Source organism: Oncorhynchus masou, chromosome 13, assembly GCF_036934945.1.
Source record: "Oncorhynchus masou masou isolate Uvic2021 chromosome 13, UVic_Omas_1.1, whole genome shotgun sequence".
Taxonomy (NCBI): Eukaryota; Metazoa; Chordata; class Actinopteri; order Salmoniformes; family Salmonidae; genus Oncorhynchus; species Oncorhynchus masou.
Window position 1 is genome coordinate 19,063,631 of NC_088224.1, and position 134,628 is coordinate 19,198,258.

Consider the following 134,628-nt stretch of genomic DNA (forward strand, 5'->3'; position numbering starts at 1 on the left):
CAAATATGCTAATAGTTCTAGTGGTGACTGTGGCAACCATGAAAACAGGAAGTAGTGATGACGACACAGGGCTGCATACTGAAGCTGCTATTCCTCATATGGAACTTTGTGGGCCGGTCAAGAAGACACTCTGTGTGTGTTTGTGTGTGTGTGTGTGTGTGTGGGGGGGATGACTCAGAGTGATATAGACCAAGACAAAGAATGAGAGCTGGAGAGAGAAAGAAAGGGAAAGACAGAAACAGAGTCGAGACACCAAGAGGAAGTAAAAAGTTATCTTGCTGTAAAAACAATTCAGGCAGACAGTGAGACTCCTGCGGATCAGACAATGGTTACATCACAAATGACACCCTATTCCCTTTACAGTGCACTACTTTTGACCGGGATCCATAAGGCTCTGGTCAAAAGTAGTGCAATGTATCGTGAAAAGGGTTCCATTTGGGACCCTGCCACTTCCATTAGAACCACTGCTATAACTCAGACATTACTATCAGCCGTTACTATCTGCCATCTTCAGCCAGCCTGGGCTTTTAACAGACACAAGGGCGTCTTTTTATTGCCCCTAGACGCCTGCTGTGGGTCCTGCATCACCCTGCCTGTAGATGTGTGAGAGAGACGGGACAAACAGAGACAGGTCACTGAACCCAGTTCACCTGGGTCAGAGCTCAGGCCTCACGTACAGAACAGATGAACTGAGTGTGTGTCTTAGTGTTCGTGTCTTCCCACACAAAAAATACTATAGTATACCATGATATAAATAAAGCATTTACATTAGTGTTTTGCAGACTATACTGTAGTATTTATTTCACCTTTATTTAACTAGGCAAGTCAGTTAAGAACAAATTCTTATTTACAATGATGGCCTACCAAAAGGCAAATGGCCTCCTGTGGGGATGGGGGCCTGGGATTTAAAATAAAAAATAAATACAATATAAAAATAGGACAAAACACACATCACAACAAGAGAGACAACATAGAGAGACCCTAGACAACAACATGGCAAGGCAGCAACGCATGACAGCACAGCATGGTAGCAACACAACATAACAGCAACATGGTAGCAACACAAGATGGTATCAGCACAAAACATGGTACAAACACTATTGGACAGAGACAACAGCACAAAGGGCAAGAAGGTAGAGACAACAATACATCACACAAAGCAGCCACAACTGTCAGTAAGAGTATCCATGATTGAGTCTTTGAATGAAGAGATTGAGATAAAACTGTCCAGTTTGAGTGTTTGATGCAGCTCGTCCAGTCTCTAGCTGCAGCAAACTGAGAAGAGGAGTGACCCAGGAATGTGTGTGCTTTGGGGACCTTTAACAGAACGTGACTGGCAGAATGGGTGTTGTATGTGGAGGATGAGGGCTGCAGTAGATGTCTCAGATAGGGGGGTGAGGCCTAAGAGGGTTTTATAAATAAGCATCAACAAGTGGGTCTTCTGACGGGTATACAGAGATGACCAGTTTACAGAGGAGTATAGAGTGCAGTGATGAGTCCAAATCTGATGACCGAATGGTAAAGAACATCTAGCTGCTTGAGAGCACCCTTACCTGCCTATCTATAAATGATGTCTCCGTAATTTAGCATGGGTAGGATGGTCATCTGAATCAGGGTTAGTTTGGCAGCTTAGGTGAAAGAGGAACGATTACGATAGAGGAAACCAAGTCTAGATTTAGCTTTAGCCTGCAGCTTTTATATGTGCTGAGAAAAGGACAGTGCACCGTCTAGCCATACTCCCAAGTACAGTGGGGCAAAAAAGTATTTAGTCAGCCACCAATTGTGCAAGTTCTCCCCCTTTAAAAGACGAGAGAGGCCTGTAATTTCTATCATAGGTACACTTCAACTATGACAGAGAAAAAATCCAGAAAATCACATTGTAGGATTTTTAATACATTTATTTGCAAATTATGGTGGAAAATAAGTATTTGGTGAATAACAAAAGTTTATCTCAATACTTTGCTATATACCCTTTGTTGGCAATGACAGAGGCCAAACGTTTTCTGTAAGTCTTCACAAGGTTTTCACACACTGTTGCTGGTATTTTGTCCCATTCCTCCATGCAAATATCCTCTAGAGCAGTGATGTTTTGGGGATGTTGCTTGGCAACACAGACTTTCAACTCCCTCCAAAGATTTTCTATGGGGTTGAGATCTGGAGACTGGCTAGGACACTCCAGGACCTTGAAATGCTTCTTACGTAGCCACTCCTTCGTTGCCCGGCGGTGTGTTTGGGATCATTGTCATGCTGAAAGACCCAGCCATGTTTAATCTTCAATGTCCTTGCTGATGGAAGGAGGTTTTCACTCAAAATCTCACTATACATGGCCCCATTCATTCTTTCCTTTACACGGATCAGTCATCCTGGTCCCTTTGCAGAAAAACAGCCCCAAAGCATGATGTTTCCACTCCCATGCTTCACAGTAGGTATGGTGTTCTTTGGATGCAACTCAGCATTCTTTGTCCTCCAAACACAACGAGTTGAGTTTTTACCAAAAAGTTATATTTTGGTTTCATCTGACCATATGACATTCTCCCAATCTTCTTCTGGATCATCCAAATGCTCTCTAGCAAACTTCAGACGGGCCTGGACATGTACTGCCTTAAGCAGGGGGACACGTCTGGCACTGCAGGATTTGAGTCCCTGGCGGCGTAGTGCGTTACTGATGGTAGGCTTTGTTACTTTGGTCCCAGCTCTCTGCAGGTCATTCACTAGGTCCCCCCGTGTGCTCACCGTTCTTGTGATCATTTTGACCCAACGTTGTGAGATCTTGCGTGGAGCCCCAGATCGAGGGAGATTATCAGTGGTCTTGTATGTCTTCCATTTCCTAATAATTGCTCCCACAGTTGATTTCCTCAAACCAAGCTGTTTACCTATTGCAGATTCAGTCTTCCCAGCCTGGTGCAGGTCTACAATTTTGTTTCTGGTGTCCTTTGACAGCTCTTTGGTCTTGGCCATAGTGGAGTTTGGAGTGTGACTGTTTGAGGTTGTGGACAGGTGTCCACAATACTGAAAACAAGTTCAAACAGGTGCCATTAATACAGGTAACGAGTGGAGGACAGAGGAGCCTCTTAAAGAAGAAGTTACAGGTCTGTGAGAGCCAGAATTCTTTCTTGTTTGTAGGCGACCAAATACTTATTTTCCACCAGAATTTGCAAATAAATTCATAAAAAAATGCTACAATTTTCTCTCATTTAGTCTGTCATAGTTGAAGTGTACCTCTCATCTTTTTCAGTGGGAGAACTTGCACAATTGGCGGCTGACAAAATACTTTTTTGCCCCACTGTATATATATATATGGTTTAGTAATGGTTTCTATATATATATATATATATAAACACACACACACTGTCACGTTCTGACCTTTATTTCCTTTGTTTTGTCTTTATTTAGTATGGTCAGGGCGTGAGTTGGGTGGGCAGTCTATGTTTGTTTGTTCTATATTTTGGGTATTTCTATGTTCGGCCTAGTATGGTTCTCAATCAGAGGCAGGTGTCATTAGTTGTCTCTGATTGAGAATCATACTTAGGTAGCCTGGGTTTCACTGTGTGTTTGTGGGTGATTGTTCCTGTCTCTGTGTTTGCACCAGATAGGACTGTTAGGGTTTTCACATTTCTTGTTTTATGTAGTCAGTTGTTCGTGTACATTACGTATTAAAAAGAACCATGGACACTTACCACGCCGCATATTGGTCCTCTGATCTTTTTCACCTCCCACACACACACACACACACACACACACACACACACACACACACACACACACACACACACACACACACACACACACACACACACACACACACACGCACATACAGTACCAGTCAAATGTTTAGACACACCTACTTACTCATTCCAGGGTTTTTCTTTATTTTTACTCTTTTGAAATTAAATAACACATATGGACTCATGCAGTAACCAAAAAAGTGTTAAAAAAATCAAAATATATTTTAGATTTGAGATTATTCAAAGTAGCCACCCTTTGCCTTGATGACAGCTTTGCACACTCTTGGCATTCTCTCCACTAGTTTCACCTGGAATGTTTTTCCAACAGTCTTGAGGGAGTTCCCACATATGCTGAGGTTGGCTGCTTTTCCTTCACTCTGCGGTCCAACTCATCCCAAACCATCTCATTTGGGTTGAGGTCGGGTGATTGTGGAGGCCAGGTCATCTGATGCAGCACTCCATCATTCTTCTTCTTGGTCAAATAGCACTTACACATCCTGGAGGTGTGCTGGGTCATTGTCTGGTTGAAAAACAAATGATAGTCCCACTAAGCGCAAACTTGATGGAATTGCATATCGCTGCAGAATGCTGTTGTAGCCATGCTGGTTAAGTGTGCCTGGAATTCTAAATAGATCACAGACAGTGACACCAGCAAAACACCCCCACACCTCCTCCTCCATGCTTCATGGTGGGAACCACACATGCAGAGATCATCCGTTCGCTTACTCTGTGTCTCACAAAGACACGGCAGTTGGAACCAAAAGTCTCACATTCGGACTCATCAGAACAAAGGACAGCTTTCCACCGGTCTAATGCCCATTGCTCATGTTTCTTGGCCCAGTCAAGTCTCTTCTTATTATTGGTGTCCTTTAGTAATGGTTTCTGTGCAGCAATTCAACCATGAAGGCCTGATTCACGCAGTCTCCTTAATAATTTACAATCTGTAGACATTATGAGAATAGAAAGGTTCAGAACTTTTGTGAAGCATCACAGCACAGTTGAAAAATATATGGCAAATAGAAATCCAATATGGATGGTGTTAAGCGATAGATGGGAGGGGTTGAATGGAGCTGAAGGGTGGGACTAATTACAACAAGATAACTAATGTAAAACATACTGTGTCCGTAAAACGTATATAGGCTCAGAACTTTTGTGAAAGAAATAGAGGGTAGAGGTTGAGGTTAGAGGAAGGACAGGAGTAAAAACAAACAAAATATAACTATCGTAAAATAGACTGGGCCCGTAAAATGTATATAGTATGTATAAGCTGGAAGTAGAAGCCTAAGTGTTGTTGTTCACTAGTTTACTCCAATTAGGGGAGGGGTGATAGGGTTAGAAAGTAATAAAGAAACATTTATTTTACAAAGATAGGTAAATGTATATGTATGTATGTATGTATGTATGTATGTATGTATGTATGTATGTATGTATGTATGTATGTATGTATGTATGTATGTATGTATGTATGTGTATGTGTATGTGTATGTGTATATGTATGTATTTATGTGTGTGCGTATATATATATATTTGCAAAAATGTATTTATATATTTATACTCCAGACCATAATTCTTAATTCCATTCTTTTACTTTTAGATTTGTATGTATTTGTCACACCAGCCTTTGCTTTGGCTCCCCCTCCTGTCTCAGGCGTTTGGTGTCCCTGGCCTTCTCGCTGTTGCCGAACCTGCTGCTGGAAAATGTCCTTCACTCATTAACCCCGGACGTCATCATTACACATACCTGGAACCAATCCCCAATCTATCACCGTATATATACTCCCTCTGTCATGTGTCTTTGTTGGTCATTAAACATGTTGTTTGTTTTCCTGAGAGGAACATCTCCTACTATTTCCTGAGAACTTTATTATTTTGCACTTTGGGTTTCGTCCCACTTTTATATATGATGCTTTATTAAATTCAGTAGTTCTAAACCTGTGACTGCCTCCTCCACCCCACACTTGTGACAGTATTGTTAGATATTACTGCACTGTGTTTGTGCGTGTTTGTGTTCTTGTGTGTTTTTGAGTGTGTGTGTGTGTCCAACTGGGTCATCAGGTGGGATTAGCCAATTGTGATGAAGAAAATTAACTACTTCAAAATGGAGATAGATTCAATGGTGCTTCCCATGCTGTCACAGACGCCATAATAGTACGAATACAGTGATGAGACCTCTGTCAATCTCTATGGCGCCATGAAAAAGAGAAGAATCCAGGAGCCAATTGAAAGAGGAGGCAGGTTTTGGGGCAGCTTCTCCCTGGGCGGTTCTTGCCTGGTCAGGTAAGAACCGCCCAGGACGCAGGTCGTAGTCAGACCATATTGCAATGGAGAGTGCCATCCTATGACCAAGGGGACTATATATTTATTGCTATAGCCCTGGGCCTGGGTCTGGGTCAATGGAATTGCCCGTGCTTTGCAGAGTACTTTTACAGTGCCTTCGTTAAGTATTCAGACCCCTTGACTCTTTCCACATTTTGTTACGTTACAGCCTTATTCTAAAATGTATTCAATTGTTTTTTCCCCTCATCAATCTACAGTGGCAAGAAAAAGTATGTGAACCCTTTGGAATTACCTGGACTTCTACATAAATTGGTCATCAAATTTGATCTGATCTTCGTCTAAGTCACAACAATAGACAAACATAGTGTGCTTAAACTAATAACACACAAATTATTGTATTTTTCTTGTCTATATTGAATATATAATTTCAACATTCACTGTGTAGGTTGGGAAAAGTATGTGAACCCCTAGGCTAATGACTTCTCCAAAAGCTAATTGGAGTCAGGAGTCAGCTAAGTCCAATTAATGACACGAGATGTTGGTTAGAGCTGCCTTGCCCTATTAAAAACACTCACAAAATTTGAGTGTGCTATTCACAAGAAGCATTGCCTGATGTGAACCATGCCTCGAACAAAATAAATCTCAGAAGACAATAATTGTTGACTTGCATAAAGCTGGAAAGGGTAACAAAAGTATATCCAAAAGCTTTGATGCTCATCAGTCCACGGTAAGACAAATTGTCTATAAATGGAGAAAGTTCAGCACTTAATCTCCCTAGGAGTGGCCGTCCTGCAAAGATGACTGCAAGAGCACATCACAGAATGCTCAATGAGGTTAAGAAGATTCCTAGAGTGTCAGCTAAAGACTTACAGAAACCACTGGAACATGCTAACATCTCTGATGACAAGTCTACGATACGTAAAACACTAAACGAGAATGGTGTTCATGCGAGGACACCACGGAAGAAGCCACTGCTCTCCAAAACACATTGCTGCACGTCTAAAGTTTGCAAAAGTGCACCTAGATGTTCCACAGCGCTAAAGGCAAAATATTCTATGGATAGATTAAACTAAAGTTGAGTCGTTTGGAAGGAACACACAGCACTATGTGTGGAGAAAAAAATTGCCCAGAAAAATGAATTCCCAAGTTTATCAAGACATTTTGCAGCAGAATGTTAGGCTATCTGTCCGCCAATTGAAGCTCAACAGAAGTTGGGTGATGCAACAGGACAACGACCCAAAACACAGAAGTAAATCAACAACAGAATGGCTTCAAAAGAGGAAAATATACCTTCTGGAGTGACCTCAACCGGATTTGAGATGTTGTGGCATGATCTCAAGAGAGCAGTTCACACCAGACATCCCAAGAATATTGCTTAACTGAAACAGTTTTGTAAAGAGGATTGGTCCAAAATTCCTCCTGACCGTTGTGCAGGTCTGATCCGCAACTACAGAAAACGTTTGGTTGAGGTTATTGCTGCCAAAGGAGGGTCAACCAGTTATTAAATCCAAGGGTTCACATACTTTTCCCACCCTGCACTGTGAATGTTTACACGGTGTGTTCAATAAAGACATGAAAACGTATAATTGTTTGTGTGTTATTAGTTTAAGCAGACTGTGTTTGTCTATTGTTGTGACCTAGATGAAGTTCAGATTTATGCAGAAATCCAGGTATTTCCAAAGGGTTCACATACGTTTTCTTGCCACTGTACATACCCCATAATGACAAATCAAAAACATGTTTACATTTTTTTTGCTAACTTATAAAAAAGAACACATTTACATAAGTATTCCGACCCTTTACTCAGTATTTGTTGAAGCACCTTTGGCAGCAATTACAGGATCGAGTCTTCTTGGGTATGACGCTACAAGCTAGGCACACCTGTATTTGGGGAGTTTCTCCCATTCTTCTCTGCAGATCCTCTCAAGTTCTATCAGGTTGGATTGGCAGTGTTGATGCACAGATATTTTCAGGTCTCTCCAGAGATGTTCGATTGGGTTCAATTCTGGGCTCTAGCTGGGCCACTCAAGGACATTCAGAGACTTGTCCCGAAGCAACTCCTGTGTTGTCTTGGTTGTGTGCTTAGGGTCGTTGTCCTGTTGGAAGGTGAACCTTCATCCCAGTCTGAGGTCCTGAGCACTCCAGAGCAAGTTTTCATCAAGGATATCTCTGTACTTTGCTCTGTTAATCTTTTCCTCGATCCTGGCTAGTCTCCCACTTCCTGCCGCTGAAAAACATCCCCACAGCATGAAACTGCCACCACCCTGCTTCACCGTATGGGATGGTGCCAGGTCTCCTCCAGACTTGAGGCTTGGTATTCAAGCCAAAGAGTTCAATCGTGGTTTCATCAGTCCAGAGAATCTTGTTCTCATGGTCTGAGAGTCTTTCGGTGCCTTTTGGCCAACTCCAAGCGGGCTGTCATGTGCCTTTAACTGAGCAGTGGCTTCCGTCTGGCCACACTACCATAAATGCCTGATTGGTGGAGTGCTGCAGAAATGGTTGTCTTTCTGGAAGGTTCTCCCATCTCCCCAGGGGAGCTCTGCAGCTCTGTCAGAGTGACCATCAGGTTCTTGGTCACTTCCCTGACTAAGGCCCTTCTCCCCCGATTGTTCAGTTTGGCCGGGCGTCCAGCTCTAGGAAGAGTCTTAGTGGTTCCAAACTTCCATTTAAGAGTGATGGAAGCCACTGTGTTCTTGGGAACCTTAATGCTGCAGAAATGTTTTGGTACCCTTCCCCAGATCTGTGCCTCGACAAAGTCCTGTCTTGGAGCTCTATGGACAATTCCTTCGACCTCAAGGCTTCGTTTTTGCTCTGGACCTTATAGAGTACAGGTGTGTGCCTTTCCAAATCATGTCCAATGAATTGAATTTACCACAGGTGGACTCCAATGAAGCTGTAGAAAAATGTCAAGGATGATCAATGGAAATAGGTTGCACCTGAGCTCAAATTCAGGTCTCATAACAAAGTGTCTGAATACTTACAGTTGATATGGTCCCAAAATGTTTTGCATTTCAGCAGTCAAGTTTTCAAGATTTTGTAGCCTGCATTTTGCATCATCATGAAGATGTGGCTAGTGTTGCTTTGCTTCTTGAAAGTCCAATATCTTGACAGCTGACATGCAACACATTTTGTGACTTTATCAACATTACAAAAAAATACACAAATATATTTTTTTGTGGATTTTCCCTTTAATATCTTATAGGCCTATGTGTGTGTCATTACAGTTATACATTTATGAATCAAGTAGGCCTAGTCTAGCCTGGCTGACGGGATCATAGAGATTCAGAATTCTATGGACAGGACTTTGAGTTAGGTGTCTGGCGGACTAGTCTCCTAGGCCTACAACATATTAATAACTTTCATTGTAGCCTAATAAGCCTGGATCCAACAACTAGGCTATTCATTCCTACCATGCATTGTTGCATGACATTGACCAGGGATCATCAACTGGATTCAGCCACGGGCCGATTATTTCTTGAGCGGATGGTTTGGGGACTGGAACATAATCACAGATAATTAGTAGACTGCAAATTGAAGCCCAAACAGATATAATATTTGACTAAAACATAATAATTTCAAACCTTTCTTACATTTGTACATGATCACGTCTCTCTATTATGCTTGGAAATATTTGGGAACAGATTTCCCAAGTTAAAATCAATTGGATGTCATACCCTGACCTTAGTATTCTTTGTTTTCGTTATTGTTTTGGTTAGGTCAGAGTGTGACATGGGTGATGTATGTGTTTTTGTACTGTCTAGGGGTTTTGTAGGTTTATGGGGTTGGCTCTCTTTTATTTTTATTATGGGGTTGGTTACCATCTAGGTGTTTATGTATGTCTATGTCTAGTTGCCTGTGTCTGCACATTTGTAGTATAGCTTCACCTTCGTTTTGTTGTTTTTGTAGTTTGTTTAGTGTCCGTCTTCATTAAATATATAACATGTATTCAAATCACGCTGCACCTTGGTCTCCTCCATTCAACGAACGTGACATTGGAGCTGATTTCCTGGTGTTTTTACAGTTTTTTATGGCCAACAATGAAAATTCCCCCAATAAGTTTAATTAAATGAAAAAAAAAAAAAAAAAAATATATATATATATATATATTTTGCTCAGAAAACGTATATAACTACCGGCAGTTGGGGAACCCTGACATCGGCTACTGCACGTAATTTGTTAGTGGGTCAGCTCAACCTTGTAAATGCATTTTTAGTGAGAAATGCAAACGTCTAGCCTGGGGGCATATACATTCAAAGAAGCAACAGGTAAACGTGATATTAGGCTGTCATCCCCTCCCTCTTCTACCCCTATCTACACAGTTCCACATGCTCCCCCAGCTGAGGCTGTCACTAGTTACCACAGGCCAAAGTTAAAAAAGGCTATGAAAACAAAAATGAGCTTTTTGGTTGTAATTTAAGGTTATGTTTAGGCATAAGGTTAGCATTGTGTTTAAGGTTAGGTTTCAAATGTAACCCATCTTGTCTCAGCTGGGGGAGGGGATTATATTAAGCTATATGGAACTGTTTTAAGAAGTTCATACCAAGGATCATTTAGCTATTTTATTTTTTTAAATGTAAGACCCGTTGAAGTTTTAAAAAATGAAAAATTATTTTTGCCCATACAGCGCATTGAATAAAATATTCACGACATGGAACAACAGATAGTTCCCCCAAAATATCAAAAGGAAGTTTGTTCTGAAGTGTCTCCCCTATATCTGAGAGATATAAGAAAGATCAGAAAGTATCTTTTTTTTTTACATGTATTTAACCCCATATTGTTGGCATTGAACAGTACCCACATATATTTCCATTCATTCTTTCAACTGGTACTGGGTCCCTTCAAATGAGTCTTGTGAGGCTGTGGGCTGTGGGCTGTGGGCTGTCCTAGGGCAAAACAACTGACATGTACATGTTCGTGAGAGTCTCACCTTTGTACAGAGGGATGTAGCCCAAACCGTTTGGATGCTACAGACAGACGTTGGGAGATCGGCTGTACTGACTTCTCCTGACACTTGTGGAGGTAGAACACCATCGTGTTTGTGAGTCTCATTTTTCCACTAAGGGGTCATAATAGTTTGTAGGCCAAACTGTTTAGATGCTACAGACGATTTTTTGAGAAGACAGCTTTTTGGGATATCTCATGGTCTGACAAACACCGCTCTGGCTCTGTCACAACATAGGAAGATGCGGTGGATTGAGACGCATCCAATGCAAAAAAGAAGATATTTCTAGCTTATATGTACATATTTTTTTATTTAAAAAGAATGTTTACCTCTTTTTCTCCCCAATTGGTAGTTACAGTCTTGTCCCATCGCTGCAACTCCGCCCCTACGTATATGGGAGAGACAAAGGTTGAGAGCAGCCAACTGCTGGTTTGCTTCTGAAGCTAAGCAGGGTTGTTCCTGGTCAGTTTCTGGATGGGAGACCAGATTCTGCAGGAAGTGGTTTTGGAGGGCCAGTAGGAGGCACCCTTTCCTCTGGTCTAAAGAAATACATAAAAAAATGTCCTGTGTAGGGTGCTGTCTTTCAGATGGGATGTTAAACATGTGTTGTGACTCTCTGTGGTCACTAAAATATCCAATGGCACTTATTGTAGGGGTGTTAAGCATGGTGTCCTGGCAGAATTCCCAATCTGGCTCTCATACCAGCATGGTCACCTACTCATCCCCAGTTTACAATTGGCTCATTCATTCCTTGACCCTGTGACTATTCCCCAGGTTGTTGCTGTAAATGAGAATATGTTCTCAGACATCTTACCTGGTAAAATAAGGGTTCAATAAAAATGTGTCCTCTGAAACATGACCCTGCAAGCTGCACTGCTCACTTAACCTAGAAGCTAGCTGCACCAATGTGTCAGGGGAAACACAGTCCAGCTGGTGACTGAAGTCAGCTTGCAGGTGCCTAGCTTGCCACGGGGAGTTGCTAGAGTGCAATGGGACAAGGAAATCTCTGGCAGCCAAACTCTCCCCTAACCTGGATGATGCTAGTCCAATTGTGTCCTGGGTCACGGCTGGCTATGACAGCCTGGGTCTGTAGTGATGCAGTGCCTTAGATTGCTGCACCACTCTAGAGGCCCTAAATTGACAGTTTTTTATGGGGATTTCCGCGCGGGCGAGGACATCGACCTTTTGAAGAAAACACATTGTAGGCGGGGTTTATTACTTTGTGGCTGTGGTAACTACTGACAACCTCCAGCTGCGTTTGCCGCTGCTGTGACTGTCCTGCCTGGCCGCCCGGTGTCTGATACGCTGCTCCTTCCCTGGATCCAAAGCCCGCCTCGGCTACCGAACTCCCAGTGAATGCACTAGTCAGCAACCATGACAGGCATCGCCGCCGCGTCTTTCTTCTCCAACTCCTGCAGGTTCGGGGGCTGTGGGCTCCAGTTCGAGTCTCTGGCCGAGCTCATCGTCCATATCGAGGACAATCACATCGGTGAGTTGGGGAGGGAGAGAGGTAGCATAGTTAGCTAGCTAGCCCAATGCTAGGCTAGAAGAACACGGTTCCATTGCATTCCGCTATGCCTGCCTGCTTGCTACCCTTTCGCTGCAAATGCAGAATAAAAAATGAGAAAACAAACTTCCGCTCGGATGTAGTGGTTGGATTTATTTTTGCATTATTGTTATTATGCAGCAAGGGCGTAAGTTTAACTATGTTTTTATTTATTAAACTACTAACGTTGTCATAGGTGGCTAGGCTAGTGTAGTCTAGCCAGACAGAGGTTTTGCATTGGTCGCTGTGTTTACGTTTAGGCCCGTGTTACAATGCAGCGGAGCACCTTTCGCTGATTGAGATTTATCTCTCGCCATTGTCATCACAAGTACTCAGCTGTTCTCACCCTGAACATGCGTTAAGATAATACTTAATTGTAAATTATAATTGATTTGACTCCGTTACAACTAGAATAATAAATGCCGCTAGTTTAGTAGTAGACTTGTACCTATCAGGTAGGCTATGTTTTGTTTGTAAGTCAGAGTTTATCATATTATTTGGTTGTTGTCAGCTGAAATGTTTAGAATTTTGTGCCAGCAAAGTTGTTTCCCCTTTTTCTCGATAGATTGTTTCCAGTCTGCAGTCTCGCAGGTGCTTGATTTGCAAAAATGTAACGATATAATGTTTCAACTTGTTGCAGATTACCACAAAACAGGCGCTCATATCATTTGCTTTGCTTTAGGCGATATGCTACAGTTTAAATTTGCAGCAATCATCAATCATTTAGACTGCACTCATTTTATATAAAAATATAAATGGTTATTAAACATATGCCTATATCAGTATCGTACAACGCAATATTTTCACCATAAACTATTGCGCATAGTTATCGTAACTACGAGGCCTTAGAGGTTTAATATGCTACAAAAAAACATTTGTCTAAGTCACTCATCACAAAACAGCTGCGGCAATGAGCCAAATAGTAGGTTATCTCGTAAGAATAGGCCTAATCGGATGATCAATGCTATCTATGCATGAAAGATCGGGATTTGCCCAGCCAGGTCAGACAATAACATGGCAATTTACTCCAAAACACCACAGGGTTCTCAGAAGAGGAAGTCCACAAATGTGTCCTTTGGTCTGGTTGTCACAGGAGCACGGAGCCTCCTAAATCAGACCTCTTATCTAATCTTGCCCATTAAATTAAAAAAATGAGTCCTTTTATCATGTGAGGTAATAACATTTAGGGCTATGTATTTTGCAACATTAATACCAATGGTATGCCCATCGCTTTTTTCCATGTATTTCATACCAGCATGGACACATGGAGGGGGCGGGGCGGGCAAGGGATGCTCCACTGAGCTGGTCTCCATGGAGACAGGCTGTCACAGAGGGGGATGGGAGCATGCTATTGGCCCGAGTGGCAGCACACCTGCTGCCTCTCATACAAAGAAGGCTCCGCCCCAGCCAGCTGTGACCGTGATGTTGTTTAATTACAGGACAGGGGTGCAGTGGGGTTTTGGTGGAGGTGTGGCAGGTGTATCATCACCATACATCATATACCCACTCACATCAGCTGATGAGAGAAAGGGTCAGCTATCTATCTCAGAGAGTAGGTTAGCTCAGAGCTTAGCAATATTATTATTTCTGGTAGGCTTAGAGCAGTGAGCACGCATCCACATACTGTATACAGACACACACACACATGCTTGACTATTATTGTGGGGACCTGACCTAAAATAGATTTCCATGCAAAATCCTATATTCACTAACCCTTAACTGAACCTCAAACTCCTAAACCTAATTCTAAACCTTATTGTAACCCTAAACCCTAAGCCTTTAGGCTTGTTTTACAAGCCTTGTGGGGACATATGGGGACTTCCGGTACCCACGAGGATAGTAAATCAAAACACACACGTTTGGTATTACTATACGTGTGGGAACCTAAAATGTATTTCTATTAAAAATCAAATTTTACCTAAACCTAATCCTAATTCTAACCTTAAATCTAACCCCTGAGCCTAAATTAGCATTTGTCCTTGTGGGGACCTGGGAAATGTCCCCACAAGGGAGAATTTTCCTTGTTTTACTCTCCTTATGGGGATTCCTAGCACCCACAAGGATAGAAATATAACCCCCTCCCTACACACACTCACCATCTGGCTCCTGAGGCAGCTGAGCAGAACAGGGGTCACCAGTCTGATCAGTGGGGACAATGAATCAACCCTACAGCTGCATCGCTACAATGACTGACTCCATTAATAACACATAATGATATCAATACTCTCATTAGATCTGTCCACTCAGCAAGGAGTGTGTGTTTGTGTTTTGTTGTTTGTCTTTGGTTCTTCTTGTGCTCAACCAGTGCAGTATATTCACCATTCAATTGTTACCAAATCAATAATTACAATACAGAAGATGAGTATTCTCTGTGCAGGTGAATAGACTCATTTCATTACTGATATGCTGGGTTGTCCACCAGGACTCAGACATGTTCAGCTGCAGAAAGTCTGAAGTCCATGTTTAGAGATACAGCGCTGCCCTCTAGTGTCAGAGAATCTAATAGTATGCTGTTCATCATCCGCTGGAACTCCAGTACCATTGATAGGGTTTATTCGGTGGCATCATGCTAGGTTTTGTTGCCGATATTTTGAAAGGGAACTCTGTCATCAATATTAACGGGACCTCCTCTAAAGTAGCCTTGATATCAAAGAGCCTTCCCACAGACAAGAAATATACTGAACAAAAATATAAATGCAGCATGCAACAATTTCAACGATTTTACGGAGTTACAGTTTATATAAGGAAATTAGTCTATTTAAATTAATTAATTTGGCCAGAATCTATGGATTTTACATGACTGGGCACCGCGCGCAGCCGTAGGCCCACCCACTAGGGAGCCAGTTCCAGCCAATCAGAATAAGTTTTCCCCTGCAAAAGGGCTTTTATTACAGACAGAAATACTCTTTAGTTTCATCAGCTGTCCAGGTGGCTGGTCTCAGACGATCCTGCATGTGAAGAAGCCGGATGTGGAGGTCCTGGGGTGGCGTGGTTACACATGGTCTGTGGTTGTGAGGCCAGTTGGGCGTACTGCCAAATTCTATAAAACGACATTGGAGGCGGCTTATGGTAGAGAAATTAACATTTAATTATCTGGCAACAGCTCTTTTGGACATTCCTGCAGTCAGCATGCCAATTGCACACTCCCTCCAAACTTGAGATACAGTGGGGCAAAAAAGTATTTAGTCAGCCACCAATTGTGCAAGTTCTCCCACTTAAAAAGATGAGGCCTGTAATTCTCATCATAGGTACACTTCAATGATAGACAAAATGAGAAAAAAAATCCAGAAAATCACATTGTAGGATTTTTAATTAATTTATTTGCAAATTATGGTGGAAAATAAGTATTTGGTCAATAACAAAAGTTTATCTCAATACTTTGTCATTGCCAACAAAGGGTATATAACAGAGATCAAATGTTTTCTGTAAGTCTTCACAAGGTTTACACACACTGTTTCTGGTATTTTGGCCCATTCCTCCATGCAGATCTCTAGAGCAGTGATGTTTTGGGGCTGTTGCTGGGCAACACAGACTTTCAACTCCCTCCAATGATTTTCTATGGGGTTGAGATCTGGAGACTGTCTAGGCCACTCCAGGACCTTGAAATGCTTCTTACGAAGCCACTCCTTCGTTGCCCGGGCGGTGTGTTTGGGATCATTGTCATGCTGAAAGACCCAGCAACGTTTCATCTTCAATGCCCTTGCTGATGGAAGGAGGTTTTCACTCAAAATCTCACAATACATGGTCCCATTCATTCTTTCCTTTACACGGATCAGTCATCCTGGTCCCTTTGCAGAAAAACAGCCCCAAAGCATGATGTTTCCACCCCCATACTTCACAGTAGGTATGGTGTTCTTTGGATGCAACTCAGCATTCGTTGTCCTCCAAACACGACGAGTTGAGTTTTTACCAAAAAGTTAAATTTTGGTTTCATCTGACCATATGACATTCTCCCAATCTTCTTCTGGATCATCCAAATGCTCTCTAGCAAACTTCAGACGGGCCTGAACATGTACTGGCTTAAGCAGGGGAACACGTCTGGCACTGCAGGATTTGAGTCCCTGGTCTTGTATGTCTTCCATTTCCTACTAATTGCTCCCACAGTTGATTTCTTCAAACCAAGCTGCTTACCTATTACAGATTCAGTCTTCCCAGCCTGGTGCAGGTCTACAATTTTGTTTCTGGTGTCCCTTGACATCTCTTTGGTCTTGGCCATAGTGGAGTTTGGAGTGTGACTGTTTGAGGTTGTGGACAGGTGTCTTTTATACTGATAACAAGTTCAAACAGGTGCCATTAATACAGGTAACGAGTGGAGGACAGAGGAGCCTCTTAAAGAAGAAGTTACAGGTCTGTGAGAGCCAGAAATCTTGCTTGTTTGTAGGTGACCAAATACTTATTTTCCACCATAATTTGCAAATAAATTCATAAAAAATATCTGTGGCATTGTGTTGTGTTTCGAAACTGCACATTTTAGAGTGGCCTTTTATTGTCCCCAGCACAAGGTGCACCTGTGTAATGATCATGCTGTTTAATCATCTTCTTGATATGCCACATCTGTCAGGTGGATGGATTATCTTGGCAAAGGAGAAATGCTGACTAACAGGGATGTAAAAAAAAATGGAGAGAGATCAGCTTTTTGTGCATATAGAACATTTCTGGGATCTTTTATTTTGGCTTATGAAAAATGGGACCAACACTTTACATGTTGCGTTTTATATCAGTGTCTATATAGGACAAAGTATCATCTACAGACATTCAGTGGCCCTTCAGGACTGTGCACATTTGTGTTTCTGAGGTACAGGGTTGTCCTGTATGTAGGTTACATGTATGATCATGTCTTTAAGTTAGATGTGCGTGTGGTCAGAGAAGAGCAATATAGTGATGTCAGCCTTGGCGAGCTGTGTGTCAGACTGCCAGTGTTCTGTTGTCATTACCTGAACAAGTACATACCTGCCTCTCGCCTGAAACCACCCCTTCCCCTGTCCTACCTTGAGATAGAGAGAGGGGAGGAAAGAGGAGTGGAAGAGCGTGAAGAAGAGGGAAACAGAGAGCGAGAGAGGCAGAGATGCCACACACAGTGCTTCCTAAATTGGTAAATGTTGCTAGTACAACTTGTCTCTGTTACTCATGTATCCTGTTGGCTGTCAAATGTAACCTAGATCTAAGGTCGTTGTGTATGTGAGTCTGCTAATGTAATGATAGTACAGGCACTGTATATCCGTCTGTGACCAGAAGGGGCCAGTGTAGCACTGTTTCTTTTCACTGTTCTGTTAAACGCTTGCTATTGCTTACTGACTACTGTACTGATGCATTTCCAACTTTGGAGTGTGTCTCTATAGTTGAAATAGGCATCCTTTCCTGTGTTATTAGTTTGTCTTAACTTCATTTTTGGAGTAGGCATATGTGTTTTTTTTTCTTGTGTGATTACGTTGTGTGTAGGATGTGAAAGCAATAATTCCACTACAACATATCTTACTAACCCAGTCATGTCAACCCAGTCATGTCAGATCAGTGATTTAATCCAGGACCTGAAGGGAGGGAGGTGGGAAGGAAGGGTGGAAGGTAGAGTACACTGTATAAGTATTTGAACAGTGTCCATGTTTGTTGTTGATGCCTGGTGTGTTGGTGGCTATTTCCTTTCTCCCCCTCTGAACTCAATGCTGAGGTGTGACATGGAAGGTGTGTGTGTGCTCCAAATGACCTGTCTGGGCGTAACGAGGCAATTAGTGTGTCCCAGAATGGAAAATACACCACCGCAACACACGCACACCCTCAGAAGTCGCAGGGCCTGAAAGCCCCAACATGCACTGGGAAGTCTAATTACAGAGGGGTGTACCCTCCCTCTCTTTCCCCACTCTCCTCCTTTTCCTCTCTTCCCTCTCTCCATCCGGTGCCTGCTGCTTCAGAAACACATTAAAACACACTCTGGCTTAATTAGCAGTCTGGAAAACAAGACCTGCATTCTTGGCCTGCTGTGACACACACACACACACACAGTTTTGTATTGCTATCCTTGTGGGGACCAAATAATTGATTCCCATACAAAATACTATTCCCTAAATTTAACCCTTAACCTAAGCCTAACCTTAACCCCAAACTCCTAACCCTAAAACGTTACCTAAACCTAACCTTAATTCTAACCCGAAGCCTAAGCCTAAAATAGCATTATTCCTCATGGGGACCGGCAAAATGTCCCCACTTGCCCGCCCAAATGTTCCCTTTTTTACTATCCTTGTGAGGACTTCTGGTACCCAAAAGTATAGTTAAACGAAACAATACACACAGGTGGGGCCTCATCTTTGACCGGTAGGAGGCAGTAGTAGACTGTTGGTCAGAAAAGTGATGTTGTGTTGAAGTCCGTAGAGTGCTGTTTGATGGGAAGCTGATTTAATGACAGGACCACTAATTTGGACTATATTTATGACTCTCTTATGCCCCCAATTTACACTCTTATATGCAGGTACACACCCATGCCACACTGTCTTTTGGAGAGCACTGGACCAGTATGACAACTGTGACACAAGCTCCGTTTGATTTAGTTTTTTTTGTCATTTAGCATACACTCTTATCCAGAGCAACTTACAGTAGTGAGTGCATATATTTTTCATACTTGTCCCCCTTGGGAATCGAACCCACAACCATGGTGACGCAAGCACCATCCTCTACCAACTGAGCCACACGGGACCACTTCTCCATCATGGGGGTGTGTGTGTGCATGTGCGCGCCTGCCTTCTTGTTACAGTGGCGGTATCAGGAGTATACTTGCTTCCTGTCCTGCTAGGTGAACGGAAGCCATAAAGTTGGGGAACATTTATTGCTCTCCCCCTCTGCACCTGGTTTACTTAATTCCCCCCTCCCCCATCCCCAACGTTCTAGAGTATGTGGTTAGCTTTGCGGAGCTTGACATTAGGGCTGGGCGATATGGCCTAAAAATCATGTCTCAATTAATTTCTTTCTTAAAAAAAAAACAACTTATGGGCGATTGACTATATATATCTTAATGTTTTCTCTGAGCGTTGTTGTACAATTTAAAGGTCAAATACACTGCATTTCAAACAGGTAGCAATGATCTAACAAATTCAGGGCTTGTGACGTTATACCTAGGCTAAATAAAGCCTTCCACAACCATAAGACCCACTAATATGATTTTATCAAAATAGGTTAACCTATTTTTGCTGTTGCAATATTCACTGATCTGGCTTTCAAGTCTGTCTATAAAGCAGTAGTGGTGCGTGGGTAAAATCACTGAGGAAGACAAGACACTAAAAAAGCCATATTACAACCTATGTTATGATAATTATGTTTGCTCTATAATCCGTTAGTTCATACGTGACCACGATATACAATAAGGTGGTGACAACAAAAAGACAAGTCACACAGCGGCGGAATAAATTCAACTACACATATTTGTTTGCTCTCCAGTTTTGTGATTAAACTCTGTCTGGCGAAAACCCACAAAGCAAATATGGCATACAAACAGTTATCATCTGCAGCATGGTCAAGCAAGTTAATGTTTTCGACAGTTTACTAAACTACTGATTTAGAACCACGGCATTACTGGAAGTCCGCACAAAGACAACACTATTCCAGCACCATTTAAACATCATCAAATCAACAAGGCTATGGTTAGTTTAATACACTGAAAACAAACTTACAGATACCAAAAACTATTTAGTCCAATCAATGTTGCTAAATGGACGACGCAGGAGAAGATGGCTGAGGTTTTACGTGTTCCTAACCGATTGTGTTTTTATGTTAGTTTTTTTGCGTTTTAACTTATTTTTTACTTATTTTCTACATGTTATGCTGCTAATGTCTCTCATGACCGAAAATAACTTCTGAACATCAGAACAGAGTTTACTCACCACGAACTGGCAGAAGATTTCTTTTCCTTTTAACGAGTCCGATGAGCCCGACGTGAAGGACATACTGCTTTCCCGGGAACAGGCCCAAATCCCCGTCATTGGCGTGAAGAAACGACGGAGAAGAAGAAACGACGGAGTCTTGAGGTTTTGCTTGCCTGAGGCATAGTATCTCATGATAAGCTGTAGACCACACTATCTACCTAGTTTTCATCTATATTTTTCGTAGCTGTCTACATACCACCACAGTCCGATGCTGGCATTAAGACTGCACTCAATGAGCTGTATTCCACCATAAGCAAACAGGAAAACGCTCATCCAGAGGCGGCACTCCTAGTGGCCGGGGACTTTAATGCAGGGAAACTTAAATCTGTTTTACCAAATTTCTATCAGCATGTTGAATGTGAAACCAGAGGGGGAAAAAAACTCAAGACCACCTTTACTCCACACACAAAGATGCATACAAAGCTCTCCCTTGCCCTCCATTTGGCAAATCTGACCTTAAAATTCTATCCTCCTGATTTCTGCTTACAAGCAAAGATTTATGCAGGAAGCACTAGTAACTCGGTCTATAAAAAAGTGGTCAGATGAAGCAGATGCTAAGCTACAGGACTGTTTTGCTAGCACAGACTGAAATATGTTCCGGGAGTCTTCCAATGGTATTGAGGAGTACACCACATAAATCATTGGCTTCATCAATAAGTGCATCGATGACGTCTATCCCACAGTGACCGTACCTACATACCCCAACCAGAAGCCATGGATTACAGGCAACATCCTCACTGAGCTAAAGGCTAGAGCTGCCGCTTTCAAGGAGCGGGACACTAACCCGGAAGCTTATAAGAAATCCCGCTATGCCTTCCGATGAACCATCTAACAGGCAAAGTGTCAGTACAGGACTATGATCGAATCGTACTACATCGGCTCCGATGCTTGTCGGATATGGCAAGGCTTGCAAACCATTACAGACTAGAAAGGGAAGCACAGCCGAGTGCTGCCCAGTGACACAAGCCTACCAGACAAGCTAAATTACTTCTATGCTCGCTTCGAGGCAAATAACACTGAAACATGCATGAGAGCACCAGCTGTTCCGCACAACTGTGTGATCATGCTCTCTGCAGATGATGTGAGTAAGACCTTTAAACATGCCAACAGTCACAAGGCTGCAAGGCCAGCTGGATTACCAGGACGTGTACTGCGAGCATGTGCTGACCAACCGGCAAGTGTGTTCACTGACATTTTCAACCTCTCCCTGTCCGAGTCTGTAATAACAACATGTTTTAAGCAGACCACCATAGTCCCTGTTCCGAAGAACACTAAGGTAACCTTTCTAAATGACTATCGACCTGTAGCACTCACGTCTGTAGCCATGAATTGCTTTGAAAGGCTGGTCATGGCTCCCATCAACACCATTATCCCAAAATCCCTAGACCCACTCCAATTTGCATACCGCCCTAACAGATCCACAGATGATACAATCTATATTGCACTCCACACTGCCCTTTCCCACCTGGACAAAATAAAACCCTAAGTAAGAATGCTATTCATTGACTACAGCTCAGTGTTCAACACCATAGTGCCCTTAAAGCTCATCACTAAGCTAAGGACCCTGGGACTAAACACCTCCCTTTGCAACTGAATCCTGGACTTCCTGACGGGCCGCCCCCAGGTGGTAATGGTAGGTAACAACACATCCGCTACGCTGATCCTCAACACTGGGGTACCTCAGGGGTGCGTGAATAGTCCCCTCCTGTACACCCTGTTCACGCATGACTGCACGGCCAGGCATGACTCCAACAACATCATTAAGTTTGCCGATGACACAACAGTGGTAGGCCTGATTCCCGACAATGACGAGACAGCCTATAGGGAGGGGGGGGGGGGGGGGGTAGAGAGAGCGAGAGAGAAAGCTTAAATTCACACAGGACACTGGATAAGGAGAAATACTCCAGATATAACAGACTGACCCTAGCCCCATGACACAAACTATTGCAGTATAAATACTGGAGGCTGAGACAGGAGGGGTCGGGAGACACTGTGGCCCCAGTGGAGAGAGGGAAACCGGCCAGGCAGAGACAGCAAGTAAGGTTCGTTGCTCCAGTGCCTTTCCATTCACCTTCACACTCCTGGGCCAGACTACACTGAATCGTAGGACCTACTGAAGAGATGAGTCTTCGATAAAGACTTAAAAGTAGAGACACATGGATAGGCAGACCATTCCATAAAAATTGAGCTCTATAGGAGAAAGCCCTGCCTCCAGCTGTTCGCTTCGAAATTCTAAAGACAATAAGGAGGCCTGCGTCTTGTGAATGTCAACAAGTCATGAGGAGGTAGGCGAATAATTAAAATTTTGCAGATTAACACTGGAGTGATAAATGATCAGATGGTCATGTGCAGGTAGAGATATTGGTGTGCAAAAGAGCAGAAAAGTAAATAAATATAAACAGTATGGGGATGAGGTAGGTAAAATTGGGTGGGCTATTTACCGATAGACTATGTACAGCTGCAGCGATCGGTTAGCTGCTCAGATAGCAGATGTTTGAAGTTGGTGAGGGAGATAAAAGTCTCCAACTTCAGCGATTTTTGCAATTCGTTCCAGTCACAGGCAGCAGAGAACTGGAACGAAAGGCGGCCAAATAAGGTGTTGGCTTTAGGGATGATCAGTGAGATACACCTGCTGGAGCGCGTGCTACGGGTGGGTGTGGCCAACGTGACCAGTGAACTGAGATAAGGCGGAGCTTTACCTAGCATGGACTTGTAGATGACCTGGAGCCAGTGGGTCTGGCGACAAATATGTAGTGAGGGCCAGCCGACTAGAGCATACAGGTCGCAGTGGTGGGTGGTATAAGGTGCTTTAGTAACAAAATGGATGGCACTGTGATAAACTGCATCCAGTTTGCTGAGTAGAGTATTGGAAGCTATTTTGTAGATGACATCGCCGAAGTCGAGGATCGGTAGGATAGTCAGTTTCACTAGGGTAAGTTTGGCGGCGTGAGTGAATGAGGCTTTGTTGAGGAATAGAAAGCCGACTAGATTTGATTTTGGATTGGAGATGTACGGCAGGACCAAATCAGAAAGATAGGTAAGAGAAAGCCCATGTAATGCTTTGTAGGTTAGCAGTACAACCTTGAAATCAGCCCTAGCCTTAACCTCTCTGGGCAACCCGACGCGCGAGCGTCCCACCTTGCCAACAATAAATGCAAATGCACTACTCCAAATGCTAATAGCACTCGTTAAAACTCAAACGTTCATTAAAACACCCATGCAGGGTACTCAATTCAAGCTACACTCGTTGTGAATCTAGCCAACAAGTCAGATTTTTAAAATGCTTTTCGGCGAAAGCATGAGAAGCTATTATCTGATAGCATGCAACACCCCGAAATACCTGAAGGGGACGTAAACAAAAGAATTAGCGTAGCTGGCGCTACACAAAACGCAGAAATAAAATATAAAACATTCATTACCTTTGACGAGCTTCTTTGTTGGCACTCCTATATGTCCCATAAACATCACAATTGGGTCTTTTTTTCGATTAAATCGGTCCTTGTATACCCAAAATGTCCATTTATGAAGACTGTGTGATCCAGGAAAAACACTGTTTCTAAATGCAACGTTATTTTTTTTAAATTAAAAAAGTTGCCTATAAACTTTGACAAAACACTTCAAACTACTTTTGTAATCCAACTTTAGGTATTAGTAAACGTTAATACGCGATCGAATTCATCACTGGGCGATCTGTATTCAATAGCATTAAGTCTTGAGACGATGGTCGATATTCTCTCTACCAAAACTTCCTTTGTGATGCAGTGATGACAGGAAGTGCCTCTTCTTCGTTGAACCAAGGAATAACATCACACCAATTGCCAAGACTGGAGACATCGTGTGGAAGCTGTAGGAATTGTCAACTGGGAGCTATCTATTTTCTCTTCCCATAGACAATACAGGCAACTGGCGCATTGATATTTTTTTTTTTGGGTGATCAGTTTTCCTTGGGATTTTCCCTAAGACACACGTTCTGTTATAGTCACAGCCGTGGTTTAACCAGTTTTAGAAACTTCAGAGTGTTTTCTATCCACACATACTAATCATATGCATATACTATATTCCTGGCATGAGTAGCAGGACGTTGAAATGTTGCGCGATTTTTAACAAAATGTTGAAAAAAGTAGCCCTAGCTCTAACAGGATGCCAGTGTAGAGGGGCTTGCACTGGAGTAATATGATCACATTTTTTGGTTCTAGTCAAGATTCTAGCAGCCTAATCCGGAAAGTTTCTGATTTTTGCAATGTTAAGTAGATGGAAAAAAGCTGTCCTTGAAACAGTTGATATGCTCGTCAAAAGAGCGATCATGTTCCAGAGTAACGCCAAGGTCCTTCACAGCTTTATTTGAGACGACTGTACAAACATCAAGATGAAGAGGCGAAGCAACCTCTTTCTAAAATATATTTTGGACCTAATCTTGTTGCCTGCCTTCCCGCCTTTGGGAGAATAACTCCCATTGTTAGGGTGGAGGCGTGCATCTAATCATTATATACAGATCTCTGCTGTAAATGGGAATGTGCACAGAGGAGCAAAGAAGATGAGACCAAAAATACACCATGAGAAAAAGCAGACATAAAACTCATAAAAGCTGAAAAACAACTAAACCTTGATTCTGGCGACAAAGGCATTTGGAATATCATGCAAAAACATAGATCTAATTAATTAGACTAGTTCAAATGTATCGCCCAGCCCTACTTGACATTCTGTTGTATGCTAGCTAGGTTGAAACACTTAATTCTGTTAATTAATAAAGCCCTTTAAAACTCCCGCATTACCTAACATTGTTGTTACTAACATTTAGAAGTACGAGATACCAAACCCGTTAACAAGGATGGCAAATATTTGAAATTCCGTCTGCCACTAAAAGATTTAGGAAAAAACAGCTTTTGTTCCATAAGTGAGGTACGAAGAACTAATATTTAGAATACCTTACAGGCAATTCAGAATGTAGATTGAGGACCTCTACTGAGGAATATGGTTGTTTTGCATGATTGTGTTGCGTAGGGTTAACTTCTTGCGACGACGTGGTGCAGGTAAAGATTTTGGAAGAAAAACGTTCCCATTTTAAACTAGATATTTTGTCATGAAAAGATGCTCGACTATGCATATAATTGACAGCTTTGGAAAGAAAACACTCTGACGTTTCCAAAACTGCAAAGATATTGTATGTGAGTGCCACAGAACTGATGTTACAGGCGAAACCCAGATAAAAATCCAACCAGGAAGTGCCGCATTTTTTGAAACTGCCTCATGACAATGACTCCTTATATGGCTGTGAATGAGCTACGAATGAGCTTACGTTTTCCACGTATTCCCCAAGGTGTCTACAGCATTGTGACGTCTTTTTAGGCATTTCCATTGAAGAATGGCCGTAAGGGACCATATATAGCATGTGGTCACATGGTGTCTACCGCAGAAAATCTTGCGTAAAATACTGAGTTAGCCATTTTTCCAATCGCTTCTTATGAGAAACCAATTGCCTCGACGGATATATTATCGAATATATATGTTAAAAACACCTTGAGGATGGATCCTAAATAACGTTTGCCGTGTTTCTGTCGATATTATGGAGCAAATTTTGAAAAAGGTTTGCCGTTATAGTTGTAGCATTTTCCGATCGATTTCTCAGCCAAGCATGATGAAGAAACGGGAGCTATTTCGCCTACAAAAATAATCGTTTTGGAAAAAAGGAACATTTGCTATCTAACTGGGAGTCTCCTGAGTGAAAGCATCTGAAGTTCTTCAAAGGTAAATGATTTAATTTGGTTGCTTTTCTTATTTTCGTGAAAATGTTGCCTGCTGCCAGCAGAGCAGAGCCTAGCATAGCATTATGCCATGATAAACTTACAGCCAACGCTAGACAAGCATTTGTGTAACGCATATTTTGAAAATCTGAGATGACAGTGTTGTTAATAAAAGGCTAAGCTTGTGTTTGAATATATTTATTTCATTTCCTATGCTCCTACACTGCCGTGATTGTGTAATTGTGAAATCCAGGGGGCCCTTGTAAAAGAGACCTTGGTATCAATTAGGGATGCACGATACATCGGTGAACATATTGGAATCGGCTGATGTTAGCTAAAAATACCAACATCGGTATCGGCCCGATGTCTACTTCTTACGGCTGAAATCCCGTTAACTTCTTGGAACTCTAGGGGCGCAATTTCATTTTTGGATGAAAAACGTTCCCGTTTTAAACAAGATATTTTGTCACAAAAAGATGCTCGACTATGCATATAATTGCTACTGTTCGAAAGAAAACACTCTGACGTGTCCAGAAATACAAAGATCTTCTCTGTGCGTGCCCTTTAACGCGAGCTTCAGGCAAAACCAAGATGAGATGGCATCCAGGAAATGACAAGGATTTTTGAGGCTCTGTTTGTCATGATCTCCTTATATGGCTGTGAACGCAAGAGGAATGAATCAACCCTCTCTGTCGTTTCCCCAAGGTGTCTGCAGCATTGTGACGTATTTGTAGGCAGATCATTGGAAGATTGACCATAAGAGACCACATTTACCACGTGTCCGCCCGGTGTCCTGCGCCGAAATTGGTGCGCAAAAGTCACCTGCCAGTATTTTTCCAAGGAATACAGAGAGGAAAGCAAGCTTCCACGAACTGCATGTCAATGAAGAGATATGTGAAAAAACACCTTGAGGACTGATTCCAAACAACGTTTGCCATGTTTCGGTCGATATTATGTAGTTAATCCGGAAAAAGTTTTACGTTGTAGGTGACTGCATTTTCGGTTCGTTTCAGTAGCCAGGCGCAATGTAGAAAACGGAACGATTTCTCCTACACACAGACGCTTTCAGGAAACACTGCGCATTTGGTATGTGACTGAGACTCTCCTCATTGAAAACATCAGAAGCTCTTCAAAGGTAAATGATTTTATTTATTTGGTTATCTGGTTTTTGCGAAAATGTTGCGTGCTACATGCTACACAAAATGCTATGCTAGCTTTGCATACTGTTACACAAATTAGTCAATTTCTATGGTTCAAAAGCATATTTTGAAAATCTGAGATGACAGTGTTGTTAAGAAAAGGCTAAGCTTGAGAGCAAACGCATTATTTTAATTTTATTTGCGATTTTCAGAAATCGTTAACGTTGCGTTATGCTAATGAGCCTGAGGCTTTAGTCACGATCCCGGATCCGGTATGGGGAGTTTCAAGAGGTTAACGGGATTGATTTGACAACAGCCAGTGAAAGTGCAGGGCGCCATATTCAAACAACAGAAATCTCATAATTAAATTTCCTCAAGCATACAAGTATTATACACCATTTTAAAGATAAACTTGTTGTTAATGTCACCACAGTGTCCGATTTCAATAAGGCTTTACAGCAAAAGCACACCATATGATTATATATGTTAGGTCAGCATCTAGTCACAGAAAAACACAGCCATTTTTCCAGCCAAAGAGAGGAGTCACAAAAAGCAGAAATAGAGAGAAAATTCATCACTGACCTTTGATGATCTTCATCAGATGACACTCATAGGACTTCATGTTACACAATAAATGTATTTTTGTTCGATAAAGTTAATATTTATATCCAAAAATCTCAGTTTACATTGGTATGTTATGTTCAGTAATGTTTTGCTTCCAAAACATCCAGTGATTTTGCAGAGAGCAACATCAATTTACAGAAATACCCATCATAAATGTTGATGAAAAAACAAGTGTTATACATGGAATTAAAGATATACTTCTCCTTAATGCAACCGCTGTGTCAGATTTCAAAAAAGCTTTACGGAAAAAGCACACCATGCAATAATCTGAGTACAGTGCTCAGAGACAAAAACAAGCCATATAGATTCCCGCCATGTTGTGGAGTCAACAGAAGTCAGAAATAGCATTATAAATATTCACTTACCTTTGATAATCTTTATCAGAATGCTCTCCCAGGAATCCCAGTTCCACAATAAATGTTTGTTTTGTTCGATAAAGTCCATCATTTATGTCCAAATACCTCCTTTTTTTTGTGCGTTTAGTTCACAAATTCACAAGGGGCAGGCAATTAGTTCAGACGACAGTTCCTTTACAGTTCGTAGAAACATGTCAAACGATGTATAGAATCAATCTTTAGGATGTTTTTTTTAATCATAAATCTTCAATAATATTCCAACTGGACAATTCCTTTGTCTTTAGAAAGGAAAAGGAACGCAGCTAACTCACAGGCGCGCGCGAGACTGAGCTCATGGCATTCTGCCAGACACTTGACTCAAACAGCTCTTATTCTCTCCCCCATCACAGTAGAAGCCTGAAACAAGGTTCTAAAGACTGTCGACATCTGGTGGAAGCCTTAGGAAGTGCAATCAAAAATTTTACACTGTATATTGGATAGGCCAAGACTTGAAACCCTACCAACCTCAGATTTCCCACTTCCTGATTGGATTTCTTCTCAGGTTTTTGCCTGCCATATGAGTTCTGTTATACTCACAGACATCATTCAAACAGTTGTAGAAACTTCAGAGTGTTATCTTTCTATCCAAATCTACTAATTATATGCATATCTTAACTTCTGGGCCTGAGTAGCAGGCAGTTTACTCTGGGCACCTTATTTATCCAAGCTACTCAATTCTGCCCTCCAGCCATAATAAGTTAACGCCAATGTTAAAAACCGATGTCAAAGCTGCCGTGCATACCTAATATAACATAGGTACATGATGCAATGACTCCACGTAAAATGTTGCGGTTCACTTGCAACACAGCATTCCTAATCTAGCCCACAATGTCTGCTGTGTGGATCGAACAGTCATTTGAAAGAGTAAGAAAATTGCAACGAGACAACTCAATGGTGAAATCCATTAAAGCCAAGACAATGGAATTCATTACCCTTGACAATCAACCATTCTCAGTCGTGGGTGATGTTCGCACCGGTACGCACTACCAAGTACGCTATTTTTCAGATGTTACCCTACTGGAGTTACACAGTAGTAGTGTCACTGCTATTAGCTTCACAACATACATACTATGGAATGCTGTTTGGGTCTTTGACAGTGCTATTGTATTCTTTTTGACATGCAAAGCTGTACAAAAAAGTCTGCAAACGCGAACGATGTGTTTACAATACCGCGTTGGTAATAAAGCATCATTTGTTCGACCACAACTTCTGGGGTTTAGCTTTAGCTTGGTACCTAGCTAGCACCAATACAACCAGCCTGAAAACAATGGCCAGTAGAAACTGCAGTCATTTTCATTATTCTTAGTCACAGATTCCTAAATCATTGCTAAGTATTAGCTAGGTTGTCACTTGTTCGCCTATTGAAATTAAACTTTAGTTCTTGAAAATAAATAGCTAGCCAGTTACTTAACCCTGTTGCCCAAAGCTAACGTTATAAGCAGACATCTGGCTAGTGAGGCTCGACCGGACCGGGTTGTGTGTTGTGAAGCTAGCCACAAGAATGATTAGGCACAATGGCGGAATTTGCAGGTTGCCTTCAAAATAAATGTATGTAATTGACAGTGATACAAATAGTATAATTATGCCATACCTTTATTTTGAAGGCTAACCACAAATTCCACTATTGTGTCTAATCCTTATTGTGGCTAGCTTCACATAGATGGGTCAGACCACCATTAATCAAATAAGAACTGTCTTATAAATTAGAGTTATTTTAGATGATGACACCTAGCTATATAGTTAGCTAGCTATAGCTACTGAAACACATATTTGTCGTTTTGCTGTGTTTTTGGGGAAGAACATTGTTTGCATCCATGAGATAGCTAGCTTTTTTAAATGACCAGCGCTGTAGGTGCGTGAGACAAATTTACCAGCATCATAGCATACCTATCGATGAATCGTTGTGACATATGAAACATATGAAATAGTGTAATTAATGTGTAATAACTACGTACATTTTTAAAAATAAATGCGTTAAATTATTATGTGATGTGCAGTCATATTCAGATCCTGATTGGTCAACAAGCTTATTTGACACAGTTAAATAACATCGTGCTGATGCCGATGTTGACATTTTTAGCTAATATCAGCCAATTCAGATATGTTCGTGCATCCTTAGAGGCTGCTTTGAAGAATCTCAGTATATTTTGATTTGTTTATTTTAATTTGTTAAACATTTTCTTGCTTACTACATGATTCCATATGTGTTATTTCATGGTTTTGGTGTATTCACTATTATGTAGAAAAACTCTGGAATGAGTATATAACCCTGTATGTGTCAACTTCTGACTGGTACTGTACGTCTTTTGTTCTAGCAATACAAGGAATGGCCTCCTACTGTGACAAGTACATATCGTCAGTCTCGGTGTGTCTCTCTTTCTCTTTTTCTCTCTCTCTTTCTCTCTCTTTGTCTTTGTCTTTCTCTCTCGCTTTCTCTCTCTCTCTTTCTCTCTTTCTCTCTCCTCTCTCTCTCTTTCTCTTTCTCTTTCTATTTCTCTCTTTCTCTCTCTCTCTTTCTCTCTCTTTCTCTTCATCCCCCCCTCTACATAGAGTGTATATAGGTTAAGTGTTCTGGTTTCTGGATCTCAGCAGCAGGTAGGATGATTAAAGCACAGCAGTAAAAACCTGCTTAAGACCACCTCAGTGGACCACCTCAGACGTGTGTGTGAGAGATTCAGAAAGAGAGAGGGAGCAAGAGAGACTGCTTTGTGTGTGTGCGTTTGTTTGTCAGGTTGTATGGGTGTTTGCCGGTCTCCTTGGTGTGCTCCTGCACTGTGGGAAGTCTTCATTCTTTCTTAATTATGAGGTGTGAATGTCTGAAGCCAAAGTACTTCCAAGACACACACACACACACACACACACACACACACACACACACACACACACACACACACACACACACACACACACACACAGACAGAGAGGGAGACTGTTAAAAATGGCACAGAGATAATCTAGCTCTGGTCATCTGTGAACCATTATACACACAACCATAATTACATACATACACACACATTGTCTCCTTTCACACATGTATTGAGGCTCACACCAAGGCTGAACTGATACTCAGAAACACAATATATTCTAAACTTTAAACATATTTAATAGTATGTACACTTAAGCACAGTGTGGTTGACTCATGATAAGTGCACATCAGATTAAATACGTGTAAACTCTGTCAAGTACACTGCAATGCATAGTTGTGGAGCAAAAATATCAATTATAAACTTGACGCAAGTACGCAGGATCACCATTTTGCTCAGCTAATTGTGTTCTTATGTTGCGTAGGTACGTAATGTAGGCTTTATGAATTAAGCTGTACACATTCACAACAATCCATTGCATTGCATATGTATTCAGCTATTGACTGTATTTACACTCAGTGTAGTGGGCTTTCACCCTGTTGACCACATGGTGGTAGTGTGGACTTGTGGCTTAGCACACATTCATCACATTGTACACTCTCTCTCTCACACACATGCGCACAGCACACTCTTATGCTCACACGCTCCGTTTTTGAAGTTTGGGCTGGTGGCCCGAGGCAGTGGAAGCTCTCTGCTGCAGTGTTACTGAGGTGTGTGTGTGTTACTGTGAAATTTCAAGTATATCCATCATAACCTCCAACTCCTTCCATTCCCTGTACATAACCCTCTCTGTACCATGGTGCTATGTATAGTGTTCCTGGTTAAATAACCCTCTCTGTACCATGGTGCTATGTACAGTGTTCCTGGTTAAATAACCCTCTCTGTACCATGGTGCTATGTATAGTGTTCTTGGTTACATAACCCTCTCTGTACCATGGTGCTATGTATAGTGTTCCTGGTTAAATAACCCTCTCTGTACCATGGTGCTATGTACAGTGTTCCTGGTTAAATAACCCTCTCTGTACCATGGTGCTATGTATAGTGTTCTTGGTTACATAACCCTTTCTGTACCATTGTGCTATGTACAGTGTTCTTGGTTACATAACCCTCTCTGTACCATGGTGCTATGTACAGTGTTCCTGGTTACATAACCCTCTCTGTACCATGGTGCTATGTACAGTGTTATTGGTTAAATAACCCTCTCTGTACCATGGTGCTATGTACAGTGTTATTGGTTAAATAACCCTCTCTGTACCATGGTGCTATGTACAGTGTTATTGGTTAAATAACCCTCTCTGTACCATGGTGCTATGTACAGTGTTCTTGGTTAAATAACCCTCTCTGTACCATGGTGCTATGTACAGTGTTATTGGTTAAATAACCCTCTCTGTACCATGTTGCTATGTACAGTGTTATTGGTTAAATAACCCTCTCTGTACCATGGTGCTATGTATAGTGTTCCTGGTTAAATAACCCTCTCTGTACCATGGTGCTATGTACAGTGTTCCTGGTTAAATAACCCTCTCTGTACCATGGTGCTATGTATAGTGTTCCTGGTTACATAACCCTCTCTGTACCATGGTGCTATGTACAGTGTTATTGGTTACATAACCCTCTCTGTACCATGGTGCTATGTACAGTGTTATTGGTTAAATAACCCTCTCTGTACCATGGTGCTATGTACAGTGTTCTTGGTTACATAACCCCTCTGTACCATGGTGCTATGTACAGTGTTCCTGGTTACATAACCCTCTCTGTACCATGTTGCTATGTACAGTGTTATTGGTTAAATAACCCTTTCTGTACCATTGTGCTATGTACAGTGTTCTTGGTTACATAACCCTCTCTGTACCATGGTGCTATGTACAGTGTTCTTGGTTACATAACCCTTTCTGTACCATTGTGCTATGTACAGTGTTATTGGTTAAATAACCCTCTCTGTACCATGGTGCTATGTACAGTGTTCTTGGTTAAATAACCCTTTCTGTACCATGGTGCTATGTACAGTGTTATTGGTTACATAACCCTCTCTGTACCATGGTGCTATGTACAGTGTTCTTGGTTACATAACCCTCTCTGTACCATGGTGCTATGTACAGTGTTATTGGTTAAATAACCCTCTCTGTACCATGGTGCTATGTACAGTGTTCTTGGTTAAATAACCCTCTCTGTACCATGGTGCTATGTACAGTGTTATTGGTTAAATAACCCTCTCTGTACCATGGTGCTATGTACAGTGTTCTTGGTTAAATAACCCTCTCTGTACCATGGTGCTATGTACAGTGTTCTTGGTTAAATAACCCTCTCTGTACCATGGTGCTATGTAGTCAACCCCCTGCTACAATGACAGGACAGGGAATGTCTTTACTAATGCAGCCTATTTATTATCCGTATATATCCAACCGCCCTCCACACACACAAACACACACAGAGAGAGGGAGACAGACATACACCCAATTCACCTTACTGCACACTGATTTCCTCCCATAAATCATACTTACCCCGAACCCTTCATATACAAGCACTTTCAGTAGAGCTGGTGTACTGGACTGGATGTATGCTACCAGGTTGTCTCCCCTTGTGCTTCTCATGTTCCATGCTGATACATTCTGAGTCTTGAAATCTTTCAGTGTGTATGTCCTCATTTTAAGTTGAATGAATCTATTTTACACTAACTACCCCTTTCTATCTCTCGGCCCTTTCTATCTCTCTCGGCCTCTCTCTCTCTCTCTCTCTCTCTCTCTCTCTCTCTGCCCTCTCTCTCTCTGCCTCTCTCTCTCTCTGCCTCTCTCTCTCTCTGCCTCTCTCTCTCTCTCTCTCTCTCTCTCTCTGCCTCTCTCTCTCTCTGCCTCTCTCTCTGCTCTCTCTCTCTCCCCTCTCTCTCTCCCCTCTCTCTCTCGGCCCTCTCTCTCTCTCTCGGCCCTCTCTCTCTCTCTCGGCCCTCTCTCTCTCTCTGCCCTCTCTCTCTCTCTCGGCCCTCTCTCTCTCTCTCTCTCTCTCTCTCTCTCCTCTCTCTCTCTCTCCCCCCTCTCTCTCGGCCTCTCTCTCTCTCTCTCTCGGCCCTCTCTCTCTCTCTGCCTCTCTCTCTCTGCCCCCCTCTCTCTCTCTCTATCTCTCCCTGCCTCTCTCTCTCGCACCTCTTTCTCTCTCGCACCTCTTTCTCTCTCTCTCTCAGACACAGATCCTCGTGTTCTGGAGAAACAGGAGCAACAACAGCCCACTTACCTGGCCCTGAGCTACATCAACAGGTAACATACATACCACAGGAGGTTGGTGGCACCTTACTGGGGATGACAGGCTCGTGGTAATGGCTGGAGCTGAGTTAGTGGAATGGTACCAAACACATGGTTTCCATGTGTTTGATGCCATTACATTCGCACCGTTCCAGCCATTTATTATAACCGCCCTCCCCTCAGCAGCCTCCACTGATACACAAGTAAATGCCACGCACACACATTCACTCTATAGAGGGCAGCTCTGCTGATGGAGCATTGACACAAAGATTAGCATACAGGACAGTTCCTACCTTCACTTTTACCACATCCTTCAGGCTTTTAAACACCAATATGGTTTGGAGAAACGTGCTTCTGTCAAGCAGAACATCGGATACAACTTCTTCTGCCAAGGCAGCAACTACTTTTCATCGGGTCCAGCCACATTAAGACAGTTATATCCAATTTCAAATATTACAGTTGACATCTGAAGTTTACATACACCTTGGCCTAATAAATTTAAACTCAGTTTTTCACAATTCCTGACATTTAATCCTAGTAAAAATTCCCTGTCTTAGGTCACTTAAAATAAAGTGGTGATACTAAGAATGTGAAATGTCAGAATAATAGTAGAGAGAATGATTTATTTCAGCTTTTATTTCTTTCATCACATTCCCAGTGGGTCAGAAGTTTACATACACAATTAGTATTTGGTAGCGTTTCCTTAAATTGTTCAACCTGGGTCAAACGTTTCGGGTAGCCTTCCACAAGCTTCCCACAATAAGTTGGGGGAATTTTGGCCCATTCCTCCTGACAGAGCTGATGTAAATGAGTCAGATTTGTAGGCCTCCTTGCTCGCACACACTTTTTCAGTTCTGCCCACAAATTGTCTATAGGTTTGAGGTCAGGGCTTTGTGATGGCCACTCCAAAACCTTGACTTTGTCCTTAAGCCATTTTGCCTCAACTTTGGAAGTATGCTTGGGGTCATTGGTCATTTGGAAGACCCATTTGCAACCAAGCTTTAACTTCCTGACTGATGTCTTGAGCTGTTGCTTCAATATATCCACATAATTTTCCTCCCTCATGATGCCATCTATTTTGTGAAGTGCACCAGTCTCTCCGGCAGCAAAGCACCCCCACAACATGATGCTGCCACCCCCGTGCTTCACGGTTGGGATGGTGATATTTGGCTTGCGAGCATCCCCCTTTTTCCTCCAAACATAACATTGGTCATTAGGGCCAAACAGTTCTATTTTTGTTTCATCAGATCAGAGGACATTTCTCCAAAAAGTACGATCTTTGTCCCCATGTGCAGTTTCAAACCGTAGTCTGGCTTTTTTATGGTGGTTTTGGAGCAGTGGCTTCTTCGCCTTCCAGGTTATGTCGATATAGGACTTGTTTTACTGTGGATATAGATACTTTTGTACCTGTTTCCTCCAGCATCTTCACAGGGTCCTTTGCTGCTGTTCTGGGATTGATTTGCACTTTTCACACCAAAGTACATTCATCTCTAGGAGACAGAATGCGTCTCCTTCCTGAGCGGTATGACGACTGCGTGGTCCCATGATGTTTATACTTGCGTACTATTGTTTGTACAGATGAACGTGGTACCTTCAGGCGTTTGGAAGTTGCTCCCAAGGATGAACCAGACTTGTGGAGGTCTACAATTTTTTTCTGAGGTCTTGGCTGATTTCTTTTGTTTTTCCATGATGTCAAGCAAAGAGGCACTGAAGGTAGGCCTTGAAATACATCCACAGGTACACCTCCAATTGACTCAAATGATGTCAATCAGAAGCTTCTAAAGCCATGACATAATTTTCTGGAATTTTCCAAGCTGTTTAAAGGCACAGTCAACTTCGTGTATGTAAACTTCTGACCCACTGGAATTGTGATACCGTGAATTATAAGTGAAATAATCTGTCTGTAAACAATTGTTGGAAAAAATTACGTGTCATGCACAAAGTAGATGTCCTAACTGACTTGCCAAAACTATAGTTTGTTCACAAGATATTTGTGAACTGGTTGAAAAACGAGTTTTAATGACTCCAACGTAAGTGTATGTAAACTTCCGACTAGTGAAGACCAAAATAGTGAAGACATCACAACTATGAAATAACACATGTGGAATCAGAACAAATTCTTAATTGAACTGCAATATGGAAGACTATCAAATGCTTCTCAAATATGCCCTCTGGTGTTCAAACTAGCAATAACTTGCATTAACAGGAAAAAATGGCTGACAAATAGATAACGTGCCACAGAATGCTGCAGCAGCCCGCAATGGATGCCGCAACTTTTAAAGGAGGAACAACTGTACATATGTTAACTTGGGCAATTTTTAGCACTTTTCTGGGGTGCTTGATTACTTTAATTGCTTTACTGGGAAGCTTAGCAGAAGTAGACATGCTCATGTTATTTATGTTCGTGCAGGGTGAGCTGCACATACAGTGAGGGGGGAAAAGTATTTGATCCCCTGCGGATTTTGTATGTTTGCCCACTGACAAAGAAATTATCAGTCTATAATTTTAATGGTAGGTTTATTTGAACAGTGAGAGACAGAATAACAACAACAAAAATCCAGAAAAACAAATGCCAAAAATGTTATAAATTGATTTGCATTTTAATGAGGGAAATAAGTATTTGACTTTTATACGGGTAACGAGCTGAGATTAGGAGCACACTCTTAAAGGGAGTGCTCCTAATCACAGTTTGTTACCTGTATAAAAGACAACTGTCCACTTAAGCAATCAATCAGATTCCAAACTCTCCAACATGGCCAAAATCAAAGAGCTCTCCAAGGATTTCAGGGACAAGATTGTAGACCTACACAAGGCTGGAATGGGCTACAAGACTATCACCAAGCAGCTTGGTGAGAAGGTGACAACAGTTGGTGCGATTATTCGCAAATGGAAGAAACACAAAAGGACTGTCAATCTCCCTCGGCCAGGGGCTCCATGCAAGATCTCACCTTGTGGAGTTGCAATGATCATGAGAACGGTGAGGAATCTGCCCAGAACTACACGGGAGGATCTTGTCAATGATCTCAAGGCAGCTGGGACCATAGTCACCAAGAAAACAATTGCTAACACACTACGCCGTGAAGGGCTAAAATCCTGCAGCACCCGCAAGGTCCCCCTTCTCAAGAAAGCACATATACATGCCCGTCTGAAGTTTGCCAGAGGACAACTGGGTGAAAGTGTTGTGGTCAGATGAGACCAAAATGGAGCTCTTTGGCATCAACTCAACTCGCTGTGATTGGAGGAGGAGGAATGCTGCCTATGACCCCAAGAACACCATCGCCACCATCAAACATGGAGGTAGAAACATTATGCTTTGGGGGTGTTTTTCTGCTAAGGGGACAGGACAACTTCACCGCATCAAAGGGACGATGGACAGGGTCATGTACCGTCAAATCTTGGGTAAGAAACCGCCTTCCCTCAGCCAGGACATTGAAAATGGGTCGTGGATGGGTATTCCAGCATGACAATGACCCAAAACACACGGCCTATGCAACAAAAGAGTGGCTCAAGGAGAAGCACGTTAAGGTCCTGGAGTGGCCTAGCCAGTCTCCAGACCTTAATCCCATAGAAAATCTTTGGAGGGAGCTGAAGGTTCGAGTTGCCAAACGTCAGCCTCGAAACCTTAATGACTTGGTGAAGATCTGCAAAGAGGAGTGGGACAAAATCCCTCCTGAGATGTGTGCAAACCTGGTGGCCAACTACAAGAAACGTCTGACCTCTGTGATTGCTAACAAGGGTTTTGCCACCAAGTACTAAGTCATGTTTTGCAGAGGGGTCAAATACTTATTTCCCTCATTAAAATGCAAATCAATTTATAACATTTTTGACATGCATTTTTCTGGATTTTTTTGTTGTTGCTATTCTGTCTATCACTGTTCAAATAAACCTACCATTAAAATTATAGATGGATAATTTCTTTGTCAGTTGGCAAACGTACAAAATCAGCAGGGGATCAAATACTTTTTTCCCTCACTGTAGTAGACTTCCTACGAGGGAGGGAGGGAGAAGAGGGAGAAGAGGGAGAGAGGGACGGAGAAGAGGGAGAGAGGGAGGGAGAGGAGGGAGAGAGGGACGGAGAAGAGGGAGGCGGAGAGGAGGGAGGGAGGGAGGGAGAGGAGGGAGGGAGGGAGGGAGGGAGAAGAGGGAGAGAGGGACGGAGAAGAGGGAGGCAGAGGAGGGAGGGAGGGAGGGAGGGAGAAGAGGGAGAGAGGGACGGAGAAGAGGGGAGGAGGGAGGGAGGGAGAAGAGGGAGAGAGGGACGGAGAAGAGGGAGGAGGAGGGAGAGGAGGGAGGGAGGGAGAGAGGGACGGAGAAGAGGGAGGCGGAGGAGGGAGAGGAGGGAGGGAGGGAGAGAGGGACGGAGAAGAGGGAGGCAGAGGAGGGGAGAGGAGGGAGGGAGGGAGAGAGGGACAGAGGAGGCGGAGAGGAGGGAGGGAGGGAGAAACGACTTTATTATCATTAAGTCATCTTTATTTGTAGGTGTGTGTGTGTAACATGTAATGTGTGTCCAGGTTCATGACGGATGCGGCGCGTCGGGAGCAGGAGACCTTGAAGAAGCGGGCCACGCCGAAACTTTCCCTGTCAATCACAGGGGGTGTGTCTCGAAACAGCGTGGCCACGCCTCCACGCCACAGTAATGGCAACCTGACTCCTCCCGTGACTCCACCCATCACACCCTCCTCCTCCTTCCGTAGCAGCACACCCACAGGTAAGAGAAAGTGGACACTTATGATTAGCGCCTGGACGATACCAGTATTGTGATAATTGGATGTAACCTTTTTAAAAATTAGAATTTTTTTAACCGCCCTAATGTTGGAAACAAACATAATTTTGTTGTCATTGAGTCACATGTATTTATTTTCCAAGTAATGGCACACAATATTTTACATACAGACAGTTTTTAAAGGACCAAAGAATTGGGTCTGCTTTGGGTTTTCATTTTTGCCATGGAAAAAAATATTGTAACACTGGTATCGTCTCAGCCCTACTGAAGATGTATGGCCCCTTGTGGTCCTGTGTGACGCACTGGGTAAAACATGGTGATCGCGAGTTTGTTTATCGCTGCGTTCACCCAACAGGAAATGTATGCACCCACTACTGTAAGTCTCTTTGGATAAAATTGTCTTCTAAATGGCTTTGCCTCTAGTGTTCTAGACTGAGGGTCATTGGAACATTCCTATTAGGAGTGTTCTAGACTGAGGCTCAATGGAACATCCCTATTGGGAGTGTCCTAGACTGAGGGTCATTGGAAAATTCCTATTGGGAGTGTTCTAGACTGAGGGTCAATGGAACATTCCTATTGGGAGTGTTCTAGACTGAGGGTCAATGGAACATTCCTATTGGGAGTGTTCTAGACTGAGGGTCAATGGAAAATTCCTATTGGGAGTGTCCTAGACTGAGGGTCAATGGAACATTCCTATTGGGAGTGTCCTAGACTGAGGGTCAATGGAAAATTCCTATTGGGAGTGTCCTAGACTGAGGGTCAATGGAACATTCCTATTGGGAGTGTCCTAGACTGAGGGTCAATGGAACATTCCTATTGGGAGTGTCCTAGACTGAGGGTCAATGGAACATTCCTATTGGGAGTGTCCTAGACTGAGGGTCAATGGAAAATTCCTATTGGGAGTGTCCTAGACTGAGGGTCAATGGAACATTCCTATTGGGAGTGTCCTAGACTGAGGGTCAATGGAACATTCCTATTGGGAGTGTCCTAGACTGAGGGTCAATGGAACATTCCTATTGGGAGTGTCCTAGACTGAGGGTCAATGGAACATCCCTATTGGGAGTGTCCTAGACTGAGGGTCATTGGAAAATTCCTATTGGGAGTGTTCTAGACTGAGGGTCAATGGAACATTCCTATTGGGAGTGTTCTAGACTGAGGGTCAATGGAACATTCCTATTGGGAGTGTTCTAGACTGAGGGTCATTGGAAAATTCCTATTGGGAGTGTCCTAGACTGAGGCTCAATGGAACATTCCTATTGGGAGTGTTCTAGACTGAGGGTCAATGGAACATTCCTATTGGGAGTGTTCTAGACTGAGGGTCATTGGAAAATTCCTATTGGGAGTGTCCTAGACTGAGGCTCAATGGAACATTCCTATTGGGAGTGTTCTAGACTGAGGGTCAATGGAACATTCCTATTGGGAGTGTTCTAGACTGAGGGTCAATGGAACATTCCTATTGGGAGTGTTCTAGACTGAGGGTCAATGGAACATTCCTATTGGGAGTGTTCTAGACTGAGGGTCAATGGAACATCCCTATTGGGAGTCGCACTTCCTATTGGGAATCGCACTGTGTTTGCGTGTGTGTGTGTGTGTCAGAGCCCAAAAGCAGATGTGCAATTCCTGCCCAAATGTTTCCAATCGCAGCATTAGGTCTGCGCTTACACAACCACACACACCCTTGTTGAAATCCTTTTAACATGTGCCAGGGTGCCATCCACTTCCTCCTGCTGAGGTGAAGTGTTTCCTGTGTAATGGTGGGGGTAGTGTGGGATGGGGTTGTAATAGTCAGTGTAGGAGTGGAAAAAGTTGTGCACTTTTTCCAGGCAAAGCAACGAGGATACCTCCCACTTAATGATCTCTTTCAGGGAGCCAACCCCCTCCCCCTGGGTTCCCCTGACTCACACACACATACACCAAACCCTCCCCTGTGCTAGTTCCATCAAATTCCCCTCTCCCTCTCTGCTCTATGCCCCTCTCCTTGAGACGATAGACAGATGTAACTGTCTGTGTTTCCCCTATAGTTATGTTCTCTCCGTCTCCTTACTCTGTGTGTGTGTTCCCCCTCCAGGCAGTGAGTATGATGATGAGGAGGTGGACTACGAGGAGTCAGACAGTGATGAGTCCTGGACCACGGAGAGTGCCATCAGCTCGGAGTCTATCCTCAGCTCCATGTGTATGAATGGAGGGGAGGAGAAACCCTTCGCCTGCCCTGTGCCTGGCTGCAAGAAGAGATACAAGGTGCAGTACACACTCAGCCCCAGCTCACTTCACTGAATGTGGTACCTAGCTCTATTCTTCTGCTATACTCTAGTCATCTATATACAGTGCCTTGCAAAAGTATTCGGCCCCCTTGAACTTTGCGACCTTTTGCCACATTTCAGGCTTCAAACATAAAGATATAAAACTGTATTTTTTTGTGAAGAATCAACAACAAGTGGGACACAATCATGAAGTGGAACGACATTTATTGGATATTTCAAACTTTTTTAACAAATCAAAAACTGAAAAATTGGGCGTGCAAAATTATTCAGCCCCCTTAAGTTAATACTTTGTAGCGCCATCTTTTGCTGTGATTATAGCTGTAATCGCTTGGGGTATGTCTCTATCCGTTTTGCACATAAAGAGACATTCTTCCTTGCAAAACAGCTCGAGCTCAGTGAGGTTGGGTGGAGAGCATTTGTGAACAGCAGTTTTCAGTTCTTTCCACAGATTCTCGATTGGATTCAGGTCTGGACTTTGACTTGGCCATTCTAACACCTGGATATGTTTATTTTTGAACCATTCCATTGTAGATTTTGCTTTATGTTTTGGGTCATTGTCTTGTTGGAAGACAAATCTCCGTCCCAGTCTCAGGTCTTTTGCAGACTCCATCAGGTTTTCTTCCAGAATGGTCCTGTATTTGGCTCCATCCATCTTCCCGTCAATTTTAACCACCTTCCCTGCCCCTGCTGAAGAAAAGCAGGCCCAAACCATGATGCTGCCACCACCATGTTTGACAGTGGGTATGATGTGTTCAGGGTGATGAGCTGTGTTGCTTTTACGCCAAACATAACGTTTTGCATTGTTGCCAAAAAGTTCCATTTTGGTTTAATCTGACCAGAGCACCTTCTTCCACATGTTTGGTGTGTCTCCCAGGTGGCTTGTGGCAAACATTAAACGACACTTTTTATGGATATCTTTAAGAAATGGCTTTCTTCTTGCCACTCTTCCATAAAGGCCAAATTTGTGCAATATACGACTGATTGTTGTCCTATGGACAGAGTCTCCCACCTCAGCTGTAGATCTCTGCAGTTCATCCAGAGTGATCATGGGCCTCTTGGCTGCATCTCTGATCAGTCTTCTCCTTGTATGAGCTGAAAGTTTAGAGGGACGGCCAGGTCTTGGTAGATTTGCAGCGGTCTGATACTCCTTCCATTTCAATATTATCGCTTGCACAGTGCTCCTTGGGATGTTTAAAGCTTGGGAAATCTTTTTGTATCCAAATCCGGCTTTAAACTTCTTCACAACAGTATCTCGGACCTGCCTGGTGTGTTCCTTGTACTTCATGATGCTCTCTGCGCTTTTAACGGACCTCTGAGACTATCACAGTGCAGGTGCATTTATACGGAGGCTTGATTACACACAGGTGGATTGTATTTATCATCATTAGTCATTTAGGTCAACATTGGATCATTCAGAGATCCTCACTGAACTTCTGGAGAGAGTTTGCTGCACTGAAAGTAAAGGGGCTGAATAATTTTGCACGCCCAATTTTTCAGTTTTTGATTTGTTAAAAAAGTTTGAAATATCCAATAAATGTCGTTCCACTTCATGATTGTGTCCCACTTGTTGTTGATTCTTCACAAATAATACAGTTTTATATCTTTATGTTTGAAGCCTGAAATGTGGCAAAAGGTCGCAAAGTTCAAGGGGGCCGAATACTTTCGCAAGGCACTGTATCATTTACATTTAAGTCATTTGGCAGACGCTCTTATCCAGAGCGACTTACAAATTGGTAATATCAGTTCAATATAGCCTATGATCTGAGTACTGGAGGTTTTCACTTCAATACAGGATCTTCCTCTAGCAATGTCAACGTTTGCAATGTTGTCCCTGGATGTTGCTTTTCGGGATCCTCACTGAGAAAATGTAAAGGGAAATTATTATTTTTATTCCTTTTTTAAATTTATTAGATGGGATAGTAGGAGAGATGGGAGGAGGGGGTGTGTTAGAACAGCAGTCATTTGAATTTAAACCCACACTCGCACAGGTATTCTGGAGGCAGAGTCTTAGACCGCCAGCCCAGGGTCCTCCTGATAATGTCTCTCCCCATCATTCAGAATGTGAACGGAATTAAATACCACGCCAAGAACGGCCACCGGACACAGATCCGTGTGCGGAAGCCCTTCAAGTGCCGCTGTGGGAAGAGCTATAAGACGTCCCAGGGCCTGAGACACCACACCATCAACTTCCACCCGCCCGTCTCCACCGACATCATCCGCAAGATGCAGGGCTAGAGACGATCATCGTGACAACCCCTGGTCACACCCCACCATGTATGCCCCCCCAAACCCCATTCCTCACCAGCACTACCCACCCAACCCAAACTTTTTCAATTGTCAATATCCACCTCACCTCTCCCAACCACCCAAAACATATCCCTATCCCTTCTGGCCCAACATAGGGGTGACAACCCAAACCTCTATCCCTTCTGGCCCAACATAGGGGTGACAACCCAAACCCCTATCCCTTCTGGCCCAACATAGGGGTGACAACCCAAACCCCTATCCCTTCTGGCCCAACATAGCGGTGACAACCCAAACCTCTATCCCTTCTGGCCCAATCTTAGGGGTGACAACCCAAACCCCTATCCCTTCTGGCCTAATCTTAGGGGTGACAACCCAAACCCCTATCCCTTCTGGCCCAGTCTTCAGGGTGACAACCCAAACCCCTATCCCCTCTGGCCCAATCTTAGGGGTGACAACCCTTATCCCCTCTGGCCTAATCTTAGGGGTGACAACCCTTATCCCTTCTGGCCCAATCTTAGGGGTGACAACCCCTATCCCCTCTGGTCCAATCTTAGGGGTGACAACCCTTAACCCCTCTGGCCTAATCTTAGGGATGACAACCCTTATCCCCTCTGGCCTAATCTTAGGGATGACAAACCCCTATCCCGTCTGGCCCAATCTTAGGGGTGACAACCCAAACCCCTATCCCGTCTGGCCCAATCTTAGGGGTGACAACCCAAACCCCTATCCCTTCTGGCCCAATCTTAGGAGTGACAACCCAAACCCCTATCCCCTCTGGCCCAATCTTAGGGGTGATAACCCAAACCCCTATCCCTTCTGGCCCAATCTTAGGGGTGACAACCCAAACCCCTATCCCTTCTGGCCCAATCTTAGGGGTGACAACCCAAACCCCTATCCCCTCTGGCCCAATCTTAGGGGTGACAACCCCTATCCCTTCTGACCTAATCTTAGAGGTGACAACCCAAACCCCTATCCCTTCTGGCCCAATCTTAGGGGTGACAACCCAAACCCCTATCCCCTCTGGCCCAATCTTAGGGGTGACAACCCCTATCCCTTCTGGCCTAATCTTAGGGGTGACAACCCCTATCCCTTCTGGCCTAATCTTAGGGGTGACAACCCAAACCCCTATCCCTTCTGGCCCAATCTTAGGGGTGACAACCCAAACCCCTATCCCTTCTGGCCCAATCTTAGGGGTGACAACCCAAACCCCTATCCCTTCTGGCCCAATCTTAGGGGTGACAACCCAAACCCCTATCCCTTCTGGCCTAATCTTAGGGGTGACAACCCAAACCCCTATCCCCTCTGGCCCAATCTTAGGGGTGACAACCCCTATCCCTTCTGGCCTAATCTTAGGGGTGACAACCCAAACCCCTATCCCTTCTGGCCCAATCTTAGGGGTGACAACCCAAACCCCTATCCCTTCTGGCCCAATCTTAGGGGTGACAACCCAAACCCCTATCCCCTCTGGCACAATCTTAGGGGTGACAACCCAAACCCCTATCCCCTCTGGCCCAATCTTAGGGGTGACAACCCAAACCCCTATCCCCTCTGGCCCAATCTTAGGGGTGACAACCCAAACCCCTATCCCCTCTGGCCCAATCTTAGGGGTGACAACCCAAACCCCTATCCCTTCCTGCCACACACTAAAGGATCTAGTGCATGCTTTAAGTTGTTTAGACTTTGTCTTGTATTATGTTGTATGGTTTTGACATGCTATCTCTATAGGCTTAGTGTTGTTGTACATTTGCACATTCTCATGCTATCACAACAATTGTCCTTTTTGTATTGACATACGGTGCTAACTGTAAAAAATATATATATTAAAAAAAGGGGAGTAATGTGAGAGAAGGATGAGGGCAAGAGGAGGAAGGAGTGGATGGATGGAGTTGTTTAACAGTCTATATATAGATATAAACAATAGATGTGTGTATATACAAATATATAAGTATTCATAACCATATACAAAAGTTGCTTTATTTTATACTTTATTTTTCAATATATTTTCCAGATATTTTATCGATAAGTGTTTAATTCCTCAACCCCCTGAGACAATCTGTTCTGTGGTGTCATAGTTCAGTTGAAACAGCTAGGTGACCTCAGGTCTAGATATTCCCAGCAGCAAAAAACTGACTAGGACTTGAATTCTAACTTCAGATCTGTGTACAAAAAAAGTCTCGCCTATTTAATGCACGATTTGCGCTAAAGTTACATGCAGATTTCATGTTGTCATTTGGCCCATATAGAGAAACAGAGAGAGTATTGAATCCCTTCAATCCCACTGTTATAGGACTGATCCCCAATGATTCCGGAATGTATTGTCCATCCTGTATTCTAGAAGATTATTCCAGACTAGTGTGAGCAGACCAGTTGAGGCATCATGCTCTATTCTATTCCATTTGCCAAGTATTGTTTCTGGTTTCTTTCCATGATCATTGCCAACAGCTCTCTACTGCCAAACATTGACATTACCATGTGCCTGAGGGGGGAGAGAGACTGTCATAAGGTTTCATCTTAGAGACTCACAAAAGTGACAAGGGAATACTGTCTCATTGCGCCTCAAGTGTGACTGTGTGCATGCTTTTGTCTTAAAGTATGTGTGTGTCGAGATTACACCTACAACCTTTGATTGCCTTGCGTTGTAGACCACAGCATTCCAGTAGTCAGTGTGTTGCTTCTTAGGAGAGTCTTTCTGCAGTATCTGAGCTTCTAGTGTCATTCTTCTTTCTCTGTTAGTCCTCTAGTGTTACAATTTATGGCTGAGGCTCAAATGTCAGTGCCAGGTCACTGGGCGAGTCCCAAATTGCACCCTATTCCTATGGGCCCTGGTCAAAAGTAGTGCGCAATAGAGTGCCATAACAAGGCCTTGTCCATTGCTCCTGTAGAGCAGGAGAGTGGTGGACATGTGATCCAGTTGGGATATCATGCTTTCAGAGTACAGCGGAGTGGTGGACATGTGATCCAGTTGGGATATCATGCTTTCAGAGTACAGCGGAGTGGTGGACATGTGATCCAGTTGGGATATCATGCTTTCAGAGTACAGCGGAGTGGTGGACATGTGATCCAGTTGGGATATCATGCTTTCAGAGTACAGCGGAGTGGTGGAATGTCAGTGGTGCCATTTTGTCAAAACATTTCTAACCGGTCATTCAGTTGTGATGGTCCCCCACCACACACAACCCCACTTTACATGGGTGTGGCAAAGTGCCGTTAAGGTCAGGGCCCGAATTCACAAAGCATTTCAGAGTAGGAATGCTGATCAGATTTTGCTTTTAAAATCGTAGGGGGGGGACCTGATCCTAGAACAGTACTCCTACTCTGAGATGCGTTGAACACAGGCCCAGGATACAAGACAGAAAGAAAATGTCAGTGAAAGAGGAAGGTAGCATCGTTGGTGTAGTGTTTTTGTGTGGCGTACAGAACTCGTTCCGGACTCTGTGCTGGGTTTTCCGTACTTGGAAGCCTTGGCTCCGTAGCAGTTTTCTGGCAAGGGATCAGAGACTGAGTTAGGAGACGCAGGTGGCCATGGTTACAGTTTAAATACACTAGCAGTATTAGTGGGGATGGGAGGATTACATTAGTCGTGTGTGTATGAGGGGGACTATTTCAATATACTGTGTACAGTGAATGTATTGTAATGTGTCTTAAGTGCTTTTAAATTATATTTTCATATGTTTCCTATTTGTGCAGAGGTTATGAGTAGGGAGACCTGTGTACTATGTCAAACTGTCTTTATATACAAGAAGCTGCTTCATAAATGTAAAACGCCATTACATTAAAAAAAACTCTGGAGCCCAGAACTGTCTGTGGTTGATTGATGCGTGTTGTGACCCCCAAAGACAAAATGACAATTGTATCCATTTGACAGGTGTACTTTATTCATAAAGATATTTTTAATGCACACATACAAACCTACACTCACTCTCAAAGCTGCAACTTTGAAGCCAAAAGTACAGCACTGTGGTCACGTGGAAAGAACAGTCAAATCTCAGACAGACAGATGTCAAGAACTAAAGGAGACTCAATGTGGAGACGCACAGCCAACAGAAACTGACCCCGACAAAGGAGGAAAAGATGAGTCTCAGGTCATAGACTTAACACAGTGAAAGAGACCATAGCCAGGTGTACAGTAGTTTTTCTATAGCAGTCATATTTCCAGTTACCTCCTACTGAAGGAGAATGTTAGCCTATCCAGAGACCAGGAAGTAAAACAATTGGTCCATCATTCTGTCACTACTAAAACATTGAGGTAACGAGCAATTCAGCCACATATCTCCATAATAGTCCTACTTCTCATATATATACATACATTCAGAATAATGAAGCCTTTTTAGTGCAGTCAAATTTAAACAGTAGTGCTACTTCCTGTTTTTTTTTTTTTTTTTAAATGTCTGATGTCTTTTGCTGACAAGAGTCTGTCATGCTGTACATTAGTTTCCCCTAACCACAGATCTAGGATCAGATTACCCAACCTTAACTATTAGGTAAAACCCAAAACTGACCTTAGATCAATGTAGAGGCAACGTCAACCTACTCCCCATCCCTGGATGTCACCTGTTTCTAGGTGTGGCTACGGATTGATGAATCCTACGGATACTAAACACATGCAGTGATGACACTACAACCCCGAAGCAGAAAAATGACATCAACATGGGACAAAACCAAAGTGATCCGAACTTCTCACGCAAAGTATTTTTTTAAATTATTTCCCTAAACCGGAACTGACAAACTCCCCCTTACACACTCCTTGATGTTTTTGAAAGGTAGCATTTATTTATTATTTAACCTTTACTTAACTGAAAGGTAGCATGTGAGGCCAGGATTGAAGTTAATTCCATTTAAATTCAGAACATTTAAAAGAGTAATTTTCCCCAGATTATTTTTCAATTGTTGATGTGATGATTTGTAATCTCCCCTCCTAGTCAGAGTTGAAATGAAATCATCCCAAACTCCAATTTGAGAACATGTTCCTAGAATTATTCTAATTTAATCCAACCTTCCCTTCTACACACACCCCAACCTCCCCATTACTCCATGTTGTCGAAGTTTAGCACATGGCCATCAAAGTGTGTGAGCACGTGCTTCTGGAAGAGCTGCTGATGGCAGTCGAGGGGGAACTGCTCAGAGCACACGGGACACACCTTCCAGTGGCTCTCCACGTGTTGCTCAAAGCTACGCTGCTCAAAGTGGGGCGGGAAGATCACCTCGCACAACGGACAGCGCTTGTGGACTTCATTACTGAGTGGAGGGGGGGGGGCATAGAAAATAATAGATGAGGAGGAGAGAGGGAGCAGAGAGAAAAGGATCAGGAGAGAGGGGAAGAGGGAGGAGAGAGGTGGAGCAGAGAGAGGGAGAAGAGGTGGAGCAGAGAGAGGGAGCAGAGAGAGGGAGAAGAGGTGGAGCAGCGGTGGAGCAGAGAGAAAAGGATCAGGAGAGGGGAAGAGGGAGCAGAGATGTGGAGAGAGGGAGCAGAGAGAGGGAGCAGAAGGGGAGCAGAGAGAGTGAGCAGAGAGAGTGAGCAGAAGGGGAGCAGAGAGAGAGAGTAGAGGTGGAGCAGAGAGGGAGCAGAGGGGGAGAGAGAGGGAGCAGAGGGGGAGAGCGGTGGAGCAGAGAGAGGGAGCAGAGGGGGAGAGAGAGGGAGCAGAAGGGGAGCAGAGAGGGAGAAGAGGTGGAGCAGAGAGAGGGAGAAGAGGTGGAGCAGAGAGAAAAGGATCAGGAGAGGGGAAGAGGGAGCAGAGGTGGAGAGAGAGGGAGCAGAGAGAGGGAGCAGAAGGGGAGCAGAGAGAGGGAGCAGAAGGGGAGCAGAGAGAGTGAGCAGAAGGGGAGCAGAGAGGGAGAAGAGGTGGAGCAGAGAGGGAGAAGAGGTGGAGCAGAGGGGGAGAGAGAGGGAGAAGAGGTGGAGCAGAGAGAGGGAGAAGAGGTGGAGCAGAGAGAGGGAGAAGAGGTGGAGCAGAGAGGGAGAAGAGGTGGAGCAGAGAGAGGGAGAAGAGGTGGAGCAGAGAGAGGGAGAAGCGGTGGAGAGAGAGGGAGCAGCGGTGGAGCAGAGAGAGGGAGCAGAGGGGGAGAGAGATGGAGCAGAGGGGGAGCAGAGGGGGAGAGAGAGGGAGCAGAGGGGGAGAGAGATGGAGCAGAGGGGGAGCAGAGGGGGAGAGAGAGGGAGCAGAGAGTGTAGGGTTAGGTTTTGTGTGTGTTGGTAAAGCTGGGATAGCATTTTGTGTATTGTGTGTGTGGAGTGTGTGTGTTACCTGGGGTCAAAACAGAAGCTGCTCCTGTTGTCGTTGCGTCTGCTGCTGGACTGATGATTGCAGGCAGGCTGCTCCCCATCACCGACCTATAATATATACACACACACACCATTACTGCATGCAACACACACACTCTCTCAAACCATGGCTGTCTGAACACTGATGACTCTCTTCAAAGGTTAATAGAGTGTTAATAGAGCTAGAGAGGAGAGGGTCATGATACCAGTGTATCAGTGAAGAGCAGTGTGTGTGTCTGCGATGCCCTCCTAATACACCATTGGGATGTAAGTAAGAAGTAAGATGAAGTTTCCCATAGTAACTGATCTAAGGTCAATTTAGCATTTCCCTCCCTAATGCTTGAGGACAAGATTTGGAGAGGATAAACTGATCCTAAATCTGCGCCCAAGGGCAACTTCTACCAATTAGCCTCATCCAGCCCCCGCGGATGTCAATCTAACACTAGCGAGCTCAGAGTGGGAGACGTTAATTAGACTTTTATTTAAAAGAACTCTCCTCCATCTCTGGCCACCCTGGGGTCCTTCTGTTTTATACCCTTTACAGACAGACTGTACGGAATGTTGCCACTAAAATAAAGATCTGCCAATTTTTGGGATCCCAAATCATCTAGTCCCCATTTATAGCACATTCCTGCTATATCTCCTGTACACATGCCAGCAAGTTTAGGAGTAGACGTGGGCCAATGCCACTTTAATAAACCCATTGAATAGACACCATCACAAAGAATGCTTGAGACGTTTCTACAACTTGATTGGAGTCCACCTGTGGTAAATTCAATTGATTGGTCATGATTTGGAAAAACACACACCTGTCTATATAAGGTGCCACAGCTGACAGTGCATGTCAGAGCAAAAAGAAGAAGAAGAAACCTGGCACCATCCCTACGGTGAAGCACGGTGGAGGCAGCATCATCATGGTGTTGGGATGTTTTTCTCTCTCAGGGTCTGGGAGACGAGTCAGAATCGAGGCAAAGATGAAAGGAGCAAAGTACAGAGACATCCTTGATGAAAACCTGCTCCAGAGCGCTCAGGACCTCAAACTGGGGTGAAGGTTCACCTTCCAACAGGACAACGACCCTAAGTACACTGCCAAGACAACATAGGTGTGGCTTTGGGACAAGTCTCTGAATGTCCTTGAGTGGCCCAGCCGGAGCCCGGACTTGTACCTGATCGAATATCTCTGGAGAGACCTGAAAATAGCTGTGCAGCGACGCTCCCCATCCAACCTGACAGAGCTTGAGAGTTTCTGCAGAAAAGAATGGGAGAAACTCCCCAAATACAGGTGTGCCAAGCTTGTAATGTCATACCCAAGAAGACTCGAGGCTGTAATCGTTGTCAAAGGTGCTTAAAGACCAAAGTACTGATTAAAGGGTCTGAATACTTATGTAAACGTGATCACCCAAACCGTTGTGTTTTGTGTAGAGACACAATCCAGAATGAGATTGTGATGTTATATGAGTTTGTTGGGAGTGTTTTGGAGCATTTCATACTTTAGACACATGTTCATAGTGCATTGTAGTCAATGGCAAGTGACGTCTCAGCAAAGTGTGACAACCAATTTTCTCTGTAACACAACAAAATATATATATATAAAATCCTGTTTGGGGGATCAACAAGCACAGAAAGAGTAAGGCCACATATAAAAATGGGTCAACTACCCTTTTAATTGGTTTCTATACAGACAGATATTCAGGGAAACTAAATCACATTGATGAGTCAAGTCACAGGTCGGGAATAAGCCTAGTCTACAAACGCCACGTTCAAAACAACTGGGGTCAAATCATGACGCCAGTGATCTTCAGGTCGGAAAGTCAAAGCTCTAGAAGGAGGCACTCGTTCCGGAGTTGGATGACTGTTCAAATGGATTTTTCCCCAGTCGGAGAAAGTTTTTCCCCCGAGTTCTCAGTTGTTTTGAACGCACTGAAGTCAGAGATTTCAGAGTTCCCAGTTGTTTTGAACGCACTGAAGTCAGAGATTTCAGAGTTCCCAGTTGTTTTGAACGCACTGAAGTCAGAGATTTCAGAGTTCCCAGTTGTTTTGAACGCACTGAAGTCAGAGATTTCAGAGTTCTCAGTTGTTTTGAACGCACTGAAGTCAGAGATTTCAGAGTTCCCAGTTGTTTTGAACGCACTGAAGTCAGAGATTTCAGAGTTCCCAGTTGTTTTGAACGCACTGAAGTCAGAGATTTCAGAGTTCCCAGTTGTTTTGAACGCACTGAAGTCAGAGATTTCAGAGTTCTCAGTTGTTTTGAACGCACTGAAGTCAGAGATTTCAGAGTTCTCAGTTGTTTTGAACGCACTGAAGTCAGAGATTTCAGAGTTCCCAGTTGTTTTGAACGCACTGAAGTCAGAGATTTCAGAGTTCCCAGTTGTTTTGAACGCACTGAAGTCAGAGATTTCAGAGTTCTCAGTTGTTTTGAACGCACTGAAGTCAGTGATTTCAGAGTTCTCAGTTGTTTTGAACGCACTGAAGTCAGAGATTTCAGAGTTCTCAGTTGTTTTGAACGCACTGAAGTCAGAGATTTCAGAGTTCTCAGTTGTTTTGAACGCACTGAAGTCAGAGATTTCAGAGTTCTCAGTTGTTTTGAACGCACTGAAGTCAGAGATTTCAGAGTTCCCAGTTGTTTTGAACGCACTGAAGTCAGAGATTTCAGAGTTCCCAGTTGTTTTGAACGCACTGAAGTCAGAGATTTCAGAGTTCCCAGTTGTTTTGAACGCACTGAAGTCAGAGATTTCAGAGTTCTCAGTTGTTTTGAACGCACTGAAGTCAGAGATTTCAGAGTTCTCAGTTGTTTTGAACGCACTGAAGTCAGAGATTTCAGAGTTCCCAGTTGTTTTGAACGCACTGAAGTCAGAGATTTCAGAGTTCCCAGTTGTTTTGAACGCACTGAAGTCAGAGATTTCAGAGTTCCCAGTTGTTTTGAACGCACTGAAGTCAGAGATTTCAGAGTTCCCAGTTGTTTTGAACGCACTGAAGTCAGAGATTTCAGAGTTCCCAGTTGTTTTGAACGCACTGAAGTCAGAGATTTCAGAGTTCCCAGTTGTTTTGAACGCACTGAAGTCAGAGATTTCAGAGTTCTCAGTTGTTTTGAACGCACTGAAGTCAGAGATTTCAGAGTTCTCAGTTGTTTTGAACGCACTGAAGTCAGAGATTTCAGAGTTCCCAGTTGTTTTGAACGCACTGAAGTCAGAGATTTCAGAGTTCCCAGTTGTTTTGAACGCACTGAAGTCAGAGATTTCAGAGTTCCCAGTTGTTTTGAACGCACTGAAGTCAGAGATTTCAGAGTTCTCAGTTGTTTTGAACGCACTGAAGTCAGAGATTTCAGAGTTCTCAGTTGTTTTGAACGCACTGAAGTCAGAGATTTCAGAGTTCCCAGTTGTTTTGAATGCACTGAAGTCAGAGATTTCAGAGTTCCCAGTTGTTTTGAACGCACTGAAGTCAGAGATTTCAGAGTTCCCAGTTGTTTTGAACGCACTGAAGTCAGAGATTTCAGAGTTCCCAGTTGTTTTGAACGCACTGAAGTCAGAGATTTCAGAGTTCCCAGTTGTTTTGAACGCACTGAAGTCAGAGATTTCAGAGTTCCCAGTTGTTTTGAACGCACTGAAGTCAGAGATTTCAGAGTTCCCAGTTGTTTTGAACGCACTGAAGTCAGAGATTTCAGAGTTCCCAGTTGTTTTGAACGCACTGAAGTCAGAGATTTCAGAGTTCCCAGTTGTTTTGAACGCACTGAAGTCAGAGATTTCAGAGTTCCCAGTTGTTTTGAACGCACTGAAGTCAGAGATTTCAGAGTTCCCAGTTGTTTTGAACGCACTGAAGTCAGAGATTTCAGAGTTCCCAGTTGTTTTGAACGCACTGAAGTCAGAGATTTCAGAGTTCCCAGTTGTTTTGAACGCACTGAAGTCAGAGATTTCACTGAACGCACTGAAGTCAGAGATTTCAGAGTTCCCAGTTGTTTTGAACGCACTGAAGTCAGAGATTTCAGAGTTCCCAGTTGTTTTGAACGCACTGAAGTCAGAGATTTCAGAGTTCCCAGTTGTTTTGAACGCACTGAAGTCAGAGATTTCAGAGTTCCCAGTTGTTTTGAACGCACTGAAGTCAGAGATTTCAGAGTTCCCAGTTGTTTTGAACGCACTGAAGTCAGAGATTTCAGTGTTCCCAGTTGTTTTGAACGCACTGAAGTCAGAGATTTCAGAGTTCCCAGTTGTTTTGAACGCACTGAAGTCAGAGATTTCAGAGTTCCCAGTTGTTTTGAACGCACTGAAGTCAGAGATTTCAGAGTTCCCAGTTGTTTTGAACGCACTGAAGTCAGAGATTTCAGAGTTCTCAGTTGTTTTGAACGCACTGAAGTCAGAGATTTCAGAGTTCTCAGTTGTTTTGAACGCACTGAAGTCAGAGATTTCAGAGTTCCCAGTTGTTTTGAACGCACTGAAGTCAGAGATTTCAGAGTTCCCAGTTGTTTTGAACGCACTGAAGTCAGAGATTTCAGAGTTCCCAGTTGTTTTGAACGCACTGAAGTCAGAGATTTCAGAGTTCTCAGTTGTTTTGAACGCACTGAAGTCAGAGATTTCAGAGTTCTCAGTTGTTTTGAACGCACTGAAGTCAGAGATTTCAGAGTTCCCAGTTGTTTTGAATGCACTGAAGTCAGAGATTTCAGAGTTCCCAGTTGTTTTGAACGCACTGAAGTCAGAGATTTCAGAGTTCCCAGTTGTTTTGAACGCACTGAAGTCAGAGATTTCAGAGTTCCCAGTTGTTTTGAACGCACTGAAGTCAGAGATTTCAGAGTTCCCAGTTGTTTTGAACGCACTGAAGTCAGAGATTTCAGAGTTCCCAGTTGTTTTGAACGCACTGAAGTCAGAGATTTCAGAGTTCCCAGTTGTTTTGAACGCACTGAAGTCAGAGATTTCAGAGTTCCCAGTTGTTTTGAACGCACTGAAGTCAGAGATTTCAGAGTTCCCAGTTGTTTTGAACGCACTGAAGTCAGAGATTTCAGAGTTCCCAGTTGTTTTGAACGCACTGAAGTCAGAGATTTCAGAGTTCCCAGTTGTTTTGAACGCACTGAAGTCAGAGATTTCAGAGTTCCCAGTTGTTTTGAACGCACTGAAGTCAGAGATTTCAGAGTTCCCAGTTGTTTTGAACGCACTGAAGTCAGAGATTTCAGTGTTCCCAGTTGTTTTGAACGCACTGAAGTCAGAGATTTCAGAGTTCCCAGTTGTTTTGAACGCACTGAAGTCAGAGATTTCAGAGTTCCCAGTTGTTTTGAACGCACTGAAGTCAGAGATTTCAGAGTTCCCAGTTGTTTTGAACGCACTGAAGTCAGAGATTTCAGAGTTCCCAGTTGTTTTGAACGCAGCATAAGCGACATGCGAGTGAAGAGCAAAATAATCCACTTGTTAAACTATATAACATGCTGTCAAAACATTCTGATCAGGGTTTAATAATGAGCCAACTAGACAAGATGATCATGAGCAGCACTCACCTCAACTTAGCTAACATTACCAGAGCATAATTGTAGCCTAACCAATATCCAAACGGAGATTCAGTGAAAAGACTACACATTTTTTGTGGTTGAGACAGTGTTTCCCAAACTCGGTCCTGGTGACCCCAAGGAGTGCACATTTAGTTTTTTGACCTAGCACTATACAGCTGATTTAAAAAATGAATTCATCATGAAGATTTGATCATGTGAATCAGCTGTGTAATGCTAGGGCAAAAAACAAAACGTGGACCAAGGGAGGCCCCAGTGCCGAGTTTGGGAAGACCCTGGCTTAAGAAAACAGTACATGTGGTGGGTGAAGTCACATGCATAGCAAAGTTAAGAACTGCCAGGAGAATAGTCGCTACCTATCAACCATCAAGAACTTCAGGTGTAGTGCGTGCCAATGCTGCCTCAGCATTACGGCTACATTTCATACCAAGCCGTAGGCAGCACTTCACCGCAGTCATCACGAGGTCGGTTCGCGGAAATAAAAGTTTAGGCTTTGATCCCAGCAACACTTTTGAGATATAAAGAAAAGGCGGAAAAATGTTGCCGCGATGTTACAGTTGGCAAAAAAAAGCGTATTGGTTTGAAAGGTGTATATATGGGAACGAAGGGGGAAACAGCAGCGAGAGACAGGAAGAGACGGAGGGTTTAAGAGAAGAAGACGGATAAGAAGAAGATAAAGAATATAATGAAATGGTTCGAGGGTAAAAACAGGGGACTTGGAAAGGAAAGAGATATGATAAAGATGGGACAGAGGAGAGGGATGGAGAGAAGAGGCAGAAATAGAACAAGTTAAAGGAAACGCTCTGACTTTACAAAACATTAAGAACACCTGTTCTTTCCATGACAGACTGACCAGGTGTATCCAGGTGAAATCGGCTGTTAAATTCACTTCAAATCAGTGTAGATGAAGGAGAGGAGACAGGTTAAAGAAGGATTGTGTGCCATTCAAAACTGTAAGTGCCTTTGAAGGAGGTATGGTAGTAGGTGCCAGGCACACCGTTTTGTGTCAAGAACGACAACGCTGCTGGGTTTTTCACGCTCAACAGTTTCCCACGTGTATCAAGAATGATCCACCACCAAAAAGACATCCAGCGACAGAGTCCATGCCCTGATGAATTGAGGCTGTTCTGAGGGCAAAAGGGGGGGTGCAATTGAATATTAGGAAGGTGTTCCTAATGGTTGGTTGACTCAGTGTACGTGGAAAAAGGATTGGCAGAGGACAGAAATGGACATACAAAAACAGCAATAAAAGAGGACTAGGTTACAGAACTTAGCAGAGTGTGTGTGTGTATATGAACTCACGTTGCGTGGCTCCTCGGGGGGGTGCTCCAGTCCGTCGGGGGGGCTCATGCTTCGCGAGGAGGGCTGGATGCAGACCACCTCTCTCTCCCAGCCTGCACCAGGGGTCGGGGGAGTGGCCGGAGGGGCGCATGCACCAGGGGCCTCGGGAGGGGGCGGGGCATCTGCTCAGGGGACAGGGCCCCGTCTGCCCCGTCTGCAGAAAACACAAAAGGCACACAGAAAACAGGAGGTGTCACCACTGAAAACGAGCAGGATCGATGTCTCTTTAGCTGGGAGTGAGGGAGATGTGGCTGGGGTTCAACAGACCTATGGGAGAAAGAGAATGTAACAGGTTGACAGTGAGAGAAGATACAGCGAGAAGCGAAGGGGAGATCGAGAGAGACAGTAAGATAAAAAAATGTAGAAACCCTTAGACAAACACAGATATTGTAGATTGTAGATAGCTAGAGTGATGTAGAGATGCCTGTTGAGATGACAGCCAAAGAGACAGACAGATAGATGGGGGCAGAGGGTTTCACCTCGAGTGTTGTCGGTGGAGTAGGGGTTCCCGTACTGCAATTCTGCAGGTCTCTGGGGTACCAGGGGCGGTGGGGAGGGGTCCTGGGGGTAGGGCAGTGGGTAGCGTAGCAACACAGGCTGTTTGACCTCTGACCCCTGACCCTCAGCCTCATGCTCCCTCTGTCGGTCCTGACACTGATGCAGCTCCTGGCACGGGGACAAGGAGACGGCCACTGAGAACAACTTCAATAATTTGAAACAAACATCTTGGCCATGTTCTGTTATAATCTCCACCCGGCACAGCCAGAAGGGGACTGGCCACCCCTCATAGCCTGGTTCCTCTCAAGGTTTCTTCCTAGGTTTTGGCCTTTCTAGGGAGTTTTTCCTAGCCACCGTGTTTCTACACCTGCATTGCTTGCTGTTTGGGGTTTTAGGCTGGGTTTCTGTACAGCACTTTGAGATATCAGCTGATGTACGAAGAAGGGCTATATAAATAAATGTGATTTGAATATATCCTCCAAACCAAGGCTTCGAGGGCATTATCACTTTTATACAATGGTTACCATCATATTAAAATAATGATTGACATATTTTCATGAAAAACTTTATTTTGATTGATTTATTCATCCTTCCACGAGGATATAGTCCTGAGGTTGCTAAGCCATCTGGTAGTTGGTTCGATTGGCATCGATGCCATTCCAAACAAGAAATGGTTGCTATGCAGGCTTTTCCTCCTTGGTAGATAGCTGTGTGTTAGCTGTGTAGTTGGCTAACACAATCACTTCAAACTGAAGCTGGAAAGACAGCAAAACAGCTGCATTTGTTTTACCAGTTTGTCTATTGACATTTCTTTGCATATATCCATACAAATGCTGCGAATTCATGATTTCCACTGGCAGAGGAAAGCCGTCTGTCTCGTCCCGACACGTTCATTCTCGACGGGACAGTGGATTTCGCATTTCAATATTGTAATAATGTTGCAAATGTCGGAGAGACAGACAGCAAGGTTCCTACAAATCTCAGCTGCTGTAAACCAAGTGCTAGCCAAAAGCAACGGGAGATAATGTCTAGCTGCTTTTTACAGTGGAGATCAGGTTGATGCCTGGCCGGGACGTGCAGTGACTTTCCAGATGGAACAGTCAACAGGCATTTCGCCATCATAGCCAGTGGTAGTCTGAAATGCACAATGGCTGGAACGTGGTTTTAACCAATCAGCATCCAGGATTAGACCCACCCATTGTATAAATATCCATGGCCCTGGACTAAGTACCACAGGACGTCAAATCTATGCCCCGTCTGATATATCCTTTCCTATACCTAGACACCTCTCTTAGATCTGAAATGCCCTTTCCTATACCTAGACACCTCTCTTAGATCTGAAATGCCCTTTCCTATACCTAGACACCTCTCCTAGATCTGAAATGCCCTTTCCTATACCTAGACACCTCTCCTAGATCTGAAATGCCCTTTCCTATACCTAGACACCTCTCCTAGATCTGAAATGCCCTTTCCTATACCTAGACACCTCTCTTAGATCTGAAATGCCCTTTCCTATACCTAGACACCTCTCTTAGATCTGAAATGCCCTTTCCTATACCTAGACACCTCTCTTAGATCTGAAATGCCCTTTCCTATACCTAGACACCTCTCCTAGATCTGAAATGTCCTTTCCTATACCTAGACACCTCTCTTAGATCTGAAATGCCCTTTCCTATACCTAGACACCTCTCTTAGATCTGAAATGCCCTTTCCTATACCTAGACACCTCTCTTAGATCTGAAATGCCCTTTCCTATACCTAGACACCTCTCCTAGATCTGAAATGCCCTTTCCTATACCTAGACACCTCTCTTAGATCTGAAATGCCCTTTCCTATACCTAGACACCTCTCTTAGATCTGAAATGCCCTTTCCTATACCTAGACACCTCTCTTAGATCTGAAATGCCCTTTCCTATACCTAGACACCTCTCCTAGATCTGATATATCCTTTCCTATACCTAGACACCTCTCTTAGATCTGAAATGCCCTTTCCTATACCTAGACACCTCTCTTAGATCTGAAATGCCCTTTCCTATACCTAGACACCTCTCTTAGATCTGAAATGCCCTTTCCTATACCTAGACACCTCTCCTAGATCTGAAATGCCCTTTCCTATACCTAGACACCTCTCTTAGATCTGAAATGCCCTTTCCTATACCTAGACACCTCTCTTAGATCTGAAATGCCCTTTCCTATACCTAGACACCTCTCCTAGATCTGAAATGCCCTTTCCTATACCTAGACACCTCTCTTAGATCTGAAATGCCCTTTCCTATACCTAGACACCTCTCTTAGATCTGAAATGCCCTTTCCTATACCTACCTGAAATGCCCTTTCCTATACCTAGACACCTCTCCTAGATCTGAAATGCCCTTTCCTATACCTAGACACCTCTCCTAGATCTGAAATGCCCTTTCCTATACCTAGACACCTCTCTTAGATCTGAAATGCCCTTTCCTATACCTAGACACCTCTCCTAGATCTGAAATGCCCTTTCCTATACCTAGACACCTCTCCTAGATCTGAAATGCCCTTTCCTATACCTAGACACCTCTCTTAGATCTGAAATGCCCTTTCCTATATACCTAGATCTGAAATGCCCTTTCCACCTAGACACCTCCTAGATCTGAAATGCCCTTTCCTATACCTAGACACCTCTCCTAGATCTGAAATACCCTTTCCTATACCTAGACACCTCTCTTAGATCTGATATATCCTTTCCTATACCTAGACACCTCTCTTAGATCTGAAATGCCCTTTCCTATACCTAGACACCTCTCTTAGATCTGAAATACCCTTTCCTATACCTAGACACCTCTCTTAGATCTGAAATACCCTTTCCTATACCTAGACACCTCTCTTAGATCTGAAATGCCCTTTCCTATACCTAGACACCTCTCTTAGATCTGAAATACCCTTTCCTATACCTAGACACCTCTCTTAGATCTGAAATGCCCTTTCCTATACCTAGACACCTCTCTTAGATCTGAAATACCCTTTCCTATACCTAGACACCTCTCTTAGATCTGAAATGCCCTTTCCTATACCTAGACACCTCTCTTAGATCTGAAATACCCTTTCCTATACCTAGACACCTCTCTTAGATCTGAAATGCCCTTTCCTATACCTAGACACCTCTCTTAGATCTGAAATACCCTTTCCTATACCTAGACACCTCTCTCAGATCTGATATGCCCTTTCCTATACCTAGACACCTCTCTTAGATCTGAAATGCCCTTTCCTATACCTAGACACCTCTCTTAGATCTGAAATGCCCTTTCCTATACCTAGACACCTCTCTTAGATCTGAAATACCCTTTCCTATACCTAGACACCTCTCTTAGATCTGAAATGCCCTTTCCTATACCTAGACACCTCTCCTAGATCTGAAATGCCCTTTCCTATACCTAGACACCTCTCTTAGATCTGAAATGCCCTTTCCTATACCTAGACACCTCTCCTAGATCTGAAATGCCCTTTCCTATACCTAGACACCTCTCTTAGATCTGAAATGCCCTTTCCTATACCTAGACACCTCTCTTAGATCTGAAATGCCCTTTCCTATACCTAGACACCTCTCTTAGATCTGAAATGCCCTTTCCTATACCTAGACACCTCTCTTAGATCTGAAATGCCCTTTCCTATACCTAGACACCTCTCTTAGATCTGAAATGCCCTTTCCTATACCTAGACACCTCTCTTAGATCTGAAATGCCCTTTCCTATACCTAGACACCTCTCCTAGATCTGAAATACCCTTTCCTATACCTAGACACCTCTCTTAGATCTGAAATGCCCTTTCCTATACCTAGACACCTCTCTTAGATCTGAAATGCCCTTTCCTATACCTAGACACCTCTCCTAGATCTGAAATGCCCTTTCCTATACCTAGACACCTCTCCTAGATCTGAAATGCCCTTTCCTATACCTAGACACCTCTCCTAGATCTGAAATACCCTTTCCTATACCTAGACACCTCTCTTAGATCTGAAATGCCCTTTCCTATACCTAGACACCTCTCTTAGATCTGAAATGCCCTTTCCTATACCTAGACACATCTCTTAGATCTGAAATGCCCTTTCCTATACCTAGACACCTCTCCTAGATCTGAAATGCCCTTTCCTATACCTAGACACCTCTCCTAGATCTGAAATACCCTTTCCTATACCTAGACACCTCTCCTAGATCTGAAATGCCCTTTCCTATACCTAGACACCTCTCCTAGATCTGAAATGACCTTTCCTATACCTAGACACCTCTCCTAGATCTGAAATACCCTTTCCTATACCAAGACACCTCTCCTAGATCTGAAATACCCTTTCCTATATACCTAGACACCTCTCCTAGATCTGAAATACCCTTTCCTATACCTAGACACCTCTCCTAGATCTGAAATGCCCTTTCCTATACCTAGACACCTCTCCTAGATCTGAAATGCCCTTTCCTATACCTAGACACCTCTCCTAGATCTGAAATACCCTTTCCTATACCGAGACACCTCTCCTAGATCTGAAATATCCTTTCCTATACCTAGACACCTCTCCTAGATCTGAAATACCCTTTCCTATATACCTAGACACCTCTCCTAGATCTGAAATACCCTTTCCTATACCTAGACACCTCTCCTAGATCTGAAATACCCTTTCCTATACCTAGACACCTCTCCTAGATCTGAAATACCCTTTCCTATACCTAGACACCTCTCCTAGATCTGAAATACCCTTTCCTATACCTGGACACCTCTCCTAGATCTGAAAAACCCTTTCCTATACCACGACACCTCTCCTAGATCTGAAATACCCTTTCCTATACCTAGACACCTCTCCTAGATCTGAAATACAATTTCCTATACCTGGACACCTCTCCTAGATCTGAAATACCCTTTCCTATACCGAGACACCTCTCCTAGATCTGAAATATCCTTTCCTATACCTAGACACCTCTCCTAGATCTGAAATATCCTTTCCTATACCTAGACACCTCTCCTAGATCTGAAATATCCTTTCCTATACCTAGACACCTCTCCTAGATCTGAAATGATCCATTGGAGCTTATGTACAATTAGGAGCAACTTCAGGGTTTTCTATCATAGAACACCAAACAGTTCTACCTGCAGTTCTATCTGGTCAACTGCCTGAATAATCTAGTCTTACTGTGAGGTGTCAAACACCAGCCCATGTAGCTCTCGCATGCTTGCTGAAGGTGCCTCCCCCTCTTCCCTTTCTTTCTCCTTCCCACCTTTTTCTTCCTCCCTCTCTTGATGACTTCATTAGTGCAGGGCTATCCGGTCTAACATTTAAACGAGGTTGACCGCGGGGTGAAACAGACACGAAGGCTGGCATTTCCACCATTTAATGGTTAGTGTACTACGGCAGTACAGTACAGGGACGGGTGTTTCATTAGTTGAATCTAGAAATTGGGGCAGAGGGAGGAAGCTGTGTTGGGGTATCCAGTGCTTTGGTAGGCTTATAACAGCTAAACACAGGCTTCAGCAGTAGCTCTATGAAAGCATTTTATACCATCTCAAACATATGACAGCTCATAGGTCCAGTGTCCTGATGTTTTAACAGCTGTGTAAACTGTGTATTTCCTGAGGTCATATGCTATGACAGCTGTATGAATGCTCATAGTACCTCCTTGAGTTGGTCCTTCTCTCTGAGGGCCTGAGCCAGACTCTCCTTCAGCTCTGTCACCTCTATGGCCCTTTCTGCCATCTGGATCTACACAGAGGAAACAGACCATCAGACAAACACTGTACCCATTGGCCACAAGGAACAGAGAACTTACAGATTTATTCTTTAAGAACCCATTGTAAGTCATCATGTATATACCATCCCAGACATAACCTAGTCTAGTGCACTGGGGTAAATATAAATCAAGCAAAGTTTACATGGCTGTGTGACTGGGCTCTTCTCAAACAACTACAAAGGCAGCTACTCTGCCTGACTCCCCCTCTCTCCAACTCTCCACCCGACTCTCTTCCCACTATCTCCCCAAATCTCCCCCTCCCTCCCCCCTCTTCAGCTCCTCCCGACTCTCCCTCCCCCGACTCTCCTTCCCGACCTCTCTCCAACTCTCCTTCACTCCCTCGCTCTCTCTCCCGCCGACTCCCTCCGACTCTACCTTCCTCCGACTCCCTCTCCCTCCCTCCGACTCTACCTTCCTCCGACTCCCTCTCCCTCCCCCCGACTCTCCCTCCCTCCCTCCGACTCTCCCTCCCTCCCTCCCTCCGACTCTCCCTCCCTCCCTCCCTCCCTCCGACTTTCCCTCGTCTGTCTTTTCCCCATTATCTCTTTCTACAGTATCTATCCCTTTCCCTCCTCCTCCATTTCTCTCCCTTGTTCTTGGTGAAGGGGGCTGCAATAGTGCAATTCTCTCCATTCCTCTCCTCCTCTTTTCTGTCATCTCCTCGTATATCCTCCCCTCTTCTCTTCCCTTTGCCCTCCTCTCCTCCCCAGTGTGTGTGTGATGTAAACAGCTATAAAGCATGTGTATCTGTGTGTCTGGGGCTTGGGGTTATAACTGTGTATTTATCTCTATCTGGAGACATTATCAAGAGAGAGAATACTATTTACTGCACAGATAAACACACTCACTCCCAGAGATCAAGCACACACTCACTCCCAGAGATCAAGCACACACTCACTCCCAGAGATCAAGCACACACTCACTCCCAGAGATCAAGCACACACTCACTCCCAGAGATCAAGCACACACTCACTCCCAGAGATCAAGCACACACTCACTCCCAGAGATCAAGCACACACACAGAGCTAGAAAGGAAGGTATTTCACTGTACTTGTGCATTGAAACTGAAACACACACACCCTCACTGAGCGAGAAGTACACACTTAATCGTGAGAAACACACACATTCAGTGTAGAGGACCATGGTGATGAACGGTTAAAGAGTAACAACCAAGCTAACCTCACAGGGCTGACCTAGACACAACCTTATCAACCTGGCAAAGAGACGGGGTGTGTTTGTGTGCCAGAATGTGTGCGTCCATGTGTGTGTGTACAAATGTGGTTAAATGTGAGCATGATCGTGTGTGTGTGTGTGTGTGGATGACTCACCCTGAATCGCTCCTCCTCATTGGCCAGTCTCTGTTTGAGCGTTTCGTTGATAGCACACTGCTCCGCCCACTTCTCCTCCATCCTCGCCAGCTCCTCCTCCACCGAACGAGTCTGCTCTTTCTCTACCTCCTCCACACTCCTCCTCTCATCCACCTCTTCAGCACTCCTCCTCTCATTCTCCACCTCCACCCAACTCTCCATCTTCATGCTCATGAACTCCCCTCCTACACTCCTGTCCTTCTTCCTCTCCTCTTCCACACTTCCCTCTTCTTTCCCTTCCTCTCCTCCACTCACTTCCCTCTCTCCCCCATTTCTCCCCTTCCACTCCTTCTCCCCTACTCTCATGGTTTCCATGCCTGAGAATGTATTGGTGTATGTGTGTTCCCTGTCTTTGTAACTGCGGTTAGGGACAGCAGGCCTCTCAGTGTCTCTCAGCACAGCTGCAGCCAGATTGCCTGCAAACACACAGAAGTTAGAGGACTTAGTATTAAAGAGAAAAGTGTGTGTGTGTGTGTGTGTGTGTGTGTGTGTGTGTCTGTGTGTGTGTCAGTACCTGCTGTAGGTGACTCTGGACTGGGTGTCAGTGGCTCCTGTGTCGTCTCAGTAGCAGCGTTTCTCTTTGACTCCTACAGACATAAAGGGGAAATAAGTTGAGGAAGCCATTTCAGACCATTGAGATGTACCCCAATGATAAACTCCCAGTCATTAGATATAATGTTTCTGTTGCTGAATCAGGCTGGGGACATAGGAGACCGCTTTGCTGCTTATGAAATGGCACCTTATTCACTAACATTCATTACTTTTGACCAGAGCCCTAAGGGCACTTATGAAATGTAGTGCACTATATAGGGAAGAGAGCCGTATGGGCCCTGGTCAAAAGTAGTGCACTATATAGGAAAGAGAGCCGTATGGGCCCTGGTCAAAAGTAGTGCACTATATAGGGAACATATATGTATGGGCACTGGTCAAAAGTAGTGGACTATATAAGGAAGCAACCTGTCAGTGGCCTTGGGTGTGTGCCACTAGATGGCGCTATGGTGTGGTGTATTACAGTACTGCAGACAGACAGACTCACCCCCTGGGCCTCGCTGATCTTGGCCACCTGCCTGCGGAGTCGCTGACACTCCCTGTACTTCTCCTTGTAGTGCTCAGCGGCCATGTGGAGACGCAGCTTCAGCTCCTCCACTTCTCTCTGTAGCTCAGCCTCCGCCTCAGACACCACACACCCCCCCTCACTGGAGGTCCCCACACCCTGAGAAAGAGGGAGGGGGAGTAGTTCAGCACAAATAAATCATTCAATACTGGAATTCTGTTACTCAATTTGTCTACAGCACACAGCAGTTGTACATTCCTCTTACATTTCTATTCTTAAAAACTAAGAAAGATCCATCTGTGGATATCTATGGTCTCCTTACCACTTCCTGTTGGGACGTGGTCCTCATGCGGTCCAGCTGCGTCTCCATTCGCCGGCACTCGGCCTGGGCATCGGCCAGGCTTGCGCGGAGGGCGTCGACCTCCAGGCGGGCGCGGTACAGCTCGGTCATGGTGCGGTCGCGGGCACTCGCTGAGTCGCGGAGCTCTGACACCAACATGGCGGCCTGCTGGCGAGACGCTTGGAGCTGCTCCTCGGCCTGGCGAAGCTTCTCCCTCAGACGACCCATCTCAGCCTGGAGAGAGGGAGGGGCAGACAGGTTAATACACACATTTACACACAGGTGCTGCGAGGCCTGACACATAGCCCTTCTGAGGTAGCAGTTACTATCTTAGCTTACGTGTGTCTTTCTTTTCTATGTGACATCAGGGTCAACATTTCTAAATGGTTTGATATACATTTAAATGTGATTTTCTTGCAGCTTCATGTGTAGTTACAGGAGTCTAGGTAGGCACAAGACCTTAACTCGAGCAACAACAAAACATCTACATGTCATTAAAACATGTCACATGAAACACGGACACTGCATGTCTGTTAGTGCTTTAGTCAACTTCTCTATCATTTATACCCAATGCTAAACAGCAAAAGATAAACAGCATTTCTATATTTTGTAATAGTTTATATGATCATTTAATACAATAATATAATACAATGGGTTCTGTCAACAAAATCATTGACAATAATAATATTAAAAATAATAACCAATAATGAAATTATTATAATCTGTAAAGTTTTAATGGTGTGTGTGTGAAAACTAGACATCACATTCTTGATTCCTCTGTCCTTGTTTCCTCCATTCCTTGAAAGTGCATTGGAGCCCGAGGGGAGGAACCTTCCCTCCTCTCCCCCAATGTGCTTTGAGAGGGAGGTGAGGAATGGAGGAAAAAAGGGGAGAATCTAAATTGCATTTCCTAAATTCCTGACACCCTTCTCAAAAACCCATTGATAAGAAGGTGAGATGGGAAACACAATCTAGTAAATGAATGGGTTAAGAATATAGAAATATAAAAATATATGAATGAGTAGTGACAGAGCAGCTCAGATGCAATTTTTATTTTATTTTATCTTTATTTAACTAGGCAAGTCAGTTAAGAACAAATTCTTATTTACAATGACAGCCTAGGAACAGTGGGTTAACTGCCTTGTTCAGGGGCAGAATGACAGATGTTTACATTGTCAGCTCGGGTATTCGATCTAGTAACCTTTGGGTTACTGGCCCAATGCTCTAACTACTAGGCTACCTGCCGCCCCAATAGATAGTGTAGGATACAGTATATACATGAGATGACTACGAGGCTACCTGCCGCCCCAATAGATAGTGTAGGATACAGTATATACATGAGATGACTACTAGGCTACCTGCCGCCCCAATAGATAGTGTAGGATACAGTATATACATGAGATGACTACTAGGCTACCTGCCGCCCCAATAGATAGTGTAGGATACAGTATATACATGAGATGAGTAATACGAGATATGTAAACATTCTTAAAGTGGCATTATTAAAGTGACTAGTGTTCCGTTTATTAAAGTGGCCAATGATATCAAGTCTGTAGGTAGGCAGCTGCCTCCCTGTTCTAGTGATGGCTGTTTAACAATCTGATGGCGATGAGATAGAAGCTGTTTATCGATCTCTCTGTCCCAGCTTTGATGCATCTGTACTGACCTCCCCTTCTGGATGATAGCGGGGTGAACAGGTAGTGGCTCGCTGTGTTATTGTCCTTGATTATCTTTTTTGCCTTCCTGTGACATCGGGTGTTGTAGGTGTCCTGGAGGGCAGGTAGTTTGCCCCCGGTGATGCTTTGTGCCGACTGCACCACCCTCTGGAAAGCCCTTCGGTTGGGGGCGGTACAGTTGCCCTACCAGGCGGTGATGCAGCCCGACAGGATGTTCTCAATTGTGCACCAGTAAAAGTTAGTGAGGCTTTTCGGTGACAAGCCCCATTTTCAGGCTGGACCATTTCAGTTTGTCGGTGATATGTATACAGAGGAACTTAAAACTTTCCACCTTCTCCACTGATGTCCCGTTGATGTGGATAGGGGGGTGCTCCCTTTACCGTTTCCTGAAGTCCATGATCATCTCTTTTGTTTTGCTGACATTGAGTGTCCAATTCTGTCCAATTCTCTCAGATCTCCACAAGTGTCTTGGGGTAGTAGTGGTTTCTGGACCCCAGAACCCGTCTGGTGTGGGGTGGACCTACAGCACAACACTTGAGGCATTGGTTGGATGTTTCATTCCATTGCTATACACACAGACAGGTGTAAGCTGGACACACCCACAGCACCCTATCAGGCTGATCAGGCAGGCCTTGGTAGCTGGAGAGCTGCTGGAAACACTGAAATTATATAATTTACACGTGTGCTTCATTCCAGCTAGTTAGATGTGCAACCACTGACTAACTATAGTTAGGGCATATCTCTAGTCTAGCAATAGATACTGTTGTTTCGGCTGGATATCACCATTTAATAAGACTACCAATGATTAGCTAGGACATATCAGTCAGCTAACCATTTACAGTAACAGCTGTTCATTAATAAGTAAATACACACTAATTATTATTCAGAAATTGAGATATGTTACCTTATCTTGGCACTGTGGCCCGGTATGGGCAGCTATTAATTCATGGAAGTGTGACCTCCTACTTTGAAAGGACAGGAAGTGTTGGCTGAGCACTTCACCAGGCACTGTAAAGTCCATGGAGAACAAGAGCACCTCCTCCCAGCTGCCCACTGCACTGAGGCTAGGTAACACGGACACCACCGATAAATCCATGAATATCGAAAACTTCAACAAGCATTTCTCAACGGCTGGCCATGCCTTCCTCCTGGCTACTCAAACGGGCTACTCGCCCAAGCCTCTCCAGCTTCTCCTTCACCCAAATCCAGATAGCAGATGTTCTGAAAGAGCTGCAAAACCTGGACCCTCTATTTCTGAAACTATTCGCCGCCATTGTCGCAACCCCTATTACCAGCCTGTTCAACCTCTCTTTCAGATTGTCTGAGATCCCCAAGGATTGGAAAGCTGCCGCAGTCATCCCCCTCTTCAAAGGGGGAGACACCCTGGACCCAAACTGTTACAGACCTATATCCATCCTGCCCTGCCTATCTAAGGTCTTCGAAATCCAAGTCAACAAACAGGTCACTGACCATTTCGAATCCCACGTACCTTCTCCGCTGTGCAATCTGGTTTCCGAGCCGGTCACGGGTGCACCTCAGCCACACTCAAGGTACTAAACAATATCATAACCGCCATCGATAAAAGACAGTACTGTGCAGCCGTCTTCATCGACCTGGCCAAGGCTTTCGACTCTGTCAATCACCATATTCTTATCGGCAGACTCAGTAGCCTCGGTTTTTCGGATGACTGCCTTGCCTGGTTCACCAATTACTTTGCAGACAGAGTTCAGTGTGTCAAATCGGAGGGCATGCTGTCTGGTCCTCTGGCAGTCTCTATGGGGGTGCCACAGGGTTCAATTCTCGGGCCGACTCTTTTCTCTGTATATATCAATGATGTTGCTCTTGCTGCGGGCGATTCCCTGATCCACCTCTACGCAGACGACACCATTCTGTATACTCCGGCCCGTCCTTGGACACTGTGCTATCTAACCTCCAAACGAGCTTCAATGCCATACAACACTCCTTCCGTGGCCCTCCAACTGCTCTTAAACGCTAGTAAAACCAAATGCATGCTTTTCAACCATTCGCTGCCTGCACCCGCACGCCCGACTAGCATCACCACCCTGGATGGTTCCGACCTAGAATATGTGGACATCTATAAGTACCTAGGTGTCTGGCTAGACTGTAAACTCTCCTTCCAGACTCATATCAAACATCTCCAATCTAAAATCAAATCTAGAGTCGGCTTTCTATTCCGCAACAAAGCCTCCTTCACTCACGCTGCCAAACTTACCCTAGTAAAACTGACTATCCTACCGATCCTCGACTTCGGCGATGTCATCTACAAAATAGCTTCCAATACTCTACTCAGCAAACTGGATGCAGTTTATCACAGTGCCATCCGTTTTGTTACTAAAGCACCTTATACCACCCACCACTGCGACCTGTATGCTCTAGTCGGCTGGCCCTCGCTACATATTCGTCGCCAGACCCACTGGCTCCAGGTCATCTATAAGTCCATGCTAGGTAAAGCTCCGCCTTATCTCAGTTCACTGGTCACGATGGCAACACCTACCCACCCGTAGCACGCGCTCCAGCAGGTGTATCTCACTGATCATCCCTAAAGTCAACACCTCATTTGGCCGCCTTTCGTTCCAGTTCTCTGCTGCCTGTGACTGGAACGAATTGCAAAAATCGCTGAAGTTGGAGACTTTTGTCTCCCTCACCAACTTCAAACATCTGCTATCTGAGCAGCTAACCGATTGCTGCAGCTGTACATAGTCTATCGGTAAATAGCCCACCCAATTTTACCTACCTCATCCCAATACTGTTTATATTTATTTACTTTTCTGCTCTTTTGCACACCAATATCTCTACCTGTACATGACCATCTGCAAAATTGTAATTATTCGCCTACCTCCTCATGCCTTTTGCACACAATGTATATAGACTCTCTTTTTTTCTACTGTGTTATTGACTTGTTAATTGTTTACTCCATGTGTAACTCTATGTTGTCTGTTCACACTGCTTTGCTTTATCTTGGCCAGGTCGCAGTTGTAAATGAGAACTTGTTCTCAACTCGCCTACCTGGTTAAATGAAGGTGAAATAAATAAAATAAAAAATTCCACATTTAACCCCTCCCACATTTGAACTTCGCAATATCAAGTCATTTTTAAAATTTCTATTCAAAAATGAATATACAGGCCGTTTTCACATTCCCGATTGCTCCCTTTTAACTCGGGGGGAAAACAACAATCAAAATGTACGCGGACCGTAATCTTACCTCAGGAATCTTGATTTAATGTTGTCCACGAAGTAGGCTAATTATCTTGACTGCCGTAAGAGAAAATCTCTATCACTTGACTGTCATTCAGAAAGTCCTTTCCTCAATCAGCTGTTGCTTTGCAATAATTAACCCACGTAACTAAACAGCTAGACATCAAGCGTGTATCAAACCACTAAGCATAATTACTGAAGAACCATGTTAATGACCATATCGATTTTGTTTTATTAATCATATGAAAGTTACTCTTTCTGTTTGAAGCAGTGGATTTTGGAATCACATACATTATTTTGGATATGTGTGTATATACAGTGGGGCAAAAAAGTATTTAGTCAGCCACCAATTGTGCAAGTTCTCCCACTTAAAAAGATGAGAGAGGCCTGTAATTTTCATCATAGGTACACTTCAATTATGACAGACAAAATGAGAAGAAAAAAATCCAGAAAATCACATTGTAGGAATTTTTATGGATTTATTTGCAAATTATGGTGGAAAGTAAGTATTTGGTCACCTACAAACAAGCAACATTTCTGGCTCTCACAGACCTGTAACTTCTTCTTTAAGAGGCTCCTCTGTCCTCCACTCGTTACCTGTATTAATGGCACCTGTTTGAACTTGTTATCAGTATAAAAAACACCTGTCCACAACCTCAAACAGTCACACTCCAAACTCCATTATGGCCAAGACCAAAGAGGTGTCCAAGGACACCAAAAACAAAATTGTAGACCTGCACCAGGCTGGGAAGACTGAATCTGCAATAGTTAAACAGCTTGGTTTGAAGAAATCTACTGTGGGAGCAATTATTAGGAAATGGAAGACATACAAGACCACTGATAATCTCCCTCGATCTGGGGCTCCACGCAAGATCTCACCCCAAAATGATCACACGGTGAGCAAAAATCCCAGAACCACACAGGGGGGACCTAGTGAATGACCTGTAGAGAGCTGGGACCAAAGTAACAAAGCCTACCATCAGTAACACACTACGCCGCCAGTGACTCAAATCCTGCAGTGCCAGACGTGTCCCCCTGCTTAAGCCAGTACATGTCCAGGCCCGTCTGAAGTTTGCTAGAGAGCATTTGGATGATTGAGAAGAAGATTGGGAGAATGTCATATGGTCAGATGAAACCAAAATATAACTTTTTGGTAAAAACTCAACTCGTCGTGTTTGGAGGACAAAGAATGCTGAGTTGCATCCAAAGAACACCATACCTACTGTGAAGCATGGGGGTGGAAACATTATGCTTTGGGGCTGTTTTTCTGCAAAGGGACCAGGACGACTGATCCGTGTAAAGGAAAGAATGAATGGGGCCATGTATCGTGAGATTTTGAGTGAAAACCTCCTTCCATCAGCAAGGGCATTGAAGATGAAATGTGGCTGGCTCTTTCAGCATGACAATGATCCCAAACACACCCCCCGGGCAACAAAGGAGTGGCTTCGTAAGAAGCATTTCAAGGTTCTGGTGTGGCCTAGCCAGTCTCCAGATCTCAACCCCATAGAAAATCTTTGGAGGGAGTTGAAAGTCCGTGTTGCCCAGCAACAGCCCCAAAACGTCACAGCTCTAGAGGAGATCTGCATGGAGGAATGGGCCAAAATACCAGCAACAGTGTGTGAAAACAGAAAACGTTTGACCTCTGTCATTGCCAACAAAGGGTATATAGAAAAGTATTGAGAGAAACTTTTGTTATTCACCAAATACTTATTTTCCATCATAATTTGCAAATAAATTCATTAAAAATCCTACAATGTGATTTTCTGGATTTTTTTTTCTCATTTTGTCTGTCATAGTTGAAGTGTACCTATGATGAAAATCACAGGCCTCTCTCATCTTTTTAAGTGGGAGAACTTGCACAATTGGTGGCTGACTAAATACTTTTTTGCCCCACTGTATACTGTGTACTGGGGTATCTGGAAACAGTCACTGGATGTTTTTTCAAACTGTTGCTATTTCTTCGAAGTTTTTCAACACATTTTAATATGTGCAGCTACTTTAAGTGAATACCTGCAGTCAACTTGATAAAGCAGATCGCGTTCTTCATTTCACCTGTCACATTATTTTACATTATGAAGCTCACCATAGTTCCCCAGAACAGTTGAGTCAGACATGTGTTTGTTAGTAAATAGCGGGAGAGAAAGCGGGAGCAGGTGAGTCCAGCTGTGTGTTGATAGGGCTCACACTTCACATTGAAAAGGCAACAGTGTTTTTTTGCTTCAATAGATTGATCAGGGACGCACAACTATAGTTAACCTTCACAGAAAATACTTCAGTGCAACACAACACATTCAGCAGAAAATAGATTCATTTTCATCAGAGGCAACGCTATTTGGCTGGCAGCCACACAAGTAAATTATCTCACAATGTTTTGCAAAAATTATGAATGGCCATCATATTTCTAATGTTTATCATAGAAATAATGTATCCATCTACATTTCCTAATGTTTATCTTAAAGTTAATCTAGCATGGTACTGGAGAAAAGTAGCTACACATAGAAAAGTACTGGAGGAAAGCAGCTACACATGGAAAAGTACTGGAAAAAATGTAGCTACACAGAAAAGTACTGGAGAAAAGTAGCTACACATAGAAAAGTACTGGAGGAAAGCAGCTACACATGGAAAAGTACTGGAAAAAATGTAGCTACACAGAAAAGTACTGGAGAAAAGTAGCTACACGTAGAAAAATATTGGGGAAAAGTAGCTACACATAGAAAAGTATTGGGAAAAAGTAGCTACACAGAAAAGTACTGGAGAAAAGTAGCTACACATAGAAAAGTATTGGGGAAAAGTAGCTACACATAGAAAAGTACTGGGGAAAAGTAGCTACACATAGAAAAGTACTGGGGAAAAGTAGCTACACGTAGAAAAGTACTGGGGAAAAGTAGCTACACATAGAAAAGTACTGGGGAAAAGTAGCTACACGTAGAAAAGTACTGTACTGGGAAAAGTAGCTACACATAGAAAAGTATTGGGGAAAAGTAGCTACACAGAAAAGTATTGGGGAAAAGTAGCTACACATAGAAAAGTATTGGGGAAAAGTAGCTACACATAGAAAAGTATTGGGGAAAAGTAGCTACACATAGAAAAGTATTGGGGAAAAGTAGCTACACAGAAAAGTATTGGGGAAAAGTAGCTACACATAGAAAAGTATTGGGAAAAAGTAGCTACACAGAAAGGTATTGGGGAAAAGTAGCTACACAGAAAAGTATTGGGGAAAAGTAGCTACACAGAAAAGTATTGGGGAAAAGTAGCTACACATAGAAAAGTATTGGGAAAAAGTAGCTACACAGAAAAGTATTGGGGAAAAGTAGCTACACAGAAAAGTATTGGGGAAAAGTAGCTACACACAGAAAAGTATTGGGGAAAAGTAGCTACACAGAAAGGTTTTGGGAAAAGTAGCTACACAGAAAAGTATTGGGGAAAAGTAGCTACACATAGAAAAGTATTGGGGAAAAGTAGCTACACATAGAAAAGTATTGGGGAAAAGTAGCTACACATAGAAAAGTATTGGGGAAAAGTAGCTACACATAGAAAAGTACTGGGGAAAGTAGCTACACAGAAAATTGGGGAACAGTAGCTACACAGAAAAGTATGGGGAAAAGTAGCTACACAGAAAAGTATTGGGGAAAAGTAGCTACACAGAAAGTTTTGGGGAACAGTGGCTACACACAGAAAAGTATTGGGGAAAAGTAGCTACACGTAGAAAAGTACTGGGGAACAGTAGCTACACGTAGAAAACGCGTGGGGAACAGTAGCTACACGTAGAAAACGCGTGGGGAACAGTAGCTACACGTAGAAAACGCGTGGGGAACAGTAGCTACACGTAGAAAACGCGTGGGGAACAGTGGCTACACGTAGAAAACCGTGGGGAACAGTGGCTACACGTAGAAAACGCATGGGGAACAGTGGCTACACGTAGAAAACGCGTGGGGAACAGTGGCTACACGTAGAAAACGCCTGGGGAAAAGTAGCTACACGTAGAAAACGCGTGGGGAACAGTAGCTACACGTAGAAAATGCGTGGGGAAAAGTAGCTACACGTAGAAAACGCGTGGGGAACAGTGGCTACATTAGAAAATGCGTGGGGAACAGTAGCTACACGTAGAAAACGCGTGGGGAACAGTGGCTACACTTAGAAAATGCGTGGGGAACAGTGGCTACACAGAAAAGCGTGGGGAAAAACGTAGAAAATGCGTGGGGAACAGTAGCTACACGTAGAAAACGCGTGGGGAACAGTGGGGAACTACACGTAGAAAACGCGTGGGGAACAGTAGCTACACGTAGAAAACGCGTGGGGAACAGTAGCTACACGTAGAAAACGTGGGGAACAGTAGCTACACGTAGAAAACGCGTGGGGAACAGTAGCTACACGTAGAAAACCGTGGGGAACAGTAGCTACACACGTAGAAAACACGTGGGGAACAGTAGCTACACGTAGAAAACGCGTGGGGAACAGTAGCTACACGAGAAAACGCGTGGGAAAAGTAACACGGTCGTAAGTAGCTCTACACGTGGGGAACAGTAGCTAATGTAGAAAATCCTGGGGAAATGGCTCACGTAGAAAAGTGGGGAACAGAGCTACACGAGAAAACTCCTGGGGAACAGTGGCTGCCACGCAGAAAACTCCTGGGGAACAGTGGCTACACGTAGAAAACGCGTGGGGAACAGTGGCTACATTTAGAAAAAGAACAGATATTTAGTTATGAAATGGGGAACAGTGGCTACACGTAGAAAAAACTCCTGGGGAACAGTGGCTACACAGAAAAAAGTAAGTTTGAACAGTGGCTACACGAGAAAACTCCTGGGGAACAGTGGCTACATTGCTGGGGAAGGAGAAAACGCGTGGGGAACAGCTGCCACTATCACACGTAGAAAACTCCTGGGAACAGTGGCTACACGTAGAAAAAACTCTGGGAACAAACGAGAAAACCCTGGGGAACAGTGGCTACACGAGAAAAACAGTGGCTACATGAAAACTCCTGGGAACAGTAGCTAAAACCTAGAAAACGCGTGGAACAGTAGCTACACGTAGGGCGTGGAGAACAGTAGCTACATGTAGAAAACACGTGGGGAACAGTAGCTACAGTAGAAAACTCCTGGGGAACAGTGGCTACACGTAGAAAACTCCGAACGTGGGGAACAGCTACACGTAGAAAACGCGTAGCTACAAGAAAACTCCTGGGGAACAGTGGCTACACGAGAAAACGCGTGGGGAACAGTAGGTAGAAAATGTTGGGGAACAGTAGCTACACGTAGAAGAAAAGTAGAAAACGCGTGGGGAACAGTAGGAGAAAAGTAGCTACACAGAAAATATTGTGGGGAACAGTAGCTACACGGGAAAAGTACGCTGGGGAACAGTGGCTACACGTAGAAAAGTAGAAAAACGCGGGGAACAGTGGCTGGGGAACAACAGAGAAAAGCTACACATAGAAAACGCGTGGGGAACAGAAAACTCCTGGGGAACAGTGGCTACACGTAGAAAACGCGTGGTGGAACACCAGAAAAACGCGTGGGGCAGTAGCTACACGTAGAAAACTCTGGGGAACAGTGGCTACAAGAAAACTCCTGGGGAACAGTGGCTACAACGTAGAAAACGCGTGGGGAACAGTAGCTACACGTAGAAAACTCCTGGGGAACAGTGGTACACGTAGAAAACCCTGGGGAACAGTAGCTGGGAACAGTGGCTACACGTAGTAGAAAAGTACTGGGGAAAAGTAGAACAGTAGCACACGTAGAAAAAGTGGGGAACAGTGGCTACATGTAGAAAACTCCTGGGAACAACAGTAGAACAGTAGCTACACGTAGAAAACGCCTGGAAACGTGGGGAACATAGAAAAGTGGGGAACAGTAGCGGTAGAAAAGTAGAACAACAGTACACAAGAAAACGCGTGGGGAACAGTAGCTACACGTAGAAAACTCCTGGGGAACAGTGGCTACAGTAGAAAACTCCTGGGGAACAGTGGCTGACTGGGGAACAGTAGAAAACAACGTGGGGAACAGTGGCTACATAGAAAATGGGGAACAGTAGTATGTAGAAAACTCCTGGGGAAAGTGGCTAAGTACTTTGGGGAACATAGCTACACGTAGAAAACTCCTGGGGAAAAGTAGCTACACAAAAACGCGTGGGGAACAGTGGCTACAAGAAAACGCGTGGGGAACAGTAGCTACACGTAGAAAATGCGTGGGAAAAAGAAAACTACTTTTAACACGTAGAAAACTCCTGGGGTGGCTACACGTAGAAAACTCCTGGGGAACAGTGGCTACGTAGAAAAGCGTGGGGAACAGTAGCTACACGTAGAAAACATGGGGAACAAGCTACACGCAGAAAACTACCTGGGGAACAGTGGCTACAACGTAGAAAAAACAGTTTGGGGAAAGTAGCTACACGTAGAAAACGCGTTAGCTACACGTAGAGAAAAACGCGTGGAAAATCACACAGAAAAAGCTACATGAAAACTCCTGAACAATTGGGGAACAGTGGCTACACGTAGAAAACTCCTGGGGGAACAGTGGCTATACAGTAAAACACGCTAGAAAAACGTTAGAAAACTCCACATGGAAGAAAACTCTGGTAGAAAAAGCTACACGTAGAAAACGTAGTAGCTACGTAGAAAACTCCTGGGGAACAGTAGCTACACGTAGAAAACTCTTTGGGAAAAGAATTGGGGAAAAGTAGCTACACGTAGAAAATAAAAACGTAGAAAATTGGGGAACAGTAGCTACACGTAGAATGTTGTGGGGAACAGTGGCATACTACACGTAGAAAACTCCTGGGGAACTTCAGAAAAGTGGCTACACGTAGAAGAAAACATCCTGGGGAACAGTAGCTACACGTAGAAAACTCCTGGGGAACAGTACACGTAGAAAACTCCTGGGGAACAGTGGCTACAGAAAACTCCTGGGGAACAGTGGCTACACGAGAAAAAACGCGTGGGGAACAGTAGCTAACGTAGAAAACTCCTGGGGAACAGTGGCTACACGTAGAAAACTCCTGGGGAACAGTGGCTACACGTAGAAAAGAAAAACGTAGAAAACGTGTGGGGAACAGTAGCTACACGTAGAAAATGCGTGGGGAAAACCTACACGAGAAAACTCCTGGGGAACAGTGTAGTAGAAAACGCGTGGGGAACAGTGGCTACACGTAGAAAACGCGTGGGGAACAGTAGCTACACGTAGAAAACTCCTGGGGAACAGTAGCTACACGTAGAAAACTCCTGGGGAACAGTAGCTACACGTAGAAAACGCGTGGGGAACAGTAGCTACACGTAGAAAACGTGTGGGGAACAGTAGCTACACGTAGAAAATGCGTGGGGAAAAGTAGCTACACGTAGAAAACGCGTGGGGAACCATAGCTACACGTAGAAAACTCCTGGGGAACAGTGGCTACACGTAGAAAACGCGTGGGGAACAGTGGCTACACGTAGAAAACTCCTGGGGAACAGTGGCTACACGTAGAAAACGCGTGGGGAACAGTAGCTACACGGAGAAAACTCCTGGGGAACAGTGGCTACACGTAGAAAACTCCTGGGGAACAGTGGCTACACGTAGAAAACGCGTGGGGAACAGTGGCTACACGTAGAAAACGCGTGGGGAACAGTAGCTACACGTAGAAAACTCCTGGGGAACAGTGGCTACACGTAGAAAACTCCTGGGGAACAGTGGCTACACGTAGAAAACGCGTGGGAACAGTGGCTACACGGCTCCAGAAAACGCGTGGGGAACAGTAGCTACACGTAGAAAACTCCTGGGGAACAGTAGCTACACACAGAATACTCCTGGGGAACAGTGGCTACACGTAGAAAACGCGTGGGGAACAGTGGCTACACGTAGAAAACGCGTGGGGAACAGTAGCTACACGTAGAAAACTCCTGGGGAACAGTGGCTACACGTAGAAAACTCCTGGGGAACAAACGTAGAAAACTCCTGGGGAACAGTGGGGAAAAGTGGGGAACAGCTACACGTAGAAAACGCGTGGGGAAAAGCTACACGTAGAAAACTCCTGGGGAACAACACGTAGAAAACTCCTGGGGAACAGTGGCTACACGTAGAAAACGCGTGGGGAACAGTAGCTACACGTAGAAAACTCCTGGGGAACAGTGGCTACACGTAGAAAACGCGTGGGGAACAGTAGCTGCACACGTAGAAAACGCGTGGGGAACAGTAGCTACACAGAAAACGCGTGGAGAACAGTAGCTACACGAGAAAACTCCTGGGGAACAGTAGCTACACGTAGAAAACGCGTGGAGAACAGTAGCTACATGTAGAAAACACGTGGGGAACAGTAGCTACATGTAGAAAACTCCTGGGGAACAGTAGCTACACGTAGAAAACGCGTGGGGAACAGTAGCTACACGTAGAAAACGCGTGGAGAACAGTAGCTACACGTAGAAAACTCCTAGAGAAAACGCGTGGGGAACAGTTACACGAAAACGTGTGGGGAACAGTAGCTACACGTAGAAAATGCGTGGGGAAAAGTAGCTACACGTAGAAAACGCGTGGGGAACCGTAGCTACACGTAGAAAACTCCTGGGGAACAGTGGCTACACGTAGAAAACGCGTGGGGAACAGTGGCTACACGTAGAAAACTCCTGGGGAACAGTGGCTACACGTAGAAAACGCGTGGGGAACAGTGGCTACACGTAGAAAACGCGTGGGGAACAGTAGCTACACGTAGAAAACTCCTGGGGAACAGTGGCTACACGTAGAAAACTCCTGGGGAACAGTGGCTACACGTAGAAAACGCGTGGGGAACAGTGGCTACACGTAGAAAACGCGTGGGGAACAGTGGCTACACGTAGAAAACTCCTGGGGAACAGTAGCTACACACAGAATACTCCTGGGGAACAGTGGCTACACGTAGAAAACGCGTGGGAACAGTAGCTACACGAGAAAACGTGTGGGGAACAGTAGCTACACGTAGAAAACTCCTGGGGAACAGTGGCTACACGTAGAAAACTCCTGGGGAACAGTAGCTACACGTAGAAAACGCGTGGGGAACAGTGGCTACACGTAGAAAACGCGTGGGGAACAGTGGCTACACACAGAAAAAACTCCTGGGGAACAGTGGCTACACGTAGAAAACGCGTGGGGAACAGTGGCTACACGTAGAAAACGCGTGGGGAACAGTAGCTACACGTAGAAAACGCGTGGGGAACAGTAGCTACACGTAGAAAACTCCTGGGGAACAGTGGCTACACGTAGAAAACGCGTGGGGAACAGTAGCTACACGTAGAAAACGCGTGGGGAACAGTAGCTACACGTAGAAAACGCGTGGAGAACAGTAGCTACACGTAGAAAACTCCTGGGGAACAGTAGCTACACGTAGAAAACGCGTGGAGAACAGTAGCTACATGTAGAAAACACGTGGGGAACAGTAGCTACATGTAGAAAACTCCTGGGGAACAGTAGCTACACGTAGAAAACGTGTGGGGAACAGTAGCTACACGTAGAAAACGCGTGGAGAACAGTAGCTACACGTAGAAAACTCCTGGGGAACAGTAGCTACACGTAGAAAACGCGTGGGAACAGTAGCTACATGTAGAAAACACGTGGGGAACAGTAGCTACATGTAGAAAACTCCTGGGGAACAGTAGCTACACGTAGAAAACGCGTGGGGAACAGTAGCTACACGTAGAAAACGCGTGGGGAACAGTAGCTACACTTAGAAAACGCGTGGGGAACAGTAGCTACACGTAGAAAACACGTGGGGAACAGTGGCTACACGTAGAAAACACGTGGGGAACAGTGGCTACACGTAGAAAACTCCTGGGGAACAGTAGCTACATGTAGAAAACGCGTGGAGAACAGTAGCTACATGTAGAAAACACGTGGGGAACAGTAGCTACATGTAGAAAACGCGTGGAGAACAGTAGCTACACGTAGAAAACGCGTGGAGAACAGTAGCTACATGTAGAAAACACGTGGGGAACAGTAGCTACACGTAGAAAACGCGTGGGGAACAGTAGCTACATGTAGAAAACTCCTGGGGAACAGTAGCTACACGTAGAAAACGCGTGGGGAACAGTAGCTACACGTAGAAAACGCGTGGAGAACAGTGGCTACACGTAGAAAACGCGTGGGGAACAGTAGCTACACGTAGAAAACGCGTGGGGAACAGTGGCTACACGTAGAAAACTCCTGGGGAACAGTGGCTACACGTAGAAAACGCGTGGGGAACAGTAGCTACATGTAGAAAACGCGTGGAGAACAGTAGCTACACGTAGAAAACGCGTGGAGAACAGTAGCTACATGTAGAAAACACGTGGGGAACAGTAGCTACACGTAGAAAACGCGTGGGGAACAGTAGCTACACGTAGAAAACGCGTGGGGAACAGTAGCTACACGTAGAAAACGCGTGGGGAACAGTAGCTACACGTAGAAAACGCATGGGGAACAGTAGCTACACGTAGAAAAGTACCGGGGAAAAGTAGCTACACATTGGTCATAAAGCTCTAACTGACAGAATGCCCATCTGAGTGGAGAAGAGCAACGGAAGCACAAAATGACTGATGCCAAGCAGAAATTTACAATAAGAAGCATTTTACATCTGCATTTTCAAAACGCAGCAAGATATTTGTTATGAATTGTTTTTTTTATCCTGTGAGAAAAATACAGAATTCTGTGTTAACGCAAACCTTAAGTTTGATTTGCTAGTGGCTGAATTAATAAGGTGACAGGGCATCATATTGAGAAGTCAAAGTCAAAGCCGTTTGTACAGCTGCCACTATCTTGATTTTCTTGCTTCTTTCCCTACTTTCCGTTCTCAGCCCATCTTCTCCTCCAAGCAGAGCAGGCAGGTCCGTTGCCTTAGCAACTCCACTCCACTCAGACACAGTGTGCAGCCTACACATGCTGCGCCAGAGCAAGTACTGTTCTTCCTTCAGACAAGCATTCTGGTAATAAACACCCAATGGGCACCCTCTTGTGTAATACTGTGTATATCCTGGTATGAGAGAAGAACTGCAAGACAATATGAACCCCTGGATACTGCCAGACCCTAATGTGCCCATGAAAACTGTTTTCACACCATAACATAGGAAGATAGAAAATGTTACGAGTTTACAGTACACTTCCGAGATCTCCTCCAACTCCCCCCAAAAAGGTTTTGATACTACTCATGAATTATATTGAATATCTATGTTCCCCCTTTATATCTAAATGTATTAATGACTTTGTAACAGCTCCAAACAGATGTCCATTACAACAAATGGTCACTGCTACCCTAATTTATAGAAAGACCCATATGAACACACACACACCCCTCCTTCCTCACCTTGTCGACAGCGTGTGTGTGCAACTCTTTCTCCAGGCGATCTTTCTGAGTGACGCAGGCTCGGAGCCTGTCCAGCTCTTCCTGGAACTGAGTGATGGTCACCTCTCTGTTGAGCTCCACAGCCTTCAGCATCTGCAGCTCGGCACTCAGCTTAGTGTTCTCTAGCTCCGTGCTACGCAGGTGGACCTATACACACACGCAGAGAGACCATTATAGACACACAGACAAAGAAAGACGATTATGAACACACACACATACAGTTTAAGTCGGAAGTTTACATACACAGGTTGGAATCATTAAAACTTGTTTTTCAACAACTCCACAAATTTCTTGTTAACAAACTATAGTTTTGGCAAGTCGGTAAGGACATCTACTTTGTGCATGACACAAGTAATTTTTCCAACAATTGTTTACAGACAGATAATTTCACTTATAATTCACTGTTCCAGTGTGTCAGAAGTTTACATACACTAAGTTGACTGTGCCTTTAAACAACTTGGAGAATGCCAGAAAATTATTGTCATTGCTTTAGAAGCTTCTGATAGGCTAATTAACATCATTTGAGTCAATTGGGGGTGTACCTGTGGATGTATTTCAAGGCCTACCTTCAAACTCAGTGCCTCTTTGCTTGACATCATGGGAAAATCAAAAGGAATCAGCCAAGACCTCAGAAAAAATTTGTAGACCTCCAGAAGTCTGGTTCATCCTTGGAAGCAATTTCCAAACACCTGAAGGTACCACGTTCATCTGTACAATCAATAGTATGCAAGTATAAACAACATGGGACCAAGCAGCCATAATACCGCTCAGGAAGGAGACGTATTCTGTCTCTAGAGATGAACGTACTTTGGTGCGAAAAGTACAAATCAATCCCAGAACAGCAGCAAAAGACCTTGTGAAGATGCTGGAGGAAACGGGTACAAAAGTATCTATATCCACAGTAAAACAAGTCCTAAATCGACATAACCTGGAAGGCCGCTCAGCATGGAAGAAACCTCTGCTCCAAAACCGCCATAAAAAAGCCAGACTACGGTTTGCAGCGGTTTACTTTTTGGAGAAATGTCCTCTGTTCTGATCAAGTAAAAATATAACTCTTTGGCCATAATGACAATCGTTAAGTTTGGAGGAAAAAGGAGGAGGCTTGCAAGCCAAAGAACACCATCTCAACCGTGGCAGTATCATGTTGTGGGGATGCTTTGCTGCAGGAGAGACTGGTGCACTTCACAAAATAGATGGCACCATGAGGAAGGAAAATTATGTGGATATATTGAAGCAACATCTCAAGGTATCAGTCAGGAAGTCAAAGCTTGGTCAAAAATGGGTCTTCCAAATGGACAATGACCCCATGCATACTTCCAAAGTTGTGGCAAAATGGCTTAAGGACAACAAAGTCAAGGAATTGGAGTGGCCATCACAAAGCCCAGACCTCAATCCCAGAGAAAATGTCTGGGCAGAACTGAAAAAGTGTGTGCAAGCAAGGAGGCCTACAAACCTGACTCAGTTACACCAGCTCTGTCAGGAGGAATGGGCCAAAATTCACCCAACTTATTGTGGGAAGCGTGTGGAAGGCTACCCAAAACGTTGGACCCAAGTTAAACAATTTTAAGGCATTGCTACCAAATACTAATTGAGTGTATGTAAACTTCTGACCCACTGTGAATGTGATGAAAGAAATAAAAGCTGAAATATATAATTCTCTCAACTATTATTCTGACATTTCACATTCTTATAATAAGGTGGTGATCCTAACTGACCTAAGACAAGGCATTTTTACTTGGATTAAATGTCAGGAATTGTGAAAAACTGAGTTTAAATGTATTTGGCTAAGGTGTATGTAAACTTCCAACTTCAACTGTAGATACATGTGCATACACAGTGTATCATTTCACCTTGTAAAGGTCCCTCTCGTCCTTCTCATTCTTCAGTTGGGTCTCCAGAGTGTCTCTATCTGCTGTCAGCTTCTTTAACCTGTCTCTCAGACTGGACAACAACAACTGCATTAATACCAATAATGTTCTCTAGTTTTCTGTACTGTATGTCATTTGAGTATAGTACTGTATCTACGGTGTTTCTCATCAACAGTCCAGTTAGTTTCCTTATAGTCCTTTGTGTGTGTGTACGCGTGTGGCAGGTTTTCCACTCGGCGGTAATAGCCGGCTCTTGGCCTATAAAAAATGAAAAAAGCTGATAATTAAAATTGGTGCCAGGCCGGGAGAAGAAAAAAATAGATTGCGAAATAATGTTTTTTAGCCTATTTAAATGGTGGAAATACTAGTCGATGGAAATACATTTGACTGGCCATGCTTATCGGTCTATAGGGTAATTTGCATAAGTGTGTGTAATTAAATTGCAGCGTGCATAGGCTACTGTATATTCCTTATGAATCTTATTTATCACACCCCTACAGCACACAGATACAGAGCCTTGGAGCTGAACAATCTGCAGCAGCAGCATCTCAAACTGCAACAGATGGCAGGCCTCATCAGTGCGTCACACACCACTTTGCAATGAGCTGGAGGCAGTACGCGTTTTGAAAACACATAGTTAATTGTTTGAAAGCTGAACGTTTTAACATGTATTATGAGGCATGTCTTACCTTGCATCAAAGCAGCCCATTAGATCTACACCACTCCCATGTGCGCTGCCCTTTTCACAACGGTGTTTTCTGATAATTGCATTATGGAAAGAACATTTGCGTGTAGCCTACTGCCTTGTGCGCATCGCTGAGCTTTATAATGTGAAGAAATAATAGTTCATCAACATTTGAAGATAAATGCTCTGTTCTGTTGCCCTCATTGCTTTTTAAGTATTTAAAAATACATTTTTATGTAGCTTAGGCTTCCTGGTTGTATGAATTTGGGCTCTATCTTCCCACAGCTGTCCCAGTCGGTTTGGAATAGGCTATTCCTTGACAAGCTGACCAATAGAATAGGTCAACTTTTCTACTATGGGGGATAGTAGATTGGCGTAGGTTAGTGATTTGGCTGTTTGTTACTCCTCTTGTTGGCTGAGGAAAAGTAAATGTGGACAGTTATTCGAGCATCTTCAAAATGCGAATCAGAATTCAGTATGAAGGACTACACATTGTTGCATGGTCAACATGTTCTGTTAATATGAATTACCATCATCCAAATGTGATTTCTGTCATTCTGAGCAGTGTGGGTGGACGCCCTAATCAGGTTACACACCCAATGGATATGGGTCCGGCAGATTTATCAAATGTCCGGTAAATTAAAATGTTGCCGGCCAAATGTCCTGTTCACATTTTCCTAACGGAAACCCTGATGTGTGGCATGTGTGTTCCTCCTCACCAGTCCAGTTCGGTCTCTTTCTGCAGTCCTCTCTGTGTGACTCCCAGTAGGTCCTCCTCCAGCTGTCTGACCCGGTCTGTGGCCTCCTGCAGTCTCCTCCTCACCTCCTCCCTCTCCTCTGACAGGCCCTGGGAGGAGCGTAGCAGCTCCTGCAACCACACCACAGGCAACTTCAGCTGTCAATCACACTGTTAACCAATCACAGGCCCTGTCGGTCAGTCCGGTTAGACCAGAGGTGTGAAACTCAATTCCTGGAAGTGTTTTCTGTTTTTTCCTTTCTATTTGTGTTCAACTAAGACCCAGACAATGAGATGAGGGGAGTTTCTACCTAATCAATGACCTTTACTGATCAATCAAGTAAAATGGAGGGAAATGCTGCAAATGCTTGGCTTTTTATTGAGTTTGACCCTCTCAATCAAAATGCTGTGTGATAACGAATGATGATTGGCAATGTTCTGAAACAAGACGCAACCATGAGAACCAGTTGGAGTCTATCTATCCTGTATCTTGTACCTGGTCCTGCCAGTGATCGCCCCTGTTGGAACATGTTGAGAAGTAGAGGACATTAAATCACCCACAACACACTGCACCTGACAGACCAGCACGCCTACATAAACACCCCTCCATCACTCAACACGCACACACACGCACTTGTGCATCAGACAGACAGGCACATCACATCCATCAAACATACAGGTTCAGTATATACATTTGTATTTGTTTTGGGAAACACGTGCACAGTATCACACCCAGATGTCATGTGTAGTTCAGGTACTGCCCGCTGGCTCCCTGAAGGACTGTATGATTTCAACTGCAGCCAATTGGGAGACACTTTAGCAGCGCAAAAGACCTTATAAAACATGTTGTCGTAAAATTAGCAGCTGCAAAATATGTACTTACGTTTTCATGGTCCAGCTAAAGGATATTTTCATCAGTGCTGCACTAAAGGGCCATGGTGAATATACTGAAATGTTCTTGTGTACTGCACAAATGAACACGAGTACACACACACACACACACACACACACACACCACTTATTTCATAAGAGAAACCCTTGTTGAATGAAGAATCTGACATTAGTAATCTATGTACAATTTATTTACAGTGATTTAGTACTTCATAAAATGACCAAGTAAGACATCCCTCAAAGCTGTCTACCACACACACATTCCTTTTACTATCCTTGTGGGGACCAAACAATTGATAAAACAAATCCTATTTTCCCTAACCCTAATTCAAACCCTATACCTAACCCAAATTCAAATCCTATACCTAACCCCTAACCCTAATTCAAACCCATACCTAACCCAAATCCTATACCTAACCCCATACCTAACCCAAACCCTATACCTAACCCTAAACCTAACTAACCCATAAGCCTAAAATATACGCTTTCCTTGTGAGGGATCAGCAAAATGCCCCCACCTGTCCAAATGTTCCTTTTTTACTATTCTTGTGAGGACCTCTGGTCCCCATAAGGATACTAAAACACACACACACGCACACACACACACTAGGAAAAAGCACCAGGGGGCAGTAAGAGACTGGTTCCATATCATCAACGTTCTCCCCTAAGTTTCCTCCACTCTCCTTCCCTCCTCTCATCCTTCCTGCTTTCATGCTCCCTGCTTCCCTCCTCTCATCCTCCCTACTTTCATGCTCCCTGCTTCCCTCCTCTCATCCTCCCTGCTTTCATGCTCCCTGCTTTCATGCTCCCTGCTTCCCTCCTCTCATCCTCCCTGTATTTCCTCTAGTTTCAGTGGGTTAAATCTTACTTTGCAGGTTAAGTCACATGGAAATGTTTATTCACTGAACAACGCCAAATGGTACTTCAAATAAATTACAAATTTGAAGTCACTCTCAGCAGTTGTAGTAAGATGAGAAATGAGAGAGTGAGAAAGAGAAAAAAACAGAGAGAAAAAGAGAGACGGCGAGAGAGAGAGCAGTGCCCCTAGTACATTGGCGTGACTGAGTCATGTTACTCCCTAAACTGGGCAGGGCCTTCTCTCAACCGTCTCTCATTCCACATGCATTTTAAAAGAAGTTACAAGTGGGTGGCATTGTGAGTTTGTGTGTCAGGGGGATTGAGTGTGTGTCTGTATGGGTGAATTAGAATGTGTGTGTGGAGGAGGAGGAGTGGTCTGTGTGTATGTGTGTGGCCTTGACGTCATATTTGTTCACTCTGTGGTTGAGATGGCATTGCCCTGATGCCAGATGCCTGGGAGACCGTGTCCAGTTAGCGTCCTGGCCCAGTGAGTCAGCTCGTTAAAAAGGGACAGAGAGACAGGCAAACACACACGAAACAAACTAAAAAATATGACACACTGTGCAAACAGAGCGCACACACACTGCTTTGTGTGTTCAACCATGGACACAGATCATTCATAAACTTCATTAACGTTGATGTTTTGAACCTGTGATCACTGAATAGGAACTGGCACTCAGGTTTCTCTCTTCTGCTCCCTCGCTCTGTAGCAACACAGTCCCCTCCCTCACCTGGTTGTGTGTGTGTAGCAAGCTACCCCTCCCTCACCTGGTTGTGTGTGTAGCAAGCTGCTCTCTCCCTCCCTCACCTGGTTGTGTGTGTAGCAAGCTGCAGGTCTCTCTCCCCTCCCTCACCTGGTTGTGTCTCTCAGGTCCCTCCCTCACCTGGTTGTGTGTGTAGCAAGCTGCAGGTCTCTCTCCCCTCCCTCACCTGGTTGTGTGTGTAGCAAGCTGCACCTGGGTCTCTCTGCAGGTCCCTCCCTCACCTGGTTGTGTGTGTAGCAAGCTGCAGGTCTCTCTCCCCTCCCTCACCTGGTTGTGTGTGTAGCAAGCTGCAGGTCTCTCTCCCTCCCTCACCTGGTTGTGTGTGTGTAGCAAGCTGCAGGTCTCTCTCCCCTCCCTCACCTGGTGTGTGTGTGTAGCAAGCTGCAGGTCTCTCTCCCCTCCCTCACCTGGTTGTGTGTGTGTAGCAAGCTGCAGGTCTCTCTCCCCTCCCTCACCTGGTTGTGTGTGTGTGTGTAGCAAGCTGCAGGTCTCTCTCCCCTCCCTCACCTGGTTGTGTGTGTGTAGCAAGCTGCAGGTCTCTCTCCTCTCACCTAGCAAGCTGCCCTCCCTCACCTGGTTGTGTGTGTGTAGCAAGCTGCAGGTCTCTCCCCCCTCCCTCACCTGGTTGTGTGTGTGTAGCAAGCTGCAGGTCTCCCCTCCCTCCCTCACCTGGTTGTGTGTGCGTAGCAAGCTGCAGGTCTCTCTCCCCTCCCTCACCTGGTTGTGTGTGCGTAGCAAGCTGCAGGTCTCTCTCCCCTCCCTCACCTGGTTGTGTGTGCGTAGCAAGCTGCAGGTCTCTCTCCCCCCTCACCTGGTTGTGTGTCTGCAGGTCTCCCCCCCTCACCTGGTTGTGTGTAGCGCTGCAGGTCTCTCTCCCCTCCCTCACCTGGTTGCTGCAGGCTGCTCTCTCCCCCTCCCTCACCTGGTTGTGTGTGCGTAGCAAGCTGCAGGTCTAGCAAGCTGCAGGTCTCCTCCCTCCCTCACCTGGTTGTGTGTGCGTAGCAAGCTGCAGGTCTCTCTCACCTGGTTGTGTGTGCGTAGCAAGCCCTCCCTCACCTGGTTGTGTCCGCGTAGCAAGCTGCAGGTCTCTCTCCCCTCCCTCACCTGGTTGTGTGTGCGTAGCAGGCTGCAGGTCTCTCTCCCTCCCTCCCTCACCTGGTTGTGTGTGTGTAGCAAGCTGCAGGTCTCTCTCCCCTCCCTCACCTGGTTGTGTGTGCGTAGCAAGCTGCAGGTCTCTCTCCCCCCTCACCTGGTGTGTGTGTGCGTAGCAAGCTGCAGGTCTCTCTCCCCTCCCTCACCTGGTGTGTGTGTGTAGCAAGCTGCAGGTCTCTCCCCTCCCTCCCTCACCTGGTTGTGTGTGTGTAGCAAGCTGCAGGTCTCTCTAGCAAGCCCCTCCCTCACCTGGTGTGTGTGTGCGTAGCAAGCTGCAGGTCTCTCTCCCCCTCCCTCACCTGGTTGTGTGTGCAGATCTCTCTCCCCTCCCTCACCGTAGCAAGCTGCAGGTCTCTCTCTCCCCTCCCTCACCTGGTTGTGGTGTGTGTGTAGCAAGCTGCAGGTCTCTCTCCCCTCCCTCACCTGGTTGTGTGTGTGTAGCAAGCTGCAGGTCTCTCTCCCCCCCCTCCCTCACCTGGTTGGTTATGTGTGCGTAGCAAGCTGCAGGTCTCCCTCCCTCTGGTTGTGTGTGTGTAGCAAGCTGCCTCCCCTCACCTGGTTGTGTGTGCGTAGCAAGCTGCAGGTCTCTCTCCTCCCTCCCTCACCTGGTTGTGTGTGCGTAGCAAGCTGCAGGTCTCTCTCCCCTCCCTCACCTGGTTGTGTGTGCGTAGCAAGCTGCAGGTCTCTCTGCAGGTCCTCCCCTCCCTCACCTGGTGTGTGTGTGCGTAGCAAGCTGCAGGTCTCTCCCCTCCCCCCCTCACCTGGTTGTGTGTGCGTAGCAAGCTGCAGGTCTGCAGGTCTCTCTCCCCCTCACCTGGTTGTGTGTGCGTAGCAAGCTGCAAGCTGCAGGTCTCTCTCCCCTCCCTCACCTGGTTGTGTGTGCGTAGCAAGCTGCAGGTCTCTCTCCCCTCCCTCACCTGGTTGTGTGTGCGTAGCAAGCTGCAGGTCTCACCTGGTTGTGTGTGCGTAGCAAGCTGCCTCTCCCCCCCTCACCTGGTTGTGTGTGCGTAGCAACCTGCAGGTAGCAAGCTCTCTCCCCTCCCTCACCTGGTTGTGTGTGCGTAGCAAGCTGCAGGTCTCACCTCTGCAGGTCCCTCCCCTCCCTCACCTGGTTGTGTGCAAGCTGCGTCACCTGGTTGTGTGTGTAGCAAGGCTGCAGGTCTCTCTGCAGGTCCCTCCCTCACCTGGTTGTGTGTGCGTAGCAGGCTGCAGGTCTCTCTCCCTCCCTCACCTGGTTGTGTGTGCGTAGCAGGCTGCAGGTCTCTCTCCCCCCTCCCTCACCTGGTCTCTCTCCCCTCCCTCACCTGGTTTTGTGTGCGTAGCAAGCTGCAGGTCTCTCTCCCCTCCCTCACCTGGTTGTGTGTCGTAGCAAGCTGCCTCTCTCCCCTCCCTCACCTGGTTGTGTGTGCGTAGCAAGCTGCAGGTCTCTCTCCCTCCCCTCCCTCACCTGGTTGTGTGTGCGTAGCAAGCTGCAGGTCTCTCTCCCCCCTCCCTCACCTGGTTGTGTGCTGCGTAGTAGCAAGCTGCAGGTCTCCTCCCCCCCTCACCTCTAGCAAGCCTCCCTCCCTCACCTGGTTGTGTGTGCGTAGCAAGCTGCAGGTCTCTCTCCCCTCCCTCACCTGGTTGTGTGTGTAGCAAGCTGCAGGTCTCTCTCCCCTCCCTCACCTGGTTGTGTGCGCGTAGCAAGCTGCAGCAGCAAGCTGCAGGTCTCCCTCCCCCCTCACCTGGTTGTGTGTCTCTCCCTCCCTCACCTGGTTGTGTGTGCGTAGCAGGCTGCAGGTCTCTCTCCCTCCCTCACCTGGTTGTGTGTGCGTAGCAAGCTGCAGGTCTCCCCCCCTCACCTGGTTGTGTGTGCGTAGCAAGCTGCAGGTCTCCTCCCCCCTCACCCTGTGTGTGTGCTGCAGGTCTCTCTCCCCTCCTCACCTGGTTGTGTGTGCGTAGCAAGCTGCAGGTCTCTCCCCCTCCCTCACCTGGTTGTGTGTGCGTAGCAAGCTGCAGGTCTCTCCCCCCCTCACCTGGTTGTGTGTAGCAAGCTGCAGGTCTCTCTCCCCTCCCTCACCTGGTTATGTGTGCGTAGCAAGCTGCAGGTCTCCCTCCCCCCCTCACCTGGTTGTGTGTGCGTAGCAAGCTGCAGGTCTCTCTCCCTCCCTCCCTCACCTGGTTGTGTGTGCGTAGCAAGCTGCAGGTCTCTCTCCCCTCCCTCACCTGGTTGTGTGGCTGCAGGCTCTCTCTCCCTCCCTCCCTCACCTGGTTGTGTGTGCGTAGCAGGCTGCAGGTCTCTCTCCCTCCCTCCCTCACCTGGTTGTGTGTGCGTAGCAGGCTGCAGGTCTCTCTCCCTCCCTCCCTCACCTGGTTGTGTGTGCGTAGCAGGCTGCAGGTCTCTCTCCCTCCCTCCCTCACCTGGTTGTGTGTGCGTAGTAGGCTGCAGGTCTCCCTCCCTCACCTGGTTGTGTGTGCGTAGCAGGCTGCAGGTCTCCCTCCCTCACCTGGTTGTGTGTGCGTAGCAGGCTGCAGGTCTCCCTCTCCTGCTCTCTCTCTCTGTGCAGCCTCCTGTGCTCCTCCTGCAGCTGCTGCTTCTCCTCTTGCAGGTGGTGCATGGTCTTCAACAGCTCCCTGCGCTCCTGCTGAGCCTCCTCTACACGCTGCTTCTCACCAGAGGATAGAAGAGGAGACTGTGTACCAGTAACATTTAGACAGCTATACTGTATCTGTGTATGTATGTGTGTGTGTGTGTGTGTGTGTACCTCCAGCACACTGCTCTTGGTGGTCACCACCAGAATGTCTGAGTTGCTGTCATCCTCGGTAACGGTAAGACAGTCCTCGGTGGGCGTGGCCGGGCGAAACAGGAAAGGTGTGCTGGCGCCTCTGATGTCACCCGTGTGTGTGACGTAACAGAACTGATAAAACTCCCCGTCACTCTTGGGAACATAGTACCCTGCAAAAGGGGAGACCGAGTTGGGAAAAGTTAGGAAGGGCCTGGCATTTTGAGACAGTATCGTCAGGTGAATTGGTTGCGTTTATTTCGTCTAGAGTACCGGTATTCATAAAGAGTATCAGAGTAGAACAGGGATGGGCATTTGAAATGATATAACTTTTACAATAATATCATGACTTTTTCCTGGATATCCAAATAGTCAAAATACATGTTTTAAAGATTATTTTTTTTTTTTAAGTATACTTCAATGGAGAATTGCTCACTGGACTCTGTAGAAAGCTGGTGAACTACACTCTATTTGCTTCAGCAGAAGGTGGCGGAGGGGCGGGAAAGGAGGAGCAGGGGCCGGTGTGTGTGACCAGGTGCGCAACTTTGGTTTTAGAAGTGGGTGGGACAAAACACATTTTTGGGACCAGTCGGATAAACACTCCAAAGCCTGCCCGACTGCTCGGAGGCATCCTCATGGTCCTAAAGCACACTGTTGCCTCATTTTGTATCACATTCCCAATAATAAAACTGGGGTGGGGGGCAAAATGTGGACTATATCAAATTGTTGTAAAGAAGCTAGCTTGCTACAGTAGACAGTTAAGTTAGCCAGCTAGCGAGCAAAAGTAGCAATGCTAACTGAGTCTTTTTAGCTGCGCTCCTCATCCTTGTCTACAACAGCAGCCTACCTGTTGGTTGACCATTGTATCCTGCTTCTTCTCATTTAGCCAACCGAATTCTGTAATTTTAATTCCATTTTGGATTGACTAAAATCTTTAGCTTCCCATGAAGCCTCCGACTGTAACGCCTTGACCGACAACAACGACAAGCTACATGTGTGAAACGGGTGTGGAGGGTAATGGTGCGTCCTTTTTTAAATGGGGCACCCTCGTAAAAACTGTAATTAAACTGTTGTTTTATTAAACTGCTAAATCTAATTGTCTATCCTTATAGGCTATTTAGCAACGTCACGTATCATTTTATTTAATTTCAGACCAAGCCTTTTCATTGTTAAAATAGGCTACTCTCTCAAGTAACCGAACAACCACGTCCGTTCAGATATTCGAATAACCGCGCCCATCCCTTAGAAGAAGTGCTGATCTAGGATCTGGTCCCCACATATAATCATATGCATTATGATCCAAAAATGCAAAAATGAACCATAGATCAGCACTCTGAGAGGCACTGTGAATCCTGACTGTTTAAATCTAATGTTTATAAAATCACTCATCTTCCATCTTCTACTCATAGTAAACACATCATTCAATAAGAGTAAAAGTCCAGTAATTCAACTGCACTGTATTTGAGGTAAAGAGTTCCACTGACACCACAGAGACCATGTCAGCCCCTGTAAAACCAGATCACCGGCCCTCCATGTAGTGTGTGTGTAATATCCCTATACACACACACACACAGAGAGACAGAGAGAGAGAGCGCGAGAGAGAGTGAGAGAGACAGAGAGAGACAGAGACAGAGAGAGAGAGAGAGAGAGAGAGAGAGAGAGGTGTTCAAGTCTCTGACCACGGTTGCGGTTGTATTCCATCAATAAAATAAGGTAGCTGGTTTAATATAGGGACTGTTAAATCATGAGGTTACCTTTGTATACCACAGTGCTTCCCATGCTCGGTGTGTGTGTGTACGTTCCTAAGTAAGTGTGTGTGTGTACCTTGGAACACCACAGCCCTGTGTACGGTGCTTCCAGGTTGGTAGTCTTGCGGCATGGGAGACCACAGGAAAGTGTAGTAATCCCTCGCTGTGTTCCAACCCACCTACAGACCCAACGCAGGAGGACAGGCTACAGCTAAAACACACACACTGGCATATTGTTCTCACACCAACACAGGACACACAGCAAGACTAGGATCTCACAAATACCTGTTACGTACCTTGTTAATCATAATACAAAAGAGTGGTATTGCCCAAAGCAAGATCAACAAGTTGAACAGCCCAGCAGCCGAAAAGTGAAACGTACACTACCGGTCAAAAGTTTTAGAACACCTACTCATACAGAGGTGTTTCTTTATTTTGACTATCTTCTACATTGTAGAATAATAGTGAAAGACATCAAAACTATGAAATAACACATATGGAATCATGTAGTAACCAAAAAAGTGTTAAACAAATCAAAATATAAATGTTATATTTGAGTCTTCAAATTGCCACCCTTTGCCTTCATGAATGCACATTCTTGGCATTCCTTCAACCAGCTTCACCTGGAATGCTTTTCCAACAGTCTTGAAGGAGTTCCCACATATGCTGAGCACTTGTTGGCTGCTTTTCCTTCACTCTGCGGTCCGACTCATCCCAAACCATATCAATTTGGTTGAGGTCGGAGGATTGTGGAGGCCAGGTCATCTGATGCAGCACTCCATCACTCTCCTTATTGGTAAAATAGCCCTTCACAACGCCTGGAGGTGTGCTGGGTCATTGTTCTGTTGAAAAACAAATGATAGTCCCACTAAGCGCAAACCAGATGGGATGGCGTATAGCTGCAGAATTCTGTGGTAGCCATGCTGGTTAAATGTGCCTTGAATTTTAAATAAATCACAGACAGTGTGACCAGCAAAGCACCCCCACACCATAACACCTCCTCCTCCATGCTTCAAGGTGGAACCACACATGTAGAGATCATCTGCTCACCTACTCTGCGTCTCACAAAGACACAGCGGTTGGAACAAAAAAAATCTCAAATTTTGACTCCAGACCTAAGGACATATTTCCACCAGCCTAATGTCCATTGCTCGTGTTTCTTGGCCCAAGCAAGTCTCTTCTTATTATTGGTGTCCTTTAGTAGTGGTTTCTTTGCAGCAATTTGACCGTGAAGGCATGATTCACACAGTCTCCTCTGAACAGTTGATGTTGAGATGTGTCTGTTACTTGAACACTATGAAGCATTTGTTTGGGCTGCAATTTCTGAGGTTGGTAACTAATGAAGTTATCCTCTGCAGCAGAGGTAACTCTGGGTCTTCCATTCCTGTGGCGGTCCTCATGAGAGCCAGTTTCATCATAGCGCTTGATGATTTTTGCGACTGCACTTGAAGAAACTTTATAAGTTCTTGAAATGTTCCGGATTGACTGACCTTCATGTCTTAAAGTAATGATGGACTGTGATTTTTCATTACTTATTTTAGCTGTTCTTGCCATAATATGGACTTGGTATTTTACCAAATAGGGCATTCTTCTGTACACCCATACCTAGTCACAACTCAACTGATTGGCTCAAACACATTAAGAAGGAAAGAAATTCCACAAATGAACTTTTAAGGCATACCTGTTAATTGAAATGCATTCCAGGTGACTACCTCATGAAGCTGGTTGAGAAAATGCCAAGCATGTGCAAAGCTGTCCTCAAGGCAAAGGGTGTCTATTTGTTTCACCCTTTTTGGTTACTACATTATTCCATGTGTGTTATTTCATAGTTTTGATGTCTTCACTATTATACTAATACGTAGACAATAGACAAAATATAGAAAAACCCTTGAATGAATAGGTGTTCTAAAACTTTTCACCAGTATTGTATTTCACAGCCGAGTTGTGATTGGCTTTCTAAGTTGAAGATGGGTTTGTTTCACATCATGCACACCAGTCCTGTTCTCATTCTCATGTAACAATAGGCTAAACAAAAATAATATACCACATACAATTACAGGGATGGAAACATTTATTTGAAACCACAAACCCTCCCTCACTCCTTGCCAGTTCTCCCCTCTCTCCTTGGAGAGGCTGGGAGGAGGTGAGTGTGTGTAAGTGCTGACAGAGGGGAGCAGCAGAGCCTCGTTTAAACGGAAGAAGACACAGAAGAGAAAGAGGTTCTAATTTTACACATACTTCTAAATGGTGGAACAGAGATGTAATCATATCAATGTCGCCCCGTCACTTGAGGAGCACATTTTCACATTCCTCGACAACGAGACACTTGCGTTCAGTCTGCATTGTCAATGCAGCACATGCAACAATGTTGATGACAACTATGCTGTTTTCACTTTTCTTCTTAATATAAATCTACTAGTGTTCTATAAATTACACTATAATTTTGTGTTTCTTACATCAGCAAACAGCTATTTGTTTTTTCTTAGCAAATTAGGCCTAAATCTAAGGCTAATTTCTAGCGAGCTAATAAATGAACTGGGTCAGAGCAAACATAACAAGCTATACAGCCTGATAATACCAGTGATGGTGTAGACCTACAGCTGAATGTTTTTTGTGCAATGGTATCTTCTAAATCAAAGAGGAATACACAAAGCAAGAATGTTAGCTATAAAGTTGCTAAGAGAAAACATTAAATGTAGCCAAAGATTATAGGGTCCCCTAGGAAACACTTGTCAACACTTTGGTTCCTACCCTGTCACAATAACTCCTCCCTGGCATTTTAATTTGTTGTCATGTCAAACACCGTATTCAAAAGTGCCCACTATTATATTCTAACTATAGAATAATAGTTATATTTCCATGATTCCAACAGTTCACCCAAGTGTTTTGCTCAAGTCAAACTGCAAAATTTGGTAAAAAAATAAGGCCTAGATTGTTTGCCCATATCGTGGACCCTACATGGCAGTGTAGAAATTCTCTCAAATGAGTACAGGAAGTGCACAAATGTATGAAAATGCTGAATTTTTGTGGGGATGAATTGAACAGTATAAAACAATCAGAATTGAGAAAGACTAATTGAAATACATTAGAATGTATGTGTTGCTACCCTATGATCACACTACTCATAAAGCACATTTAGAACTTATATTATTCAAAAACAAAAAGCACCGACAAATACAGTCAACAACAAATAAAATACTGTATATATGATATTTTGGCCATAGTCGCCCAGCCCTACCTTGATGACAACATCCACTATTAATGAAATAACAATGTTCGGAGTGATGATGATTGTTAGTTTGATGACAATGTTCTCTGTTTTTAGTATGTTGACAGTAATTGGTGTGATATTATAAAGTAGAGTAATGCATGTAGGGCCTACTCAGAATGCAGGTGAAATTCCATGTGATAATAATAAATAACTAACTCTATTCAGGTGAGAACATTATTTATACCCAAGTGTGTGTGTGTGTGTGTGTGTGTGTGTGTCTGTCTGTCAGTCTTTCTGTCTGTGTGTCTTTCTGTCTGTGTGTCTTTCTGTCTGTGTGTCTTTCTGTCTGTGTGTCTGTGTTAGTCTAAGTCTGGGTTACCCAAACTCTGTCCTCGGGACCAGAAACACATTGAATAACCACACCACAGCTACTGGAAACATTTCTGTCGAAGGAAATAGGCCAGGATTTCCCAAACTCGGAACTCGCGGCCCCAAGGGGTGCACGTTTTGTTTTTTCCCCTAGCACTACACAGCTGATTCAAATAACTATCTAATCATTAAGCTTTGGTGTTAGGGAAAAACAAAATGTGAACCCTTTGGGGTCCAGAGGATTGAGTTTGCGAAACGCTGGTCTACGGGGAGGTTTAAACACTTAAATGATTTGCTAATTGTATAGTGGAGGGTTGCAGGTGACTGGAGTTTGGAGTGTTCAGACTCAGGAGTGATGTTATAAAATAACCACAGATGAAGCTGCCATCCATCACGAATTAGAGGGGTATGCACACGGTCCGATGACACGTTAATTACACTCTTACTGCACGGGTTTCTCCCAGCTACATGCCACAACTCCACTACCTCCTGAATCAGGGGCTTTTCCAGAGGTGTGTGTTTTGAGTTGATACAAGTCCATTTAAGCTTCTAATTGCATTAGAAGAAAATAGGTCTTAAAACTTAAATCTCATTCCAATCTTACTTTGTTTGATATATGGATAAGTGTGATAAGTGTAGGAATATTATCATGGTATCATCAAGGCCTTGTGATGCCAATCCCAGGTTTTAGAAGACAGTATACAGCCAGTAGGGGGAGCCTGTACCTAACCTACATATTTTGTGTCAGAGAGCCTCAGGGTGTCTGTGTGTGTCATGGGTAATGTGAGTAAGTGCCCAAGCAGCTGTGCTAGATGTATGTGTCTGGAGCTCTCTCAGTAGTGCAATCACACACACAGTGAGAGCCGGGGAGGATGGGGGAGGGGTAGTGTCATGGCACAAGAGAAAAGCATTAGAAGATAAAAGTGTGAGAAGGGTGAAAAGGGAGGGAGGAGTGTTTGGTTGAAAACTGACATTTTTTTAATAATTCCTCCTGTGGCTGAGTTCCAGTCTTTCATGCCACGCTTTCCATGGGAAAAGCCTACCACCTCTAGCTGCGGAAATACACAGCTCTTTATCACACTCCCAACGCTTCACCATGAAACAGTTTTCATTAGTGCAGACTAACCATCTACATTTTCCAATCTACATTTTCCAAATAAACCCACCATCTTTATTCCTTTTTAATTGAGCTGGGTGGATTTGAAGTAACTTCTTAAAAGATGATAAATGTTTGCTTTTTGTCTTTACGAGACATTAAGCTTCCTCGTTCACATTTCCTGTTAATTCAGTGTGAAATTTGATGGCCCTGATGAAAGAGGAGATATATAGAGAGAGGGGGAAACAAGAGAAGGAGAGGTGGAAGAGAGAGAAAGTGAGAGATGGAATGAGAGAGAAAGAAATAAGGATGTGAGTGTGTGTGTGTGTGTGGGGGGGGGGTTGCAATGAAAAATAAAGATCTGGTTAGACCAGAGAGACACACCAGAAAATACCCCCCAGCAACACCTATCTGTTCTCCCTTCCTCCTCCCACCTCCCTCTGCACATTCAATAACCACACCACAGCTACTGGAAACATCTCCGTAGAAGGAAATAGGCCAGGATTTCCCAAACTCGGAACTCGCGTCCCCAAGGGGTGCACATTTTGGTTTTTGCCCTAGCACTACACAGCTGATTAAAATAACCATCTAATCATCAAGCTTTGATCATTTGAATCAGCTGTGTAGTGTAAGGGAAAAAACCAAAACACTGAAATAGAGAAGAGAATCAGGTTAATGAGAATCAGGCCAATCTTCTAGTTGGAGACACGACGAGGCCTAACGGCCAATCTTCTAGTTGGAGACACGACGAGGCCTAGCGGCCAATCTTCTAGTTGGAGACACGACGAGGCCTAACGGCCAATCTTCTAGTTGGAGACACGACGAGGCCTAACGGCCAATCTTCTAGTTGGAGACACGACGAGGCCTAACGGCCAATCTTCTAGTTGGAGACACGACGAGGCCTAACGGACAATCTTCTAGTTCGAGGCCTAACGGCCAATCTTCTAGTTGGAGACACGACGAGGCCTAACGGACAATCTTCTAGTTGGAGGCACGACGAGGCCTAATGGCCAATCTTCTAGTTGGAGGCACGACGAGGCCTAACGGACAATCTTCTAGTTCGAGGCCTAACGGCCAATCTTCTAGTTGGAGACACGACGAGGCCTAACGGACAATCTTCTAGTTGGAGGCACGACGAGGCCTAACAGCCAATCTTCTAGTTGGAGACACGACGAGGCCTAACGGACAATCTTCTAGTTCGAGGCCTAACGGCCAATCTTCTAGTTGGAGACACGACGAGGCCTAACGGACAATCTTCTAGTTGGAGGCACGACGAGGCCTAACGGCCAATCTTCTAGTTGGAGACACGGCGAGGCCTAACGGCCAATCTTCTAGTTGGAGGGTCATGAGGCTACATTTAGGCCCTGTGACAACTGCATAGGATGACTGCATAGCGTCTGATGAGTCAATGCTCCATACAGTGTGAGAAGTACTGATGCAGAGCTAAGGGAGATCTAGTGTGTAGCTTAAAGATGCCCACCGGTCGTTGGGGGTGGGTTGTAAATAGGGTAGGGTGTACCTTAAAGATGCCCACCAGACTTTGGAGTGGGGAGTGATGTAGGATGTGTGTGTTTGTGTTACCTTAAATATTCCCACCCAGTCTTTGGGGTTGGGGGTGATGTACGAGGTGAGGGTGTAGCAACACTCCAGTGCCTCCTGGGGCAGGAAGCTCTTCCCAACGTTCTGGAAGATGACATGGGCAAAGTTTGATGTTTCCATGACGCCGATGACACTGCTGGGCAAAGAGCCCACCACCTGGAACGATGACATCATATCCTGTTTGTCACTTCATTTGTCCGAACTGCAGGGAAAATTAGTAATAGAGAGAATTTGGGAAATAATATAGGGAAGGGATATGAAAACATTTCTGGTTGGGCATGCATATCCCCCCTCTCACACACACATCATATTGACATTTTTCCCATTTACAATCAAATGTAAATAAATGCTAGTGAACTGAAATGTAACATGGAAGAATTTCAAGTCTGCCTAAACATGTTAAAATAACGACATGATGGCAAACAGACTGCATGAGATCATGTCAAATAAAAAACACAATATAGGCTTCCAAAAGCTGAAGCGAGTGATCGCCCAAACAAGGACGGCCAAATTTAACACAGCCAGCACAGGTCTCATTTACCACAAGCGAACGGGGAGTTGCTAACTATAGCTAGGTAGCGAGCTAATATTCCCTTGACATTTTCCAAGAGCCTGTATCTGACACAAACACGCTTAAGATGATTAGCTAGATAGCTATAATGTTCGCATATATAACGTTGCCCTAACGTAACTATCATGTTCATTGACAACTGGATCGATTAAGATATCCGCATTAACCTTCAAGGGCCTTGTAGCTAACTAACGTCACGTTGGCTAACGGATCTGACAACAAACTAGCTTATATTGTTAGCTAGCTAGCAATAATCTCAGGGTTAGCTATACGTCTTGCTAGTAGGCCAAATCCCCTAGCAATATGACAATCACAGCTATTTCTTCCGCTTGAATCGATTCATTACCTGTCTTACGAATCCAAACTGCGACAAATTGTGTTTTGAAAGCCAAATGTGTCCGTCCAAACGCGGTTGTGGAATTATCTTCAACCCCCGTTGTCAAAGCATTGAAGATGCTGATGCTTTTCCTGAAATGTGAAAACTGATGGTGTCACTTCCGGGATGGGTTGGTGGCGGTGCTGAGGAGAGAGATTCCATTTCCACCACGCGCAAATTCCAATGAGGTGATGCCGCAAAACAATCTATTTGCAAGTATAAACCAATAAAGCAATTAATGAATATACAGGAGCTATCTCTGGCAAATGTCAGGTTATTTGCCCAGTTGCTGCACCTTGCACTGGGAATAGAGCGAAACGTATACAACACAGAGTGATGATGGAGTGAGTCGCTGGGGGTTCTCGGGGGCGGCGGGTAGCCTAGTGGTTAGCGCGAATCCCTGAGTTGACAAATCTGTCGTTCTGCCTCTGAACAAGGCAGTTAACCCACTACCTAGGCCGTCATTGGAAATAATAATTTGTTTTTAACTGACTGACTTGGTTGGGAACCACTGTAACGTAAAGTACAGTTGATAGCCTAAATAGAATTACTCTACTGTACATCAATTAGGGGAATTGAAAATATTACTGCCGGAACTATTACATTTGCACAGCATGTTCAGAAAGTTTTGTGGCAAACTATGGTTGATTGAACGTAATCAAGGTTCCTCTTATCTGAAAATATTATGTATAAACATGTTAATGACCACAAACGATTTGCGTTTTAGTCGTTTAATTAACTGATATTGTACCAAATGAAGAGGCTGCACTCAAAATATTGCTGTTAGCGTTTGAGATCAGTTCATTACTGTATCTTACAAACAATGTCCCGGTCAGGTGCATTAAGACACAGGATATCCCGCCTTTGCAAGATTTTCCATTGGCTGTTGCGTCTGGGCTAAGACTCGTAAGTGGTCCGAATAGCGCTCAATCAAAACCAACTCCCCTTTACTTCCTGGCTGTCAGCTGTAATCAATGAAAGCCGGTTTTATCCAGAATGGATACAACTTTTGTAAAAATTGACATTTCGTAGAAGGTTCGAGAATTTACGCAGAAGCTTAGGATAATTAACGTAGCAGGTTAGGATAATTAGGTTAAGGTTAGGAAAATGGTCAGGGTCAGCTAAAATGCAAAAAAATGTTAAGTCAATTTGATAAAGCTGTAATCTTAATAGACGTGACCCTGTAAACGCCCAGGTCAATGAGAAATAAGCATGGCTGCCTTGTTCAGAGAGTGTTGGAATCTATTGCAAAGGTGCAATAGTCTTGTCGACCTGGGTCTCGGTAACGTGTTTACATGTTTTTCTATTTTCCACCATCTTTTTCCCGGTGTACATGTACATAATAGATCAAAATGGCTGTTTTTCTGCAAATCTTCTGAACAGTTGGTTACCCACTGTGTTTTTAGTTTTATCTTTATTTAACTAGGAAAGTCAGTTAAGAACAAATTCTTGCTTACAATGACGGCCTACCCAGCCAAACCCTGCCCTGACCCGGATGACCCCAGACCAATTGTGCACCGCCCTTGGAACTCCTAATCACAGCCAATTGTGATACAGCCTGGGTTTGAACCAGGGTGTCTGTAGTGATGTCTCTAGCACTGAGATGCAGTGCCTTAGACTGCTGCACAACTCTGGGGCCCATACAATTTCCTCCCAAGTTGTTGTTAATGAAATATGAACATTTTAACTATGAACTGATTGCTTGTAACAATGGACATGGCTATACGCTCATCTCTCACATCCCTATCAGTCAATTCTTTAAAATCATGTTTCCTTCACTCTTCATGTGACCAACTGGATGGAACACAACATTAATCGTGGCTGGAGTAACTACCAGCATGCTTGCACAAGCCTGATAATTTTAATTAATGACAAGGCTCCCCTAGGACGGTAAACTCAGTCAGCGTCTCAATTTACTGTTGACAGTTATAATAGTAGACTACACAAGGTGCAATTTCGAAATTTGGTTGGTCACATGGTTGGTTGAAATTTTATTGGTCACATGCATGTGATTAGCAGATGTTATTTCGGGTGTAGCGAAATGCTTGTGCTTCTAGCTCCGAAAGTGTAGTAATATCTAACAAGTAATGTCTAACAAATGACACAACATATACCCAATACACACATCTAAGTAGGAATGAATTTAGACTATATACATATGGATGAGTGACTTCAGAGCGGAACGGCTAAGATATAGTATAGAAAACAGTATATACATATGAGATGAGTAATGCCAGATATGTAACATTAAAGTGACTAGTGTTCCGTTTCTTAAAGTGGCCAGTGATTTCTAGTCTATGCCTATAGGCAGCAGCCTCTAATGTGCTAGTTGATGGCTGTTTAACAGTCTGATGGCCTTGAGGTATAAGCTGTTTTTCACTCTCTTGATCCCAGCTCTGATGCACCGTTGGTGTTATGTCATAGCCCAAGAATGTACTTTAATTAAGGAGTGTCCTATCGTTACTCTAAGGTCCAAGGACCTTATGTTGTTTTCAGAGGTAGGCCGTAATATGGACATATAACCATGTGAGAACACTAACCCTAACCCATTTAGTGTCTATGAATGGGGTAGTTATGTCAATCACTGACAGTCACTCAATTAGCCCATGTCAGCTTTTTAGATTGGTAAATTAATCGAGCCAGCTATAAACATGTAGTAATCATTGTTGAATTACCGACCAGAGGGCCCCCATTGATTTTGTAAGTCAGGGCAAAATTTAGCTTAGGGCTCCCAAAAGGCTAGGGCCGGCTGTGGATGTGGGTATGCAGACCTGTGAGCCATTGCGGCCCCTCATGTTGAGTTCAGATTTGTTTTGGCTCCCATCCCAATCCCTGTAGTAGGGGATTCTTCATGTTCTGAATTGTTCAGTGGGGTATTTCTCTATTTTTACAAAAGTATGTGGACACCCCTTCAAATTAGTGGATTCAGTTATTTCAGCCACACCCATTGCTGACCGGTGTATAAAATCGAGCACACAGCCATGCAATCACCATAGACAAACATTGGCAGTAGAATGGCCGTACTGAAGACCTCAGTGACTTTCAACGTGGCACCGTCATAGGATGCCATCTTTCCAACAAGTGAGTTTGTCAAATGTCTGCCCTACTAGAGCTGCCCTGGTCAACTGAAACTGCTATTTTCGTGAAGTGGAAACATCTAGGAGCAACAACTGTTCAGCCGCAAAGTGGTAGGCCACACAAGCTCACAGATTGGGACCGCCGAGTACTGAAGTGCGTAGAAATAGTCTGTCCTCGGTTGCAACCCTCACAACTGAGTTCCAAACTGCCTCTGGAAGCAACGTCAGCACAATAATTTCATTGAGTGTTTCATGAAATGGGTTTCCATGGCCGAGCAGCCGCACACCAGCCTAAGATCACCATGCACAATGCCAAACGTCGGCTGGAGTGGGGTAAAGCTCGCCGACATTGGACTACGAAGCAGTGGAAACACGTTATCTGGAGTTATGAATCACTCTTCACCATCTGGCAGTCCGACGGACGAGTCTGGGTTTGGCAGATGCCAGGAAGACGCTACCTGCCCCAATGCATAGTGCTAACTGTAAAGTTTGGTGGAGGATGAATAATGGTCTGGGGCTGTTTTTCATGGTTAGTTCCAACGAAGGGAAATCTTAACGCTACAGCATACAATGACAGCATACAACTTTGTGGCAACAGTTAGAGGGAAGACCCTTTCCTGTGTGACTTCCGGCGCCGACAGAGATGGCCGCCTCGCTTCGCGTTCCTAGGAAACTATGCAGTATTTTTTTTAGGTGTTATTTATTACGTTGGTACCCCAGGTAATCTTAGGTTTTATTACGTACAGTCGGGAGGAACTACTGGATATAAGAGCAACGTCAACTCACCATCATTACGACCAGGAATACGACTTTCCCAAAGCGGATCCTGTGTTTTGCCCACCACCCGGGACAATGGATCAGATCCCAGCCGGCGAACCAATACAACGACGCCGTAAAAGGGGCAAATGAAGCGGTCTTCTGGTCAGGCTCCAGAGACGGGCACATCGCGCACCGCTACCGAGCATACTACTCCCGAGCATACTACTCCCGAGCATACTACTCGCCAATGTCCAGTCTCTTGAAAACATTACATTTACATTTAAGTCATTTAGCAGACGCTCTTATCCAGAGCGACTTACAAATTGGTGAATTCACCTTCTGACATCCAGTGGAACAGCCACTTTACAATAGTGCATCTAAATCATTAAGGGGGGGTGAGAAGGATTACTTATCCTATCCTAGGTATTCCTTGAAGAGGTGGGGTTTCAGGTGTCTCCGGAAGGTGGTGATTGACTCCGCTGTCCTGGCGTCGTGAGGGAGTTTGTTCCACCATTGGGGGCCAGAGCAGCGAACAGTTTTGACTGGGCTGAGCGGGAACTGTACTTCCTCAGTGGTAGGGAGGCGAGCAGGCCAGAGGTAGATGAACGCAGTGCCCTTGCTTGGGTGTAGGGCCTGATCAGAGCCTGGAGGTACTGCGGTGCCGTTCCCCTCACAGCTCCGTAGGCAAGCACCATGGTCTTGTAGCGGATGCGAGCTTCAACTGGAAGCCAGTGGAGAGAGCGGAGGAGCGGGGTGACGTGAGAGAACTTGGGAAGGTTGAACACCAGACGGGCTGCGGCGTTCTGGATGAGTTGTAGGGGTTTAATGGCACAGGCAGGGAGCCCAGCCAACAGCGAGTTGCAGTAATCCAGACGGGAAATGACAAGTGCCTGGATTAGGACCTGCGCCGCTTCCTGTGTGAGGCAGGGTCGTACTCTGCGGATGTTGTAGAGCATGAACCTACAGGAACGGGCCACCGCCATGATGTTGGTTGAGAACGACAGGGTGTTGTCCAGGATCACGCCAAGGTTCTTAGCGCTCTGGGAGGAGGACACAATGGAGTTGTCAACCGTGATGGCGAGATCATGGAATGGGCAGTCCTTCCCCGGGAAGAAGAGCAGCTCCGTCTTGCCGAGGTTCAGCTTGAGGTGGTGATCCGTCATCCACACTGATATGTCTGCCAGACATGCAGTGATGCGATTCGCCACCTGGTCATCAGAAGGGGGAAAGGAGAAGATTAATTGTGTGTCGTCTGCATAGCAATGATAGGAGAGACCATGTGAGGTTATGACAGAGCCAAGTGACTTGGTGTATAGCGAGAATAGGAGAGGGCCTAGAACAGAGCCCTGGGGGACACCAGTGGTGAGAGCGCGTGGCGAGGAGACAGATTCTCGCCACGCCACCTGGTAGGAGCGACCTGTCAGGTAGGACGCAATCCAAGCGTGGGCCGCGCCGGAGATGCCCAACTCGGAGAGGGTGGAGAGGAGGATCTGATGGTTCACAGTATCGAAGGCAGCCGATAGGTCTAGAAGGATGAGAGCAGAGGAGAGAGAGTTAGCTTTAGCAGTGCGGAGCGCCTCCGTGATACAGAGAAGAGCAGTCTCAGTTGAATGACTAGTCTTGAAACCTGACTGATTTGGATCAAGAAGGTCATTCTGAGAGAGATAGCGGGAGAGCTGGCCAAGGACGGCACGTTCAAGAGTTTTGGAGAGAAAAGAAAGAAGGGATACTGGTCTGTAGTTGTTGACATCGGAGGGATCGAGTGTAGGTTTTTTCAGAAGGGGTGCAACTCTCGCTCTCTTGAAGACGGAAGGGACGTAGCCAGCGGTCAGGGATGAGTTGATGAGCGAGGTGAGGTAAGGGAGAAGGTCTCCGGAAATGGTCTGGAGAAGAGAGGAGGGGATAGGGTCAAGCGGGCAGGTTGTTGGGCGGCCGGCCGTCACAAGAAGCGAGATTTCATCTGGAGAGAGAGGGGAGAAAGAGGTCAGAGCACAGGGTAGGGCAGTGTGAGCAGAACCAGCGGTGTCATTTGACTTAGCAAACGAGGATCGGATGTCGTCGACCTTCTTTTCAAAATGGTTGACGAAGTCATCTGCAGAGAGGGAGGAGGGGGAGGGGGAGGAGGATTCAGGAGGGAGGAGAAGGTGGCAAAGAGCTTCCTAGGGTTAGAGGCAGATGCTTGGAATTTAGAGTGGTAAAAGTGGCTTTAGCAGCAGAGACAGAGGAGGAAAATGTAGAGAGGAGGGAGTGACCCCTCCTGTCTCAGCCTCCAGTATTTATGCTGCAGTAGTTTATGTGTCGGGGGCTGGGGTCAGTTTGTTATATCTGGAGTACTTCTCCTGTCCAATTCGGTGTCCTGTGTGAATCTAAGTGTGCGTTCTCTAATTCTCTCCTTCTCTCTCTCGGAGGACCTGAGCCCTAGGACCATGCCCCAGGACTACCTGACATGATGACTCCTTGCTGTCCCCAGTCCACCTGGCCGTGCTGCTGCTCCAGTTTCAACTGACCTGAGCCCTAGGACCATGCCCCAGGACTACTTGACATGATGACTCCTTGCTGTCCCCAGTCCACCTGGCCGTGCTGCTGCTCCAGTTTCAACTGTTCTGCCTTATTATTATTCGACCATGCTGGTCATTTATGAACATTTGAACATCTTGGCCATGTTCTGTTATAATCTCTACCCGGCACAGCCAGAAGAGGACTGGCCACCCCACATAGCCTGGTTCCTCTCTAGGTTTCTTCCTAGGTTTTGGCTTTTCTAGGGAGTTTTTCCTAGCCACCGTGCTTCTACACCTGCATTGCTTGCTGTTTGGGGTTTTAGGCTGGGTTTCTGTACAGCACTTTGAGATATCAGCTGATGTACGAAGGGCTATATAAATAAATTTGATTTGATTTTGATTTGAAAGGATGCCAGGTCCGCAGGGAGGCGAGTTTTCCTCCATTTCCGCTCGGCTGCCCGGAGCAGGTTGATGAAATCCGAGCAAGGATAGCATTCCAGAGAGACACAAGAGACTGTAACGTTCTTTGCTTCATGGAAACATGGCTCACTCAAGACATGCTATCGGAGTCGGTACAGCCAGCTGGTTTCTTCACGCATCGTGCCGACAGAAGCAAGCATCTTTTTGGTAAGAAGAGGGGCGGGGGGGGGGTATGCTTATGATTAACGAGACGTGGTGTGATCATAACAACACACAGGAACTCAAGTCCTTCTGTTCACCTGACTTAGAATTCCTCACAATAAAATGTCGACCGCATTATCTACCAAGCGAATTCTCTTAGATTATAATCACAGCCGCATATATTTTCCCCCCCCCCCCCCCCAAGCAGACACATCGATGGCCCTGAACAAACTTTATTTTACTCTATGTAAACTGGAAACCACATATCCTGAGGCTGCATTCATTGTTGCTGGGGATTTTAACAAGGCTAATCTGAAAACAAAACTCCCTAAATTCTATCAGCATATCGATTGTGCTACCAGGGCTGGTAAAACCCTGGATCATTGTTATTCTAACTTCCACGACGCATAGGCCCTCCACCGCCCTCCTTTCAGAAAAGCTGACCACGACTTCATTTTGTTGCTTCCAGCATATAGACAGAAACTTAAACAGGAAGCTCCCGCTCTCAGGTCTGTTCAACGCTGGTCCGACCAATCTGATTCCACGCTTCAAGATTGCTTCGATCACGTGGATTGGGATATATTCCGCATTGCGTCAAACAACATTATCACTTCCGTCATCATGAAGTGCTTTGAGAGACTAGTCAAGGACCATATCACCTCCACCCTACCTGACACCCTAGACCCACTCCAATTTGCTTACCGCCCCAATAGGTCCATAGATGACGCAATCGCAACCACACTGCACACTGCCCTAACCCATCTAGACAAGAGGAATACCTATGTGAGAATGCTGTTCATCGACTACAGCTCAGCATTTAACACCATAGTACCCTCCAAACTCGTCATCAAGCTCAAGACCCTAGGTCTCGACCCCGCCCTGTGCAACTGGGTACTGGACTTCCTGACGGGCCACCCCCAGGTGGTGAGGGTAGGTAACATCTCCACCCCGCTGAACCTCAACACTGGGGCCCCACAAGGGTGCGTTCTGAGCCCTCTCCTGTACTCCCTGTTCACCCACGACGGTGTGGCCATGCACCACTCCAACTCAATCATCAAGTTTGCAGACAACACTACAGTGGTAGGCTTGATTACCAACAACGATGAGACGGCCTACAGGGAGGAGGTGAGGGCCCTCAGAGTGTGGTGTCAGGAAAATAACCTGACACCCAACGTCAACAAAACAAAGGAGATGACCGTGCACTTCAGGAAACAGCAGAGGGAGCAGCCCCCTATCTACATTGATGGGACAGTAGTGGAGAGGGTAGAAAGTTTTAAGTTCCTCGGCGTACACATCACGGACAAACTGAATTGGTCCACCCACACAGACAGCGTGGTGAAGAAGGCACAGCTGCGCCTCTTCAACTTCAGGAGGCTGAAGAAATTTGGCTTGTCACCAAAAGCTCTCACAAACCTTTACAGATGCACAATCGAGAGCATCCTGTCGGGCTGTATCAACGCCTGGTACGGCAACTGCTCCGCCCACAACCGTAAGGCTCTCCAGAGGGTAGTGAGGTCTGCACAACGCATCACAGGGGGCAAACTACCAGCCCTCCAGGACACCTACACCACCCGATGTCACAGGAAGGCCATAAAGATCAAGGACAACAACCACCTGAGCCACTGCCTGTTCACCCCGCTATCATCCAGAAAGCGAGGTCAGTCCAGATGCATCAAAGCAGGGACCGAGAGCCTGAAAATCAGCTTCTATCTCAAGGCCATCAGACTGTTAAACAGCCACCACTAACATTGAGTGGCTGCTGCCATACATTTAAAAAATGTATCACTAGCCACTTTAAACAATGCCACTTAATATAATGTTTACATACCCTACATTACTCATCTCTTATGAATATACTGTACTCGATACCATCTATTGCATCTTGCCTATGCCGTTCTGTACCATCACTCATTCATATCTTTATGTACATATTCTTCATCCCTTTACACTTGTGTGCATAAGGTAGCTGTTGAGAAATTGTTAGGTTAGATTCCTCGTTGGTTATTACTGCATTGCTGGAACTAGAAGCACAAGCATTTCGCTACACTTGCATTAACATCTGCTAACCATGTGTATGTGACAAATAAAATTGTATTTGTTTCAGCATGACAATGCCCCAGTGCACAAAGCGACACAGAAATGGTTTGTCAAGATCGGTGTGGAAGAACTTGACTGGCCTGCACAGAGCCCTGACCTCAACCCCATCGAACGCCTTTGGGATGAACTGGAATTCCGAATGCGTGCCAGGCGTAATCGCTCAACATCAGTGCCTGACCTCACTAATGCTCTTGTGGCTGAATGGAAGCAAGTCCCTGCAGCAATGTTCCAACATCTGGTGGAAAGTCTTCCCAGAAGAGTGGAGGCTGTTATAGCAGCAAAGCGGGGACCAACTCCATATTAATGGACATGCTTTTGGAATGAGAAGTTCCAATGATCAGGTGTCCACATACTTTTGATTGTGTTGGGTATCATTAACATAACCAAAAAGTAGAATTTCTTAAACTAATAACCTCATAAACACCAAGCTTTGTTGACAGAGCTGTGATGCTTTCTCACAGCAACTTATGAGGCTTTGACATGTTGTGGCGTGTCTGCAAAGTTGTTTCTGTGGGGCACAAAAAACAAAATGAGCAGGACACGAGTTGAATTAAATGTAAAAGACTTAAAAAATATTTTAAAAAGTATGCTGGTGCTCTGTTGACATTTCACGGAGATACACTTGTTTTTGTGAGAAATCTTTGAATAATAGGAATTTTTCATTAATATGAAAGCGTATAATATGAAAATACTAGCCTACATGCCACTTTTCAAAATCGATATCTATCTTACCTCTGTTGTTTTATGTCTTCTGGATTGGAGAAGAGAGATGAATAGGTCAAGGGTGAGCGTGCCAGTTAGCCTTAATTTTCTCACAGCATCAGTCTAGCTGACGCAATGCTATTTTCCTGATATTTTACCACTTTTTTCTCTCTCTGGCATCCATTGATTTAACCGTCCGAATTTTTGCCATCCTACAAGGGTAAGAACTCCAATAAGTTTTGAACTAATTATGATACATGTTTTCTTAGGAGTATCTACGCAATTACCATATTATTTTACCCATTGGATAAAATATGCATTTTTGATTGGACACCCTAATCCCCCTCTTCCTACACTATCATACCTGTGTCAATTAATTTGACATAACTATCTACATCACTTCACATTTGTCACTTTACACTAATTATGCTGAACTCCAAATGCCCCTCCATCTTCGACAGAGGCCTTTCTTCCTTAGACACTAGATTTCTTCAAAAACTGAGTAGCTATCAACATTAGGCCTGAAAATCCAGTAGGCCTACCCCACTGTCACTAGTTTTGTCTACTTCTCTTAATCATCAGATATTGCAACACAATTGCTAAGCTCTGAATGTGACATTTCTTCACCCTATGAAAAAAGCAGCATGTCAGGAAAAAAATGCATAGGAACATCATCTAATGTGTAAACACAGCCTGTTATTCTCCAAACCGGGTGAACATATCTAGCCTGTTACCATGTAGACTAACTCTGAGGGAAGCTCTGTGTGGTTTTACATAATAGCTGCATGTCCAAATATCCCCTGTATGATCAGCAGACCGAGTACGGTGTTTCTTGCAAGCCAAGTCACAAGTTTCAAGTCAAGTTTTTTTTAAATCTATACATACGACTTGTTCAACTACACATCCTTGTCTATTTATTGAGGCTACCAGACAACCCTTTTCATTATTTTGTCTACAAAACATTTTGATTAGTGTGTCGTTTATAAATGGAGACATGTAGCAATCGTAAGGGCATGACATCAGCAGAAGGCAAGGAGGGTTGATGTGCTCAGAGTAGATGTATTTACAGGTCTTGGTGATCCAATAGTGAAAGACCCATATCATACAAAATATACAAGTACACAGCAAATTGGCCAGTGATAACGTGTTCATTTTCTTGGCGTTACATTTCTGTTAAAAGGTGTTGACTTATGAGTTGTTTTTACATCCTCTGTGCTAATATAACTCCCAGGTGAGTTATTTTTTTCCAACAATAATAACAATATTACACATCAATACAGGGACATTCCTGTGAATACAATGAAAACAAAATAAATAGAACACACGGCAATGACTTGCACTAATGTTTCCAACTGATTTAAGTTTCACAAGTTTGAGGGATTTATACAATTGTAACAATTCAATTAAAATAACTACAAAATAAGGAATTTTTCCACCCCAATTACATTTGTGAATATACTATTTGGCCAAGCGAATAATAATGTCAAAATAGTTATGATCGGAATTACAAGGACGAGCATAATGCCTCCCAGGTGAGAGTGTAATGCCTCCCAGTGTTGATTTAGCGTCCGGTTTTCACTTGAAACGTAATTTATCTAATTGCCAACGTTGCAAGGCAACTGGAATTGTGCAGCATTGAAAGATAAGTAATATGTAAAAATTTAATAAGTTAGCTGTCTATGGTGTGTGCTTGTTGTTAATCACAGATCAGACATTGTGTTCAAGCCAATGTAGCCGTTGTGAAATGGCTAGCTAGTTAGGGGTGGTGCGCGCTAGTGGCGTTTCAATCGGTGACGTCACTTGCTCTGAGACCTTGAAGTAGTGGTTCCATTTTCTCTGCAAGGGCCGCTTTTGGGTAGCCTTCCACAATAAGTTGGGTGAATTTTGGCCCATTCCTCCTGACAGAGCTGGTGTAACTGAGTCAGATTTGTAGGCCTCCTTGCTCGCACACACTCTTTCAGTTCTGCCCACAAATTTTCTATAGGATTGCTGTCAGGACTTTGTGATGGCCACTCAATACTTTGTTGTCCTTAAGCCATTTTGCCACAACTTTGGAAGTATGCTTGGGGTCATTGTCCATTTGGAAGACCCATTTGCGACCAAGCTTTAACTTCCTGACATATGTCACATAATTTTCCTCTCATGATGCCATCTATTTTGTGAAATGCACCAGTCCCTCCTGCAGCAAAGCATCCCCACAACATGATGCTTCCACGCCCGTGCTTCACGGTTGGGATGGTGATTTTCCTCCAAACATAACGATGGTCATTATGGCCAAACAGTTCTATTTTTGTTTCATCAGACCAGAGGACATTTCTCCAAAAAGTATGATCTTTGTCTCCATGTGCAGTTGCAAACTGTAGTCTGGCTTTTTTTATGGGGGTTTTGGAGCAGTGGCTTCTTCCTTTCTGAGCGTCCATTCAGGTTATGTTGATATAGGACTTGTTTTAGTGTGGATATATATACTTTTGTACCTGTTTCCTCCAGCATCTTCACAAGGTCCTTTGCTGTTATTCTGTTAGGCCCCGTAGGTGACTTCTCTATGTATTCTGATTTGGTCTATCTTTTTTATAGTACAAAATAGGTTTGGAATGCCATCTGCAGCACAAATAAACAAAAACAATATGATTCCTAAACTGAGGTGGAGGAGGATGTCCTGCTGGACCTGATTGAGGCCAGTCCAGACCTGTGCCTCACAATCAAAGATCTTTATGAAGGTATCTTTCTACAGTGTCATAATGATATCAAATAACAATGAATGATAGATTGGTTGGTTTGATCCATTTTTTTGTGCTCAGACTTTTCTCCTGCAGGCTGTTCAACACCTAGTTCCTCCACAGACACATTATCCTTCTAAAGTTATTTAGACCTGAGATCTCCAGAAAGGCTGTCTAAAAAAAGCCAGGACAACCTTAGGAGATGAGGCCATCGACTCCACAGCAGCAAAAGAGGCATAATGACAACTGATATTGCATGTTGATAATCCCATTTCTGTGTTTGCTTTTCATGGATATTCTGACAGCATAAACCAACCCAAAATTGTTGAACTTTTTTCTCTTGTCTTTATAGATGGTCCGAGATGCCCTGACTAGTAGACCTGGTGGGCAAGATGTATTAGAAGAGGACCAGACAACCAAAACATTGGACCACAGAACCAGGAGAGAGATGATTGCCATCTTTGTCAGCCACAATCCTGCAATGGTAAGCTTCTCCTTAGCCAATCAGGCCACACACAGTGGATCAAAACAATCCAACTATACATGAATGTTATTTGGCATCATTATGAGACTATAGAAAAATACAGTACAACTTTGGGTTAACGTATTTGGTGCTTTACTGTTTTTGAGCAGGAGACTTCCCACTCGCCAACAGAGGGAATGTTATGCTCTTGGAATTGTGACCCTCTTTCCTTCATATTGCTTTAATATTTTGACACTTGACCTTGCGTCGAACCATCAAGAAGAGATTTCAGAGGGAGGTGTCCCAGTCAGGAGGCCCAACCCATAGGAGGAAGACCTGGCCCACCAGCTTGTTGGTGATGCTTGCAAGGAGACCATATCGTTCCCTGTCCACTCGCCTGATGAAGAACAAGTCTATCAGAAGATGGAGGTGTCCCAGTATCGCCAGGGGCCAGTTTATAGTACAGACAGAAGTACAGATGTCCTCAGTCTTTTCCAGGTTTCTGGACATCAAAGGATTGTGATGTAGTATGTGCTGGAATCAGAAGTACAGGCTAGTTATCTGATTGAGAACATGAGTTGTCTCATTGAGAACATGATTTTGAGTTGGTCATGAAGTTGAATTGCTCCACTTTGTTTTGGGTGAATCAGGACTTTTTGCTGATGTTCAATGATGAAACATCCTCTAAACTCCTTGAAAAGTGGGACACTGTATTGAAGCCTAAAGTCATCAAAGTGGTAAAATCCCTGACTATGACCATGATATGCGTTGCCTCTTGACGTCTGCAGAAAACTGCCAGAGAATGACAGTGAAACCAGTAAGTGGATTCTCTCATGGGTAGTGAAATGTTTCGTACTCAGCGATGTTGTTTTATGTGATTTGGGGTGTTTGCCTTTTCTTTCCCTCAGATTTGGACAATGATATGTCCTCCCTGCTGCTGCTGCTTCATCTCCCACCATCAGCAGGAGGGAAGAGGACCAAGATCAGTGCCAGTGATGCTGTGGGCAGACTAGTGCACTTTCATAAGGTAAGATGATACAGTACTTGTTGTGTAATAATGTTTGGGTTGTCTTTGTCTTAACATGTGGAGAGGGACTTAAAAAGACCCTTTGTGTTGCAGTCATGCTGCAGCATTGTAGACCATCTGGATGGGAGCCATGGTTGACAGACATACCTCCTTGCCATCGGAAGAAGACAGAGCAAGATTGACAACTACTACAACGTGGTGGACAAGAGGCTTGTTCCCTGCCAGGTAACTAGTGGTCTGTGTGCTTTTGATGTACTGTTCAAAGCCCACTTTGTCTTTAACCTTATGTATGATAATGCTCTTGTCAACTTCTACACATTAGTGCAGACAACCATCTACAACATAGATGTAGGCAAAACAAGAGAGGCCCCTAGCATGATAGAGTTGAGGACAAAACAAGAGAGGCCCCTAGCATGATAGAGTTGAGGACAAAACAAGAGAGGCCCCTAGCATGATAGAGTTGAGGACAAAACAAGAGAGGCCCCTAGCGTGATAGAGTTGAGGACAAAACTTCTTAACTAGATAAATGTATGTTACGGGGCTTTTGTTGTCAAGCGTTGCACAGAAACAGCCAGTCATTGATATCTCATTTGAGAATTAAGCACAGTTTCTATCCCTCCACTAAGTTTAGATTGGTCTGTTCTCAAGATAATTGCAGATGGCAGTTTTCAACATACTCAGGTTTCAGAAGACATTTGAATAGTATTCACAAGGGTATTGATCAAGTAGTTGATGCATTAAGCATAGAAGGTCCCTCTCATGTTGCTGATTCTCCAGTCCAGTCAGAAGCTCCACAAATGGTTGGTGACATTGGTGTCCCACATGATAACACTCAAAATGATTGTTTTGAGAAGAATGGACAGTCTTGCTAAAGATATGTGTGCATCCAGCATTGCCATGTTGCAAATAGTGTTGTCAACAGTAGTGTGATTCAGAAGAGCTTACTACTAGACTGCACTCCCAAATTAACAAGATGTCCTGTCAGTTATGCCTATGGATAATCATTCTACATCTACTGTAAAGGATAGGTTTGAGAATTTGTAAAACCTATTTGCCAGTTTTAATACAGAAATCAGGAGAACAAAGTACTTCAACCAAAAATGTGAGTTTTGTGGAGCCAGTAGAATTAGTGTTTGGAGTGAGATATGATAGCAGGGTAAATAAACAAACCGGCATGTTTGATCAAGTCCCAGCGAAAGACACTTTGTATATATTCCTATACTGGAAACATTGACGTTCATGTGTCGCAATTCTAAAATCTGCAAGTTATTGGAAAATGCACCTAGGGATAAATCTGCAAGTTATTGGAAAATGCACCTAGGGATAAATCTGCAAGTTATTGGAAAAAGCACCTAGGGATAAATCTGTAGAAGACTTTTAAGATTGTCTTGGTGGTAAAAATCTATTTGAAATGCATTTGAATCAGTTGCATTGACCTGCATTTGAATCTGTTGTATTCAGACCCACAGACCCACATCCTTGTATGGTGTAAAGAGAATTTCTGAACTAAAAAGTTTGTAGTACTTCCATGTTTGTCATGCATTATGTCCACTACATTCTTAAAATTGTTTTGAATATGTCTCTGAAACATGAGCTTCTCTAGAATCTACCCGTTTGACTTTGGGTACTTGGAGTGCAAAAACTGTCCAACTAATGTTTCAAGGACAGCTTTTTTACATCTACGTAACATTGCAAAAATCAGAAACTTTCTGTCCAAAAATTATGCAGAAAAATTAATCCATGCTTTTGTCACTTCTAGGTTAGACTACTGCAATGCTCTACTTTCCGGCTACCCAGATAAAGCACTAAATAAACTTCAGTTAGTGCTAAATACGGCTGCAAGAATCCTGACTAGAACCAAAAAATGTGATCATATTACTCCAGTGCTAGCCTCCCTACACTGGCTTCCTGTTAAGGCAAGGGCTGATTTCAAGGTTTTACTGCTAACCTACAAAGCATTACATGGGCTTGCTCCTACCTATCTCTCTGATTTGGTCCTGCCGTGCATACCTACATGTATGCTACGGTCACAAGACGCAGGCCTCCTAATTGTCCCTAGAATTTCTAAGCAAACAGCTGGAGGCAGGGCTTTCTCCTATAGAACTCCATTTTTATGGAATGTTCTGCCTACCCATGTGAGAGACGCAAACTCGGTCTCAACCTTTAAGTCTTTACTGAAGACTCATGTCTTCAGTGGGTCATATGATTGAGTGTAGTCTGGCCCAGGAGTGTGAAGGTGAACGGAAAGGCTCTGGAGCAACGAACCGCCCTTGCTGTCTCTGCCTGGCCGGTTCCCCTCTTTCCACTGGGATTCTCTGCCTCTAACCCTATTACAGGAGCTGAGTCACTGGCTTACTGGGGCTCTTTCATACCGTCCCTAGGAGGGGTGCGTCACTTGAGTGGGTTGAGTCACTGATGTGATCTTCCTGTCTGGGTTGGCGCCCCCCCCTTGGGTTGTGCCGTGGCAGAGATCTTTGTGGGCTATACTCAGCTTTGTCTCAGGATGGTAAGTTGGTGGTTGAAGATATCCCTCGAGTGGTGTGGGGGCTGTGCTTTGGCAAAGTGGGTGGGGTTATATCCTTCCTGTTTGTCCCTGTCCGGGGGTGTCATCGGATGGGGCCACAGTGTCTCCTGACCCCTCCTGTCTCATCCTCCAGTATTTATGCTGCAGTAGTTTGTGTCGGGGGGCTAGGGTCAGTTTGTTATATCTGGAGTACTTCTCCTGTCCTATCCGGTGTCCTGTGTGAATTTAAGTATGCTCTCTCTAATTCTCTCTTTCTTTCTCTCTCTCGGAGGACCTGAGCCCTAGGAAAATGCCTCAGGACTACCTGACATGATGACTCCTTGCTGTGCTGCTGCTCCAGTTTCAACTGTTCTGCCTGTGATTATTATTATTTGACCATGCTCGTTATTTATGAACATTTGAACATCTTGGCCATGTTCTGTTATAATCTCTACCCGGCACAGCCAGAAGAGGACTGGCCACCCCACATAGCCTGGTTTCTTCCTAGGTTTCAGCCTTTCTAGGGAGTTTTTCCTAGCCACTGTGCTTCTACACCTGCATTGCTTGCTGTTTGGGGTTTTAGGCTGGGTTTCTGTACAGCACTTTGAGTTATCAGCTGATGTACGAAGGCCTATATAAATACATTTGATTAATAAAGTCAACCTAGAGAACAGTGGAAACAGGATAGCACTTAATTATATTCAAACACCCTCGTGAGAAACATTCCACCAGTAAATGAGAACTGGAATTTTCTGCTCATCTTACTGCAAGTAACCAAGGAGTCATCATGTCAGGTAGTCCTGAGGCATTTTCCTAGGGCTCAGGTCCTCCACTTTCTTAGCCAGGGCATGACTGTGTATCTGAAGCATTTGATAATTGAACATCACGCACTTTTCAAACCGTTGTACCGATTACTTGATACCCAAACATCACTTTGATACATTACTCAGCATGCATAAGACGAGTCAATCCTTTATTACAAATGTGGAGCAAGAGGAACACCTTCAAGAACATTACTAAGTCCCTTGCCAAAAAACATCAATTTGCTATAGGCCATCACTGGGAGACCTCATGATTGGACCGACAAAAGCATTTTCCCTGAGGGATTTTACTGGTCAGTACAGAAAGCCATTTCCTCTACCAGCTGGGTTAAGATGGATGTTAGTTTGCAGTAAGATGGAGCATGAAGTGCCAGTCTTGTAAAATAACTAAAATCATTGTGGTTGACATCATTGTATACCTATTCCTGGACAAGTTGCATACTGATCATTTATGTGAACATTACCATGCATTCACTGTGTTTGATGGTGTTGATGACAAAGTTTATCTGCAATGTTATAAGCCTTGTCTTTCAAAGTGCTTATGGTGCTGATGAGAGCCTTTGTTTGGTATGATTGAGTAATAGACAGATTATTGGAAACTTTGTCAAGAAAATTGCATACTTTTTTTAATTTATTTTTTATTTCACCTTTATTTAACCAGGTAGGCTAGTTGAGAACACATTCTCATTTGCAACTGCGACCTGGCCAAGATAAAGCATAGCAGTGTGAACAGACAACACAGAGTTACACATGGAGTAAACAATTAACAAGTCAATAACACAGTAGAAAAAAAGGGGAGTCTATATACATTGTGTGCAAAAGGCATGAGGAGGTAGGTGAATAATTACAATTTTGCAGATTAACACTGGGGTGATAAATGATCAGATGGTCATGTACAGGTAGAGATATTGATGTGCAAAAGAGCAGAAAAGTAAATAAATAAAAACAGTATGGGGATGAGGTAGGTGAAAATGGGTGGGCTATTTACCAATAGACTATGTACAGCTGCAGCGATCGGTTAGCTGCTCAGATAGCAGATGTTTGAAGTTGGTGAGGGAGATAAAAGTCTCCAACTTCAGGGATTTTTGCAATTCGTTCCAGTCTCAGGCAGCAGAGTATTGGAACGAAAGGCGGCCAAATGAGGTGTTGGCTTTAGGGATGATCAGTGAGATACACCTGCTGGAGCGCGTGCTACGAATGGGTGTTGCCATCGTGACCAGTGAGCTGAGATAAGGCGGAGCTTTACCTAGCATGGACTTGTAGATGACCTGGAGCCAGTGGGTCTGGCGACGAATATGTAGCGAGGGCCAGCCGACTAGAGCATACAAGTCGCAGTGGTGGGTGGTATAAGGTGCTTTAGTGACAAAACGGATGGCACTGTGATAAACTGCATCCAGTTTGCTGAGTAGAGTGTTGGAAGCAATTTTGTAGATGACATCGCCGAAGTCGAGGATCGGTAGGATAGTGAGTTTTACCAGGGTAAGTTTGGCGGCGTGAGTGAAGGAGGCTTTGTTGCGGAATAGAAAGCCGAGTCTTGATTTGATTTTCGATATGAGATGTTTGATATGAGTCTGGAAGGAGAGTTTACAGTCTAGCCAGACACCTAGGTACTTATAGATGTCCACATATTCAAGGTCGGAACCATCCAGGGTGGTGATGCTAGTCGGGCATGCGGGTGCAGGCAGCGATCGGTTGAAAAGCATGCATTTGGTTTTACTAGCGTTTAAGAGCAGTTGGAGGCCACGGAAGGAGTGTTGTATGGCATTGAAGCTCAATTGGAGGTTAGATAGCACAGTGTCCAAGGACGGGCCGGAAGTATATAGAATGGTGTCGTCTGCGTAGAGGTGGATCAGGGAATCGCCCGCAGCAAGAGCAACATCATTGATATATACAGAGAAAAGAGTCGGCCCGAGAATTTAACCCTGTGGCACCCCCATAGAGACTGCCAGAGGACCGGACAGCATGCCCTCCGATTTGACACACTGAACTCTGTCTGCAAAGTAATTGGTGAACCAGGCAAGGCAGTCATCCGAAAAACCGAGGCTACTGAGTCTGCCGATAAGAATATGGTGATTGACAGAGTTGAAAGCCTTGGCAAGGTCGATGAAGATGGCTGCACAGTACTGTCTTTTATCGATGGCGGTTATGATATCGTTTAGTACCTTGAGTGTGGCTGAGGTGCACCCGTGACCGGCTCGGAAACCAGATTGCACAGCGGAGAAGGTACGTGGGATTCGAAATGGTCAGTGACCTGTTTGTTGACTTGGCTTTCAAAGACCTTAGATAGGCAGGGCAGGATGGATATAGGTCTGTAACAGTTTGGGTCCAGGGTGTCTCCCCCTTTGAAGAGGGGGATGACTGCGGCAGCTTTCCAATCCTTGGGGATCTCAGACAATATGAAAGAGAGGTTGAACAGGGTGGTAATAGGGGTTGCGACAATGGCGGCGGATAGTTTCAGAAATAGAGGGTCCAGATTGTCAAGCCCAGCTGATTTGTACGGGTCCAGGTTTTGCAGCTTTTTCAGAACATCTGCTATCTGGATTTGGGTAAAGGAGAACCTGGAGAGGCTTGGGCGAGGAGCTGCGGGGGGGGGGGGCGGGGCTGTTGGCCGAGGTTGGAGTAGCCAGGAGGAAGGCATGGCCAGCCGTTGAGAAATGCTTGTTGAAGTTTTCGATAATCATGGATTTATCGGTGGTGACCGTGTTACCTAGCCTCAGTGCAGTGGGCAGCTGGGAGGAGGTGCTCTTGTTCTCCATGGACTTCACAGTGTCCCAGAACTTTTTGGAGTTGGAGCTACAGGATGCAAACTTCTGCCTGAAGAAGCTGGCCTTAGCTTTCCTGACTGACTGCGTGTATTGGTTCCGGACTTCCCTGAACAGTTGCATATCGCGGGGACTGTTCGATGCTATTGCAGTCCGCCACAGGATGTTTTTGTGCTGGTCGAGGGCAGTCAGGTCTGGAGTGAACCAAGGGCTGTATCTGTTCTTAGTTCTGCATTTTTGAACGGAGCATGCTTATCTAAAATGGTGAGGAAGTTACTCTTAAAGAATGACCAGGCATCCTCAACTGACGGGATGAGGTCAATGTCCTTCCAGGGTACCCGGGCCAGGTCGATTAGAAAGGCCTGCTCACAGAAGTGTTTTAGGGAGCGTTTGACAGTGATGAGGGGTGGTCGTTTGACTGCGGCACCGTAGCGGATACAGGCAATGAGGCAGTGGTCGCTGAGATCCTGATTGAAGACAGCGGAGGTGTATTTGGAGGGCCAGTTGGTCAGGATGACGTCTATGAGGGTGCCCTTGCTTACAGAGTTAGGGTTGTACCTGGTGGGTTCCTTGATGATTTGTGTGAGATTGAGGGCATCTAGCTTAGATTGTAGGACTGCCTCGGTGTTAAGCATATCCCAGTTTAGGTCACCTAACAGAACAAACTCTGAAGCTAGATGGGGGGCAATCAATTCACAAATGGTGTCCAGGGCACAGCTGGGAGCTGAGGGGGGTCGGTAGCAGGCGGCAACAGTGAGCGATTTATTTCTGGAGAGAGTAATTTTCAGAATTAGTAGTTCGAACTGTTTGGGTATGGACCTGGAAAGTATGACATTACTTTGCAGGCTATCTCTGCAGTAGACTGCAACTCCTCCCCCTTTGGCAGTTCTATCTTGACGGAAGATGTTATAGTTGGGTATGGAAATCTCTGAATTTTTGGTGGCCTTCCTGAGCCAGGATTCAGACACGGCAAGGACATCAGGGTTAGCAGAGTGTGCTAAAGCAGTGAGTAAAACAAACTTAGGGAGAAGGCTTCTGATGTTGACATGCATGAAACCAAGGCTTTTTCGATCACAGAAGTCAACAAATGAGGGTGCCTGGGGACATGCAGGGCCTGGGTTTACCTCCACATCACCCGCGGAACAGAGAAGGAGTAGTATGAGGGTGCGGCTAAAGGCTATCAAAACTGGTCGCCTAGAGCGTTGGGGACAGAATAAGAGGAGCAGGTATCTGGGCATGGTAGAATATATTCAGGGCATAATGCGCAGACAGGGGTATGGTGGGGTGCGGGTACGGCGGAGGTAAGCCCAGGCACTGGGTGATGATGAGGAGGTTTTATCTCTGGACATGCTGGTTGTAATGGGTGAGGTCACCGCATATGTGGGAGGTGGGACAAAGGAGGTATCAGGGGTATGAGGAGTGGGACAAGGGGCTCCATTGTGAACTAAAACAATGATAACTAACCTGAGCAACAGTATACAAGGCATATTGACAATTGAGAGAGACATACAGCGAGGCATACAGTAATCACAGGTGTTGAACTGGGAAAGCTAGCTAAAACAGTGGGTGAAACAACAGCTAATCAGCTAGCATAACAACAGCAGGTAAAATGGCATTGACTAGGCAACGGGGCCGACAGATAAAACAAACAAGCAGAATGGAGTACCGTGATTAATGGACAGTCCAGTGTGCATCAGCTATGTAGCCAAGTGATCAGAGTCCATGGGGCAGGGGGGCTGGACTGGTGAGTGTTATCCAGGTTAAAAAACTAACAATGACTAAATAGCTTGTAGCTAGTTAGCTGGTTAGCTTCTGGAGGTTCTTGAGTGTGTTCTAAAAATTAAAAATAATAGCGATTCCGTATCACATTGGTTGAGGCAGGTTTCCAGAAGGTATAAAAAAAAATAAAAAATCGGGAAGAGATAGAAAGTACATATGGGCCACTGCGTGTTTGGGACGCGGAAATGCAGGCGGTTAGCAGGCCTGTGCTAACAAGCTAACAGATTAGCAGGCCTGTGTTAGCAGATTAGCAGGCCGGGGTAAACAAGGTAGTAGTTAGCGGACCTGGGCTAAACAAGCTAGCAGTTAGCATGCCGAATTAGCAAGCAAGGAGATAGCGAGGGCTAGAGAGTTAGCCTTTGGAGGGCGTCGCGATGGGGTGAGTCTGTTTATTCCTCTTCATGCAGTGACATCGATAGACTGGTCGTGGGTCCGGGTATTGTAGCCCAGGAGTATGCTATGAGCACAGGAGCTCTGGCCGGGCTAGCTTCAAGCCACGTGGGTGGAAACGCTGGCCAGGAGTAATCAACCAGGGTTGCGGTTTAGCTTGATAGCTAGTTGTAAAGATCCAGCTGAGAGTTGTTCCGTTTGCGGTGGGAATCCGTGGTTAAAAAAATAAATGGGTCCGTTATGCTCTGGTTAGCGTCGCGTTGTTCGAACTGGCGAGAGCTTTCCGAGCTAAGGGTTAGCTGATGACCAGTTAGCTGAAGACCGCTAGCATAGCAGGTTGTTAGCTGGCTAGCTTCAGTTGAGGGGTTCCAGTTCCGAAGTAAATATAAATACTTTAGGAAAAGTAGCTACATTGGGTGAGGCGGGTTGCAGGAGAGTATTTGGAAGCGAGCAAAAATGTTTTTAAAGATATGCGAAGAAAAATAACTAAAACTATCTAAAACGAAAAAGAGACGATATTTACAGAGAGACGATACGACAGGACGACTTACTGCTACGCCATCTTGGTATGAAAATGGAACGGTCTGCCTACCCATGTGAGAGACGCAAACTCGGTCTCAACCTTTAAGTCTTTACTGAAGACTCATCTCTTCAGTGGGTCATATGATTGAGTGTAGTCTGGCCCAGGAGTGGGAAGGTGAACGGAAAGGCTCTGGAACAACGAACCACCCTTGCTGTCTCTGCCTGGCCGGTTCCCCTCTTTCCACTGGGATTCTCTGCCTCAAACCCTATTAAAGGGGCTGAGTCACTGGCTTACTGGGGCTCTCTCATGCCGTCCCTGGAAGGGGTGCGTCACCTGAGTGGGTTGATTCACTGATGTGGTCATCCTGTCTGGGTTGGCGCCCCCCCCCTTGGGTTGTGCCATGGTGGAAATCTTTCCGGGCTATACTCAGCTTAGTCTCAGGATGGTAAGTTGGTGGTTGAAGATATCCCTCTAGTGGTGTGGGGGCTGTGCTTTGGCAAAGTGGGTGGGGTTATATCCTTCCTGTTTGGCCCTGTCCGGGGGTGTCCTCGGATGGGGCCACAGTGTCTCCTGACCCCTCCTGTCTCAGCCTCCAGTATTTATGCTGCAGTAGTTTATGTGTCGGGGGCTGGGGTCAGTTTGTTATATATGGAATACTTCTCCTGTCCAATTCGGTGTCCTGTGTGAATCTAAGTGTGCGTTCTCTAATTCTCTCCTTCTCTCTCTCAGAGGACCTGAGCCCTAGGACCATGCCCCAGGACTACCTGACATGATGACTCCGTGCTGTCCCCAGTCCACCTGGCTGTGCTGCTGCTCCAGTTTCAACTGACCTGAGCCCTAGGACCATGCCCCAGGACTACCTGACATGATGACTCCTTGCTGTCCCCAGTCCACCTGGCCGTGCTGCTGCTCCAGTTTCAACTGTTCTGCCTTATTATTATTCGACAATGCTGGTCATTGATGAACATTTGAACATCTTGGCCATGTTCTGTTATAATCTCTACCTGGCACAGCCAGAAGAGGACTGGCCACCCCACATAGCCTGGTTCCTCTTTAGGTTTCTTCCTAGGTTTTGGCCTTTCTAGGGAGTTTTTCCTAACCACCGTGCTTCTACACCTGCATTGCTTGCTGTTTGGGGTTTTAGGCTGGGTTTCTGTACAGAACTTTGAGATATCAGCTGATGTACGAAGGGCTATATAAATAAATTTGATTTGATTTGATCCGCTGATGTCGCACTTCCTCATCTGAGGTGAAAGGTGACAGAACTAGAGCGGTGTTTGTCAGACCATGAGACATACTGAAAATCTGTCTTTTCACAAAACCGTCTGTAGCGTCCGAACAGTTTGGCCTACGAACTACTAGGTCCCCTCTATGGAAAGATGACTCTCCTGAACATGTTTTTCTTAGGACGCCCACAGGCCTCACAAGACTTGTCTGAAGCCCCCCGGTACCGTCTGAAGGTCCCCGGTACCGTCTCAAGCCCCCCCGTACCGTCTCAAGCCCCCCGGTACCGTCTCAAGCCCCCCGGTACCGTCCGAAGGTCCCCGGTACCGTCCGAAGGTCCCCGGTACCGTCCGAAGGCCCCCGGTACCGTCCGAAGGTCCCCGGTACCGTCTCAAGCCCCCCGGTACCGTCCGAAGGTCCCCGGTACCGTCCGAAGGCCCCCGGTACCGTCCGAAGGCCCCCGGTACCGTCCCAAGGCCCCCGGTACCGTCCCAAGGCCCCCGGTACCGTCCCAAGGCCCCCGGTACCAGTTGAAAATAAATGAATGGAAGTATATATGGAGACTCTTTAGTGCCAAAAAGAAGTGGTTAAATCAGGTGTGTCAGATCAGGATCCTATTCTCTTGGAAGGAAACCGAAGAAAACGAGCCGAATCTGGGGAAGAACGACATGAACTTGTCCAATAATAAGAAACGCTACGTTTTGCTACAGTGTGCCCTAATGAATATGACCCTGATCTGAGAAGTCCAGTAAAGGTAGCTAGTTCAAGTCAGTTGTTTCTGATGCGGTAGTTCCTCCGTCCATTCTAGCATGGCCAGACAGTGACCACTCTGTTTAGTCAGCGTAGAGCAGGACAACCAGCCCATTAAGTAGGTTTTATTGTTGTTTTGACCAGATCTTAAAGCAAGGCAAGGTTAACATTTTAAGTCGTCATTATGTTAGTCTTGTCTGATGTCTCCTTGACAGTGCACAGGACAGCGTTCTCCTTAATGGCTTGAGCCTCAATGGAGAATCCCGTGTCAGTGTTTTTCATGTTGATGGAGCCGTAATGGCGGGTATCCCATGTCGGTGCCTTTCATTTAGATAAAGAGCCATAAAGAGGAGAGAAACTGGCCCCACAGGGAGTGAGAGGGGAAGAGGGGAGTTAAGACGGGAGGGAGACACGTAGCTGTAAAACTCTCCCTCTCACCTCGGCCAGACCAACTGGGGCGGGGGGGGGGGGGGCACAAACACACACACACACACAGACACTGGTTCACGTTTCTGCAGATACACTTTTTGACGATCCTCAACAGCTCACAGCGTGGTCGTATGCTTGCCAGCACTCATTTTCTCACACACATTCCTTACATACAACACACACCCTCTGTCTGTTTACAGGCCGGCGTCTGTGCAGTGTAGACAGCCTGTATTTAGTGTGTGTCGTCCTGTGTGAAGAACCCTATTCTAAGGACTCTTTGCTGAGCCTCCACACACACACACACACACAGGTACAGTATTTCCACACTTCCTTTCTGGGCTCTTTGCGAAGCCTGGTTTACTGCTCTGGATTGGCATATGATTTATCTGCCCCCCCCAACCCACACACACACATACACACACGTTCGGACACAAACATACACACACTTTTCCGCCCACTATCTAAAGCTCATACATGCACACATACTAACATAACTGGCCTGGCCTCTAACCCCCTTGCTGAGGATGAAAGTGGCCCAGATAGTGGCCCAGATAGAAAGAGATATGTAAGGAGGAGGAGGGAGAAGAGAAGAGAGGAGAGAGATAGGGGTCAGCAGGAGGGAGAAGAGAAGAGAGGAGAGAGATAGGGGTCAGGAGGAGAGGGAGGAGAAGAGCGAGATATAGGGGTCAGGAGGAGGGGGAGGAGAGAGAGAGATATAGGGGTCAGGAGGAGGGAGAAGAGAGAGAGATAGGGGTCAGGAGGAGGGGGAGGAGAAGAGGGAGATGGAGGGAGGGAGAGAGAGAGATAGGGCTCAGGAGGAGGGGGAGGAGAAGAGAGAGAAAGAGGGGTCAGGAGGAGGGGGAGGAGAAGAGCGAGAAAGAGGGGTCAGGAGGAGGGAGAAGAGAAGACATAGGGGTCAGGAGGAGGGGGGAGGAGGAGAGAGAGAGAGAGGGCTCAGGAGGAGGGGGAGGAGAAGAGAGAGAGAGATAGGGGTCAGGAGGAGGGGGGGGAAGAGAGAGAGAGGGCTCAGGAGGAGAAGAGAGAGTTAGGGGTCAGGAGGAGGGGAGGAGAAGAGTGAGAGATAGGGGTCGGGGGAAGGAGGAGGGGGAGGAGAAAGAGCGAGAGATATGGGTCAGGAGGAGGAGGAGGAGGGGATGAGAAAGAGAGATATGGGTCAGGAGGAGGAGAAGAGAGAAATAGGGGTCAGGAGGAGGTGGAGGAGAAGAGAGAGAAATGGGTCAGGAGGAGGGAGGAGAGAGAGAGAGATAGGGCTCAGGAGGAGGGGGAGGAGAAGAGAGAGAGATAGGGCTCAGGAGGAGGGGGAGGAGAAGAGAGAGAGATGGGGGTCAGGTGGAGGAGGAGGAGAAGAGAGAAATAGGGGTCAGGAGGAGGGGGAGGAGAAGAGAGAAATAGGGGTCAGGAAGAGTGGGGGGAGAAGAGAGAGATAGGGGTCAGGAGGAGGGGGAGGAGAAGAGAGAGATAGGGGTCAGGAGGAGGGGGAGGAGAAGAGAGAAATAGGGGTCAGGAAGAGTGGGGGGAGAAGAGAGAGAGATGGGGGTCAGGAAGAGAGAGGGAGGGGGAGGAGAAGAGAGGTCAGGAGGAGGATGTGGAGGAGAAGAGATATGTCAGGAGGAGGAGGTGGAGGTTAAGAGAGAGATGTCAGGAGATGGAGGAAGAAGAGAAGATAGAGAGGTCAGGAGATGGAGGAAGAAGAGAGGAAGAAGAGAAGAGAGAGATGTCAGACGATGGAGAGAGAAGAGAAGAGAGATGTCAGGAGATGGAGAGAGAAGAGAGAGAAGTCAGGAGATGGAGGGAGAAGAGAGAGAGGTCAGGAGATGGAGAGAGAAGAGAAGAGAGAAGTCAGGAGATGGAGAGAGAAGAGAAGAGAGATGGAGGGAGAAGAGCAGATAGAGAGGTCAGGAGATGGAGAGAAGAGAAGAGAGAAGTCAGGAGATGGAGGGAGAAGAGAGGTAGAAGAGAAGAGAGAGATGTCAGGAGATGGAGGTAGAAGAGAAAGAGAGATGTCAGACGATGGAGAGAGAAGAGAAGAGAGATGTCAGGAGATGGAGAGAGAAGAGAGAGAAGTCAGGAGATGGAGGGAGAAGAGAAGATAGAGAGGTCAGGAGATGGAGAGAGAAGAGAAGAGAGAAGTCAGGAGATGGAGGGTAAACTACAGGTCACCTCCCAGACGTCCCAGTGTGTGTTGTGTGTCTCTCTGGTAGAGTGGGGGAGGGGATTCCACATGCTGCGTTTGTCCAGGAGGTGGCACTGTACCCCAATAGGGAGCCATAGAGAGCCATGTGTATGATTGTCCTGTGGCTGTGTGTCACAGAGAGCCATGTGTATGGTTGTAGTGTGGCTGTATGTCGTAGAGAGAGACAGTCACTTACTTCTTGTGATCTCTTGATATCAGATCCAGATATTAACACAGTCACACATACACACACATACTTAAGGTGTTTTTGACTGGTGGCCCCACCATAATCTATATTGTGAAGTCGCCACTGCACACAGGCACACACACAGACATACACACAGGCACACACACAGACATACACACAGGCACACACACAGACATACACACAGGCACACACACAGACATACACACAGGCACACACACAGACATACACACAGGCACACACACACAGGCACACACACACAGACATACACACAGACATACACACAGGCACACACACAGACATACACACAGGCACACACACAGACATACACACAGGCACACACACAGACATACACACAGGCACACACACACAGACATACACACAGGCACACACACAGACATACACACAGGCACAGACACAGTGATATGCATTGACCCCTGACACACTCCTGTTTGTGTTAATGCTTATGATATCTGAGATGGTAGCTATGCTATGTAAAGCACTGTCTCTCTCACACACACACACACACACACACATTTGCAGTCACTTCATACACTCATGCACCCTCACAGACAGCAAAAGGTTTCCTTTTATTTAGATTCAAAACGAACCCTCTCCGGTCTGAGTGCTGAGTGAGGCAGTGTGTTTTTTAAAGTTGTGTGTGTGTGGTTCCCACCTCGAGTGCGTCACCAGGGGTTTGGCAGTCGCTCCAAGGGTGTAAGACCATGAATAATAACCTTGTTAAAAACAACAATAATATCCTTTCTTTCTCTCTCTCTCTCTTTGTCGGTCGTGCTCTTACTGACCAGTTGTCTGGCCTAGCCCTGCCCAGCTGTGTCCTGGCACACACACACACATGGACACTGAAATACACACACACGCTTTCGCTCTCACAAACACACACACTTCCACCACTGTCTGGTGTTGTTAAAAGTGTCCACATGCAAACGAGACCCACAACAGAACAGGCTCTGACGTTACAGGCTCGGCCTATTGGCATGGCGATGGCAGAAATGGGAGCAGTGGCTAACGAGCGGCGAGGTCATTAGCGGTAATTACCCAGCATGCCTGCGTCTCTCGCCTGCCCGCGGTGGGCTGCCACATCGCTAACTGACGGCGACTTTAAAAGGCTTTAAAAACGTTTCATTGTTTTCCCAACGCTGGGAACTGCACACACTATCAGTGGTCAGGGGGGGGGGGGGGGGTTTGTGTGTTGGTTACGCGACTGCGCTGCACTAACATTGGTGCGACCGTGGGAGCTTAATGTCTCAGACAGTGCAGGTTTGCTGTGTGACCTGTGTGTGAAACCTCTACCATGTAGCCCATTGCATTCTGCATCAGGCCACAGGCAAATCACCACAGCTAGCCATGGTCCAATTAAGACAGTGGCAAAAATAAATCATATTAAGAACCTTACAGAGGTCTAGGGAATGAGAGTGGGAGAGAGAGGCCTACTGGGCATCATAGTCGTGGGTAGTTGGCTGGGCCTGCTGTCAGTGATGACTAACTAACCAGCACTGGTCTTACTATATTAGCATAACAAGCCCTTCACTAGGGGGACCAGGGGGACAGGGAGAGGCTGATTAGGAGGGTAGAGAGGGGGAGGGAAGGAGGTAGGACAGTCAGGGATGAGGGAGGATAGGGGGTGAGAGGAGGGGCGTAAGGGGGTGGGGGTCTGGACTCCAGATGGAAGCAGACCCACAGCAGCTGGGGGACTGGCTCTTTCAACGTTGTGTGTGTGTGTCTTTCTCTGTGTGTGTGTGTGTGTGTGTGTGTGTGTGTGTGTGTGTGTGTGTGTGTGTGTGTGTGTGTGTGTGTGTGTGTGTGTGTGTGTGTGTGTGTGTGTGTGTGTGTCTTTCTCTGTGGGTGTGTAAGCCTATTTGTCAGCTGGTGTATGTGCCAGTCTTACTATAAAGCTCTGTCCATCAAATTCCCCTAAACCTCACCCTGTATGTCACTCATCTTAAGAACATTTGCAGCGTGTGTGTAGCTCCTCTGTATCACGGCTGTTAATTAGAGATCATTATCAGTCTACCTCACAATTAATGGGTCTGCTTTGGACCAGAGGGATTGATTCAGGAAGGATCTCGCTCTCTCCTCTTCCTCCACCTTTCCCTCTCTCCTCTGTCTCCTGCCATTGACCACTTTCCCGTCATGAAATAGAGCAGGCACTGATGATGATGAGAATGATGAGGTCAGGTCAATGAAGAAGCAGTGTGAAGAGAGACTGCTGTTGCATGTCTTTCAGCATCATTCTCTCAGACGTTCTTCCTCTGTGCTTCAGTCTCTCATCGTGTGTGTTTGTGTTTTCTCATGACATCTGTGCGTGTCAGTGTGGGGTGGTTCTCAGGCCTGCGCTCGTTAACGCAGCAGATAAAGACTCTGTTTTTAACATGAAGGACTAGCATTAGCGACTTTGGCAGATAAACTGTTGAAAGTGCTGATTTTTTATGTGTGTGATTTGGGTTAGCACTCTCTCCCTTTTCTCCTCATTTTAGTTAGTTACTTGATATCCGCAGAATATTTTTACTGAGGTTGTTTTTTATTTTTATTTGTTTATATCTCCTATTGGGTCTAGTTATATCACATGAGGCCTCACCGAAGGCCTGCAAACAGTCTGTCTCCATGGGGTTTGGGGTGGGGGTAACGTGAAGAAGCCTCACTGACAAACATTATCAAATCGTTTAGAACTCTGCGAGAAATGTTTCCACTAGAGCTTCATCTCCCATGATTACAACAAAGATCGCTTATCAATCCCGTTAGATTTCCTGTTTTGTTCAGCTCGTCAGTTTCTCTCAATAATTAAATAAGGAGTCATCCATTAGGCTTATGTCAGAATGCTGAGATCCAAGATACTCTGTATATACCAAAGTATGTGGATACCCCTTCACATTAGTGGATTCGGCTATTTCAGCCACACCCGTTGTTGACAGATGTTTAAAATCGAGCACACAGCCATGCAGTTTACATAGACAAACATTAGCAGTAGAATGGCCTTACTGAAGACACTTACTGTGACTTTCAAATTAAATCAGAGGAAATCAAACTTTATTTGCCACTTGCGCTGAGTACAACAGGTTTAAACCTTACCATGAAATGCTTACTTACAAGCCCTTAACCAACAATGCAGTTCAAGAAATAGTTAAGAAATTAAGAAAATACAGTTGAAGTCTGAAGTTTATATACACTTAGCACCCCCACAACATGATGCTGCCACCCCCATGCTTCACAGTTGGGATGGTGTTCTTCAACTTGCAAGCTTCCCCCTTTTTCCTCCAAACATAACGATGGTCATTATGGCCAAAAAGTTATATTTTTGTTTCATCAGACCAGAGGACATTTCTCCAAAAGTCCGATCTTTGTCCACATGTGCATTTGCACGTTTCACACCAAAGTACGTTCATCTCTAGGAGACAGAATGTGTCTCCTTCCTGAGCGGTATGACGACTGCGTGGTCCGATTGTGTTTATACTTGTGTACTATTGTTTGTACAGATGAACGTGATACCTTAAGGCATTTGGAAAATGCTCCCAAGGATGAACCAGACTTGTGGAGGTATACCATTTTTTTTCTGAGGTCTTGGCTGATTTCTTCTGATTTTCCCATGATGTCAAGCAAAGAGGCACTGAGTTTGTAGGTAGGCCTTGTAATACATCTACAGCTACACCTCCAGTTGACTCAAATTATGTCAATTAGCCTGTCAGAAGCTTCTAAAGCCATGACATAATTTTTGGGAATTTTCCAAGCTGTTTAAAGGCACAGTCAACTTAGTGTATGTAAACTTCTGGCCCACTGGAATTGTGATACAGTGAATTATAAGTGAAATAATCTGTCTGTAAACAATTGTTGGAAAAATGACTTGTGTCACACACAAAGTAGATGTCCTAACCGACTTGCCAAAACTATAGTTTGTTAACAAGAAATTTGTCGAGTGGTTGAAAAAGCGAGTTTTAATGACTCAAACCTAAGTGTATGTAAACTTCCGACTTCAACTGTATATACAGGGGGTACCGGTACTGAGTCAATGTGCAGGGGTACAGGTTAGTCGAGGTCATTTGTACATGTAGGTAGGGGTAAAGTGACTATGCATAGATAATAAACAGCGAGTAGCAACAATGTAAAAACAAATAGGGGGGTCAATGTAAATTGTCTAGGTGGTCATTTTATTAATTGTTCAGCAGTCTTACGTCTTGGAGGTAGAAGCTATTAAGGAGCCTTTTGGTCCTAGACTTGGCACTCTGGTACCACTTGCCATGCATGCGGTAGCAGAGAGAACAGTCATTGACTTGGGTGACTGGAGTCTTTAACATTTTTTTGGGCCTTCCTCTGACACCGCCTAGTTTATAGGTACTGTATGGCAGGAAGCTTGGCCCAAGTGATGTACCCTCTGTAGCGCCTTATGGTCAGATGCCAAGCAGTTGCCATACCAGGCGGTGATACAACTGGTCAGGATGCTCTCGATGGTGCAGCTGTAGAACTTGATAGTTCATTAATGATGTGGACACCAAGTAATTTGAAACTCTCATCCTGCTCCACTACAGCCCCGTTGATGTTAATGTTTTCATGTAGTCCCCAATCAGCTCTTTTGTCTTGCTCACATTGAGGGAAAGGTGGTTGTCCTGGCACCACACTGCCAGGTCTCTGACCTCCCTATAGGCCGTATCATCGTTGTCGGTGATCAGGCCTACCACTGTTGTGTCGTCAGCAAACTTAATGATGGTGTTGGAGTCGTGTTTGGCCATGCAGTCATGGGTGAACAGGGAGTACAGGAGGGGACTAAGCACACACCCCTGAGGGGCCCCAGTGCTGAGGATCAGCGTGGCAGACGTGTTGTTGCCTACCCTTACCTCCTATGGGTGGCCAGTCAGGATGTCCAGGATCCAGTTGCAGAGGGAGATGTTTAGTCCCAGGGTCCTTAGCTGAGCTGTAGTCAATGAACAGTATTATCACATAGGTGTTCCTTTTGTCCAGGGCAGTGTGGATTGAGATTGCATCATCTGTGGATCTGTTGGGGTGGTATGCAAATTGGAGTGTGTCTAGGGTATCCGGGATGAAGCTGTTGATCTGAGCCATAACCAGCCTTTCAAAGCACTTCATGGCTACTGACATGAGTGCTACAGGGTGGTAATCATTTAGGCAGGTTACCTTCGCTTCCTTGGACACAGGGACTATGGTGGTCTGCTTGAAACATGTAGGTATTACAGACTCGGTTAGAGAGACGTTGAAAATGTCAGTGAAGACACTTGCCAGTTGGTCCACGCATGCTTTTAGTACACGTCCCAGTAATCTGTCTAGTCTCACCCCACTGCTTTGTGACTGTTGACCTGTTTAATGGTCTTGCTCACATCGGCTACCGAGAGCATTATCACACAGTCTTCTGGAACAGCTGGTGCTCTCATGCATGCTTCTGTGTTTTCCTTGAAGCGAGCAGAAAAGGCATTTAGCTTGTCTGGTAGGCTTGCGGCTAGGTTTCCCTTTGTAGTCCATAATAGTTTTCAAGCCCTGCCACATATGACGAGCATCAAAGCTGGGGTAGTAGGATTCAATCTTAGTCCTGTATTGACGTTCTGCCTGTTTGATGGTTCGTCTGAGGGCATACAGGGATTTCTTATAAGCATCCGGATTAGTGTCCCGCTCCTTGAAAGCAGCGGCTTTAGCCTTTTGCTCAGTGTGGATGTTGCCTGTAATCCATGCCTTCTGGTTGGCATATGAAACTGTGGGGACGACATCGTCGGTGCAGTTATTGATGAAGCCGATGACTGAGGTGGTATACTCCTCAATGCCATTGGATGAATCCCAGAACATATTCTCGTCTGTGCTCACAGACAGTTCTGTAGCGTAGCATCTGCGTCGTCTGACCACTTCCGTATTGAGCGAGTCACTGGTACTTCCTGCTTTAGTTTTTGCTTGTAAGCAGAAATCAGGAGGATATAATTATGGTCAGATTTGCCAAATGGAGGGCGGGGGAGAGCTTTGTATGCATCTCTGTGTTTGGAGTAAAGGTGGTCTAGAGGGTTTTTTTCTTCCTCTGGTTGCACATGCTGGTAGAAATGAGGTAAACCAGATTTAAGTTTGCCTGTGTTAAAGTCCCCGGCCACTAGGAGCGCCGCTTCTGGATGATAATTTTCTTGTTTTCTTGTTTTTCTTGAGTGCCATTTTAGTGCCAGCATCGGTATGTGGTGATAAATAGACAGCTCCAAATAATATAGATGAGAACTCTCTTTGTAGATAGTGTGGTCCACAGCTTATCATATGGTACTCTACCTCAGGCGAGCAATACCTCGATACTTCTTTAATATTAGACATTGCACACCAGTATTGACGAATAGACACACACACCCGGCCCTCGTCTTACCAGACATAGCTTCTCTGTCCTGCCAATGCATGGAAAATCCCGCCAGCTCTCTCTTATCCATGTCGTTGTTCAGCCACGACTCGGTTAACGTAAGATATTGCAGTTTTTAATGTCCCGCTGGTAGG

At 45.0% G+C, this 134,628-nt stretch overlaps 2 protein-coding genes across 2 annotated transcripts; one reads left to right on the forward strand and one right to left on the reverse strand.

The window, feature by feature from the left end:
- Positions 1 to 12,180: 12,180 nt before the first annotated feature.
- LOC135551870 (juxtaposed with another zinc finger protein 1-like) lies at positions 12,181 to 44,263 on the forward strand. Its single transcript, XM_064983142.1, has 5 exons — positions 12,181 to 12,433; positions 34,336 to 34,408; positions 38,905 to 39,101; positions 41,185 to 41,354; positions 43,436 to 44,263. The coding sequence occupies exons 1-5, from the start codon at positions 12,319 to 12,321 to the stop codon at positions 43,610 to 43,612; spliced, it is 732 nt and encodes a 243-aa protein (XP_064839214.1). The 5' UTR covers positions 12,181 to 12,318; the 3' UTR covers positions 43,613 to 44,263.
- A 3,214-nt stretch (positions 44,264 to 47,477) lies between these two features.
- On the reverse strand, positions 47,478 to 100,709 carry LOC135551869 (tax1-binding protein 1 homolog A-like). Its single transcript, XM_064983141.1, is given in 18 exon segments — positions 47,478 to 48,859; positions 49,867 to 49,952; positions 56,671 to 56,793; positions 56,796 to 56,863; positions 57,189 to 57,375; positions 62,840 to 62,926; positions 64,283 to 64,737; positions 64,836 to 64,908; positions 65,358 to 65,534; positions 65,698 to 65,949; positions 81,883 to 82,068; positions 83,772 to 83,862; positions 85,194 to 85,342; positions 91,362 to 91,520; positions 91,620 to 91,810; positions 93,462 to 93,564; positions 99,643 to 99,862; positions 100,578 to 100,709. Coding segments are annotated over 17 exon segments (2,790 nt in total). The 5' UTR covers positions 99,835 to 99,862; positions 100,578 to 100,709; the 3' UTR covers positions 47,478 to 48,648.
- Positions 100,710 to 134,628: the final 33,919 nt, after the last annotated feature.

What these genes read in the sequence shown, in the direction of transcription:
- LOC135551870 (XM_064983142.1), top strand. Translation starts at nt 12,319, where the DNA reads ATGACAGGCATCGCCGCCGCGTCTTTCTTCTCCAACTCCTGCAGGTTC. An exon ending in GCCCTGAGCTACATCAACAG is followed by an intron (nt 34,409 to 38,904) that starts GTAACATACATA and finishes ATGTGTGTCCAG; the next exon opens with GTTCATGACGGATGCGGCGC. An exon ending in CCGTAGCAGCACACCCACAG is followed by an intron (nt 39,102 to 41,184) that starts GTAAGAGAAAGT and finishes TTCCCCCTCCAG; the next exon opens with GCAGTGAGTATGATGATGAG.